This window comes from Aricia agestis, chromosome 16 (assembly GCF_905147365.1).
Source record: "Aricia agestis chromosome 16, ilAriAges1.1, whole genome shotgun sequence".
NCBI lineage: Eukaryota > Metazoa > Arthropoda > Insecta > Lepidoptera > Lycaenidae > Aricia > Aricia agestis.
Genome location: NC_056421.1, coordinates 8602360 through 8746538, shown reverse-complemented (window position 1 = coordinate 8746538; position 144179 = coordinate 8602360). Strand labels below are relative to the sequence as shown.

Here is a 144179-nt window from a genome sequence, read left to right as displayed (position 1 = left end):
ACTATATATGACTTTAATATGGCCTTTAGATATACAATCTGGCTCGAAGGACCAAACTTTTGTAGTTATTCATTTTTAGTTTTCTTTACTCTTGAAGTTTGAGTTTTTTTAAAACCGATTAAGTATTTCATAACATTCAAGTAAAGAATTTTCTTGAGATACCTAATTTATACCTTTTTAAAATTGTACCTACTGACAATTAACATGAAATGATTATACGGTAATCACTAATCAGCTATAGCTATTTCCAATAATGTTTCCAATTAGTAACATCCATAGATATACACCTTAGTATTCCCCAATTTGAAAGTAAACTAAATACACTATTTCTTCCCCAGGCTGGACGGCACCCGCGAGGACTTAGTGGACATGTTCATCGTCCACACCATCGAGGAGATCTCCGGCCTCATGGACGCCCACGCCCGCTTCAAGGCCACGCTGGGCGAGGCCGACAAGGAATACCAGGCCATAGTCAATCTCGTCCACCAAGTGGAGTCCATCGTCAAACAGCACCAGATCCCCGGAGGACTGGAGAACCCCTACACTACGCTCACTGCACACGTAATGTCCATATTATATTATTATGCGTATACGTGTGTTATGTAACTATGTTTATGTGACACTTGAACCATTTCTATGAAAACTGTAGTAACTACATAATTAAGTTATACGATATATTTTCTGCTCACCGATAACATAAGGAGGTCGCCCTCTGTACGCAGTCTTCTCTGCCCTTCGTGTAATAAAGAATAATTTGGAAGGCCTCCAAGTCATCGGGACAATTTGTCGTTTCGATCGATTGTCAAGAAAATCGTTCAATTGATCTTTTGAACGTAAAAGCGTTTGCGATATTGCTACACACGTACAATTTGTCGTTCGATTTTAACATCGAGGAGATAAATCGTTAATCGTAACAATTATCGAATTGTCCCGTGTATGGCCACCTTTTGAGTTGCGGTCCTAACGATGGGAATTGCAACTTTTGCGATCTTGATTATAATACGAACTGCTTATTTTGTTGTCATGCAAAAATATACAGAGTGAGCGTACTTTTCAAAGAATAAGTTTAATTTTTTTACAAATTTTATCTGTTCATGTGCTTTTGCCTAACCAATCAAACTCCAATCAAGAACGCTGTCGAATAGATAACTAGGCACTAATGATGATACATAATTCATAACCTAAGCTACGTTTCCTACAGGAGCTGAACCGCAAATGGGGCGACGTGCGCGCTCTCGTCCCGCAGCGCGACGGCACCCTGGCCGCGGAGCTCCGCAAACAACAGAACAACGAGTCCCTGCGCCGCCAGTTCGCCGAGAAGGCTAACGCTGTCGGGCCCTGGATCGAGCGCCAGATGGACGCCGTCACCGCTATTGGCATGGGCTTACAGGTAACAATCTCGTAAATGGGCAATGTGCATTGCTTTGGTCAATCGTCACCGCTATTGGAACGAGCTTACAAGTTACTGGCAAGACAGTTCTTGGGCAATGGATTGCCCATTGTCCAAGAACTACTTTGGTCAAGGTATCATGAAAGAAATTGACTCATAGACAGTTGACAGACCTGCGTAATTTGGTTTCGTTATGTCAAATCCAGCCGACCGATTTACGACTAATATTGAATTAACATAACTAGACCAAATGACGTAGGTCCTCCGTATGCCTATGAATTTCTTCGATGGTATTTGCCACAGATCAGCCTCATCGTCAGCCGCATCAAATAAATGAGGCTCCTAGGCTAAAAGGCAAACTTGCGTAGAAAGAATCTTACTTGGATTGGGGGTCCCATTTTTTTATACACGTCAACGGCCCGATACGCGGCTGGTAAATGATTCGATGATGAAATTAATATAAAATGTAGAGACTCATAATATCTTGACATGACGGCTTTATCGAAGGCCAAGTGGGCCACCACTGCAGGCCACACCATTGCGCGCCACGCCTGGAAATCCGCTATCATGCACCATTACCCCGTATACACAATAACGATAGCGTGGGCCATTGTGAAAGCACCTTTACACAAAACTGCCTTGTAACATCACTTGCCAAATGTTTTCACGACAGAGATAAAGATGGGCACGACAGAGATAAAAACTTTACTAATATGTCTTCAGGGCTCGCTGGAAGACCAGCTGCACCGACTCAAGGAATACGAGGCGGGCGTGTACGCGTACAAGCCGCACATCGAGGAGCTCGAGCGCATCCACCAGGCCGTGCAGGAGGGCATGATCTTCGAAAACAGGTGACACACTTTTTGAAATACAAGAAACTAAATACTCCCGATTTTTTTTCATTTATTTAAAACTTTTGCACGTTGTTGTACAAAGGCGGGCTTAATGCCTCATGGCATTTTCTTCCAGCCAAATCTTAGGGTGTTGCAGAGATAGTGAGGTAGATTTCTGAATATTTTAAGTCATATTTATAAAGTAATTTATAATTTCAAGGTATATTGTAAGTTATATCAATACAAAAAGCTTTATAAAAACTAGTAAGTATAACTTTTTCCGATGCTTTTGAAAACCCGCTTAGCTGGCAAGAACTTTTAATATAACGTACTACATTTAGTTATACATACATTTTAGTTTATAATTGATATAAATTAGTATAGCAAAGGGTAAATAGGTATGTAGACTATGTAATTATATCATGCAGAAGTAGTCAGATCCATGGTGGCTTGGTAAAGCTGGTTTCAACAGATACATATTTGTATCTGTTGAAACCAGACTTTTTACATAGACTTGAGTTTTGACGTTCTTATTTCAGATATTCCCAATACACAATGGAGACGCTGCGCGTGGGCTGGGAGCAACTGCTCACCTCTATCAACCGCACCATCAACGAGGTGGAGAACCAGATCCTGACGCGCGACTCCAAGGGCATCACGCACGAACAGCTCACCGAGTTCCGCTCCTCGTTCAACCACTTCGACAAAAACCGCACTGGTAAATACCCTTGTATGGCATCGAAGAAATTGATTTATATATGCAGATGACGGACCCACGTTATTTGGTCCGGTTATGTCAATTCAATGATGGGTTCTATGTAATACGATTAAATTATGTAAGTCCATAATCCTATTAATCAACTGCTATCCATAGAACCTTATATCACAGTGAGTCAGGCTGAGGAGCCGTAATCGTTTAGTTTAAGTTTTGGAATGGGACTTGTCCTGACCCCTAAAGAAAAGTTTCAAACGCAATGTTCGTTATTGTTTCCACAACAATAAATTCACAAAAGGATGAACTAAAATATCACGATAAATTCTCCACAGGCCGCTTAGCACCAGAAGAACTGAAGTCTTGTTTGGTATCATTGGGATACAGCATCGGCAAGGACAGACAAGGAGAGCTGGACTTCCAACGTATCTTAGCCGTTGTCGATCCTAACAACACTGGTAAGTCTTACTTAAGAATAGAAAAAAGTAGTCTGAAAAACAATTTATCAGAAACTCTTGAGCAATACTTGAAAGAAAGGCGAAAACGACCTAAGCATAATAAACACAAGAAACTAATTCTGCTTGAATATCTATGACTCCATTTAATAATATTATGTTCTTCCATGCTGAGAATTTGGAATTTATTGTTAACAGAACTTATGATTTATATTACAACTTTTAGGTTATGTATCCTTCGACGCATTCTTGGACTTTATGACGAGGGAGTCTACAGACACCGACACAGCGGAACAAGTCATCGACAGCTTTAGGATCTTAGCTGGAGACAAGGTAATAAGAACTTTTGTAAAACCCAGAATCAGTAAACCCTATGCCTGGTATTCCTAAATCTCTGCTGACTTATCTTAGATATCTCACCGATCCTCCACTAGATGGAACTCTCCCTACTGGAGGTTCAAATTCTTCGTCTAGAAATTTCTAAATAGATTCTTAATTATTTTGTATGAAGCCTTCATCTCAAGTGAATTTTTCATTAGTATGAAGTTCTATATATTACCCATCTGCAAGTGTTTTTTATTTAAAGACAGATAAAGACATAATAAATTTCAATCAGATCCAATGGAAGGCTAATGAGGGTATCTTTTCAGCCATACATAACCGCGGAGGAGCTGAGGCGCGAACTGCCCCCAGACCAGGCGGAGTACTGCGTGGCGCGCATGCCCCCCTACCGCGGACCCAACGCGCCACCACACGCGCTCGACTACATGGCATTCTCCACCGCGCTCTACGGCGAAACCGACCTCTAGGTGCCAATTGTATACACTATACAACTACTTTTTTTTAAGAGGCTATGCTGTCCCACTGCTGAGCAAAGGCCTCCCCCAAAGTCTTCCAATCCTCTCGAGCCAACGCAGCCGTAGGCCAACTTGGCTCATATTTGTCTAGGTCATCGCGCCATGTTTTTCGAGGCCGGTCACGGTAGCGTTGTCCATCATCTGGTACCCATTCTGTGGTGATCTTTACAACTAATAAATACAATTAATATTTTTTTGCCACAATGATGTTGATGTAAAGGCTAACTTAATAATAGTTCAAACTATTTGAGTGACCCGTAGGTAGCAAAGTTATCTATGGAGAGAAGTTTGGGTGCTAGCATACGCCCTTGGCCTACACGCTTACTGTAAGGCAAACTACCGTTACACATTTTTCATTAAGATAATTTTGTCTTAACATCAGTATAATTAGCCTTGCAGCTTAATGAATGCCAGACATTGCATCTATAAAACAGAGAGTTAATAAGACTTTTTACAGGCTCATGCTGTCCGACTAAGCAAAGCTCAAGGTCTTCTTGTTTTTTTTTAATGCCACAGAAAAACGTATTATTTTCTTATGTTATATTTAGGTCAATAAGTCGTCACATCAGAAGAAGATCCAGATGGATGGGACTCAGTACGCTCGGAAGACCAAATAAGCTTGTTGGACCAGAACAACTCAAAAACGGTGCCCTACAGCGGCATGGCGTCAAAATTACTTCCCTTATATTGACCGCTCAATCGCCCTAACGGCCAATATAAAGAGAAAAATTTTGTGAATTTTATCACACTTTTAAATAAAATGTGCAATGTTTAAACCAAAAAATTTCATCGTACCGTACAGTACTTATTCGAATATTTGGCTCAACTCAAAAATAATATATCTCTACATTATTTATACTTTAGATCTAGGTATTTTAATATTTTATATAAAATCGTCAAAGGGAGTCACAAAACGTTAATTTATAAGTTGAAATGGTGCTATGTTAGGCTCCGCTAATGTCACACACCAAAAGAGAAGACTCATTCATTGTGAGAATGTTTTTGTTATTTTTATTTTTAAGCAAATATTATTTATATTTCTTCGTTTTTAATACTGCCATTAGTAATTATACTTTGACGGTATGTTCACACTTAGTTGGCAAATTTTATCGTTGCGGGAGTATCAAGATCTTGTGTAAAATGTTGCCATACTACCTGCATCTATTTATTTATCATTCAAATGCCATTTTTATATGATATTCGTTTGTGGGAGTATTTGGTATGAGTACTCTAAATAAATGATCTGCCATATTTGTCTTTTATTAATGACTGTATTGTTAATCCGACAATTATATTAGGAGGAAGAAGTGGAAAGTAGGATAAGAATGAATTATGTGCCCAAAAAGTATACTAACTCGAATGTACAGCTAATTTAATAAAAGCTATAAAATAAAATAATGATCTTTTCTTCTTACAAGTCTTGTAAGTTGTGCCCTCAATCTGCTAAACCAGGGGTCACCAATTAGTTTCGCTCGGGGTCCATTTTAAGGAATGAAATTACCTTCGCGGTTTGCACATTTTATAAAGAATATTTTTTAAACAAAGATAATTACAGAAATTACAAAGGTATTTATTAACATAGCAATGAGAAAAGTGATAATTTTTGTTTTATTTTAATTGGTGCAATAAAACGAAGTTCATCTTCGAAAATATTTGGTTGGTGGTCCGCACACAATGGGTCAGCGGCCCGCCATTTGGTGACCCCTGTGCTAAACCATTATCAGTATTATCATAGTATTATATAAATCTCATTTGTTATTCTTGTTTGATGAGAAAATGACTATGTAATTATTATTGAAGCTGCAAAAGTCCTTGAACTGCAAACACTGTTATTTTTATAAATATCTAGCTATTTGACCGAGCTTTGCTCGGTATTCGATAAAACATGAATAAAATGACATTTTCTAAAAATGATTCCTAGCTAGATCAATTTATCGCCCCCGAAACCCCCTATATACTAAATTTCATGCAAATCGTTGGAGCTGATTCTGAGATTCCAATTATAAATATAATAGATATATACAAGAATTGCTTGTTTAAAGATATAAGATATCAACACAATATTCTATGATCTTCCGAATTAACATATTTTTAGTGCTTCAGTTTATTAACCCCTCCATTGTGGGTATTGCAGACACAATAGATTTCCAATTGTTATGCAGCAGCACTTGGGGATTGATGGATTAATTTAAATAATTCATAAAATATCATTTCAATATTTTATATACTGTTTGCAACCCCTTTTAGGGCGTTCGCTGCATTGAGCGTGTGCCTGGCCGGCTGCCCGGCGTGGCGCCTGTCCATACGGACTGACCCGCCTCAACGCAGCACTGCTCTATGGGATGACATGAAACAAGCACGCCTCGCGGATGGCCGCACCGGGTGCACGCTTAACACAGCGAACACCCTAAAAGGTGTTTGTAAACAGTATATAAAATATTGAAATGTTATTTTATGAATTATTTGCCCTTAGGGACATAATCTGTTGCCAGGAACTCCTGCTCTATACAGAGCTCAGAAGATAAACAAAGATTTTATTCAACAATAATAATATAATATTATGGGCCCTTTTTGAATAAAAATAGTATCTACAGTATCAACTGTATGTAACTGAAAGTAAGTGGCAAATCTATACTAGCACCTTGTTTTGCACAAACTTACATAATTCTAAATTCAAGCAAGCAACATATAAATAATATATAACAAGTAATTTCCAATGCATGGATTAAAAGTATGCAGTTTTATAGAATATTTTAATGTTTAATAAACTAAATGAAATGACTAATGATAAATATTTACAATATCAGTTGTAGCAATTATAATTACCTACTTTAACAATAAATATTGTTCATTTCTCAATATGATTTCAATTAATGGTGAGTTTTATGAATTTTTGGTTGTCAGTCCATTATTCTTTGCTCTCCTCCTTTTTTGCCTCTTCTGCTGTTAGAAGAGCACTTTTGATGCCAACCTTCTTTAGTTCCTCTACAAGCTCACCTGACTGATGCATTTGTAGCATAATATCACAACCACCAACAAACTCACCATTGATGAAAACTTGTGGTATTGTTGGCCAGTTTGAGTAATCTTTGATTCCTGAAATGTGACAAATATTGGTTTTACATTCTGGACGTATTAAACACTTGTTAATGTAAATTGTGTAATGCACTAAATCTCCGCCTTACCTTGCCTCAGGTTTTCATCGGCGAGTACATCATGACTGTCATAAGGTACTGCATGCATTCTCATGATTTGAACCACAGCATTGCTAAACCCGCACCGAGGTGCATCAGGAACTCCTTTCATAAATACTACAACTTTGTTATTTTTCACTATTTTGTCAATTTTTTCGTTAATCGTAGCATCGGCAATTAGCCGCAAAGTCGTCGTTCTGAATGTGTTATTAAATAAGGGTTGAAAACTTTTCCTTAAAATTGAATTCATTGTATTCGATATGTAACAAAATTAAGTTTTCAGGACAAATAATACTCTGATTTTAGCAAAATTCTACCTTGAAAATTTTATTTTCTCGCGTGAATTGTATTTCTTGTAAAGTCTTCTTCTTCTTCTTCTTTTAAAAATGGCCGCCTCGGTGAGTTGCCAATGTCAGAGTGGCTTAAAGGACTTTGCTCTTCGGAAAAGTCAAATTTCAATGTCAAAAATCAACAGCTGTCACGAGCATAGATAAAGTAATAATTAATAAAGTAAATAAAAGGGCCCATTCACTATCCTACATTGCTGTCCGCCGCGTCGGCTTAATGCAGGATAGTGAATGGTGTCCTGCGACGCCATTCACAATCCTACATAAGCTAGCGGACAGCACGGCGGACTGCAATGCAGGATAGTGAATGGACCACTTAAGGGGGCAAACGAGCAAACGGGTCTCCTGATTGAACGCAACTTCCGTCGCCCATGGACACTCACAGCATCATAAGAGCTGCAGGTGCGTTTCCGGCCTTTTAAGAGGGAATAGGCCATAGAGTAATAGGTGAGGGTAGGGAAAGGAACTGCAGAGGAGGGTAGGGAAGGGAAAAAAGGTAGGGGATTGTGCCTCCGGTAAAGTCACTCATTCGGCGAAACACAGCGCAAGCGCTGTTTCACGCCGGTTTTCTGTGAGCCCGTGGTATTTCTCCGGTCGAGCCGGCCCATTCATGCCAAAGCATGGCTCTCTCACGTCAATAAATTGTCCTCTTCTTCTTATATATTTTTTTTCTCAATGGCGCTCGGCTTTTTAATTATGGTCAGTGTCAAGTAAATAATGGCGGGAAAACAATATTCTTCTTATGTCTGGGCCGCACCTGCGCTTATCGTCACGAGTCACAACTCACGATGCTTCGTGCTTAAGCCGAACGACGATACCATTGGACCACGAGCTAATACAAAGCATTGGACGAGATCGTCCAATGCTTAACGCAGGTGCGTTACATATCGTCCAATGGTGTCGTGTCATAGCATGAAGCTTCGTAACGATAGACGCATGTGCGGCTGCACCATTATAATAATTTTCATTATCCTTTTACTTTATTGTCATGTTTAAAGTCTAGTCAAAATCTATATCATCTATATGAGTACAAGTCAAAGCAGTCAAATAGTCAAGTCGGTCAATTCAGTTATATATTAAGTGGTAGATGCTTATCTGAAACTTTCGACGGAGTTTTGGAGGGAACAAAAAAGCATTTTTCTGGAAGTTGCAGCATTTTCCTACACTTGGACACGATAATGGCCCGGCCCAGTAAACACAGTTATGCCCGGGCCGCACCTGCGCTTATCGTCACGAGTCACAACTCACAATGCTTCGTGCTAAAGCCTAACGACGATACCATTGCACATTGGACCACGAGCTAATACAAAGCATTATAAAACACATAATAATAATATACGCGATACGCGATATTGCAATAATTGCGCAATAAAGTTGCTCGTCTAGGGGCCAGCTTAAAACAAAAAGCTGAAAAAAAAACTAATGACAGCGTCTGACAGCGACAGTTACCGTCAACGACAACTTTTGTAAAAAAAAATCACAAAACCCGAAACTGTTTGTAATTCCATTATTTCTTTAATAGGTACATAAGTATAAAGTAACCTGAAATATAAGTGTTAAAATGGAAAATACGGAAGAAATATTTCATTTTCTCGAAGAATTTTCAAAACGTAAAACTAAAACTATACCTCAAGAACTGAACGACTACTTAGCGTACGTAGCGCGTACCGGTGATCCTGTGTACCAGTGGTCCCTAGTGAAATGTTTATTCAAAGAAAAACTGCTTAATGTTATAACAGACTTCTATGAAACAACACCTGGCATTGAAATTCCGCCGTATCCAAACGTCGATCCCTTCAATTACGACATTATGAAAAATAGTTTAATAGAGCGTCTCGATTCCTTTACCTCCGCACCGTTTACCGTTCAGCGTATTTGTGAACTATTAACTTATCCTAGGAAACAATATAATCGAATCGATAAGTTTATGCGTGCAGTAGAAAAAAATATTCTAGTTGTGAGCACAAGGGAGCCCGGACCACAGCGGCATATCGAAACTGAGAACGGGGAGTCCATAGAGCCAGCTGTCAACGGTTCAGATAATAATTCAGAGTACAATGTAGATGTTGAAATGGAGGATATGTCATGGAAAGAAAACAATGACACACAACACAACTCGGAACCGCAGCCCAGCTCCTCTGATGCTCATATTTCAGTTGATGACATAGAAACTCATGTACCTAAACAAGAAGCCCCCAATGACACACCAGAAAAAGCTGCAACACAATCAGAAAGTCAAACCACTATCGAATCAAACATGGAAATCACACCAAAAGAGAAGGAAAATACTGAGACATCAGAAACAATAACGGAGCCAACTACTGTACCTACTGATACAAAAACTGTTGAAGATACTCAACCAAGTACAGATCCGGATACAGATATGACAGTTGAAGAGTCTAAACCAGCACTTACGATTCCAGACATCAAAGTGGATGATGCAGAAATGACCGAACAGAGGCTTATTGAAGAAAACAAAGAAAACGAAAATGCTGAAGAGATTAAAAAGACTGACAATTTAGAAACAAATACCCAACCTATTTCTAGCGATGAAAGCAGTTCAGATTCAAATTTCAAAGAAGAAAATGAAGTAAAACATATTTCTGAAGTGTCTACGTCTAGTGAGGAGAGCTCCTCATCGAGTGACAATAATGAAAGCAGCAGTAACTCACCTAAAGCTGAAATAATTCCAAATGCAGAAGAAATAACTGAATGTGAAAAGAAAGAAGAACCACTGCCAGAGAATGAGAAGGAACCGATCAAAGAAGTTGAACCCGAAACTGTTCCAGCAAAAATAGAATCAGACAACTACTCAATTTCTGATGTCAATTCTGAATTAGCTCCAATTAAGAAGGATGAGCCTAAACAGAATGATTCATCTATGGAAAGTACTGTAGACGACAGTGATAAGAAGGAAGAAAAAGAAGATGCTGCTAAAAGTGAGGCAACAGAGGCATAAGAGTTAAGACCTTATGATAACACAATTGAGGGTATGCTACAGACAAGACTTCATTGCCATTTACCTTAAATAATAATTATTGTTATACAGCAATCTTCTTTTTCAAAGTTATGAGTAGTATGGAGATATGCTGTGAAACTGAAGAATTACAAAGCCAAACTGCCATTCCATCATAGCTGGGCACCGTTAATCAAATAGTTAACTTCGTTAATCTGTTAAAAAATATATTAGCTTCGTTAAATGTTAAAGTGTTACATTTCGGACGAATTCACGCAAGTTAATGTTAATCTTTAATCCGTTTATATGTGTAATATGGCCTTGTTGTAACTTATATCATTGCGTTAGTGTACTTACAAAACCTGTTGGTTTAAGGTTTTGGAAGTTAACAGGTTAGGGACAAAACAAAATACTTCTATCTCTTTTTTATCAACATGCAAATGATTTTTAATAATAATAAACAAATCACTCTCTCTATAAGCACCAATGCTGAGTAATGAAATGATAAAACGGAACTAATCTCTTCTCACTCGCATGCGCCTGAAAATGTATCTAGTATTGTTTCGCTGCTGCCGTTGTCATTTCATACTAACTGTCTGAACCTGTTTTCGCGCCGCGCCGCGGTACCGTGCGGTAAATAGTAGGCATTGGATTTACGATTAACGGACTTCTGCATATTAACGGAAGTTAACGAGTCCGTTAATATTTTTAAAAGTTAACTTAAAAGTTGATCCGTTAATTAAAATGTTAACTTCGTTAATTAATGATTAAGGCATTAACGAGTTAATGCCCAGCTATGCATTCCATTGTTAAAAGAAACAGAATGAGTTTTAATAATGCAACCTCAAAGTATCTGAAAGCCTCTGACATAAAATATTTCTTTTTGTAATTAGGATAGTTAAATATTTTGGTATTTTAATTTAAGAATATGGACAATTATCTAATTTGACTAAGTCTCAAGTCTCTAAAAACATATTAACAATTTATAATTACTTTATATATTCCGAAATTAAAGATATACACTGATTTTGTTACTTTTATTACAATAAGTACTTATTAACACTATTAATAACAAATAACCTGTAAAATACTTTGATCTCCAATAGTCAGGGAAAGGCATAAATAAACAAAAATAATTTTATGTGTTTATTTTAGTAAAATAAAATTATAATAAGTACAAAAATTATAACAAATCAACAAATGTATATATAATTGTATAACTTTTCTGCCAATCGCAACAAGTAAGTACTCTATATTACTGTACACCTATCTATTTACACTACATAAATATTACATTATTGCAAATTTAATTATTGTTCACATTGACTATAAAATATTATTACATATTTTTAAACCTTTGTGCAGGTACTGACTCCTCATCTTACCTCCAACTTAAGTTGACAAGTCAACAAAATAGCACTCTTATTTCTACAATCACAAAATACTATTTACAAATTATAATATCAATAATTTATCATAGACCTTTTTTGCCTAAAACTTTCAATTCGTTCCTGAGGATTTTGCCGGCTGCATTTCTGGGTATAATTTCTAGAAATACCACTCCACCCTCGAGACGTTTGTATTTGGTTAGTTTCTGAGCGACGACGTCGTATATTTGTCGTTCAGTCAACTTCTGGTTGGGTTTGAGCACCACGAAGGCCCTTGGAATTTCCCCGGCCAAGGGATCTGGTATGCCTACTACTGCTGCGTCCGCTACTTCTGGTAACTCCATGATAATACCCTCAATCTCTGTTGGCGACACCTGGAAACAAATCTTATGTAAGTTATTGACGTTTCATTATTTTTATGATTTTCTTTTGTAAAGGATATTTTTTTAAATATTTGTTACGAGAGATTTTTTAGTAGTACACCAAATTCACTCAAGGCGATTTATTTTCAATAGAGCATAGTTCTTGATCAATCTTTGATCCTAAAAACGTTTACGCCAATTAAAAAACGATAGGGATAACTTTTAAATCAATCTATAACAAGTATAAATATATAATATTATAGATTGATTATATAACAGTTCGTTTTTTTTATCGGCGTAAATATCTATATACTTAATAATCAATCTATACTAATATTATAAATGCGAAAGTGTTAGTCTGTCAATCTGTCTGTTACCTCTTCACGCCGAAACTGCTGAACCGATTTTGGTGCATAGAACTTTGAGTACAGGGAAAAGACATAGGATACTTTTATCCAGGAAAAATGTACGGTTCCCGCGCGATAAACGAATTATGGCGCAACGGTGTTGCAGGCGTCGTCTAGTCCACGAATAACGTTTACCCAGACTCAAGTGAGTTTCAAGCTACAATTAAAATGTTTTCTCCAACCGAACCTACAACTCGCCATTATAAAAGAAGTCCTAACTCGTCCATCACATTTTACAATCATTATTTATTTATCCGTCAACTATCGCATGGTTTTTATGGTTGTGGTATAAGCGTGGAGGCCGCAAAGGAAGATCTTCCGACCGAGCGAGGTGTTATGCTCGCTCAGGCCGGAGCCCACGTGATACATTTCAGCTGTCTTATATATTATACTGACGCGCTCAGAAAACTTCAATAGCGTGATGCAGGAATGTTAGGCAAATTGTGGGTACCGCCACATGGTAAAGCAGTTGGTATAGTGGCAAAGGTTAAAGGCAGTAAAGCCACAGCTATGTCTTACCTGGTTGCCCTTAACTTTGATGAGCTCCTTCGTCCTATCGACGACGTAGAAGTAATGATCTTCGTCGTAGTACGCAACGTCGCCAGTGTGCAGCCAGCCTTCACTATCGATTGTTTCCTTTGTGGCTTTCTCATTGTTCCAGTAGCCTTTCATCAACTGGAAAAAATAAGATTAGTCAGCAGCGTTCGAGAATGTTGAGGTATGAATAATGTGTTATTAGTGCTGGCTGTTTATAAAACTACAACACATTCTAATAATATTATAATTTGGTCTGCAGTTAATATTGCGAGTAGTATAGAAAGTATCCATATAAACCTCGACGTGAACACCGTATTTGGTGTATTTAGCGCTATGGGACCAGTGACCACATCTATTTTTACAATTCCTTTTTTTTTCTTTTTCCACTTTTCTCCGAGGCATAACTGTGGGCGGTACAGCATCAACTCGTCTAATCGAGATGTTGCCGCACAAACGCGCCAACATCTCGAAAAACATGGTGTACCACACGGTTACGTTTTAGGGCCACTTTTATTTATTATCTATATTGCCGTGTGATCTTCCCAACTCCAGTCTTTCCACGTCACATACCTGTGGGCCACGCAGCAGCAGTTCACCAGACTGGTGCGGTGGCAGCGCCTGGCCGGTGGACAGCGACATGATGCGGCCCTGCGTCGACATCACCAACTGACCAACTGACCCCACCTTGCTGTGGGGGTATATGAACGGTGTCATGAGAGTCACGGGAGAACTCTCTGTCATGCCGTAACCTGAAAAGCAAAAACATAAAATATTAGTTACTAGCGCAATGTTACATTTTGCAGGACGCATGCGTTTTTTGAACAGTAATAAATTTGCTGTGTAATCATCGCGTCGGTCGTTAGTGACGTATTGATGGGTCAATATACAATTTTCTACGTGCTCTATGACCGCACTTTATTTGTAAATACTATATACTATAATAAATATTTGTAATTCTCAATTTTGGAAGTTACAGCCATCATTCACATTCATAACGCTAAGTTAGGATTACGTTTTTTCCAAATCTCAAGACTTGGCATATTCTAGTGTGTTAGAAAGAACATAAATATTTTCAAAAAGAAAAGTGATAATCATAATGTAAATACTAGGAATAAGAACAAGTTAGCAATACCAATGTTCAGACTAGCCAAAGTAAGCAAATCCTTTAAAGGCCAATGCCTATACAATAAAATCCCAGAAAATGTTCAAAATCTACAAATTTAAAAAAGCAGTTAAAGAACGTTTGTGTGCTAAAGCGTATTATAAAGTCAATGATTTCATAGAGGACAGCACACCTTGGGAATAGGGTGGCTCCATGCAGGTTACTTTTCTTTTATTTTTGTTACATAGCTGTAAGCCACAACATTGTAATTTTCCATTTTTTTAGTAAAAGATGGCCCCGTGCGAGTTTCTTACGCCGGTTCTTCTCGGCGGGGTAGTTCCCGAAGCGGTAGTAGGCAACGTAGTTTCTTCGTTCGACTTTCAAAAAGTGTACCTATCATGATACCCATTTTGAATAAAAAGATATTTTATTTTATTTTATTCAAATTTTACGTTGACATACAAAAAGTTCTGATAGTAACATTCCCTTCATAAAACAAAGAAGGTTAAAAAATTACCTTGCAACAGCTGTATCTGGTTTTTCGTCTTCTCAACCTTCAATAGGAACCTCTCAAACATGGCGTCTGTGGTGGGCGCGCCTCCCACCATGATAGTTTCAACAGACTGTAGATGTTCCTTCTTCACCATCGGATGTGTTGCTAAGAAGGCCAGGAGTGATGGTACCACGAATAACGTACTCGGCTTGTATTCTACAAGGGCCTTTATGTATTCTTCTGGCGTGAACCTGTAAAGATTGATTTTTTATTAACGAACAGGAAAGATTTTTTTCAAACTCCCAAACCGGTTTCGGTGACGGTGGCCGGTTTCAACGAACACATTTTGATAATTATTAGGTAAATCCACAGACATAGATCTATGTCTGTGGCCTGTGAGTAAATCTAACTAATCACAAGAATAAGATTCTGATTGACAAAATGATAAGGGACTGCAGTCTGCAGGGACTACCTGGTATAATTTATAAACCTTATCTAAGCGTCAAACTACTAACTAGTAATACTGCTTAACTTTAATTATTTTTAATTAATACCTACTGTAACTATTGTTATTTGTAACAAAGATGTTTTTTCAGTTAAGATAATTAATAGGTAAACTCAGTTTTTTTTATTTTTTATTACAGTAGGTACTCCCATATTTCTTTGGATTAATAACGGCTGTAAATAACAATTGTTTCCTTAGTGATTAACATTGTAAAGTTTTTATTGCAACATTTTTCTCTTCGTTAGTTTATTCATTATATTTTATCAGACAATGTAGAAACTAAAAATATAACATGAAAAAAATCATGGAAAAAATTAGAAAAAAAAATACTTATTTATAAATACAAGATCTTTAAGTACATGAGTATTTTTCTTTACTAATAGAAAGTCATCAGCTGGAGATGACTTAAGGCCTGTTTCACCACTTTCTGATAAAGTGCCGAATAGGCTATTCACAACTTTTTTGACAGATTCTCCATACTTCATCTGTCAAGTTAAGTGGTGGATAGCCTTATCAAGAAGTGGTGAAACAGGCCCTTAATCTAGTAGATAATTAAAAACTTACTTTGGAATGGAAACGACATGGTAGCCCAGTATGAGGTTATAGTTGAGGATACCGTTGAACCCGTAGATGTGGAAAAACGGGGGAACTGTCAGTACCACATCGCCTTTGCCTGCAAAGGTGAAAAGCGTTAAGTTAGATGTCTCGTTTCTACTAATCTCTTATATGTATAATGTATATTGTATATATACTTGGTTAATTAAAAAAAAAAGCTAATGTGCCAGTTGGACTTGCGCACGAAGGTCGAGGGGTACCGTGCCGTTATAAAGCAAAAATAGTGTTTTTTGTATGGGAGCCCCCTGAATTATTTATTTTAAATAAATACTAAAGTATAAATAAAACTGAGTATTTTATGAACATTTCAAGTTGTTGTTTTGGTCTCCCATACTTACATCAAACGAACCCCTTAAATACCTATAAAATTTTATTTGTTGTTGTAGCGGCCACAGAAATACCATAATCTGTGAAAATAAATCTCTAGCTATTACGGTTCTTGAGATACTACCTGGAGAGTGGGGACAGACAGTCTGCGCCTTCCCCAATTTTTTTTCGGAGCGATCTTAAAATTGTGCGCCGGTTAAAACTTTAATTTTAATCACCTTTTTCTCCCTCATACTTCATAACCTTCGGCGCTTGCACCTGCTTGATATTGCAGACCAGGTTCTTGTGGGTCAGCATGACACCTTTGGGTAGACCCGTGGTTCCGCTGGAGTAGGGAATGATGGCGAGATCGTCGCCGCTCACTTTAGTCAGATCTGCCTTGTGATCCGCCAATAGAAGCGAACGTAGCCCGTATACACCTGGAAAAGTAATTTGTTAAGTATTTGACCTTACCTTGCATATAGCATAGTGGTAACCTAACCTATCCACATACTACCGTAAATGATTAGAAAAGCCAAAGTGTGTCAGTCTGTCTGTCTTTTACCTCTTCACGCCCAAACCGTTGAACCGAAATTTGCTGAAATTTGGTATGGTGATACTTTGAGTCCTGGGAAAGGACATAGGATACTTTTTGTCCCGAAAAAATATGCGGATGTGGGCGTCATGCAGTATTGAATAAGGACTCCGAACTAGCAAAATAGTCTTAGGAATAGCAGCTTATAATGCAAGAAGTCCGTCAAAAGCCACAGAATAGTTTTGATTGATGTATGTTGGCTTATTATTGCACTCTGAAATGCTAATTTAAGCTAACTCTTAGCTTAAATTAGCATTTCAGAGTAATTTCAGATAATCTGCTAAAATAAGTCTCGAAAGCGCATTAGAGATTAAAATTTGTGACATTTTCAAGTGATAGTCCTAAAGTAGCACGATATGAGACTTTAGCTCTATGTCAAGTAGGTACATACTTATGTACCTACTTGACATAGAGCTAAACAAGACTATATACATATTGAGGATATAAAACATTGCAAGCTGCAAGGCCATTTTAAAGACTTTAATCTTTAATTTTTGTACAGATGTGTTAGTCTTGGATAAGATTTTATTTATAAGTATAAATAAAATCTTATCCAAGACTAACTTTAAAATGGCCTTGCAGCTTGCAATGTTTTATATCCTCAATATGTATATAGTCTTGTTTCATCATAGCATCGGTATCAAAGAGCCAATGGTTAACTCAGCTTCGATTGCAGCAGTTGCATTGCATCCTGTCGCATGATACCAAATCACCATGCCGGTTGTAGGTACCTCTCTCTCTACCGTCCCATTATTCCCAAACTTATTGTAGTTTTTTTAAACAGGAAATAGGCCTACCACACATTCCCATCACTGCAACTACTGTGTAGCCTGGGGCCGTACCACGAAACGGTTTTGAGACTCAAACGAGTACGAGAATGTTGCGTCCTACTATAACAAACGTGAAATGACGTTGTTAGAGCAGGACGTGGCATTCTTCTTCTCGTCCGATTGTTTGAGTCTCAAGACCGTTTCGTGGTACGGGCCCAGGATCAACAGTGGTAACCAAACGAACCACGAAAACCCTTTAATATGATCTCAGGGATGCCCGAGGGACAAGCTAAATCTGTCTGTATGTAAAACTTATTTAAGCATGTTACCTTGTGTTTTATCATCCTCTCCTCCAATGAATATGGTGCCCTTGTAATCCTTCAACGACTTGGCAACCTCTTTTGCGACCGGCATGAACATTTCTATCGTCGCTATCAACTTCACACCGCAGTCTGTGAATTGTCTTCGGAGTTCGTCTGAAAAAAATTTAATACGCTTTAGAAGATTTAAATTTGTTCGGGGCAAAGAGTGAATCAAAATGAAAGACACTCCGTTTAGAGTTATTATGGTCGCCTTTATGTTGACGAATCAAAAATTATTAAAAAAAAACTAAGAAATACTAAAATTAGCTGATCGGACAATAGTTTCTATAACTTATTCGGTGGATGCTTGGACCTTTATAGCGAAATAATATAAAGACTATACTCGTTTTAAGCATAAAGTTGCAAAGTTTGTTGTTCGTCTACACATGGGCGCCAGCAGAAATAATTTCCAAGGGGTGCAGATTTTAGTTTTCTTTCTTTTCTTTTCGTTTTACTTTTTACGAACAACAGTGACTGTCTATTGACGTCAACAGAATACCTACATTTAGTGCCGAAACATTACTAACTATCCTTGTACGGCATGGTAATAGTAGGGTTACAAAATATGCTTTTTATTTCAATAATTCCTGTTGATCCCGAGATTGCAAGTGTACCCTCTGCCACCCCCCTGCCGGCGCCCATGCGTCTACAATATCTTATACAAGTCATAATTTACAATTAGGTACGTTATTTAGGTAATCACATAATTGCAAGGATAAACGCAATTAAGTATGTCGCAACAGCAGCAGCAATAACTCTCGATAATAACTAGCTTCCGATCCTCACAGGGAAGTTCATTCGTGTTTGTTTTTCCTATTTTCCGATTAGTACTATTTTACAGGTACGACTTTAGATTGGGGCTCCTTCCCCTTCTTTGCTCTTGTACCGCCACTTATTACAACTTACTGAACTAACCTATAACAGGTCACTAACCTATAACAGGTCACAGTGGCGGTTTAGTTCGAAATCCTTCAAAACAAACTTTTAATAAAAACTCCATACTAACTAATCGTTTTAACGAGAATGTCTGTATGTCCGTCCGTCTCTCTGTGATTACCTTATTGTCACGACTTACCCCTAAACCGATTTAGATGAAATTTATTATGGACCACACTCCACAGGAAAGAACATAGACATTAGACATAGGATAGTCTCTACCACTATAATACTTATATCAATGCTTCTAACAACAGATCTTACCAGCAGTATACAGCGGGTTCGCGAAGGTAACCACCAGGCCCGCCTTCAGCGCCCCATGGCAGACGACCACGAACTCCGGGATGTTGGGCAGGATGAGCCCCACCCTGTCCCCGGGGTCCAGCCCCACGTGGCCGATCAGTGCCTGGGCGCAGCGGTCTACCATCAGCATCATCATGCCGTACTCGTACGAGCGGCCGGAGGTGCCGCATGTCTGAAAAATTATAACCACACTTACATTTTATGCAGCGCTGGATTTATGTATAGGCAGTATAGGCCATGGCCTATGGGCGGCAGCGTCCTATGGCGTCCTAGGGGTGGAGAGTTTGTACTTAGAGGCGGAAAAATTAAATTGGCCTAGGTATACTCATATAAAATATAACCTGGCCCTGGTTTTAAGAGTGTGATGTGTATTGTGTCTCCTCTCCTTACTCCTTATAGATACATATTTGGGGATTTCAGTGTTGTCTTAAGAACTGAAAGCATATACTACTATGATGACGACGACCTCTTTGATGACGACCTCCAGAAACATAACATTACACACAATTTTCAGACAAGACAAAAAACTAAAAACCAACTGAACATATCAAGGGCAAATAATGTTTATGGAGAGAGAACAACCGAATATATAGTACCGCGCCTAATTAACACTCTGGACCCAATAATTGTAAGCAAAATCACAGAAATAAATATTAAATACAAGCTAAAAACATTATATTTAAACAAATTCCTAAATGAATAGGACTGACATCAAGATTTATTTTCTTGTTAATAAGTAAGTAATTGCAATTCTACCAATTTTTTGTTGAATATTTAAGTAAGTATAATTAATAAGTTTAGTATGTTGTTTTGTTAAGTTTGATAAAAAATATTAATTTCTTTAATGAGTATATAATAATTATTGTAATGACAATGTACTTAATTCTTATTATTATTGTAATACACTCCGGACAAACCTTCGTGGTTTATGGAGAGTTTTTCATAAATCATACAAACGTCTTGTATGATTTATGAAAATAAACGAATAAATAAAAAAATAAAAAATGCAAATTTAATTAATCATCATCATTATCACCACTATTCCACCATACATCCATGAGTAATCGAGTTAACTCCTCAAAATATTATAGTGATTTTGATTATATGAGAAGTATCCTAAGCATATGCTACCAAAAAGCAAGATTTTGCAATTAGATAATATACCATGGTTCCGAAGGTGCTAAGAGAACCTTTAACCGGATTCCTTATAAATACAAGTTAATTGCGGCTTTCGGAGTTGGTTTAAGAACTGAAAACATATGCTACTATGCAAGTTACATTCATCATCATCATCACTAACACCAGTCACCAGACCATGGATTATCTAATTATAACCCTATTATTGGTACTTTTAATCGTCTTTAAGATCGAAACCCGCATTTGTCGAAAGATTAAAAAAAATATAATGGTATTTCAATGTAAAGGATTCGACCTTGGTGTTTAGGTTACCAAGTTAGCAATTTGATCATGAGATCTTTGAGGTATGCTAATCTCCTTAAAATTTATATGGACGATTATACTTATGTTTGAGCATAATATTATATTATGTTGAGCTGATGAGTTTTCATTAGTGTAATGATAGAAAGATAGTCACTGAACAGAACTTTAGAGCCTTTAAAGACAGGCGTATGAACATTAATTTTATCATTGCTTGGTTAACGCCAAGCATATTATACAGTGGTATATGCTTGGCGTTGCTTAAGCAATGCTGAAGTGGTAGTGATCTCAGACAATGAGTTCTCACATCATGAAAGTGTATCCTGGATCCAAAGTCACTATGCATAACACATTAGTCTGTACAGGAAACCTTATAAATGACTAAAAAGAGTGAAATTATTATTTTTAACAAAAAATTTAAACCGCCTTCCAGGGTAAAAACAATAATTTATAATGAACAAAAAAGTATTAAATAATAATTTTTACCCTTTGAAGTGCCTTAGGCATAATTCTCCTAAACCTCAACTATTCTGTACACAATATCTTCATTATTTTGAAGTCGGTACCAGCTAATAATAGCTAGCTCGGAACCATGGTATATTATCTAAGCTCTCATTAATCATGATAAAATTTTATATAATTACGTGCATTCGCAAAAACAATACCAATCTAACGATCATTAGACTTTAATCGAGTGTGTCGTTTGTTGCTGTATAGTGTTTACTAATGCATCTTCTTCTTATGTTAAGCGTTGAGAAGAATTTCCTTTAAGATCCAGTAAAATCGCTGCGTTGAGCGAAAGCAGGCAAATACTTATTTTATTTTTTGTTTACAGACACATAATTATACATACATATACCTCCGAAGCACCCCAATTTACGCCTTTATTTACGCCGAAATTCAACTCAAATCTCACTAGCATTAAACCTACTTAACCAATTTCATGTTACTATTAAAAATCGCTATCTCGCGCTACGCACTTCACATCTTCTTTAGTGTGAACTAACCTTTATTTGCATTATCACCAAATCATTGTAACGATGACTAAAGTACATTGTAGGTATCCGTTCTGATAACAGCAGGATATACCTCGTATATCCTGCTGTTATCAGAACGTAAAGTGGATTTTATCGATATTAGACTCCTATCTCAATTTTATAGTATTTTAAGCACGGACCTAATACAAACATTTCAAGACATTCATTAATCAGAATGACCAAATTCCAAAGGGTAAATACCGATGGTCAATAAATGTCAAATGATTATGATTATTATGATAACGTTATCGAAAATCTTGTGATAGCAAACTACTACAAAGTACAAGTACATTTTGTAGGCGTTGGTTTTCATCTCTCGGTAGTTTGTAGAGCAGCTATACTCAACTTTTTTTTTCAAGTTTCAAGTTTAGGCTGTACAAATACTGTCTTGAAAATACTCTCTAGTAAACTCCAAAAAAAAACTCAGTGAAAATACTTTTTATTATCTCTGTCACTATTGCTCCTAGTTACCTTTCTTCTGCTTAATTTCATTGCGGGCCGTAAGACTCTCCTAGGGTAGGTAGGTATAATCTAACTTCTAAGGTCATATTATAGGGTTTTTGTGGTTGGTTATCAGTTATCACCGTTGATCATAGCGTGAGATGGCGTGATTGCAGGCGATGTAGTGGTGGGAAGGCCTCGACACAAATAGTCCAAATGTGGGCAAAACTTGTATCCTCCAGTGCCTCCAACATTGCGTAGTACGGGGAAAGGAACCGAACTCATTAACAAAACATCTAAACGAGTAATTAGTAATTATTATTATTAGATAATAATAATAATTACTAATTACTTCATCGATGTTTAGGGAATATTTGTTCTGTGGGAATATTCACACCTCTACATACACGAAGTTCATTACACTAAACCAGCCTTTCCCAAAGTGGGCGATAACGCCCCCTTGTGGGCGCTGATGGTCTAAAAGGTGTGAGACCCAGAAAAAAAATGAGGGCGTTATGTAGAGGCTTGGGGGTGATTTTTTTCATCCGGATGCATTTCAAATTGAAACAATGGCTAAAACATAATTTTTCTCAAAGTGGGCAGTAGACAAAATAAGTTTCGGAACCCCTGCACTAAACTATAATAATTATAGGTAATATAAACATAATATCTGTAGTTGCTTCTAAAGTGATGATACATTTTGGTTTTTTGCCGAGCATTCTTAAAGTTGTTTGCGGTGAATAACTTCATGTCATTGTAGAGTATTGTGGTAGAGTGGTACGCAATCCAATTAAATTCCTACTTTTCTACGTCATCTAATCGAACCTTATGCCTTTGAAGTGAACTTTGGACTCTGATTGCATTGTAGAGCCAGTAGAGAGCCAGTCACTAAGCTTAAAAATTCTGGGCCAACTAGTTAGAAGTTTTGTAATACACTCGTACGACTCAAAATGTCACATTCTACACGATAGAGCGTAGCTCACTAATATAAATGCGAAAGTGTGTCTGTCTGTCTGTTACTTATTCAGACCCAAACGGTCAACGGACCCGATTTTGCTGAAACATGGAGATACCGGGAAAGGACATAGGGTAAAATGTATGGTTCCCGCGCTAAACGAATTTTGGCGCGGAAATCCACATTTTCACACATCACAGAAATATTTGTGTATTTAGTACAGAAAAGATCGGTCGTTGTTACTATCTTGCTCAGATAGGTGATAAATTGATAATAGAAGGAAAAAAAACAGTTCCGCATAGTGTTCGTTTGTGGAAAATGTTAATTAAGAATCAGCACCAAATTTTTATTTTTTATTAGGCCCCTTTATTTCCGCCGCCCCATGTATGAAATCTGTAGGACCCCTATGGACGCTGCCGCCCCCCTAGGACATTGCCGCCCCTAGGTCGCGGCCTATTGGGCCTTTTTTTTAATCCGGGGCGGGTAAGATTAGGATGCGATATAATAGGGATTATTATATGCAACACAATAATTAAAGTCGAGGGTCAAAAGATTAACTGATATAATTATTACTTCCGTTTATCTGTTAATTAGTAAACAAATAAATAATTATAGATAAATATTGGAATAAACTAGATACCTACGTACCTTATGATTAGGTAAGTACTATAAAAACAATATTAATTAGGTGATAAACATTTTTCAACATTTGAGTATTATATAATATTATATTGAAGCTTTTAAATTTTAAACGTGGTAGAGCTATGGGCTCAGAGAAAACCGGGGTGAAATAACGTTTGTGATTTGTAGTGCCTAAGGATTAATCTAAAAAACATAATATGGACGGTTATTGCTATTTATAGTAATTTTGCCATCAAGCTACGCGATTTACTTTTTTCCTATACTTACTTAAAAATATTTACGAAAAAAATAACTGATACTATTTTCCTTAGTCTATGCCTTTAACCTTTATAACTTTAGCCTATGACTTCAATTTAGTATACGAGTTCTTGTTTTTTAATAAAAAATATCGATGGACCTTTGTACCTTGGAAATTAGAATATCTAATCTATTTTGTTTGTATTTTAAGTCTCCCTTATCTTTAACAAACAAGCAAATAAACACAAATAATCGGCCAAGTGCGAGTCGCACTCGCACACGGAGGGTTCAGTACCGTTATAGAGCAAAAATAGGCCAAAATTGTTTTTTTTAATGGCAGCCCCCTCATTTTTTATTTTATTTTAATATTATTATTAAAGTACACATACAATCAAGGATTTAATGATCAAGTGTTTACTTGTTATCATTATTGAAATCGAGCAAAAAAGGCCAAAAAAATCACATTTGTTGTATGAGAGCCTAAGGGGGGCGGGCTAAAAGGAGGGGAAGTAAGTTATCTTGTTGAAGATAACTTACTTTCCCTCCTTTTACTATGCCTTACTTGTTATTTATTTTTATTTTTTTGTTTTTAGTAAGTATTTGTTGTTATAGCGGCAACAGAAATACACAATCTGTGCAAAAGTCAGCTAGACTTCTGAAATTTTCACAGCTTATGTATATACAGCGGTTTTTGAGATACAGCCTGGAGTCAGACAGACGGACAGACAAACAACGAAGTCTTAGTAATAGGGTCCCGTTTTTACCCTTTGAGTACTGAACCCTGAAAATAAGACCGTATCCATGCTTCCATACCCGCTAACATTATATTATACTTAAATACCATAGACGAATTATACATTTACTCCATGTAAATACGAAGATATTGTGGTTGAACCGCTTGATCGATTACTTCTTTCGGAAAAACCTCTACTTTCAACTCTTTTAGTATGAATGATAATAATTGACATAGAATCTAGATTTTGGTATTATTCGGTATGATTTCTAGATTTGACCTAGTAGCTAATATTATAATACTTGCAGGCCGCAGCGCGTATAGTCTGCGCAAGCGCACAAGTAATTTTCGCCCAAGCACAGAATACATAATATTAGTACAGCCCAAGCTATAAGTTTTATCCAAATTACAAATAGTTAATGGTTATAGCTTGGGCGAAAATCTGTTTTGCGCTTGTCGTTTTGTCCTGGAAAATCGTTCACCTTTGCGCGCTTGCGCAGATTGTACGCAATTTTGTCGTATTATTGATAAATAATACCTATTTTCGAATATAAAATTACATAAAACTGTTTATAAACATTGCATTGTGGTACTTTTGAGAAAAAAATCGACATTCGTGCCAATTCCCACGTAGCCTTCACCTTCTTCTCTATTTATATCGGTATCAGAGTGCATCCGCGACTTTACATTGAACTTTGTACCATGCTCCCTAGTTCCCTATACTAGTCTACAGCCCATTCAGGTTACCTTTGAGTTTCTATTAGGGACCTTATGAAGTTCAAATTAAGGTCTACGCAGAGGTAATATAGTGCAGAACGCGATGATGATAATTGGTGAGCTATCGTTTCATGAATATGCATTTAACAGCCGTTTATTTTTACTATAAAGGAATATATAACTACCGCATCTAAATGAAATCAAGGATGGGACTCTACCAAAACTCTACATTAATTCTGGCTGTTTCTTTGGTTTCAGCATTTTTGTTAGTAAGTACTAAAAAAAATTAAACCCAAATGTCTGTACTCTGTTTAGGGCCACAAATCCTTGTTTGAGCTATGAGGATACAAAATAAACAAAGGAAAATATACCGGATATAAATTAAGGAAAATAGAAAAGGTACCTATGGAGCGACTGCACTAAACCAAGGTAAGGTATTTTTTTATTAAAATAAAATAGAAACTTACCACACATGGTGCATCTGGCCACATCTGGACATCTTGAAAAATGTGGTCATGTAAATTTTCCTGGCCAATAGTAATTTCACCCCAGGGGGAACTCAACACATTCGGTTCCAACACTGAAACTGGTTGAGTCGCGTAGCAGCGTCGAAAATGTTGGGATTTCGGAACTCTTTGGTTCGCACTTTTGCATTCATGTTTGAAATTATTGTTTAAAAAGTTACGCGCGAGGCTCCCGCGGAATATTTTCAAACTGGACATTTTGAAATTGGAACGTTTGGAGCGAGGCGTCTGCGCTGTGTTGCCGCCGCACGAGTTTGCGTCGAGTTTTGTTTTGGCGCGTACTCTACATTTCGTCAAAGGGCAGAGTCCAATTATTATAATCTACGCTTAATGCTTAGAAACTTCATAATATATTGTGGATTCAGTGAAATGTGATATGCAATGAACTATTTTGTCTAGTCTCGTAGACAAATAACTTAAGAATTGACAAAATTTCGAAATAGGGCCAGTTTTATTTGCAGGATTGTTTATATGTGATTACCGTGGCGAATATTCAAATTTATCTCTTTTGAATTAATTCAGTTTTCATTACCTACCTTCCAAAGTGACACATTTCACAGCTATATTGGTCACCTATTTTATTTGCGGTAGACCTACTTAGATTAAAATGGTTCTCGGTAATTCTGAAACATATTAAACACAATATAATAATATATCCGACACATTAAAAATACAGTTTCAATCCATACTAATACTAATATAATAAATGCGAAAATTTGTCTGTCTGTTACCTCTTCATACCCAAAAAGTGGAACCGAATTTTCACAATTTTGGTATGGACCTCGAGTCCCGGAAAAGGACATAGGCAACTTTTTATCCCGTAAAGCGCATCACAGACGGCGAAGATAATATAAAATATATATTATCTTAGAGCATATTTTAGAATATCGCTCACCATAGAAATCCTATGAACCATCACACACGACGAAGTTAATTTATATTTTATATTTCGTATCTTAAGATACCGAGCGATATGGAAATATATATTTCGCATCTTAAGATAACATATTAAGATACGAAATATATATTTCGTATCTTAATATGTTATCTTAAGATGCGAAATATATTCATCTTTATAAATACAGGGTGTTTTTGTGTCGGGCAGCGGGCTCATCGGTGATTGATGATAGGACGCACTAGTGGATGCAGTGTTGCCAGTGCTGTATGTTCGAAAGTTACATAATCTCATTCGAAAAGTAACATTTTGAGGGAAATAGGAACATTTCGGATAATCTATACTTAAATATAAAACTCAAAGGTGACTGACTGACTGATTGATAATATCTATCAACGCACAGCCCAAACCACTGAACGGATCGGGCTGAAATTTGGCATGCAGGTAGATGTTATGACGAAGGCATCCGCTAAGAAAGGATTTTGATAAATTCCAACCCTAAGGGGTTAAAATAGGGGATGAAAGTTTGTATATAATAATACTTCTTAACGCGAGGGACGCCGCGGGCAAAAGCTTGTTTTAAATAAAATTGAGTTATAATTTATGGCTAGCTTATAAAGCTCATGAATCGAAATGAATGTTTCTCTTGAATTTCTAAAATACTCCTGAAACTTCTTCGTTGACAGATCTTGATAAAGGTTAAATTCGCCGCAGGTTTTTCTCTTTTTTATGTGAAGCTCTATCCAAATGTTTCTCCTTTTGGAATGTACTACTGCAATCTGCATTTCACATTCTACAGTGTGTAACAAAAATAAGTGATAATACTTTAGGGTGTGTACGTGTTTCTTGTAGAGAGTTCACTGTGAAAGTAGCAGCTCTGAAAGATGAACATTTTTTTTCACTTTTGTATGGGCAAGGGCCCGAGCGTCACGAGTTTCCCCATACAAAAGTGAAAAAAAATTTTGGTCTTTCAGCGCTGCTACTTTCACAGTGAAATCTCTACAAGGAACACATACACACCCTAAAGTATTATCACTTATTTTTCTTACAACCTGTATATCAGAATCATCGTCTGAGGAGCTGTCTAACAAATCATGAAGTAAGGCAGTATCACTCATAGTCCATCACCCTGTATATAGAACTCTAACAAGGAATACGTGTGGCACCAACGCAGACTCGTAAGGAAATGAACAGATTTTTAATAATATCGTATCTTAGCCGTGTGTGATAGTTTAAGATACTATAATATTTTATATTTGGGCATCTTAAGATAAAATATTATAGTATGTTCACCGTCTGTGATGCGCTTAAAAGCACGGTTCCCGTGCGATCAAATGGGCATCATATTCTAGTAGAAAATAAAACTTGTGACAAACCCAAAGTCTTAACCATCAGACAAACCATCCAACTACCACAACTCTTGTCTTTTTTGAGTTGTCCATAATTTTAGGTTTGTCACTGAGTTTTATTAACTTTTAGATAAAATCCTCATTACCTCTCATAGAATTACAATTTACACAGTGATAATGAACGGGTAAATAAGTTTCTTTTTTGTGTATCTAACATCTAAACTTACCTATTACTTGTTAGATGAAATTGAACAAGTGGTTAACCCACTTATACGCATTCTGTAGACTGTAAAGATAGGGCTGCCATCCATCCGGATTTCCCCGGATTGGTCCTAGTTTGAAGGGCGTCCGGGGAGCGTCCGGTCAGGTTTTTGAAAAGTGTCTGGGTAAAATCCGGATACTTTTGTTGAGGGAAATTTAACTTTAGTCATGAAGCAATAACGGAAGATAAAAACTAGCTAAGCATACACTTTTCTTGCACGGATTTGAGTTAATCAGATTTTTCCAAATCTTGTTGAAAAAACAAAAATTGGTAAGACGTAGATAATCGTAAATTCTGTTTAAGAGGTGTCCGGGGAAATAACCATATTTCGGCCAAAAATCCGGGAATTTTGTCGTGCCTGACCGGCGACGGCAATTCAGGTGATGGCAATTTACAGCCCTATGTAAAGAAAAGAGATAACAGTTATACAAATAATACATTGAACAGTTGCTACAAAGATATGTAAAGTAAATAAACGTGTCTATCACCTCAATCAATTCTAAATCAATATCTAAATCTGTAATTCATAATATTATTATTGTGTGTAATAACTACCTACCTGTTTAATTGCCCGCACTATAAAATAATTTCTCAGTCTTATACTTACTAGTTACTACTCACTTCTTATATATTTTTATTCTTATACGTGGGAGAGCCATGCTTCGGCACGAATGGGCCGGCTCGACCGGAGAAATACCACGTTCTCACAGAAAACCGGCGTGAAACAGCGCTTGCGCTGTGTTTCGCCGAGTGAGTGAGTTCACCGGAGGCCCAATTCCCTTCCCTACCCTCCCCTATTCCCTTTCCTTCCCTACCCTCCCCTATTACCCTATTCCCTCTTAAAAGGCCGGCAACGCACTTGCAGCTCTTCTGATGCTGCGAGTGTCCATGGGCGACGGAAGTTGCTTTCCATCAGGTGACCCGTTTGCTGTTTGCCCCCTTATTTCATAAAAAAAAAACTTACAACTTAGCATGCTGCATGTGATTAGTCGACGTAATGTAGGTATATTGCCTGCTTTTTTCTGTTGTTTGTTATTTGTGCTTAATAAATAAAATTTTATCCCGTGCTAAGTTACTTTTTTGCTATAAGAGCAATCACTTAAGAACTTATTACATCAACAAACTCTTAAAAATGTAAGTAAATTCCTAATATACCTATCCGATAAACGTTTTGTTTACCTATTGTAATTGAATTATCAGTCAACCACCTATAAAATAGAAAACTATTTCAAAAGCAGTTTTCCTGATATGTATTTTAGATATCTTATATCTAATCTTGTAACTATAATCTAAATCACTAAATAAACTCGGTATGAAGTACCGAAATAAGTAAAAAGGAACATCTACATGATCATAATATATCATAGCATACTGGAGCCCCAATATCTAACATAACTAGCAGTTCATAATATTATGTAAGGATGCATTGAGCAGTTACAACTTACAAATGCACTGAGGTCATGAAAAAAGTTTAACCCATCAATCCCCAAGCGGCACCCGGCTGTCGCATAACAATTGAAAATCTAGTGTCTACGATTCCCACGATCGAGGTGGAGGTATTAAATTGGAATTAAGAAACTTGGTGTGATATGTGAACGGTCCCTTATCTATATTATGTTAACAACTGTTTTTTTATCTATATGATTATTAATTTAATTTGTGTCGGAATAGAGCCGTCTGGGAAAGGCATAATATAAACGACAGACTACAATCAGCCAGATAGAAGTTGTGTCTGTGTCACACACCTAACTGCGGTTAAAAATACCTCATCCTATCAGCGTTAAAAACAAAAACTGAAGACAGGAATAATTTGGGTTGAGTCCAGAACAGTTTGATCTATTATTATCAGTAACAGAATAAGAATGTTTTGCTCCGAGATTTACTGATGCAGGGTCTTCATAAATTGGCCAGAATGGTGAATCAGTTTTCTGTAGTTACGATAAAAAATCTCAGTCATCGAAATTCAATTTTTTACACTCCTTTGCATTCAGTCGTTTAATTTCGCGTCCTATGTCAAAATATAGGAATAACAGAAATAGCAACCACAGAATTGTATGCAGTTCTTTGATTGCTATTTTTCTGCTATGGGTATTTTCCGGCATATCAGACATAATAGATGAAAAAAATATTTATAAATAATTTTAATATTTTTATTACTAAGGCTAAGTATTAACTTATTTATACCAATACCAAACGTAAGGCAAGAATAAAACCTATTATCATTAAAAATGCATTAAAATTGTAATAAAAACATTTCATTAAAAATAACAACCATTTATTAAACCAATCATAAATAATCCATTACCCGTAGTTGTACAATTTAAACATGACACAATATACACTACATACAACCAAGTACTAACTATCTTATTTAGCTTTGCAGCTTCAATAATATAAAATATTTAAAATTATCACAACAATAATTAATTGTCTAATAACATAATGTAACATTGCTAATGCAATAAACAGTTTTATATTTAAAAAAAAAACAAATATGTCATTGTCAAAAATTGGCGCCTAAAATTCCTATTTTATTATATTATGGCGTGCGATTGCAAAACGGGTTTAATTTTATTGTTGCAGAAGCTTTATTCAACCTTATGAAAATAAGGTAATTACTTAAATAAAAAATATTCATATCACAACGTACGACCTTAATTTTTTCTCTTCATTCAGCAACTAATAAACCGTTTAATAACAACACCATAGGAAACAATGCAAACATTATGAGGGTACAAAGACCAGTTTCCAACGAGAGGTAATTAAAATGATTGGATATAAATCAAATGCATTCTGCGCATTTGTGTTGTTTGTATAGGAATAATAAATAAGTAATATTTTTTAACAATTTGCAATTTGTGAAATGTCATCAAAGTCAAGGCGTAGGCTCAATTTACACCGTCGCGGAATGGAACTGAATGGAAGCGTCAATTTCGCCTCATGCGAGGAAATTGGCACCGGAGAATTCTCGAGAATTCCGCGGAAGACGCGTGTTAAATTCTTTGGCTCGTATTAAATTTATGTGTTATTCTGTTGACATAAAGTTCATTGTGCTATGTACAGTTTCGTTGCAAAAAGTAGCATCCATTCCATTCCGCGCCGGTATAAATGAGGGACAAATGCACTATGTAGCCATAGGATCTATTGTGTCAATTGTCGTGTCAAACAGCTGTCTTTAAGTCACGAAATAGCTTACACATGTTACGATATGGGTGTCATATGTCTGTCTGACACGACATTTGACACGAAAGACCCTACCGTCCCTCTGATGACAAATGATATTCGAAAACCCTCATTCAGCCGTAGTTTCGTTATAATAAAACACTGTCTTCACCTTTTATTTGGTCTATGTTTTAAGCTGCTTGTACACCGAAGCCGCCAGGCACAAAAAGCATAATATCTACCCTCTCACACCTGACATGGTAAAGCATTATGTTCCATCTCACTCAATAGCTTTTCGCACTTTTTCGCTTCACGGCGTCAGTGAGTAAACAGCCTGAAACATTTGCAAAAGTAAAATAGCCATTGATATATATTTTTTTATAAATTATATCGATTAAATTATAATTTTTTATTAAACTATTCTAGCCTCTTCTTTATTTAGAAGTAGAACTACCTCGTTAATTATTGTAATTGACATTGCAACATATTTTGTTGATATATTTTCTTGTTGCATAATATATTGTATAAAATAGCTTGTGTAGGTAATCGTCAATTATTTTATATACAATATCCTTGTCATAATTTTCATTTTATTTACGTGATATATGGCGAACGCTTAAGGTATTTTTTTTTCTTTCTTTAATAGAAACGATCCCACTATAGGAAGGGGTTCCTTTCTTTATTGTTCATGCAGAATAATCCGTCAATTCTGGGAAAGTATGTTTAAAATAAATTGAGTTTTTAGTTCTATTAAATTTTTTTATTTTTTATTTAATTATTAATTTCCTCATTTTAGATCGTTTTATCGAAAATACATGGTTTTATCGAAAATAGTACGTAATATTTTCTTATACTTACCACTTTCTTCTTTTAATTACTTTATACTTTTAAAAACATTGGAATATCGAAAGATTCCAATTATTTACATTTTTACTAGCAATTTATTATCTTGTAACAATGGGGTTTTTTCTTTAAGCACCTTGCATGCTTTGGCGTATATATTTGCTAAAAATGATCTAAAGTAAAGGTACAAATTATTGTCACTTTGCATTAATAAAATAATAAGTGACGTTTCGCTACATAACATTATTATCAGATTCAAATGCAGCTAGGATTTAGACCTTTTGGAATTACGTTACGCAGCAGTGATTTCATTGGCCACTACCATTTTACGCGCCATTCCAACAACGTTGCTATTGGTTGTGTCCTCTCTCTTTATACCTCTCCAATCTCCATTCTAAAAGTTTATATCCAAACAGCTCTTGATATGCAAAATTATACCGAAATACAACAGTATTAACATAAAAATTGCTTGTTGTACCTTAGCTATATTCCCTCGTTTTCTTAGCAGCAGAGAATGTTTGGTGTGCTATAAGGTCCTTGAAATAGCCGTTAGGTTTCATCATCAGCTCCTTGTAAGTCCCCTGTTCTACTATCGCCCCGTCGTCTATGACTGCGACTTCGTCTGCCGACTGTATGGTGCTCAGTCGATGAGCTATAGTCAGTACGGTTCGGTCTTTGCTGATCTCCTTGAGGGCTTTGTCGACTAAGTACTCTGAATATGTGTCAAGCGCCGACGTAGCCTCATCTAGGATGAGAATTTTCGGATTCTGCGAAATAAAAAAAATATTATTAGTAGATTTTATTATTGCATAACCATATAAAAATTACGTCCATAAAACGTTATGACAATTCTACGTCCTGTAGAAAAAACAGCAATTATAGTTTGTGCGTTTTAAGATGATATGGGTGACAGTTCTCATATTCCTTGCTAGGGAACTTTTTTACAAGCTGTGAGTTTTGCGGTCCACACGGTGGTTTTTGCTCGATTTGGAGTAAAACTATCGAGTAAAAACCTATGTGATTGTGAGTACTTAGCATAAGAGTATTATCTAAGTACCTTCAGTATGGCCCGGGCGATGGCTACGCGCTGCTTCTGTCCGCCGCTGAGCTGCGAGCCGCCCGCGCCGACGCCGCGCCGCCACCCCCCGTCCGCTATTAGATCTTGAAGTTGGGCGGTCCGGGCTGCACACGACCAGAGACGCTCCTGGAGAAAAAAAAACTTTATATGGATACTAGCTGTCCCGGCAAATGTTGTTTTGCCATATAAAGTATTTCACCCATATTATTTTATTGAAGTGACTAAATAAGTATGGCACCATGACAACGTCCATCGCTATCCCGTCCCACAAACAATGGTCACCGGCAGTCTCGAGTTGTAATAATTTACTATTATTTATTCAACAAATGCACTTATCAATATAAAAAGTAGCCAGCCGATTCTCAGATCTACTGAATATGCATATAAAAATTGGCAAAAATCAGTAAAGAGAAGAAGGAGATTACAACTTAAATATTATTGCCTATTATATAGATGTTACGTGGGAGAGCCATGCTTCGGCACTAATGGGCCGGCTCGACCGGAGAAATACCACGTTCTCACAGAAAACCGGCGTGAAACAGCGCTAGCGCTGTGTTTCGCCGAGTGAGTGAGTTTACCGGAGGCCCAATCCCCTACCCTATTCCCTTCCCTACCCTCCCCTATTCCCTTCCCATCCCTACCCTCCCCTATTACCCTATTCGCTCTTAAAAGGCCGGCAACGCACCTGCAGCTCTTCTGATGCTGCGAGTGTCCATGGGCGACGGAAGTTGCTTTCCATCAGGTGACCCGTTTGCTCGTTTGCCCCCTTATTTCATAAAAAAAAACAATATTGATAAGATCCACTCACATTCTGAACATGACTCATAAAAATGTAGCTAAGCTAGCATTTGATGAAGATAATATACAACAATTAACAACATATCAATAATTATTGTATTGCATGCTAAGTACTCACATACGGTTTTGCTCGATCGAGCAATAACGTCGAGCAAAACCCGCGACTCGGGATTTCATCCACACATTCAGCATTGCTCGATAGTTTTATTCTAAATCGATATATTTAATTCCATTCTGAGCCGGCTCGATGCGAGCCTTCGAGCTGTGAGTTTTGCGGTCCACACAGTAATTATTACTCGATTTAGAGTAAAACTATCGAGCAAAACCGCATGTGAGTACTTAGCATTACAATATCCAATACTCATGCGTATATTTTGTGTAATTATTTTTTAATAATTTTATTAATACGTCTAACAGATATATTATATAGTCTGTCAAAAAAGTGAAGAAATTAAAAAGTGGCAACATCGTAGTGTCATCCCTTTCAAATCAATCTAAGAAAAAAGGGATGACACTACGATGTTGCCACTTTTTAATTTCTACAGTTTTTTGACAGACTATACGAGTAATAAAAACTATAATGTAATTTTATGCCTTTTGGGAGATGGTGTTTTAAAGATACCTTGTGGTAAATATGACCCTGAACTTAGCAGACAACAGACAAGAGAAAATTTCAGATAAGGATATGTAATTATGAGTTTTTTTTTTTTCGTATTCAACAAAATGGGAATTGTTTGTCACTGAATTGCCTACAGGTGATAATAAACAAAAATAATTTATCTCTTACATAATAAATCCATATATGAAATTTTATTTTGTCTGCTGTCTGCTAAGTTCAGGGTCATGTGGTAAATAATTTGTAAGTACCTAGGCGTGTTTTAATAAAAATAGTGACTCCACGCTTATGTTAAGTAATATTGCTGTCTTTGTAAGATACCTTTAAAAACAGGAAAAGGCAACGATAGCCACATGGATTAAATTAAGCGTGAAGTAAATACGTTTTGAAGTAGACTCTGACAGAAGAAAAAACTTACCAATTCCTCGTCCGACTGTTCGTCTGTAGCTCCATACAGAATATTATCTTTTATAGACCCAGAAAATAGCACTGGCTCCTGAAAAAAAAAGCAAGAAATAATTATAAAACTACAACTTACTAACTACTTACACATAGTTATCTCCGGGATCGTTATTACAACATCAACAGTCTTTAAAATACTTTACAGAATACTTTATATTTTGCATATTTTATTTTGTACGGTCGTGTTCAAATCGTGCTCAAATCCTATTCGCACATAGCCGATGTTTGACATTTACTAGATTCCTTACATTTTCTTTAAAATTTAAAAACAAAAATAAAAAAAATTGCCAAGTGCGAGTCGGACTCGCGCACGAAGGGTTCCGTACCGTTAAAGAGCTAAAGTAGGAACCCCCTTAATTATTTATTTTATTTTAATTGTATTATTAAATATTAAAGTACACATATAATTAAGGATTTTTTTTGTGAAAATTTCAAGTGTCTACATGATGCCATTATGGATTACGAGCCAAAAAGGCCAAAAAAATCATGTTTGTTGTATGGGAGCCCCCCTTAAATATTAACTTTATTTTGTTTTTAGTATTTGTTGTTATAGCGGCACCAGAAATACATAATCTGTGAAAATTTCAGAAGTCTATAGCGGTTCTTGAGAAACAGCCTGGAGACAGACAGACAGACGGACAAACAGACGGACAGACATCGAAGTCTCAGTAATAGGGTCCCATTTTTACCCTTTGGGTACGGAACCCTAAAAAACATCAAAGCATTTCCCGCTAGATCACATCAAGTGACGAGACAGCGGTAAAATCTTTTTGTTGTGATCACAACTTGAAAGCATGCTCAAAGTCGTGCGATCTTTGTATAAATCATTAGATAACCTTATGATAATCATTACTTAACGAATAACTTATAAATTAATTTGTATTACAAATTCTACATAATCTATATATATAAAACTCAAAGGTGACTGACTGACATGGTGATCTATCAACGCACAGCCCAAACAGATCGGGCTGAAATTTGGCATGCAGGTAGATGTTATGACGTAGGCATCCGCTAATAAAGTATTTTGATAAATTCCAATCCCAAGGGGTTCAAATAGGGGATGAAAGTTTGTATAGAATAATACTTCTTAACGCGAGCGAAGCCGCGGGCAAAAGCTCGTATTAAATACTTCTTTATAGAAAGGTCTTTTTTTTAGTTACAATTACATTATAGTCCTCGTATGTTATGACCTACATAACATACGAGGACTATAATGTACCTCTATGTATCTTTTACCTAAAAGAAAAGTAGATTAACAGACAAGACATAATAATATTATCATTGTATAAATGTATGTCTGCATATGGGGTGTACTTAGGGTGGGTAGCACCAGAGGTGTGGTTATAGTTACAGTTATGGTCAAAGTTAAAGTTATAGCTAAGGTTAACTTAACTTTAACCTTAACTTTGACCACAGAACTTGACAGATGTCGGTTGCTAAAATTAATGGGGTTGAGAGTATAAAAATGAATAATAATTATCCATACGTAAATTGACAGAAAAAATAATTTGTTATGGCCACACTATTACCCCTTATATCAAATTTTACTTTAACTTTAAGGGTGGGTTGCACCAACTTACTTTAATAACTGTAACTTTAACTATAACTTTAACTACAATGCAAAATGTCAAATCTTTGGTTAAAGTTAAAAATAGACGCCATCAAGACGCCATATTTAACCATAACCATAGAGCTCGACAAGGCTTTAAATGCACGTGGCGAAAAAAGGAACTAACGCGAACGCTGTCATCATACAAAAACGCCATTTTTGACAGTTCTTCTTTACCAGCAGCGCCCCCGCCCACGTTCTTATAAAGCCTTGTCGGACCAGCAGCGTCTTCTGTCAAATTCTGTGGTCAAAGTTAAATTAGCCTTAACTATAACCATAACTTTAACTTTAACCACGCCTCTGGTGCAATCCAACCTAACCGAGCGAAATTGCGCGGTTAAGGTTATTGTCAAATATGGCGTCCATTATTGACTTTAACCAGATTTGACAGTTCATTTGACATTTTTTTTTAGTTAAAGTAAGTTGGTGCAACCCACCCAATAAACATATTTTAAAGTCCAAAAGTTACTGTTTAATTAGTTATTAAGCCCAAAATGAAACATATGACTCCCAGGTCATAACGCTATTGTCTCAATTCAACGCGCCGAAAGAAGTTCTACTAATAATGACTATTTAGTATTCATGTTGGGCATTTAGGGCTACTCTAAACTACATACGAAAAGAAAAAGCAATAACATTTACCTGACTAACATATCCTATGTGACTCCTCAGCCATACGGGATCTAAACTCTTTATATCCATCCCATCCAACATGACCCTACCACTTGTAGGATCATACAGCCTCAGTAGTAACGCGGCAACCGTGCTTTTGCCACATCCTGACCTGCCTACTAGGGCTATTGATTTGCCAGGGGATAATCTAAGAGTCATCCCCTTGATTAGAGGTGCATCGGAGTAGGAAAATGTCACATTGTCGAGTATTAGTTCACCAGTCGGTCTCTCTTTCGGTCTTAGGCCACCTGAAATATAAAAAAATAATCTTGCTAAATAAGTTATAACGAAACATAACAATATGAATCGTTATGTGACTGCCTTACCCATACTAACACAAAGTTATCACGTCTACTGGTTTGTGCCATAGTAAAAGGAGGGAAAGTAAGTTATCTTCATACAAAGACGACGCGCGCGGTTTGTATGTGTGCGCCATAGTATTGTTACGGTACATGGTATACGGACACGTAGTGCCATCTAGCGACAAACCAGCGAAACTTACCGAGGGAACACAGGCAACCTAAATCCCCTACTCAATACTAGATGGAGTGAGATGCGCAAGAACATACTCGAACCTTCTAGAAAAGTCCAACATTTGTTTACGTGTTTACCGGTTTATTTTGTTTACGTGTTTAGTTGTTTATGTTTATTGTGGTACATGCTCGAGTCTCCTAGAAAGTTCCCATACTTGTTTACTTGTTTACGTGAATCGGGAACTTTCTGGAATTCGTCTCGCCATATAAAAAGCCGCAGGTAGACGGCCCGTCAGTTCAGTTCGGTTCGAGCGATCATCAAGGCGATTTCGGAGTGACAACAAGTGATCAATAGTGAGTGAACCAGTGAAACCTTCGACTTGACTACGACCTAGGACAGTGATAGTGCTTAGTGATTGGACCTAGTGATTAGTGTTTGGACTTAGTGCTAAGTGTTGTGACCTAGTGTGTGCTTGTGTGACCTAGACATAGTGAATAAAGTCTTCAAGAGAGTCACCAGGTCTTTCTCTCCGAATTCTTCGAACCCTAGCACGTAACAGTATTAATGCGAAGCCACGTACGGCACACAACAAAATCTCGGTTAGTTTTACTAGGCTGGTACCGCCGAGATCTTGTTGTGTGCCGTACGTGGCGACACATTGATACTATGGCACACACATACAAGCCGCGCGCGGTGCCTTTGTATGAAGATAACTTACTTCCCCTCCTTTTACTATATTTGTGCTTTAACATAAATAAATAAAAAATGTTTTATTTCTGAGTACCTTGGAATCAAATTTTTTCAGAATGTCTACCTGATGCCTACCACCGTAGTAATTTTTATTTATATGTAGATGTGTTATCATCAGTCAGTCAAGGTTTTTTATATGTAGATTGTAGATGTGTTATCATCAGTGATCAGTCAGTCAAGGTGTGACGACGCGAGCCCTCACGAAGCTCGGCTTTTAGCTAGTTATGGACTAGATGACGCCCGCAACTCCGCTGCACCAAAATTCGTCAATCGCGCGGGAACCGTACAATTTTCCAAGATAAAAGTATTCTATATCCTTTCTCGGGACTCAAAGTATCTCCATACCAAATTTCAGCAAAATCGGTTCAGCGGTTTAGGCGTGAAGAGGTAACAGACAGACACACTTTCGCATATTTTATAACATCAGTAAGTATGGATATGCTCAGCCGAGGGCACCGTCTTGCCCCTCTACTTGGTAGCTGGTGTAATCAAGCCCTTAGGTCTCATTGGCGGGGCGAGGAGTGTGCGGGGAACCCCGCGCGCAGGGATGGATGCTATTGGTGGATCGTGATCAGATGGTGACACGTAATAATTTTTTGCTTGTTTTTTTTTTGTTATTGAGCTAGTAAATAGTATGCCTGCTGTTTCGCAGCCATCTTGGGGTCAATTCAGACCGCAACGCGACGCGTAGATGCATTTCTAAATTTGTATTAAATTGACAGACTTGCATGACGTCTCACGCAATTGAAGTCTGTCAAATCCATACCAATTTAGAAATGCATCTTTGCGTCTCGTTGCGGTCTGAATTGAGCCTTAAAGTTTATACTAACCTGTCGATATCATCGGCTCTCTGTCTATAATCTGCCACAGTCTAGTCGCGGCGCCCATGCCCTTATTCAACTCGGTATAGAAACTGCTCAGGCCGCTTATACTGATGCCCACATATGCAGCATACAGGAGGAAAGATGTAAGGTTCCCCACAGTCAGCTGTTCTGCCGCTACCATACCACCTCCGTAGTATAACACTAGTATTATTATCGTGTTGCCCGATAGACCCGTCTGGAAATAAATGGATACACTTTAAGAGCCTGTCCAGTGTCCACACGGCGCTTTGCGTCAGCGCAAGCGTCGACGCAACGACGCAGCGATGCCATTTGACGCATAGCCAGCCACACGGGCGCTGCGTGATCGCAGCGTTATTACGAAGCAGTCTTATTACGTCAACACCCCCTCCCGCTTCGTCTCGGGGGCTGCTGTCCGTCATGTGTGCGTTGCGTGCTGCTGTCACGACGCAGCGCGCCGTGTGAACACCTTGGTTATTTGTATGTAAAACAACGCAACGGCAGGGCTGCGTCGAGGCAACGCTGACGCAACGTGTGGACTGTGGACAGGCTCTGCTGATCGCACGTTTGTCACCACCGTACACGAATAGTGCCGAGGAATGTGCAATGTTTAAAACATAATTTTCTACAACGAATTCTAAAATGCGGCGCGTTCGGCGCTTGTGTGCTAATGTGCGAATCTTTAGAATACAATTTCTTATTTATGATTTATATTAAGTACCTATCTTATTTTCGGTAGTGGGTTAAAAAATTATTTTAATGTATACATACAATCGCTTTACTGTACTAGGAGGCAAGTCTAAATGTAAATACGATCATGAGCAGATTGTAAAAATAATGTATGCTAAAAATTCCATTAGAAGATTAAATTGAGTCTTGAGGTATCAAAATGATCAAAGAATAATGCTTAGAAAGTATGAAAGCATGTCGTCTTAAAAAGGTCAGTTTCTAATAGAAGATACATTTATCTTAATCCTGTATACAGGATTTTGGATATACATTACAATGTATATCCAAAATTTTGAATAAAGGAAGACCATTTTAGACTTGCTCCTCCACTAACTCCAAAGTAAATATTTTTTATAAATAAAACAGCTTACCAATCCATAAAAACTGCCCACAGCCAACGATTCTTTGTACGCAAGTTGCAAAATATTTTCTATCTTTTGTGCGTAGGACTCGCATTCTTTGTTCTCCTTACTAAATGTCTTCACCGTTTTTATATTAGATATTTTTTCTTCAGCCAGCTGCAAAACTAGTGTCAATTATATTATGAGGCACTATGAAGATGGCATGTTATTATGATAGAATTTCTGAATTTCACAAATAAAAATTGAACCAAAAATTGAAGTTTTTGGTTCAATTTTTATTTGTGAAAAAAAAAGTAATAAAAATGATAAGGATGACAGTTTGATTCATTAATATCATGTAACAAACTTTGTCTGTATATGGACGAAAGAGAATGCATAATTTTTAATTAGAGAAGCGACATTGCTTGTTATATGAGATGCATTGTGGGAAGTGACTAACGTATTGTTTCTCAAATATTATGTGCGTTGCCAACTCCAAGGCTTCGTCTCGCAAAAACACCGCGTCAAGCGATTCAACGCAACAATATAGCATATCAGAAAAGCGCAATAGAGTGTGGCTACACGATCAGTTGGACGTCAGTTAAGTCTCTGGACCAAACTGATCGTGTAACCGGTTGATTGGCAGTTTGATATTTTTTTATTATGTACTTTTCAGCAATCAGCCTGGAGTCAGTCTCAGACTGATGGACTGAACTTGAACTTCAGTCCATCAGTACGCTGTCAAGTGTAACCACACTCATAAAGCAATTCAATATGGCTCTTAGTATTACCTCGCTAGTTTCAGCTAGGGAGTCCTGCAACTGTCGCGTTATACTCCGCACAAAACGTCCGTATATCACAGCCAACATTGACACCGGTGGTACCACACATAGACCGATAAGAGCTAACGATGGTGACATGTAAATCTGAAAACAGTATAGTTTTATTTATACTTCAAACAAGACACCATGTATAATTGTATATTCATAAGGGTAGTATTTAATCTAGTGACTGTAAATTACAGTTTGAAGTGTCAAAATTACTCAATTTGGGTTATAGAATTACTATTTGAGCGACTGACTGTGAGTGACGAGAAATTAATAAAACAGCAACTTACAAATTCTTTATTTGAGTTACTTAAAATTCAAAATGAGCAGCTCCATAATATTTGAGCGACCTAATATCTGTTTGAGTGTGAACATTACGTCCTGCATTTTTTTCAATATTTGGCAAATGTATTTTTTATACTGAGCGGCATTTTATCTTAAATGAAGTGTTTCGAATACAAAAACCACTTTGAAAAATACTTTAATGAGCAGAGTATAATGAGCTCACATTAAAACAAAAAAAATGAATATGAAATAACTACTTGATGAAACACTTTTAATCAGGGATCCCTAGAACATTTTTTTTTATTACTAGCTATCAAGCAAATTGTTTTGTGAGTAGCTTCATTTAGATAAGAGAGAGAGTAAACCCCGTTTATATATAAAAATCATTAATAAATTACACAAATTATAATCCTTAACAGAACGTCAAAGAAATGGTTAAAAATTTTAATGGCGACCTATACCAAAAAAAAAAAACTGGCTTCAACTATGAGTCCACGGAGCCCCGCTACGCGGGACTTCTGGGTGGTTGACAAAAATTACCACGATGGCTAAGGCGGGAGCTTCACTGCGCTACGCTCCCGGCCGCCTCACAGCCGTTCCCAATATTTGATCTATCTCTGGTTTTGCCCTACTAGAGATAGGAATAGCTCACATTAGACATTAAAGACATATATTTTATGTCAATTGTGAGCTATTCCTATCTCTAGTAGGGCAAAACCAGAGATAGATCAAATATTGGGAACGGCCGTTAGCCATCTAACCTAACCCAAAAAGTCGTATTGGTCCGCAGCCCAAATCACCTGACTGCAACGATTCGTCGCTCCGCCACCATTCGAATTCGCACGCATTTAACAATATATGTAGTTTTCATTAAAACACGTATCAACATATAAAATATAAAGCCTCAAATAGAATATCAGTAACCAATTATCATTAATAAAGCAGCTCACAAAAGTTTGCTCAAAGTGAACTTTTTAGTAGCTCGTAATAAATAAGCTCACTTAGAAAAATTTAGTCTATATTTAATATTGAAGTTGCCCGCAATGTATTTCAAGTCGCTCACTTAGTAATACAGTCACTCGGATAGAATTTTAATATCTGAAATAGATTAATCGCAATCCACTTTTTGTAAGCTCATTCTGGATTTTATTATAAATCAATATTAGTCATTAGTTTAGTTTATTTTTCGCTTAGTCAAATTAATGCCGCTCATGTTATTAAAACAGTATGTTCATCATCAGTCGCAAAGTAATTTTTTATTCGCTCATTTTATTATTTCCCTATTCATAATATATGTATAGAGAAACCATACAGTTTCTCTAGTTTTTATATGACTAACTAGAGTCGGTTATTTATAATATGTTTCTTTTATATAGAATAGTGATTGTAGAAGAGGTAGCTGCATCTTTGAATTGGCTATAAAATAGATAACACTTTTCAAATATTTTAAAATTCAAATGCCGTTTTACTGCAATTTAGAGAGATTCTCACAGAAAATCGGCGTGAAACAGCGCTTGCGCTGTGTTTCGCCGAGTGAGTGAGTTTACCGGAGGCCCAATCCCCCTACCCCATTCCCTTCCCTACCCTCCCCTATTCCCTTCCCTTCCCATACTTACCCTCCCCTATTACCCTGTTCTCTGTTAAAAGGCCGGCAACGCACTTGCAGCTCTTCTGTTGCTGCGAGTGTCCATGGGCGACGGAAGTTGCTTTCCATCAGGTGACCCGTTTGCTCGTTTGCCCCCTTATTTCATAAAAAAAAGATATATATTTAAAACATTTCTATCATAATATCATGTACACATGATAATTTGATTTGCAATGTAAATATATCATGACATTTGGCCTCCTAATCAATAAATACTAAACATTGTTGGCAGAAAACTTCACAGGATTGAAGCCGCATTATTATCTTTTGTTATCACTGCATTTTGTTATTGTATGGCATTGTGTGGAAATTTCAAAATTTGATATTAAAGCATACAAAATAGTACATTTATATTAAAATCACTTGAGACAATAATTAATCAATTCAAAAAAGCAATAGAATTTTAGAAATTTACTTGTATTTTAATAGTGTAGAACTGTAGATAATAAAAAAATATTTGTAAATACACAAACTACCATTACTTGTGTTTAGCTATTAATAATAAAGTTCATGTTTAATAAATTATGATAATTGCAAATTTTACATAGCCATTACTATTGACTTTCAAATAATTTATGTAAAATGAAAACGCTGTTAGTTTGTTGTTATAGACACTACTTAACAACTTCTATCTTTGACAACGATTTTTTAACAAATCTCTCAAATGTTAATACTAGATTAACTACTATAAACTAGTAGTGCCAGTAATATCCAGTATAGTATATTAACTTCATATTGATAATTGTTAATTGTACTTTAATAGAAAAATACATACCATCATGCCTGTCCCAGCACCAACCATAAATAATGATCTCAGTCCATCACTGACATTCTGACTCAAATTTCGTCCCACCAACTGTGAATCAGCAGAGAGCCTATTAACCAACTCTCCTGTAGATGTCCTACTGAACCAAGCTGGCTCCTGCCTCATGATCGCACCAAACACTTGTTTACGTAGCGCCTGTGTCATCCTTTGACCTAGAAATTAAACTGACATTTATTCATGATTTTAAAAGTTGTTTTTTGCTATTATAAACTTTCCTACTAAACTAATTGTAGAACTGAAACACTTGAATAAAAACATTAACCCATCGATCGAGGAATAACGAGACACAATAGCTTATCTATTGTTATCGCGGCCGGATGCAGCCGCTTAGGGCTTCATGAATTAAGTTGACAATGAAAAAAATTGTAAAAAAATAATTTAATAAGCAAATTTAAAAATATATATAAATTACCTGATATAGACATGAGGTAGACTCTGCCAAAGTTACAGACACCCCCAACCAGAAACACTCCGCATAGCATGAGGCAGAGAGAGTCGAGTTTCTCCCTTGCCGACACCAGATCTGTGGTCCCACTGTAAATGATGTCCAACACCATACCCAGGGAAAATGGGATGGCCATTGACACACTGGAGGATATAATCAGTAAACCTATAGCACCTGTAAAAAAATATGTTTAAAAAAATTGAAAAAACAATACTTATTCACTTTAGTTGTAAAATTAAATATTATTCTAATTTACAAAAAATGCAGGTTTATTATGAATGTTAATTTATGAACAATATATTGTGATTTTGTTTTTTTTCTAAGAATTTGTATTTTAATTAATAATAAGTAATATTATAACTAAGTATACTTACTCTTGTTTTTGTATTTTAAAATTAAAGGTTGTCTGGCAGAAACTGCTGGTAGCAGTAAGACCGCCTATTTGTACATATTTTTTCTTTATTGTGTTTTTTAAGTTTAAGTTTAGTTTTAAGTTGTACAAATAAAGTATTTTCTATTCTATTCTATTTTGTATGTTTAAAGTGAAATAATACTAACCAGTTAGGGTCCATTTTTCAGGCTCCGCTAGGGATAACAACCTTTTTAATTCAGAAGGCTTTAATTTTACATTAATTTTCTCTGAGGAGTCTATCGTTTTATTTTGATTTCTCTTATCAATGTGATCACTTTTTGTTTCAGTTTTATCAACATCTTGACTTGCGTAATATCGTATATTTATTAATTGTGTATCCTTTTTATGTAATAAAGTCCTATCGCAATAATTTCTTAGAGCTGAAATTTTGTGACTAGAGTATACTCGTAAACCACACTGATTACACAAACTGTTGTTACGTTTAGATAAAGAAAATATGACATTATTATTTCGAGAACATAATTTAATCCCGAAAGATTTAGTTATAAGTCGGTGCAACATTTTTAATTCATAAAAACTAAGAAAATAAAATAAAATTTTGCTTTACTTTTGTACTTGTCATTTTGGCAAGTGTCAATTTAAGAAATGTCAACCTGTGTCACCAGCAATGAATAAAAGGCCGTATACACGATATGTTCCAACTACCAACAGAGGTCACCTTGGTAGGGTTGGAACAAAAATCAACCGTGTAGACGTTTGTTTTTGGTTGACCAACCAAATAACCTTCAATAACCTTGGTAGTGAGCGCATCCCTCACGACCAATGTCAAATAGAGAACATTGAGTTGAAACGCAACCGTGTAGACGCTTGTTGGCGCTCAGTCGCACATTGATCGTCTTTAAATGCGTTGCATGTGGTGTGTAGCGCCAGTAGCCAAAAATCTTAACGTTGCTAATAAACGTTCTTCCATAGACACAGCTTTTCGCATCAACAGTGATTAATGAACCCTTGATTAGAAAACAAGACATAGGTCTTATTTTGTAATTAAGGGTCGCACCATTTCTAATAATTCGTTGAAAGAATTTTCGTCCATTCTAAAATAATTGAGAAAATCATCAGAGTCCAATATTTTTAAAATGATTAAGTGGGTCAACGTTTTTCTTTCTTTTAACCACCGTTTCATCTACAACCGTCTTTTTTACGTTCTTTTTCATCACATATAGCTATACAAGCCAGCGACAAACTTTTTTAAATTTCTTCACTTTTTTGACGGACTATAAATTAATTTAAAAAAAAGCAAATTGGTCGAAAAATTTGACCGATATATCGATATTTTTTTTTGCGATATCTCGAGACCGATATTGATATTTTTTCAAATATCGATGTATCGATATATCGATATTTTCTTTCAATTTCGACATCCCTATAATACGGCACTTTGACAGTTTATGTACCTCGGAGAACCGGAACATAAAATGGCGGACCGGCCCCAGTATTTTGATTTGGTAGAGACCATAAACTTATAATATACTGTCGTATAGACCACCTGACAACCCGAAAATGCGTGACCATTTTTGATCTGTCAATGTGTGCGTGTGCTAGTGATGTATATTTTACTATCGATAGTATAGTATTTTGCTATCGATAGTTTAGTCCGTTCGAGTTATTTAACCTGAGTTTCTATAAGAAATAAATAATATGCAACTTTGACAGATTTTGTATTTCAAATTAGGTATCATAAATTTTAATTGGCAAAAAAGGTGACGATTGAAAAGTAGATACACATTTTCGTTTGGAATGATTTTTCAATCGTCATTCGTCGGATATGTTATGACTTATGACATGAGGTTCTTATAGGGGTAAATAATATACACATAACACATTATAAAGTTACTTATTTATTACTCAGGTAAAATCTATCTGGTAAATCAGGCCTTACATTGCTGCATTGAAAGTAAACGTTGAAAGTAAACAACACACATAGTATATTATATTTTATTCTTAAATTAAATACATATCATAAAATATCATAATACTTTTGGGAGTGCCTCCGCTGCCGGCGCCGGCACCCAAAAATATCAGTAATGGGAACTATGGTAAGTATACTGCCGGCAGCCGAGATATAAAACAACGACTGCCGGCGCTGGCACTCAAAATGGGAGCCGGTGATAATGCATAAAGCGCTAGGTTCCAGTGCCGATACACAAATTTGAAAAAGAAATTATAATTATAATCTCAATTTATATATTCGACTTTTAAAGTTGAAGTTTTGGTACCTATTTGTTCGGCTGTGGATATTTTAGTGTTTTGTGATGCATTTTCTAGCTTAGCTTTACCTTAGCTGTCGTTTTTCAGCTACCAAAAAGTAAGATTTTGCACCACAGCTACAGTTATAAACTCCGTGGTATACTTCCGAAGGTCCGTACTGAACAGAACTTCAGATTTCTTATACATGTTAGAGAGTTTCAGCGTTGTTTAAAGAAGCAAAGATATTGTCTTTAAATGCTACTAGGGTTGTTGAGGAAGTGATTATGAGGAAGAGGAGGAGGAAGAGGAATTGTCACGCGCAAATTTTGAGGATGCGGATGAGGAAGAGGATATTTTATGAGGAAGAGGATGCGGATGAGGAAGCGGAAGAGGAAGCGGATGAGGAAGAGGAAGATAGAAAATTATAAATACTAGCGGACCCAACCCAAACTTTTGTCCTGTCTGTACTTTGTACATAACGTACTAGGTACATACATTACACAAAAAATAATTAAAAGGGCATTTTCCAGTGAACCAAACTATGAATCTAAATTCTAAACCATTCTCAAAACACACACAATAAAGAATCATCAAAATCAGTCTAGCAATAAGGGCCGCGCTACATCGGAATGACAGCGGCGAGGCGAGCCGAGGGTTGCAAAATTACGTAATTTTACCGAAAACGCTGGTAAAATACGCGTATTTTACGGTAATTTATATATATTACGGTAAAATTACCGGCTACGTATGTATGCCAAAAGTATAGCGGGGGGTGAGAAGAGCGTGTAGTTGCAAGTTGCAACTTGCAACATACTTACGTTCGGCGGGGCTAAAATTTGAAGAATCATGATATGAATCATAATATGATTCATTTTTCTAAAATCGCAAAATGCAACTCTGCTTGCAATTGTTTTGACTGACTGCACTATACGTGCATTTAGTAAATTATGCCACGAAATCAAGCAAAAGTGTGGGATTATTTCCAAGTGCTAAGTGAACATGACAAAAGGAAACATGTGATGTGTATATTTTGTAATACGGAGTACAAAAATGCTAATGCTACTCGGATGACAGAACATTTTGAGAAGTGTAAAAAGTGTCCTAATGATGTTAAATTATTATTTATTAGTTATTTTTGCATAATAGTCATACGTTCAATGCCTTGGTAGTTATCCAGTTCATGAGAAATGAATTTACAGAACATAAGATTATTAAGTCTTATGTTTTCACCAACTTCAGTAATATTTGTCTGGACATATACATTTTGACTATTTCTTTTTTAAAGAAGACTGCAATTATTACTAACTAAAAAGGTAAAATACGATTTAACTCTTGTTAAATTGAATTTTACCCAATTTTACCGTAATTTACGTAATTTATTTATATTTTACGTAAAATATGGTAAAAAACCGAATTTTACGAAAGTAATATTACCGCTTTACATCCCTCGGAGCGCTTTCAGTGTCATATATATATGACTAGCTGTTGCCCGCGACTTCATCCGCGTTAACATAGTATAATAACAAAGATAGTTTTCTCCTTTTTGTTTTTGAGGTTCCTTATACAAAGGGTAAAAACGGACCCTATTTAAGCAAACGTTAAACGCAAACGTCAATAAACTTTCATGTTTCTAACTCAAGAAATGACGGACTTTCATTGCAACTTTCCACCCCTATTTCACCCCCTTGGGGGTAGAATTTTCAAAAACGCTTAAACACGTATCCAATCATTTTTTATCAGTAACCCAAACATAAAATTTTATGTTTCTAACTCAAGAAATAACGGAGTTTCATTCAAACTTTCAACCCCAATTTCACCCCGTTGGGGGTAAAATTTCCAAAAACGCTTAAATACGTATCCATTCATTTTTAATCAGTAACCCAAAAATAAAGTTTCATGTTTCTAACTCAAGAAATGACGGACTTTCATTAAAACTTTCAACCCTTATTTCACCCCCTTCGGGGTAAAATTTTCAAAATTCCTTCCTTAGTGGGTGTCTACTTAATAAAACAACCCTACTCACCAAATTTCGTGGCTGTAACTTTTACAGTTTTTGCTCAGCGATGATGAATCAGTCAGTCAGTCAGTCAGGACATGTAATTTTATAAGTATAAGATTTTAAACTTTATCTTCATTATTGTAATACATAGTACCGCTTGAGAAGTCTACGGCCGCCCGTGGCCGCTGTACTATGTATTACAAAAATGAAGATAAAGTTTAAAATCTTATGACACTGAAAGTGCTCGCGTCGCCGCTGCCATTCTGGTGTGTCGCGGCCCTTAGGCTGTTTAGACACACGCGGCGGCGCCGCTGCAATACTCATCTTTGCCCTCAGGGAGAAACCACACGGGTGCGGTGCGGCACCGCTCCGGCGCCGCGCCGCCGCGCCAGAGCGTGATTGGATACGCGACGCGCATGCGCAGTGTAATTCCTCATAAATTCCTCTTAAATTTTGAGGAAGCGATAGCGGAAGAGGAATTTTTATTTTTATTTATGAGGAATGCGGTAACGGTTGAGGAACCCAAAATATTGCGGAACTTCCTCATTATGAGGAAGCGGAATAGGAATCCTCAGCAACCCTAAATGCTACTATGCAGATCACATTTATCAGCATCTTCATCATCACCACCATTAACCCATCCAAGATTCAAGCCCCATACGAGCACCGGTGATCGCGACAACAATAGAATACAATAGCATTTCCGAGAATCCCCGATCGAAGGATTCAAATAATTATGCATCCTTACAATTATTATGACCTTATTATTTGTACTTTTCATAGTCATTTAGCTCAAGTCTGATGTTTTTGATCATTATTCTGTTTGACAAGCGATGTTTGCCGAATAGGCGCCGGCAGCCTATTCGGCAAACTTTGGAGTTCGGAAAACGGCGCCGGCAGCGGAGGCACTCCCTAATACTTTTTATTATAATCATTTTAACCGACTTTAAGGACGTGGTTAGACGTTCGGCTGTGGATATAATATTTTTTATGTATGTTCAACGATTACTCCGCCGTGCCGTTTGTGAACCGATTTGAAGGTAATATTATACTTAAATGAACTAAAAAGTATTAAATAAATATTTCTGTTCTCAATCTTCATAATTTTGAAGTCGGTACCAGTCATATTAAGTATAATATAAGTTGCAGTTATACCTATTCTGTCAGAGAACTGTCTATTATATTATTGAAAGCTGCAGTATTAGCCCGGCCGCACATTGTCCGAATTCTGATCAGAAACAGTTGAATTTCGCCGGACCGCCACCCCGCACACTATCCGAAATATCCTTCCGGCGAGTTCGAGCTCACTGGGCTCCGTACAAAATGTAAGAAACAGCGCGGACGTTCAACTGTTTCGTATCAGAAATTTCGGACAATGTGCGGCCGGGCTTAGATTCAAGTGACTGATCTGTGAAACCTTGATTTTATACTAGGTATGTCAAAAGATAATTATTACTTAAAAATAATCGTTAAAATAAGATAATATGTCCTTTTTAAGGTGATAAATATAAAGGTAAATGATTTTTATTTTAGTTTTATGTTATTGTAAAATATCGATAAGCGTATCGATAAATTTGATTCAAGCACTAGCGTATATGTAAAAAAATTTAATGACAAATTTTTCTTCAAAATTGTGTAATATAAGAACAATAGTAACTTTAGTTACGCAAAATATGAAAGTAAAAGGGAGGATTCACAATATTTTATTTGAAATAGAGAGCTAAAGACAGAATAGAGCAAAAATAAACACATCGTAGCAATTAGGACATGAAGATTAATTACGTGTGAAATGTATATTTTTCGGGATTATTCCTATGATTTACACTGCAATCACTCACAGCACAAGTTATTATTGTTATATATAATAGTATTTGTTGAAAATAACATACGATTTAAATAATAAATTGCAAATACCGAAAGGGCATAAAAACGATTAACGACTTTTGACGACCTGTCAAATAAAAGTTGTTACAATTTTCATTAGACTGCCTCTCTCTTTTCATCTTGTTATAATTCCATAAAGGATTTTCTTCTCTCTCGCACTCTTTGTTGGTCCATGCATTATAAGTTTATGGTAGAGACCATTATGCCGCGTCCACTTATAAAAGTCAATGGTCACCAGTCACCACTCGAATGTCATTTTTACTTTTTTGTGGAATTTTGAAACAGGCTACAGCACATTATACAGTCCATCCAAACATAGACGCAAACTCGCATTGCAATTTGCAGCAGCTGCAAATTGCAATGCAGCTATCTATGATGGATATAAAATTATTTAATATATCTCAGCAGAGGGGCCATCATTCGCCTGGTGCATAAGGCTGCGTTTCCACTGAAGCGGAGCGGAGCTTAGCGGTGCCCGAATTGATCAATCGTGCTATTCCAGCGGAATGACAGCGAAGCGGAGCGAAGATTTCGAGCATGGTGATTGGTCAATTCGGCACCGCTAAGCTCCGCTCCGCTTCAGTGGAAACGCAGCCTTAGGCTGCGTCCCCATCAGACACGGCGCGGCGCCGGCACCGTGTTACGGCACGACGCCGCCACCGTGATACGGTACGGCGCCGCACCGTTTCACGGTGCCGCGTACGGTGCGTCCCTATTCAGTCGATATTTGCGCTCGAATGAGATTGTTTGTCCTGGAAGCCAATTCTCAGAACGTGAGAAAATCTCACCTTCGAAAAAAATTCCCAATTATGAGATTTTTACGAACGTAACACAGTTTGTGTATTCTCAAAACTTCACATTCGAGATATTCCGTGCAAAGATCGCTCGAGTCGAACGAGTAGGACCGGTTATTTCTACGATGGCGGAATTCGTACACCAATTTACACTCCTATTGGTGGATAGACGTTCGATTGGAAACCGGTTTCTGCACGATACAATTTGTTGCTGTGAGTTTGTGTATTCTCAGAACTTCACACTAGAAATGTTTCATGTAAAGATCGCTCGAGTCATACGAGTGCTAGGGACCGGTAGATGTCGGAATTCGTACACAAATTCGCCCTCTTATTGGTGGATATGTAGCAAAGAAGTACAAAATTTCGTACTTACTTGTGTTTCTTTTGCGATATTATAACTTACTAATTATAAGTTAATGTGTTTAAACTTTAAAAGAAACTATTTATAATTTCGTTAAATTAAAATATAGCTGAATTAGACTAAGTACATGTTTTTTATCAGAACTTTTGTTCTATTATATTGTATACTGTATACATCTATATATATAAAAATAGATTTCCAATTGTGTTAGTAACGCTAAAACTCAAAAACGGCTGAACGGATTGGGCTAATTTTAGTCTCAAAATATTCGTAGAAGTCCAGGGAAGGTTTGAAAGTGACACGTAGTTCACCGGGACAGCTACTTTTTGGATAATTACGTTTATCATAATATGTTGATGACAAGTAAGTACATCTTATCTTCTTATAGTATATAAAATTCTCGTGTCATAATGTTAGTTACCTTACTCCTCCGAAACGGTTTTACTGATTTTTACCAAAACCGCCAGCGGCCACGACCGGCCACGGGCGGCCGTAGACTTCACTATGTATTACAGTCATGAAGATAAAGCTTAAAATCATATGACACCGAAAGTGTTAGCTGTGGCCTCGCCGCGGCTGCCATTCCGGTTTGGCGCGCCGCGCCGCGCGGCCCTTGGAGGCCGAGCGGGTGCGCGCCATTCGTGTCCCAACAAGTCCCGACTCCCGACGGAACGACTCGGGCTGCGGCCAGCGGCAGGCTGCAGACAGTCTCGCGCCCGCTTCCGATTACGAAAGTTATTGTGATATTACTTATATTACTATAACCACAGAATAGATAATAGTACAAGTACTATAACGCTGTATTAGAATAATAAGTGTTGTTTTAGTAGTCTCTTTCAATACTTGTTATAATTATTGATAAGTGCATTAGTCAAATAAATAACAGTAAATTCGGCGACCAAATTATTGTTTGTGAATAAATAAGTATGGTAAAAGTAAATAAGTATGGCACCACGTGGTGCCAATCTTATTTAGTCACTTCAATAAAAATATAAGTAAGTAATTGTTCTTTACAAAATATTATACAGAATAAAAGAATAATTTAGTTTTTAATGCTTCAAGCGGTCAAGCCCCAAGCGGTCATCGGCGACCGCGATAACAATAGATAAGCTATAATTGTGCTACCAGTGGAGGGGCAACCCACACCGCCCACGCCTTGCGCCGCCTCTGTTAACTACAAATAATATACTCGTAGTAATAATAATATAATACTAAGTATATTGCAAAACAACCGCAAAACAATTTGCCAAGATAGCTAGTAATATTATAAAATCAATTATTTTGTAAGCTTTATTTACTAGAATACACTTAAATATCTTCGCACGTCGCAAAATTTGTCCAAGCGTTTTTTTAATCCCGAAACGGAACGCAAAATGTCTATGGCAGGAACACCTCGATAGGTCGATTGGTAATTTGTTCGATTGGTCCCCAGAATACGAGTTTTAAGGATCATTCGAACTTGCCAGTAGAAATGAATAGTTCAAGAAATAATTTTACGAGGATTTACTTATTAATTACAAATAATTATATTATATTATGCATTGAGATTTAAGATATTATAAGTACCACGTAATCATATGGCAAAATAACCGCAAAACAACTTGTCGGGATAGCTAGTGGTGTAATAAAATCAATTATTTCGTAAGCTATATTTACTAGAATACAATTAAATATCTTCGCACATTGCAAAATTTATCGTAGCGTTTTCTTTAATGCCTAAAGAACGCAAAATAATGTCAATGGCAGAAACTCCTCGATACTCTATTGGTCCCCAGAATACGAGTTTTACGTATCATTCGAACTTGCCAGTAGACATGAATAGTTCGTGAGATAATTTTACGAGGGAAAATGTTCACATCCTGAGAATTGCCTCCCAGACAAGCACTCTCGTTCGAGCGCAAATATCGACTGAATAGGGACGCACCGTACGCGGCACCGTGACACGGTGCGGCGCCGTACCGTATCACGGTGGCGGCGTCGTGCCGTAACACAGTGCCGGCGCCGCGCCGTGTCTGATGGGGACGCAGCCTTAGGGTAACCGGCAGTCGGCACTAATAGCACGGCAATCGGCAACATCGTAGTGAATTGCAGACTGCAATAAACTAGTTCAGTGAAAATGAAAAATATTATTGTTTTTTTATAAAGAGAAAATTCTAGTAGCCTCAATAACCTAAAAAAAAACTAGGAAACAAATGATACGAAGTTTTAAGTACTCAACTTTTTATTATTTCACAATATTGTGTATCATATTTTAAAACATACATAATTCTAAATGCTTAGATCCAATTTACTACAATAATAATAAAATGTACTAAACGCATTTTAACTGACTGGCGCTACGTCCCGCTTTGGGCGGGAGTCGGGACAGTCCCGCTTTCAGGCAGTCTGTCCCGCTGTCCCCCGCGAGGCCAAAATTGTCCCGCTTTTGCAAACAGATCAAATGACAATTTAAAAGTTTTTTTTATGTTTGAAATGGGAATCCGTAGATGTCCCGTTCTGACAAAAGTTATTCTAGGGTCCCGTTTTTGGGTACGGAACCCTAAAAATACATAAAAATATTGCGCTGTTTGCTATACGTTAGTGGTGTGCCAGTCAGTGAAAATGCGTATAATAACAATATAACTTATTCTAGTGGCACATTTAACACTCATTAGGATCATAAGGGTGTTAATATAAAATTATAAATAATTCGTACAATTTACTACTATATCATTTGTCTGAACCATCTAGGATAGCTTGAACAACAACCATCTACTTTAATTACTGATAGCAATCATTTTGCCTCCATTTAAATTTCTTTACGTATAAAATATCATAATCATTAACAAAAATAGTTGTATAAATAACACAATAGTATCCGTATTCTGATATTATACTTATGCCCTTACTAATAAAAAGATACAAACTGATACAGCCATTACCGGTTACAGCTAGTAGCAGCTGTACAATGTTTTCTCCTTGTCTGTCACGCTTCTTTTTTCACTTATAAGACAAAGACACAACATTGTGTCACTATAACATCTGTTTGCAAAGTGTGAATCGTTTTATTAGTAAGGAGGCCAGTGTAAAGCAATAATACTTAATTAATATAAAATGTCTTTAATAATTTTCAATTAAATATAACATCTCTATAATATATTCAATTAATAATATATATTTGTCGTCATGGTTACAAATAATATTATAAGGCCCACTTGCGCCAGTATGGTTAAGAGTCCGGGTGCCATCGAAATTCTCATACAAACGTAATAACCAAGATCATCTCCCATACGGGAATATTAACCATATTTGAGTTATCATTCAGCCTAAGGTAGTAATTACCTAGGTTCCTGTACAAAGATCCGCTGCAAAATATTTACATACTTACCAAAAAATATGAACGATTACAATTTTTTGTAATCAAATTCGGGCAATCTATACAACAAAAAAAGAATTTTGAAAATCTGACCACAAACAGCAAAGTAAACATTAACTCCTCCTTTTTTTTAAAGTCGGTTAAAAAAAGTATCTAAGATGTTGACCAGGGATGTAAGGTATCATCATGCCAAATTTCATTGAAATCAGTCCAGGGGATTCAGAGATTAGCCTGTACAAACAGACAAACAGACAGAGAAACAAAAATTTCAAAAACAGTTAAAATGTATTCTACTACTCTTCTAATATGCCCCAAACTCGTTTTTTCAAGTTTATTTTCAATTTACAAAAATTTTACCTCTACGATTTTATTATAAGTATAGATAGATAGATAGATAAGGGTGAAATACGGTTTCCTAGGCCAAGTTCTACTAGAAATATGCATTTGTTCAGTGAAATTGAATATAGGTCAAGTAGCCTATTGTTCATATTTTTGGTATGTAAATATTTTGCAGTGAATCTTTGCAGGAACTTTACAGGAACCTAGGGAATTACTATCTTAAGCTGAATAATAACTCAAATATGGTTAATATTCTCGTATGGAAAATGATCTTGGTATTTCGTTTGTATGAGAATTTCGATGGCACCCGGACTCTTAATAATAAATAATAGTGTTTGTTAAGACCTGATGCCTTTTCCTTCATACATGTAAAGGACGAAAGAGAAAGCACGATCTCAAACCAATACTGGCGCAAATGGGCCTATGGTATTTACGTTATATATACTCTACTGTGTATAATATACCTTGTAATACAATGTTTTAGATCGCCATAGACTGTATGTGTTGTCGAATTTTAATAAATAAACACCCTCCCCTGGATATGTGTGAGAACCAGCATAGACCTGAAAGTATAATTTTTTTAATATAAGTAATGTTATAATGAGCATATTTGTTTTAATAAAAAATCCAGTTTTTAAAGCAAAGTTTGCTTAAAAGATAGTTACAATCATAGTTAAGACATAAGTGAAAATGTAATCTTCTAATATATAAAATTCTCGTGTCACAATGTTAGGCCGCATACTGATCCGAAACGGCTTTACTGATTTTAACCAAATTTTATATGCTATATATAATAATTTTATATTCAGTGAGTCTGAGAATCGGCTTCTGGGTACTTTTTATATTGATAAGTGTATTTGTTGAATAAATAATAGTAAATTATTACAGCTCGAGACTGATGGCGACCATTGTTTGTGCGACGGGATAGCGATGGACGTTGCCATGCTCACATACTTACTTAGTCACTTCAATAAATAATTTGGGTGAAATACTTTATATGGCAAAGAAACGTTTGCCGGGACAGCTAGTTATAATACAAAAAAATGCGACTGCTATTTGATATACCCAGCATCACAGTTAACACTTACTAACAACATTTCTCAAGATATAAATGCATTAAGCTGTTCAGGCTGCAGGGCAAGCCAAACAAACTGTATGTATGTTCGTACAAAACAACTCTTTCAAAAACCAAAGAACATTTCTGTCACCACACAGATAATAAAAAACAAGTTTTTAATTCGGTCTTTGGACCATAATATAGAGTTAGTTATTCGTAACATTACTATTTAAGTAGTAATACAATATTTTATGATATTAAGGGACATTTCACCACTTTCTAATAAATAAATAAATAAATAAAGTGCCAAATAGGCTATTCACAACTCTTTTGACAGATTCTCCATACCTCATCTGTCAAGTAAAGTGGTGGATAGTCTATTCGGCACTTATCAGGAAGTGGTGAAACAGAGCCTAAGGGTCAAATACAATATCACATAATATTATAATGTATATTATTAAAGAGAGCTCTTTTTTACATGAAATTAGACACACAATTCGCAGAAGACAAACAAGTTAACATTATACCGTCATCTCTCTCTAGCACACTGTAAACAAGAGTGACAGAAGTATATTACCTCGGTGTGGCAGTCTCTCCTGTAGATATCTACGACCATGCTGACGGGAGGCCTGGAGGTGCTTGTGACTATTTCATCGCCGCCCATCTCGGGATCGGAATTTTTAGATATTGCTACCCCTGAAACAGTATGATATATTTCTAGGTATATTTTGCGATTTTTTTTTTGCGCCTGACAGCTGCTACAGACCACAATGTGTAACAAAACTAAGTGACAATACTTTAGGATATGTATGCATTCTTTATATAAAGTATACCGTAAAAGTAGCAGCGCTGAAATGGCAATTTTTTGTGATTTGAATGGGAAAGCGCCCCAACGTCAGCCCTGTCAAAGGTTTAAAAAAAGTAAAAAAATTCTTCAGCGCTGCTACTTTCACAGTTAACTCTATACAAGGGACACATACACACCCTAAAGTGTTATCACTTTGTTTTATTACACGTTGTGTACAATTATAATAGTTAGGCTCAAAGACACAGCTTCTTATAGGTATATTATTATGTTTCCTTCAGTCGCAAAAAAATATTGCTATCATGCTACTATTGTGTGTATGTGGACTTGTGGAGAAAAGATATCTATGGATGATATTAAGCCTGGATCATGGATGAACATTACCTTCATCATCATAAGTGCACTCTTCATCACAATCGTCATCATCACTGTCAGACACTTGAATTGTGACATCCGAGGTCGCTGATTTGGTCCACTCAAAGAATAGTCCAAAACCTAAAAAAATATTTTTTGTAAAACAGAGTTTCAAAAACGAAAAAAAAAATATCTCATGTAATTTATGAATGCCCCCATAAGACTATCCCCCAGGAATACTATTATATTGTATATAGAGAGATTGATTCATAGACAAACACGCGGACCAAATAATGTAGTTATTTGGTTGGTAACCCAACCAAATAACTACATTATTTGGTCCGCGTGTTAGGTTAGGCTAGAACGTCGGCCCGAACCTCAGTGAGGCTCAACACGGTTTCCGATCTTGCCGATCGACAATAGACGCGGTGGCCGGGTGAAGGCCATCACGTAGGAGGAAGTCGCCCGGGGCGGGGTGGTTCTAGCTGTGTCTCTAGACATTAGCAACGCATTCAACTCCCTACCCTGGGCAACCATCGAAGAGGCCCTGAAGTACCACCGCGTTCCGAGGTATACGCGGAAGCTCATCCGCAATTACTTATCGGAACGATCGGTGCTGTACCCCACGGAGGACGGCTGGGAGGAGTACGAGGTCGATTGCGGAGTTCCACAGGGTTCTGCACTCGGTCCGACCCTGTGGAACATAGGCTTTGACTACGTCCTGCGCTGTAGGATGCTTCCTGGAGCTGAGGAAATAGCCTACGCAGACGACACACTTGCCGTTTGTCGCGGCAAGACGATACGAGAGGCCAAGATTCTGGCGACGGCGACGGTCGCTCAGATTGTCCGGCGAATACAGTCGCTGGGCCTGACGGTGGCTCTCAACAAGTCGAAGCCTTGCTATTCCACGGGCCAAGGAAATCGCCTCCGCCGGGCCTAGCTGTAACAGTAAGTGGTATTAATATTGAGGTGAAGTCATCAATGACATATCTTGGCCTGGTCCTCGACGGCCGATGGACTTTTAAGGACCATTTCCGTCGCTTATCCGAGAGGGTCAGCGGCATCCCGGGCCCGGCGGAGGCGATTTCCCTGGCATCCTGCCCAACCTCGGAGGGCCGAGCTTAACGTGCCGACGACTATATATGGGAGTCATTCGCTCCATGATAATGTATGGGGCGCCGATATGAGCCGAAGATCTGTCGCCTTCAAATCGGCTTGTCCTCGGGAGATTACAAAGGACCATGGCGACGCGAGCAGTTCGTGGGTATCGCACCATCTCAAAAGATGCTGCGTGCCTGCTCGCCGGTAGTGTCCCATGGGACCTTGAAGCTAGAGCCCTCGCCGACGTACTTATATAAAAGAAATCGATCCTCAAACTGTCGAGTGAATCAGAAAAGGTCCTCCGCCTCTAGTGTCGACAATTTCGTCCTTCACAAGATCTTAGATTATTTTTAACATATTTTATTTGGAAAATCAGTACTTTTTTCGAAATTCTGCATCATCATCATAGTATATACAACCATGGGGGACCCAACCTTTGCTTATAAATTTTCACCCTATGGCGATTAAATTAATGTACCTACATCCAACATATCCCGCTAGAAGTTATTATATGTATCTTCACCAAAATCAAAATAGTCCATCGTAAAATCAATAAAATCAAAAATACCCTTTGTAACAAAAAAACGCACAATCGTACTATGACTGTCTACCTGCTCATGACCATTCTCGCCACAACATCTGTTTGCTAGGCCGCCATTTTGCAACTTAATCTTTTAAACAAGGGTGTGAGGGTGTTTAATTTGACAGCTATTTAAGCAACAGCTTAAGTAAATGATTAACTCTAAATAGCGTTTATGAATGCAATTTTTTTTAAATAATATTCAAAGTGTTGCTTAAAACTTAATTAACGTTTATGAATTAGGCAGCTTGTTTTTTGGCATTGTCAGAGACCAGACATGCATTGTTTATACTACTGGTATCTATTTGGCCGAGAACTGGGTTGTGACGGCTGAGTACTGGGGAAATGTGCCTTATTTTGAAAAATACTTTATTTTTAATACTTATTATGAAAAATAATCTTATATGTTAATTTCATAACAAAGTTTAATAAATGATTAAGTGAATGAGTACAAAAGGTTTTTGGTTACTATTTTAAACAATTTTCTATTCACATTTAAACTTGCGCTTTCCACTAAAAGGCTGACTACTGGTGCCCGTACCCACAGAAATCCAAAATTTCAAGTTACTCCTGTTTTATCGTGAGTAGCTTTGACGAGCCTTTTACAACAGGGGTACTGAACTTTGGTCACCTTTTTTGTGTTTGCACATGAACACGGAATCGCCTTAAGCTCGCTATAGAAATGACTATGATATAATATTATTACAATGGTTCATAGAATAAAAATATTATTATTCTGTGAAAGCTAAAATATGCATATTCATAATGATTGTTATAATAGTAGACACAAGCGGTCCCGACGGATTTTACTCCGACTTATTGAACCGACTTTATGAAATTAAAATTGTCAGTAGCGGTAAAGTTACATTATTTTTTAAATAATGTTATGCAACGATGGTTTCATTCTTATATTTTCTAATTTTTCACGTAATTTTAATAATTGTTTTATAACAATATGATTTTCGCTAAGTCATTTTCCAATCTGTGTTCTATCTGTGTTTGTGGCCATAATATGTATTTATATACCTAATCGTAATAAACATAATAATATGCTTGAAATTCCGGTGACTAGACTTACTAAAGTCAAAAATTAGTTTAAAGTTCAATGTAAGTATAAGCTTTTTATAATAAGATCCCAGAAAACGTTCAAAATATCTCAATTAATAAATTTAAAAAAGGTGTTAAAGAACGTTTATGTACCAAATAAAGTTATTGTTTTGATGAATGATAGTACACCGTGGGAATAAGTTCGCCCCCTGCAGAGTTGTTTCTGTATAATATTACGTATTGTGCACTTGTTGTATTAATATATATTAAGACTAAAATTAGCCCAATCCGTTCAGCCGTTTTTGAGTTTTAGCGTTACTAACACAATTGAAAATCCATTTATATATATATATATATATATATATATATATATATATATATATATATATATATATATATATATATATATATATATATATATATATATATATATATATATATATATATATATATATATAGATAATTTAGTCGTAATGACACTGTAATATTAAATTACTTGAATTTTGAGTTTAAGTTTGAATTTTTTTTATTAAGGCCGTATACAACGAGGATTAGTGAAATTTCATGTTTTTATTTTCACTAGAACTTTGACCAGAAGTAATTATAGGCATTTAAACATTTTTTGTAGCTTTGTTACGTTCCTTACCAAGGTTCCTGACAGCTTAGAATTTTGATTTAAATCCATTTACTACTAAAAAAAGAGTAATAAAGAATGATACTTTCAAAATTTTATTTCGACTAGAATTCAGCGAAAATAAATGCAGGAAAAAATATTTTTACACAAAAACTCATACTAGATGGCGCCGTGCGTCTCTTACATCGCGCTAATGCTTGCCCAACATCTTTCTATAAGAGGTGGTATCACCATACGTTTGAATTTCCATTATTTTCGATTGTTATATCTTTTTTACGTTAGGTATTTAATAAGTCAGTACTTTATATTATATACAGTGACGTAACCTTAAACCTATCAATGATAAATAGTTTATGGGTAAAGTTGTGTAATTGGGGTCTAAATAAGCTTTAAAATTTGGCATAAAATATAAAGTTTAATTTTAAAAAATGAAATATTATGTGCACACTGCACAGCTGTTTTGATTTAAGGGGTACCAGGGTTTTTTTATAAAAGCTTTTGACACCAATTTTGTTGACATCGCGCGCTATAAACTGAAGTCCACGCGGACGAAGTCGCGGGCAACAGCTAGTGAATATTATAATCTAATTAAAAACTTGTCAAGCGGGTCAAAAACGTTACCTTGCTGCAAGTAGAGTTTTAGTTTTTGAACTTTTGGAGGGTGTTATATAGATTCCAGGTGATGCTGCAGCGTCAGATACAAGTGCAATAAACCCAAACACAAAAAAATACTTGAACCCTTCTCATTGGGGACATAAAATAAGCTCCATATTTTCCAGCAGAGAGGGAGCTGACGATGATGAAATTATTGTAGCTAAGAACTTTTGAATCTACTTTACCGAATTTTTAATCGACTTCGGTATTAATACTTTGGGGTACGTATATTATATTATAATTTTCACTGTGAAAGTAGCAGTGCTAAAAGAGTTACTTTTGAGTTCCATGTTTCTATGGAAAATACGCCAATATGATAAATAATATAGTATTTCTTTATAACTATTTTATGGCATATTCATAATGTTGGCGTATTTTCCATGCACAAGTATATATTATTTATGCAATGAACTATACAGGGTGTAACAAAACTAAGTGATAATAATTTAGGGTGTGTACATGTTCCTTGTAGAGAGTTCACTGTGAAAGTAGCAGCGCTGAAAGATCAATTTTTTTTTTTACTTTTGTATGGGCGAGCGCCCCAGCGTCACGTGATTCTCCATACAAAAGTGAAAAAAATTGGTCTTTCAGCGCTGCTACTTTCACAGTGAACTCTCTACAAGGTATACATACACACCCTAAAGTATTATTACTTAGTTTTGTTACACTTTGTATAGGTATGGGTAATACTTTATTTTGTTATACATTGTATATGTATTATTTAGAGGAAATACATTTTTATGTTCATGAGTACTGAGTACAGAACAAACATATTTAAATACCTAATACATCATTTTATTATAATACAAAATTCATTAAAGATTTCGTTTATATCAAGTGGTGAACATGGCCTCTCTGCTAATCCTCACTCTGTATGTCGAGTTTACCACGTGATCACACTATTTCTGAAAATATTAAAATCGACGATGGCTTGCTATGTAAATATGTACCTTTCGAGCGACATCTATTGAGCTAGTTTGCCTCAAATTCTAAAACGTCAGTGGCCTTTAATCCCGCCTTAAACAATAATATTAAATACTTTCGTAAAGGTTGTCTTGCAGAAACTGCTGTCAGCTTTCAAAAGTAAGGGCGAAGCCAAACGAGCGTAATTTGTGAGTGAGTGTGAGTCGCAGAATTTCGGTTCGGCAGAATTCTGTTGCAATCAGTTTCATACAAAAGTCCTGTTTGATTCACACGAGCATAATTTTGTGAGTCATGATTTGTACGAAAAGATATTTAGGTACGCGGCAGAAATTCTGCGACTCACAACTCACAAATTACGCTCGTTTGGCTTCACCCTAAGACCGCCTTTTTGTACATAGTTTTCATAAATTGTGTTTTTAAGTTTAATTGTATAGTTTTAAGATACACAAAATAAATAAACAATTTTCTGTTCTTTTCTATTCTACTTCATATTATTTTATTTATACTCAGAAAAATAATTCGTAAGAAAAAAGGTTCGTGATACATGGTGGGGTCACGCTTCCTCTAGCTTGCTCTACCACGATACACGAGTTCATTTGAATTTGGAATTTTTTTTACAGTTACCTATGTCATACAAACGATGCGATAGATATCGCTACATCTGTAAAATTAGAATACAGTGGTAGACGAAAGGCCGATAATGGCTAGAGACAGGACTGAGCATTTGGACCATAGTCGTAAAGTGATTTGTACTCGCGTCCCAATTACGAAGGTCTGTCATCTGTCTATACTGTATATTATGAATCATTTTCTCTGAGTATATAATATTGTTTTTGTGTTTTCTAAGAGGGTTCACCAATACGCCCAATTAATACTAGGGCCCGATCTAAGAGAGGCGAGCTGGGTCTTTGGTCCCAGAGGCGGCAGTTAATTTGACTTATTCCTATCTTCCAAACTAGCCAACCACTTTTGAAAATTTTACCTTCCAACCTAATTCTGGTTGGATAGTGGAAATATGTACATAATTAATATTCCCTCCAATATCCTCTAACAAAACTAGCTCATGACTTGCATAATTTTCTGTATTTTAAGAGCGGCGAAAATGATCTTGGCTGCTAAAAACCTAGATAAGGCTCTGATTAACACTTATAATAATATAGCCTTTATTTCAGAATTGCCTCCTCTAGCCTCTTCCATTCTCGTCTGTCTCTGGCCACTCTACTTCAAGTTACTCCAGCAATTGGTTTAAAATCATCAGCCCACCTTTTTCTCTGTCTATCTTTACTCCTTTTCCATTAACACTTACCTATATCATAATTATCCGTAGCGAACTCCCAGCATATACACCTCGCGCTGCGGTGTGTGGGCACCCTGACCGTCACACACTGGCCCTGCCCCACCGTGAGTGTGCCGCCGCCGGCGCGCGCGCTGTCTTTGAACCTCGCTACCGCACCCGCCTCCCCGCGAGTCCACATCCGCGCCTCCTCTATCGCCGGTAATCCGTCTGAAAAAAATATACTTTTTAGGGTTCCGTACCCAAAGGGTAAAAACGGGACCCTATTGGCTATTACTGAGACTTCGATGTCTGTCCGTATGTCTGTCCGTATGTCTGGCCGTCTGTCTGTCCGTCTGTCTGTGCGTTTGTCTGTCCGTCTGTCTCCAGGCTGTAACTCAAGAACGGTAATAGCTAGAGAGTTGAAATTTTCACAGATTATGTATATCTGTTGCCGCTATAACAACAAATACTAAACATAAAATAAAATTAATATCTAAGGGGGGCTCCCATATAACAAACGTGATTTTTTTGGCCTTTTTTGCTCTATATCAATAATGGCAACAGGTAGGTACTTGAATTTTTCTCAAAGTCCTTAGTTTAGTGTATTTTATTATTTAATAATAATATTAAAATAAAATAAAAAATTAAGGGGGGCTCCCATACAAAAAACACAATTTTTGGCCTAATTTTGCTCTATAATGGTACAGAACACTTCGCGCGCGAGCCTGACTCGCACTTGGCCGATTTTTTTTATAATCTGTGAAACGTAAAAGGTTTGACAGACTTACTTTTTCACAACTCAAATACAATGCATTGTTTCGGTTCGCGGCGTTAATATGGTTATTGGTTAATTTGTTGAAAAACTATAAAAGCTTTCCCATTTAGTCTTACAAAATTTACTTTCACGCTAATAACTTACCATCTGATTCTTCTTCTTCTCTTGAATCTTCATAAACAGACTTTTCAAGTGTCTGCATTGATCTGAAAAAATATAACATAATATAAGTAAATTTATAAACAGTACTCATCTATTATAGACATTTATAATATTGTTGAATGACACTCTTTTACATGTGGCAATCTTTCCAAAGTGTACTTTATAGAAAAGACAAAAAAAAAAACTTGTGTAAAAAAAAACAAAATTATTGCAAACAACCGGATGCTTACTTTGTATCTGTAATCTCAACTTCACTGTCATTTAAGTTGTGGTCCTTCACTGTCTCTTTCTTTTCATTTTCTGTTTCATTATCAACATCATCTTTGATAATAAGGTTAGAATTGTCTAATCTCTGATCAACCGCTAGTTGCTGTATATACTGTTCGTAGTGTTGGTCTTGTAATTGTCTAATCAGGATGGCCTGCTGGTCGCAGTTGCCCGGAAACTGTTGCTGTGCGTAATGCAGGAACTGCTCGTAGGTTTGCTCATTAAGAGCATCTTTTATCCGCTGCCTGAAATATATTGGAATACCAGTTGAGTTAGGAGTACCTTAAAAATAAATCTAATAAACTATTATAAATGCGAAAGTTTGTCTATCTGTCTGTTACCTCTTCACACCCAAACCGCTCAACCAATTTGCTGAAATTTGGTATGGAGATACTTTGAGTCCTGGGAAAGAACTTTTTATTCCGGAAAATTGTATGGTTCCCGACTCCCGTGCGATAAACGAATTTTGGCGCAACTGAGTTGCGGGCGTCATCTAGTATAATATAATTATTCATCACTACATAGAATAAAGCAAAGTCCCAAAGTCTGTCCCTAACTCCTTTGCATGCTTAAATATTTAGAATTTAGCATCAGCATTGCACTTATGAAAAGTCGAGGTGGGTTGCTAGTTTAAAATAAGGACAAATTACAATTTATAATAACTTACACTTGCTGCTCATCTGTTAGTTTACTACTTTGCTGCTTTTGTTTTTCAAGCATTATTCTTTTCTCTAGTTCAATATTAGCCTTTTGTTCTTCCTCTTTTCTAGTTCTGAAAATATACATTTTTCAATATTAAATTACAATAAGTATTTTTTATTTACCTATTGGCGTATTTTCATTGGTCGTTAGGGCCCGGGTGCGGGAGATCATGCCACAACCAATAAAAATGCGCCATTAGTTGTCATAAGACTCCCCGTATGCTGTATACCGTACAAGTTAACGTCTAATGAAAATGCGCCCTATAGGTCTGCAGACATAGCATTTAGCATGAGTTTGAAATAACATGAAATAGAAATTAGATGAACAAAATAACATTATGCATATTTCAAGATAATATTTTTACATGTTGTATTAAATTTCAAACAACAACTTTATTGCTTTATGATGACAGCAACTGTACAAGGTTATATTGTTTGAAAAATACTTACTGTATAAGCTTTTTATTTTCTAAATCTTTTTGAATTGCCTCTAAATATGGCTTGAATAAGGGGCATAATCTGAAAAACAATGTTCAAAATATAACATGTTAATTTAAAAACAATGAAAGATGGTTATCTTCACAAAATATGTAAATAAACATTTAATTCTTCGAGTTTTAGATTTTTTAAAGACTACTTTCTTGTTTACCTGTCAAGGGTATGTACAAATCCTGCCATGGCTTGTACTTGCGATATTTGACCTAGAGCTTGCCAAGCCGCCCGTCTGTCTCTTCCTATTACATCCAAAACACCCAATGTTGGCACTGAAGTTGGGACAAAAGGCCCATGGGATGTTTGCTGGGTGTATGCTACTAACTTTAATCTATCTTCATAGCTTAGGTGCATTGCTTTTCCTTCTTTGTCTAAAATAAATTATTATTTAGAAAAATTTTATTTTAAAACTGTAGTATACTATCGACGATAAAAATAAGATAATTTACTGTATACCTACCTACTTAAATAAATCCATTGAATTTCCGAATTATTGGTTATGTGATCTACTTAATCTGGCTGGCTAAATGAAATTTTATATGGTCACTGGCATCTTCTTATTTAATTAATTATAAATATAATATCCAAAACTGTAAACTTACCTTTGTAAAACGATAATCCGTGTTTGTATACTTCTTTCAGAGGTAAACGCCATTTTCGTTCTTCGCTCTCGAGAATTCCTTGATCTGTTTCAAGAGGAACTTTGATAGGATCAACTTTTGTGTTCCCGTCGGTTTTGCTGGCCATAATTAATTGTTTAATTTTCAGAAAACGCATTCGCTCTAAAAATTACAATGAAAATCAATTGACGATTGACATTTCTTTGACAACTAATTTATGTTGACATATTTTTTCTTTTGTAAAAAATGTAAAAGCACGTCTAGTCACACTCACACAGTCACCAGTCACCACTCACGAGTCACGGGCCACGGCTGACGCGACGTCTGCAACTCTGCAGTCTGCACACTCTGCAGTCTTGTGCAGTCTGCACTCTGCACTTTTGTCTGCACTCTGCAATCTATCTAGCCGGCCAAGCCGCGGCAAAGACTTCTATTTAAACCGAAGTAAATAGAATTCTTTGGCTGCGGCCCCGGCGTGGCGGCGGCCGGCCCCGGGCCGGCCGTCTGCGGTCTGCGTCAATAAAAGGGCCCATTCACTATCCTGCATGGTAGTCCGCCGTGCAGGACTGTGAACTGGACGTAGCTCACACATTGTTCTCCATCTCTCTACATTCATACAGACTACAGAGTGCAGTCTTCTGTTGATTGCACGATAAAAATTGTGGTCAAAGAAAATTATAAATTATTTTATTGAAACCTGTCACGGCAAATTTGTAAGTTTATCCGTCTTTTCTAAAAGGACGTAGGACAATCATCTGTTGTTATACTTGTCATATGTCAGCTGTTTTCCTTTGTGTCAAGTTGCCAAAATAGAAGAAAAAAAAAAAATGTCAGCTGTCGGACGGTGGACCATGAATCATGATGATAAAGGTACTAGTAATCTGTGATCATGATCGATAAACGTCTACAGTGTTCCCAACTTAGGGGTTTTCCCCCCAGATTTAGGGGTTAAATAAGTGAGATGGGATTTTTTAGGGGTCTGAAATTTTTAGGGGTATTTTCAGGGATTTTTTTACTTTTTAATATTTTTAAATTGTTGATATTAATATTAATTATTTCTTGACCTAGCGACATCTAGCGACATCTATTACGTAATTTTATGACCACTCTGTGGTGAGTGGTGACTGGCGCCTGGCGGCAATACTGATGTCCGATTTACATTAAATCGTAATGATGTCACTTGTGCAGCATTTAATCCAACAAATAAAATGTTGAATTTATTCAATAATAAGATGTACGACTTCAAAACATCTGAATCTTCAGATGAAGATGAAATATTTAACATATTAAATCAATTATTATAATAAAAATATTTTAAAACATATTTCAGTATATTATTTCTAAACTATTATAAATTTATACAGTGTGTAACAAAAACTAGTGATAATACTTTCATTGTGAAAGTAGCAGCTCTGAAAGACGAACATTTTTTTTCACTTTTAATGGGCAAGGGCCCGAGCATCACGAGTTTCCCCATACAAAAGTGAAAAAAAATGTTGGTCTTTCAGCGCTGCTACTTTCACAGTGAACTCTCTACAATGAACATGTACACACCCTAAAGTATTATCACTTGTTTTTGTTACACCCTGTATATATATGCATATTTTGGGGGGAAAACAGAAAAATTAAGGCGATTTTAGGGGTTTTTGACACCAATTTAGGGATAAATATTTTTGAGATGTGGTAACACTGAAACGTCAATAAAACTTGCTATTGCACTTCAATAAGTACTTATTTTAATTTGTTTTGTTTAAATTATTTATTTATTACATAAAATATCATTCATTGTGAACTCAGTGTTGACCGTAAAATAGCTATTGCGTACATTAAACACATAATTGTATGATGAATAATTATTTTTTTAACAAAAGTGTTACATTGCAATACAACGTTCCCATTTCATTGTTTATAAAATACACGAATAAAAGACTGTAAATCGTACGAGGAGTACAAATTTGCCATGGAGGTTAATCCTTTGAATATATTTTTCGTGAAATCCGATAGTAAAGGAGACAGGTTGCTATTTAGATATCCATACGCAAGCGAAAACAAAGACGAGAGCACACAAAAAAAATGTGGACGTCATAATCCATATGCAGTTACTTCGACCGAGGACCTGCTGCAAAATTCACAGGCACAGACGTCCAACATATGCAAAGGTGAGCTAACCATACTACCACAGCTGTTACAAGCATACTATAATTATGTTGTTTGATAGTGTGGGCTAAGAACACTCTAACATCTATATTTAGTAAAGAAAACATTACTAAAAAGTTGCAAAGCACTCCAATAGAAAATATGTACATAAACATTTATGATTCTGCAGATGGTTCATTTTTATCAACCTTTAACACTACTCTTACACTGATTTGGCAATAAATGTTGCATATTCTATACAGGTCAACTGAGCGGGTTCACTGATGAAATGCTCTCAACATTATTTGCCGTGAAAGCTGAACTGTGCAATAGAAAATTTGAACTAAAAGTAAATGATGTAAGATTTGTGGGACACCCAACATTACTACCATACAGAACCAATAAGGATGACACTGCTGCTATGATTTTGATTAATATTGTGTTTGCACTGCAAGCTTCTGCTAGTCATTCTATTGGTAAGTAATTTATTTTAAAATTTAAATGCTAAGCAAAATATTAAGAAGAAAATATTTAATTGTGTTGTGTGCAAAGAGAAGTGTGAAATTTAGAACAGATAAAGTTGATGCATGGAAGAACTGGAGTAAACCAATATTATTTGAAAATTATTGAAGAAAGAATGAATTAGTAATAATAACATTACCAGACATTTAAGATTTTTTTTTATTTAAACTCCTTAAAACATTTTACATGTAGATAAATGAAATATATATCTCTTAAAAATAAAAAGTTTGAAATAATAGGAATATAACATTAATACTAATGTTTATTTTAAGCACGGTTTTTATAAGCCTGTTTATGTTAAAGTATATTCAATAATTACATATTCCTTTCAGTAAAATGCTATTATGATCTGAGTAAGAGGCTTGGCAAAGCACTAAGGCACGAAGAGAAGAGATGCTCATATTTGACTGAGGAAATGAAAATTATGGTATTTATATATGGCTTATAATAATAACTTTATAGTCTGGACAAGTAACATCTTATATATAAAAATGGATTTTCAAATGTGTTAGTTGCGCTAAAACTCGAAAACAGCTAAACGGATTGGGCTAATTTTAGAAAATATTCGTAGAAGTCCAGGGAAGGTTTTAAAGTGACACGAAGTTCACCGGGACAGCTAGTTTCATATAATATTGATATTTGATTTCTGTGGTTTTGTGGTTTGGTCTTTGGACTACATAGCTTACAACATTTGCTTCATTAACCCTTAACCACTGACGTACGTATGTGGTACGTCACCCACGCTGTTTTTTATTCAAAACTCAAAATTTTGCGGGAATTTCTGCGTCGTAAGCATCAACCCTTCACATACAGGATGTTATCATTACTTTGTGTACACACTGATTTATTGGTTTTATTTTAAATGTAATAATCGTATTAACAGAATATTAATACATCTATCATTTTAGGATATGGTTAACTGTTGTTAGGTACACAAGCAGTTATTATGCTAATAATTAATATAAACCAAAAAATAAGTTCCTATGTTTAGAAAATATTTTTTGTTAATTTTATATAAAATGTATATCCTACTTTGTAAGTCACTAAGGTTTTTGTTACATAAAAAAATATTTATAATAAATATAATTATTTTTTAAATATCTTTATGTCATTTGAAAGTATCCTAATAAGAAGGCTGTAATTGACACCTGAATTAAACTTTATCGACACATCAGGAGGCATTCAAAATGGCATATGTATCCCATACGTACATCAGTGGTAATGTAACTTAATTGCAAGTCAGTGGTTAAGGGTTAAAGTTATAGACAGTGGCGTAACTATAGGGTGGGAGGGCTGGCAAGATGCCATGGGCTCCCAATCCAAAAGGGCCCCGACTGTAGCCCCGGCCCAAGAGGCTGTGAGGTCAGAAATTTTTTATACATTGTTTTATTATTATCATGACGATTTTTACTGATAGGGCCCCATCCATTTGCCACGGGCCCCGGATGTTATAGTTACCACTGGTTATAGATGAGTAATTTTAATTGGGTAGTCCTTGTTTTTTTTTCTATTTAAAAAGTAAACTTTTTAGTGTTAAATGCTTTCATATAAACTTATAGAAGCTGTAAGTAAGGTGTTTCAATTAAAATTTTGTTACATAGATTATTTGTATTTTGTTTTGACAGTGGACTTTAGAGTCATTGTAATTTTTCTTAATATTTTGTTTATAGCTAGCAGCACACGATGAGGTGTCTTCTCTGGACAGTGAAGTGAACTCTGGTGATAACGACGACGACGAGGATTCCATCCGCAGTTCGGTCAGTTCTTCAATGTATACTGACAATGGAGCAAATAAACCCAAATCCGCCTTCCATTTGATATTACAGAGGAGTTCATTGGCCAGGTCCATGAAAGCTGTGTTTGAAGAACTGAGCAGTACTGGTAAGTTTAAAACAAAATCAGAAAACGAGCACAGCTATCTAATAATTAGGAGTTACAGATGTTTTTGTTTGTTTACAGAAACTCTATAAATTACATAAAATTCCTAAAAAGTGTCTGTGAAATAGGGACAGACATGAAGAATCTATAAGGGATCCATATTTTAATACCAAATCCAAAGACATAATCACATTAAGTTTGTAAAATAAAAAATAAGCATACAAGTAGCCAAAGTATTTTGTTTTCCGTTAGCATACTGAGTTCTGGCGTCGCGAATGACGAGAAAGCAGTAGAGGAAAAGCGACAACAAATTGTCATTGAATTAAAACGGAAAATTAATCAATTGATTTCTCGTGGTTTGGGCTAACACCACAACTGTATTATAATTGTTGAACTTTTTCAGGTATAGTACAAGTGCGCATTAACAAGTGGGTGCTTCTGTCGTTCTGTTTACCGCACAAAGCCCATCAGATACACAACAGAGGACTTATCATAGAGCCGGAGACCATAGATAAGTGTGTACAGAAACTCAGGCCGTATCATGGGATTTTGTTAATGGTATGTTACTTGCATGACATTGCTTCCGTTTTTTTTTTAATATTTTCATTTGTATGTTCTAAAGTTATTATTAAATAAAATGTACAGACATACAATATTTGACACACACGTATCAGCTTAATGGCTGCTAAGTGCTAGTGCAATATTGGTATGGTTTAGGTTCTGGAAGTTAACAGGTTAGGGACAAAACAAAATACTTTTATAATTATTGTATTCTACCTAACTAAATTACACTGCACTCTTCTTTGTCAACATGCAAATGATTTATAATAACAATAAATAAATCACTCTTCACTCTATAAGCACCGGCGCTGAGTAATGAAATGCTAAAACGAAACAAATCTCTTCTCACTCGCACGCGCCTGAAAATCTTTGAAAGTATCTAGTATTGTTTTTGTTTCACTCGCTGTTGCCATGCCGCGGCACCGCGCTGCCCGCCTGTCGTTTCATACTAACTGTCTGAACCTGTTTTCGCGCCGTGCCGCGGTGCCGTGCGGTAAATAGTAGGCATTGGATTAACGATTAACGGACTTCTGTATATTAACGGAAGTTAACGAGTCCGTTAATATTTTTAAAAGTAACTTAAAAGTTAATCCGTTATTCAAAATGTTAACTTCGTTAATTAACGATTAACGGATTAACGAGTTAATGCCCAGCTATGATATTATTGACCGTCTAGGGTTGATATTGAACATTAAACAGAATTGAAACGTGATATTGCACTATACAATTTATCGTCTAGGGGCCGGCTTAATAATGCAAGATATTGTATATTTCCAGGTAAACCCGAATGATCTACTGGCGTCTATACCTTTGGACAGTAACCCAGCCCTCTTACGTCTTATAAAATTATACAGTCCATTAAAAAGTCTACAGACGCTAGCTATTGAAGCCGACCTGTCTCTAAAACAGGTATGACTCATTTTGACGACCTCTGTGGCTCAGTTGGTGGGCTGTTGGCAGCTCAAGCCGGGGGTCGCGGGTTCGAATGCCGCCGACGGAACAAAAAGTTTTCAAAGTTCAATATATGTATAGTATAAAAGTATTAAATATATTTCCGTTGTCTGGTACACACACACAAGTCCTTCAGGTACCTAGCACGGGGCCAGACTGACGTGGTGTGAAGCGTCCATAGATAATATATTATTATATTATTATTATATACAAAAACAGTATATTTATTACTCTATGGCTATAGAAATAAACAAGAATACTTTTTTTAAAATTTACAATTTTTAAGGAGATTAATACAAAGCTTTAAAATGATAAAATTCCCATTTATAACCATACAAACTTCAATTTCAATTCAATGTTCAATTTCGTCAACAACTGTTAAAGTTAACGCTCGGATTAGTCTCATGTTTGCTCTTTCATTTTCATATTAATGAAAGAGACATGACATGACATGACATTTTAACAAGCAGTTAATACTAACAGACGTTGGTGAAATTGGGCCTAAAGATCTTACGTTATTCCTGTGACAAAAACTATATATTATATCCTTTTCTGGACTTTCCTTCACTGCAAGCTCAATAAGCACCTTAACAGAATAGGTGTCAGAAGCTTAACGACTTGCAGATTCTGCGAGGAGGAGGACGAGACACTTAAACACCTCTACTAGGTACTCTAATGCGAAGGAGTCACAACTCACAATAGATCCTCAAGGGTCGCAGTAACATCAGGGCTACTTGACCTGCCTTCAGCACTATAAAAAAATCCTTTATTTGAAATTGGTTAAGTAATTTACGCGTGTATAAGATACAGACAGACTTATCTACTGTTCAATTGTTTAAAAATAACGTAAGATCTTTAGATCGTTATCTTATTTTATTTTGGTAACAGCCATACACGAATATTTCAGGCGTACCAACTAACGGGTCATCTCGTGTACTGGGCGAAGGCGACAGTTATATACCCGCTGTGCGAGGGCAACGTGTACGTGGTGGCGCCGGGCGCCAACGTGCACACTCACTCGCCCCTAGTTGATGAGTTCGCTAAGGAGTTCCCTGGGGTTTGCTTGTTGCAGGTGATTTGAGATTAGATTAAGATACTAAGGACCTGTTTCATCACTTACTGATAAGTGTCAGATAGGCTATCCACAACTTATCTGACAGATACTCCATACTCCATACTCCATCTGTCAAAAGGTGTAGATAGCCTATCTGGCACTTATCATGAAGTGGTGAAAAACTAAAAAGGCCCTAAATATTGTAACTAAGACTACGTTTTTAACACTCTTTTTTTTGAGTTCAATTTTTACCTATCTCCAGCAATCTTATTAATTTTAAACTTTGCAAATGACAATGCAATAATTTGTTAAAATTGTTGAAACAAAATTGCCTGTTCTTAGTCTTTTTAAGTATTATCATTTTTATACTTTTTTTTTCTTGTTTCCTCCGTACATTAAACAGGCCAATTATCTGCCTTGTTTTTCTTATTACATTGTTCATTTGTTATAAAATCATTTTTATACTAAGAAATCAGCCGCAAGAGGTAAATGACCTGATTAGAGACGTTGATTTGTATCACAGATTTAACAATTTTCTATTTCTGTTTTCATAAAATTGTTTGCAGAAAGATACCGTAAATCTCAAAACTTCTTGTTTTGAGATTTACGGTCATGTTCGTCTTGCGAGTCAAATAGCAATTATAGTTTGTGCGTTTTATGATGATATGCGTGACACATTATAATTGACAATAGTAGGGAAGTTACCTAACAAAAATTAATCGTTAGTTTAAAAATATCGAATCACTTCGTAAAGGAATTGCAATCGAAATTATCGATTTCGTACTGACATTTCAGTGGTGCCGGTGATTTAAGATGGCCGCCCTTTTTTATCGATTTGATTTCGATTCAACAGAGTCAATCTCTATTGACATAAGTTCCGTTTCATGCTTAAGGGGGATATTAGATTATCATATATATTGGATCCGAGATCATTGAGTCAATGATATTGGATAATGTAATATAGACATATGATTCATTTCTTCCTTGATCATAGATTTTTGACATTTGCTGAGAGATTGGATCCAATAGAAATAGGTGTTGCCAGTTATTTAATATAAAAAAAAGTTTTTAATTTCTTGTTCGTTAATATGTTTCAAATAATGTAATGTAATTATTTTTCTAATTATATACTTGGATAATCTTGTTGAAATAACAAAAAACAAGCCATATTAAAAATGACGATGTCTTTTGACAAATCGAATTCTCTGAGATCTAGTAACCCTGACGTCAATACCTGTCAGCGTTAGCGCTCTCCATTGGCTATTGAAACCACATATGACGTAAAATAGGATTAATGAAATATGATAATGTAATATGCAGATATGATCAAATGATCATATATGTATATTGGATCCTATATATGATCATAGAAATGATCATATATAAATGATAAAGTAATACCCCCCTAAGACATTTTTCAAATGTTTTCGTAACAATAATTTTATACTCCTATTTCACAGTTAACATTTATAATTTTATATTAATAAGTTAACATTTAGCAACTTTTCATTTTTATTCATTTACAATTATAGGAAACATTTGTTTTTGTAGATGGAATATAATTTATTACATTTTGTTTTTTTTTTTTTGTTTTCTTGTAAAAAAACCCGTAGCAAGGAATATGAAAACTATCACCCATATCATCTTAAAACGCACAAACTATAGCAACAATTAGATAAGTCATATGTGGCATATCTCTATTTAACTATAGTTATATTTCTAACTATAGTTATATCTCTATTTAATTATAGTTGAACTAAAGTTTATCGATATCATGAACTTAATGACTTTATTTTCTGGATTATAATGTGCTTCGAAATGATCGACAAATAGAAATATTCAAGAAAATAAACGCACGCTACTTGTATAAAAATAAACACAAAATGGTCACGCGATGACGGGCTAAGATTACATATATATACTTACGAGGGCTGCTATTTATGTATCCGGAATTAAAAAAAGAAACAAACATATATCATTTAATATGGTTTTATTGCTTTTCAAAATATTCGCCGCGATGATCGACACACTTTTGCATACGCTGGAACCAATTTTCATAGCACTTTTTCCATTCTGATTGAGGTATCTCCAAAACGTGCATTTTGAACGCATCAACAGCCTCTTCGCGGCTCGAAAAACGTTGACCACGTAATTTGTTCTTCGCGTATGGAAATAAAAAGAAATTGTTAGGTGCCAAATCAGGGCTGTACGGCGGATGACCAGTCAATTCGATCTTTTGACCCTCCAAAAACTGAGTTGTTTCAGCTGAGGTGTGACAGCTAGCATTGTCGTGATGTAATATGATTCTGCGTTGTCGGTTGTCCTTTCTTATTTCTTCAAAGACTTCTGGTAAACAAATGGTCGTATACCATTCAGAATTAAACGTTTTACGATTCTCTAATGGCACTGTAGCCACATGTCCATTAATTCCAAAAAAACAGGCGACCATTTGCTTCAAAGTACTTTTTGCACGAGTAACTTTTGTTGGTTTCGGCTCATCTTGGAACACCCACACCGTTGACTGTTGTTTAGTTTCGGGGTCATATGCATAGATCCAAGATTCATCACCTGTGTAGATATTATAAACGGCTTTTGACGTACCACGGTTGTATTTTTTTATCATTTTTTTGCACCAATCGACACGAGCCCGTTTTTGATCGATTGTCAAGTTGTGCGGAATCCAACGCGAACATATTTTTTTTACAGCCAAATGTTCGTGTAATATCTTATGTATACTCGTCATACTTATGCCTAAGGACGCCTCTATCTCGCGATATGTAACATGACGATCACGCATTATTAGTTCCCGCACAGCATCTATATTTTGTGGGACAACAGCTGTTTTTGGGCGACCTTCTTTATTTTCATCCGTGAGCATAGACCGCCCACGATTAAACTCACTGTACCAGTGATAAACAGTGGTTTTTGATGGTGCTTCATCTCCAAAAGTTGCGGTGAGTTGAATAAAGCACTGTTGTTGATTTAGCCCACGCCGAAAATCGTAGTAAATCATTGCACGAAAATGTTCACGCGTTAAATCCATGGCAAATGAAGACACGCAATTTTCAAAATGACGCCACAATGGAAAAATAATTGACAGTCACATGAAACAAAATGTATTCTTCAACCAAAGAGTTCTATTTTCAAATGTTGTAATTACTTTTTAAATATTGTTCTTGTAAGTGGCCAGTTCCGGATACATAAATAGCAGCCCTCGTACTATAATACTTTATCTATGGGTCAGCAAAACGCGTACGTAACGCGAATCGCGATGTAGTAGGCGTTGAGTGCCATCTTTTAGCAGAAGATGAAACTAAAATTATTTAGCATTGTAATGTAAAAGTTAATTTTATATTATTATAAAAGTTAATTTTATATTATTACTTATTTTAAAGCACAGGGTGCTTACTGAAAATCAGCGTTGCGACTATGATCGCAACACATGCTGAGTAAGCACCAATTTGGTAGATACGGTTTTCAAATGTTTTATTTCTTCTTTTAATGTACAATTATTTTAACTTGCTAATTTCCTCCATTGTTTAGTATGAAAATATGTAAAGCTCATAGAACTGTGTCACTAAATTCCAGTCTTCTACTCAGCGGGATACTACCACTTACAATGAGAGTAAAGGAAGTAGCTGAAATATACAAAATAAAATACGGAATATCCACAGATTTATTCCCAGGGGACGAAGTAGAACAACTGACTCACTTTTTCGATCTTCCGCACCCAGCTGTAAGAGAAGAAATTAATTTTGGTTTAATAACAAACTCAGAGGACCTTGAAACTATACAAAATAACTGTCCTTGTGTGTACACAGACGGTAGTAAAATAGAGGGAAGAGTGGGAGCAGCCTCAAGGGTGTCGCCAGGGGGGGGGCAAGGAGGGGCAGCTGCCCCCCCCCTAGAGATTCTAAAAAAGTTGCCAAATATAATGCAAACAACGACCACTATAATATTAAAATCTGGTAATTAAAAAAAAATACGCTGTACGATGTACACTTATTCAAATTCAAACTCCTTTTTATTCCATTTTTCTAATAAATGTTATTATAACTTATTTACAAGTTTTTTATTGCATAGTCAAGAGCTCGTGCTCGTGTAGCTTTACCACGAAGCTAAAACAAAGCTTTACACATCTCTCTCTCTCGACTTTGTACTGTCACAGAATATATTATATGTATACAGGGTGTAACAAAAATAAGTGATAATACTTTAGGGTGTGTACGTGTTCCTTGTAGAGAGTTCACTGTGAAAGTAGCAGCGCTGAAAGACCAAAAAATTTTTTCACTTTTGTATGGAGAAACACGTGACGCTCGGCCCCTTGCCCATACAAAAGTGAAAAAAAAATTCGTCTTTCAGCGCTGCTACTTTCACAGTGAACTCTACAAGGAACACGTACACACCCTAAAGTATTATCACTTATTTTTGTTACACACTGTATAATACTAAGATACTGTTGTTATTATAATCGCTGTAGATCATGTAGATGTAAGGCTCGTAGTACAAGTGAAAAGCTTCATGTGCTGTCGACTGTACCTACAATTCATAACTACTTTTCTCATTTATAGAGAATGAGAAAAGTATGAATTGTAGTAGGTAAAGTCAACTTGCCCCCCCCCCCCCCTGCGCCATCGGCTGGCGACGCCCTTGAGCAGCCTTATCTTGGTGGGAAAGCGGTGAGGAGAAAGAAAGTCTGACGATAAAATTAAGCGACAAATGTTCTGTGTTCCAAGCGGAACTTTATGCTGTATGGAAGGCCCTGCAAGCTCTAAAAGAAAAGCCACAAGTGACTCATAATAAACATTCTATCAGACTCAAAATCTGCTCTCGAAGCCATCAGAGATCCAGAAAATTTGCATCCAGTAGCATTTAACGTAAGAAAAACCCTAAAAGACATACAAACACAAGGAAAAAATGCTGAATTTTAATGGATAAAGGCTCACATAGGACTCGAAGGCAATGAAAGAGCTGACTATCTTGCAAAATCCGCGACGAACAAAGAAACATTACGAGAATACTGCGCAATTCCTGTTAAATCGGCCAAATATTTAATCAGACAAAACACACTTAGAGTGGCAATTAGAATATACCCAAAGCTCGACTGGCGCCATTACAAAAATTTTCTTTCCTGATATACACGAGGCTTATAAAACCTTAAGAAATATAAAATTAGACAATACATTCAGCCAAATTATGACCGGACACGGAGACCTTGCCTACTACCTACATAGATTCAAAATCAGAAACAGTCCCAGCTGCAGATGTGATTCTGACGCAGAAGAAACCATCATGCATGTTTTGAATGAATGCCCGCTTTATGCCAAAGAAAGGCTGGACCTAGAGATACTGTGTGGACTGGCAGTAAAAGAAACAAATCTAAGACAGCTTATAAACTCAGGAAAAACGAGAAATGATTTCTTAAATTACGCTAGAAACATAATTAAAACTGTAAATAACTATAATAGGTGAATGGATGGTTGATTGGCAGGCATATTCAGTCAGTCCTTGTCTTAATAAAATATGTATAGTAATGTGTTACTTAGTAATTGTACAACTTGTATTATATGAAGTAATTACAGTAAAAGTAAAAGCAGCAATATTATAACTATGTAGAGTATGTCTTGCATTAATGCGTGCCTGGATGAGTGTATGAGTTCAAATATTGTTAACCGATTCATTGCGGCGCACCTTTTTGAAGACTTTCAGTCGTGACGACATACAATTTTCCCGTGACACGTGAGCCGTGTCATACGCCATGGAAGTAGATAACACGGCTACCGTGTCATCCGCCACATTCAAAAAGCTTTATGGTTTTTTTTGGTTTTTACGCTTGTATTAACTTGATTTATTTAGTTGAGCCGAAACCATTGTTGTTGACGGAAGGCTACATTGTTTTGAGTTGATTTCGAGTAGTTTTACTAAGTGTACACCTGAAAATGGCAGGTAAGCGATTTTTTTTAATCAGATGTTGCAAACCTTTTGTAAGTTTCAAAGTTAGAAAATTGAGTACCTAACTACCTATATTAAATAGATCTGGGTTTCCAAAGTAAAAAATACGTTCGTAGATAAATTTAAAGAAGTTCGTTGTTAAGTTTTTTTAACCGACTTCCAAAAAAGAGGAGGTGTGTTCAACGATTACTCCGCCGTTTGTGAACCGATTTTCAAAATTTTTCTTTTTGTTGTATAGGGTATTTGTTCCGATTGATCCGGTTCCGAGTTAGTACCATGTTCACAAAAGTGGTGATCTGATGATAGGAACCAAGAGGAATCCCCCCTGGATTCCTCTTGGTTCTTGAAAATCAAATGGGAACATATGTGTTTTGATCATATTATGCTACCAAAAAGTAAAATTTTGCACCATGGTATACCACGGTCCCGAAGGTGCTGAACAGAACTCCTGATTCCTTGTAGATACGTGTTTGGGAGTTTCGCTGTTGTTTAAAATACCAAAATCATAAGCTGCTATGCTGATTACATTAATCATCATCAACACTTACACCATGCATCATCAAATTATGACCCTGTTATTAGTACTTTTCATAGTCTTATAGATCGAGACTGATGTTTATGATCATTATTCTGTAGTTTGTCTAATGATTTTAATATTATTTTGTTATTTTAAAGCATAATACTATTATTCGAATTTGATGTTATGGCTACCAAGGTGTGTTGGTGACAATTATGTTAATAAAAAACGTCAAAACTGTGTAGAAAACCTTAAGAATAACTAAAAAGAGTAAAATTATTATTTTGAAACAAAAAAAATAAAACCGACTTCCGAGGTAAAAACAATAGTAATTTTCTAAACTGAACTAAAAAGTATTAAATAATAATTCTTATTCTGTACTCAGTATTTCTGTTCTCAATCTTCATAATTTTGAAGTCAGTACCAGTCCTATAAGTTGCAGCTACATTATTCTGTCATAGACCTGGCGATTAGGTTAGCTGGCGGCTAGTTAGCCGGCGGGCGTCCGAATTTTTGTGATCAGAAATTTCGGATAAAGTACGGTGGGCTAAAAAAGGAGACAGCGCCTACTTTTTTCAATTCACAGAATATTCAGAGAGGAAGCCTATAAGCTTGTTTTACGTAGAAAATTTAGACGGTTTTGTTCGGAGTAGAACCTTCTAAAGTGTAATTTGAGGGAGATACAATCGCTTTTTAAATGACACGGCTCACGTTAAAAACCCATAAGACGCGGCTGCCGTATAATTCGCAATGAATGTGCGCACCTTTTAAAAAAGGTTGACGGCCCCTACTTTTTTTCAAATCACAGAATATTCAGAGGCGAAGCCGAAGATGATTTTGTTCAGAGTAGAACCTTCTAAAGTGTAATTTGAGGGAGATGCAATCGTTTTTCAAATGACGTGGCTCCCGTGTCATACGCCACACGTTAAAAACGCGTTCATCCGCACTGAATCGGTTAAATTATAGTTGTTAGTTATTAGTTTCTATATTAGTTATAAGTAATAGTGTATTACCTAGTATTAGTTTATAATAATATAATTTAGGATAGTTTTTTAATAATTTAAATATTGTATTCATACAAATGTAGAGATGCAAAGTTGTTGCAATATAAAATAGCAACAGTTGTAAAGTTGTAAAAAAATGTACAATTATTTTTACCAAATAAAGTTCTTTCTTTCTAACTAAACATAGACGTGATAAATAATATTTTTTATTTAGATCTGCAATCGCCTTAATCATAATAATATGTTTTATTTTTGGTTTTAGATGCTGAGCGAGTTCTCACTGCCAGCTCCGCTGTGGTATGCTGCCCGCAGCTGGTGGGGCGCGCTGTCTCGTGGCGGAAGGTTAGCGCGTGCTGTCGCGTGGCTGCTGCGCCGCCGACTGCTGCTGCAGCTGCACACCTACGTGCAGTTCAACTCGCCGCACTGGGCCCGCCTCACCGGTAGGTGTTGAAATTGGGATTAGTAGATAGAACCCTACAAGTCTGTTGGGGTTTTAATCTTAGTCTATTAACACACTATGCTGAAAATACGCGGCCGAATTTCGGCATGATTTCGCCTACAATGCGCTACGCATACGCTATAACGCGAAGTAATTTCGGTAAACACGGGGCAGGGTCGTAATTTTGGAGCAGCTTTGAGAGTGCTTTCTACTATGTGATATAAACTATCGCAGTTATTTAGGCTACAAACGGACATACCCATAAACTTTCGAAGTCATAATATACATACATGTTAGTACTAACAATGCAACTATTTATTTATTGACACAAAATTCTTTTACTTTCAGATGGCAAAGAGTACATCTGTGAGAAGCATGATCCGTACTATCAGTCAAACAGTGTGTCATACTCGTCGTTAAACCAAGGGCAGCTGAACGTGCCAGAGCCAGTCGAGTCCAGGGATCTTTCAAATACATTCGTCGACTCGGACGATGAATATCCCACACAGAACAACCTCAACCAAACAGACTTCTCACACACTCAACCCATAATAATAGAGGCTGAGAACACGAAATACGAAAAATATGAGAACGACTCAGCGAATCATTCATTCGAAGACGGAGTAGACGAAGTGGACGGTCTAATTAAACCGACTATAAACGGCTGTGATAAAACTCAAAAGAAACTACAGGGTAATTCAGTTGACAGTGGCATATCTCACAATGGGAATGGCATAAACAGTATCGACAAACAGAATGGACATACGGAGAAAAGTAATGAAAATTTTGATAGAAAAAGTCTGCCAACTCGGTTATCAGATCTGTCTTTGAAAGATAACGATCAGTCTATGATGTTGAGGGATACAAGCAGCGATGAAGATAGGTTTGAAAGTGATACAGATGCCCCACCAATGTTTAAAACGAGCCACAGTTCGATTAACGGAATGGAGAAACGGAACGGCGTATCTTTGAATCTGAAGTTGCAGAGTGAAATGAGGTATGTTTTACTTAATTTATTTACTTAAATTGGTAGTAAGTAATAACTTACAACAATAGCCCGCAACATATTTATATGGTAAATATTCTCGTATGGGAAATGATCTTGGTATTACGTTTGTATGAGAATTTCGATGGCACCCGGACTCTTATGACTAAATAACTGAATATGAACACAAAAGGTGGCCTTTAATAATTTTTTTAGTACAAAAAAAATATTTTCAGTTTCCAATCCCCAACCGTATGGGCGGCTCCGATGGGTTGTGAAGGAGACGTGTGGCGGGGAGTGTGCGACGGGGAATCCCCGCTTGACACCTTCACGGCAGACGAGCGTGCCGCACTCGCCGCGCTGCCAGCCAGCGACCGAGCTGACGACCTGCTGCTGCTGGCCCAGCTGCATAAGAAAGGTAAGGGGAATCCCCGGTCACGTGACCATAATAAGTCTTATAGCTAGACGTCCGGCGGGGAATCCCTGCTCTGCTCGACCCTGTTGCTATTGACGATGATGCGCGCGGATCTGGTCCGCATGCGGGTGACGACATATTGTATGTAATTTTGTATTGCTCGTATAACAAGAAAAATATTTATGAAATTATAAGATGCGGGTAATTTGCACGAAGACCAGATTTGCGCGCGGGTGATAACACGCATGACAGGAAAAGGGCCTTTCCGCTGCGTGAATTTAGTAAGGAGATTTTGCGTAATTGTAAGGAGAGTAAAAATTACTGTGCAAGATTCTATGTTTGCGTATGTTTTATTATTTTGAATCAAATTATTTCTCTCCTTCTCGGTTTATAAGTTGTAAAGCTTCTTTTCTAAAGCTGTAATATTTTGTTGCAGGTTATTTTCGGGGCGAGCAGCATTTGGAGGAGATCATGTTTCTTGAGAACGTAACGAGGTCTCAACTCATGCAGTTGCTCGACAAATTCAAGGATATACTCATCACTTTCGAAACTGAAGATCCCGTGGTGGCTATGCTCTATCCATATCAATAGACGCGCATTGTTCGTTATCTTGTATATTCCTCGTCAAAAAATATTTATTAGAAAATTATTTAATTTCAAATACACGAATGAATACATTTGACTTAACATAATTTATTTTATTGTCCTATCTCCAGAGATATATAATATTAAAATCCTTAAGCTTGTCACACACAGAGCAGGTAATGTAAAGATGTATATTATAGCATGATACATCTCGATACATCTCAATACATCTTTCTATAGAAATCGTCAGGAGACCACACACAGCAGCTGTAATGTATATTTTTACATCTTCGTATCTTAAGATACCGAGCTATATGAAAATATACATTTATATTTTGATACATCTAAATACATCTCAATATATTTCTGTATATTACGATACATCTCTTCTCTTCATAGGGTGGTCAAAAATTTCTGTGATTATATTTTATGTGTATGATGACAGATACACACAGTGTTGCCACTTGCCACCTTAGCACAGCACTTCACAGCAGGTACTGCAGGCAGTCTGTTCCCCAGAGCCTATATTTTCAATCAAATATGTATCTTCAATCCACATCGTTCTGTTTTTGGCACAATATGTAACAATGCGCGCATCAAAATTACAATCCGAATCATCTTCTGATGAACTATCTAGTGAATATCTAGAGTCTGGCTAGCGAAAGATGAGACTGGAAAAAGGCGGCAAATTAAAAAAATCGACGTATAACAACCCTGTCTATAGAGAAGGCCGCGCATACATCGATATGCAGAGGGAGTCCCCCCAATACAGTGCTCGCACTGTCTGGGGTACGGACACGGGAAGCGATTCTGCGCCGATATTGCTGCGGAAGTGAGGTGCGGCCATTGCTCCGGAACACACCACAAATCTCAGTGTGAGGGCTTCGAGGGGGGTACCGAGCCATGCTGCATTAATTGCAAGAAAAATAATTTAAACGCAAACCATGGCGCGTTCAGCCGAGAGTGCCCGATAAGACGAAAATGGGAAGCCATAGCACGTGCGGCGGTATCGTATGATCCTGAAGACGATGCGTTCGTGGAACGTACATGGCTCTACGAACGCACACGTAACGATACTACGATGCCGTCGCAGTACAGCTGCTAACAAAAATGTAGAGCCCGATAAGCGCCCAAAATAAACACAAAAGTATTGTTAGTAGTAAATATGAATTTATGGCAGCAATAACCAAAATGTAGCAATGTAGTTAAAATAAGTAGGTAAATGTAAAAATGTAATTGGATAAGTAAATATGTATAATGTACGGTATAAAATATATATATAAAGATATGTAAGTATGTATTAAAAAAATACAAATAAGTAACTACTTTGCACTTATTTGATATAGCAAATATGGCAAATGTAAACAATGTATTGCAATAGAAAAGGTAGTATGAATGTAGTAAGTATATTATGTAGCATGTAAGTATAATATATAGTTTATAGTTAATATAGTATTGTCAAATGTATAGTATTGTCAAGTTAAGTATAAGTTATATCATTATTTATTATTATTGTTTGTTTAACTGCATTGTTAAATGTTAACAACTCTGGCTCATCTGATCGGTCACTCTTGGCTGAATGCAGGCAAAATCTGCTCTGAAAATTGTAATGGAATCTCTCTCTGAATAAATAGAAATAAATAACACTGTCACTAAAATCACTAAGAATGTAAAATAAAGTATAAAATAAAACAAGGTAAGTATATGTACTTATAAAATAATGTATAAGTAATCATAATTATTAGTTCAATATAATAATAAGCAATTAAATATTGTAAAGCAAATGTAAAAAAAAAAATAGTGAATACGATAATTGTAAAGTTGTAATAGAAATGGAAAACTATGTAAGTAAGTATATTGAAAGGAAAACAATTATTGTGATAGTAAAAAACCAGGTGTGAACAAAAAGTAAAAGAATAATGTCTTAAAAAACACAATTATATTATATAAATGTAAACAATTATGACATGTATAACTATTATAAAAACGCACATGTAATAAATAAACAATTGTAGAAATTGTCCCTTAGCATGTACCTAAGGGGGAACCAAAGAGAATGTCATATACTACGGGGGGAACAAGAGGTCCCAAGTGCGGGGCCATTTAAAAAAAAAAACCCTGTCTATAGCTGGAATTATAGTTTTGATCTACGAACTACGAATAATAGGGTTTCTTAGTTTTTATTATTCGTAGTTCGTAGATCAAAACTATAATTCCGGCTATAGACGGTTGTTAAAGGCCTCTTGGATATCGTTGCTAAGCAACGGCAACGCCGCGGGTCGGTCGGCGGAAACTCGTGACCGCTTTTCTCGTATGATTCTCATACAAGTCACTGCACTTTTTTGGTAATTGTTTATATTTTTAGCACAATAAAAAGTAATGAGCCAAATTACTATTAAGTTTGGATTTCGGAATATTTCCACAGACTTTTTTCCGCGGAAAATCTGTATCGAAAGCTATATTTACTTAATCATGAAATATTCTTTCAAATTCATTGGATATGATTTTTTACTGTTATGAGGTAATCCACACACACGATACTCTCGAACACTGGGTGCGGGGCTCATATAAATAAAACAGAGAAACTTCTCAGAATCACTGTGGGTTTATTGTGGATAAAACACACGAGCGCGCGAAAAACAATCTCGCCGTTTTGGGCGGCGGCGTCGGACCCCACAGATTACTAGTATATATTTGTAGATCGGACCCTCTGTCTCGAACATCGCGCGGGAACCTCTGGCGCGTCTGAGAGAGAGAGACAACACTACTCGCGGTAACGAGCGGGAGGGAGACCGCGGGTCACACGGTGTTGCAAGACCGACGGTCGGGTTACCATACTGTGTATTTATTTATTTGTAAGCACGTTTGTAAGATCATCTTATTAGTTACCTATTACTTATTAGTTATTATTAATAACAGGTTGTTTACCTAATTAAAAATTATAGGGCGCAAACTATTCCAAAGCAATCATGTTCATGAGGTCTTCGAAATCCATGATGATGGAGAACGAATCATCCGTTTAAAAGTAATACCACAGACGAGTAGGTAATCGACTGTACGACGTGAAAGTGGAGCTATGTATTGATTGGAAAATTAATTAATAGTTGAATAATGTAAACAAAATATATTTTCAGCAACTATTCAACCGTACATGCAAAATAAAAATGGAAAATGAAGATATTGTATTTCATTAACAAAGAAAATTTTATTATGTTTATTATACATAATTACTAGATGACGCCCGCAACTCCGTTGTGCCATATAACTATATTCGCGCGGGTTCGGGAACCGTACATTTTCCGGAGACAAAAAGTATCCTATGTCCAGTGGCGTATAACTATAAGGCTGGCAAAATGCCACGGGCCTCCGGCCCAAAAGGGCAATATTTTTTAAGTACATATTGTTTTATTATTAACGTGACGATTTTTGCTGATAGAGCCCCATCAATTTGCCACGGGCCCCGGATCTTATAGTTACGCCACTGCCTATGTCCTTATTCGGGACTCTTAAATCTAAATCTCGTATGAATATTTCTAAAACATCACGTGCAAGTTATTTTTAATATCATTGTTTCATTATGTATAATAATATATTGTAATTTAAAAAACGACATAATAAAAAATAACAAATAAAATTAGTGTGTAAAATATTTCAGAACAATACTTATTCCTTCAATATTCACTTTTGCATTTATACTATTATCATACTAATATACTAATTACTGATATTAGTAATTTACTAATAATATTTTAAGTACGAAAGTGTGTCTGTCTGTTACCTCTTAACGCCTAAACTGCTGAACAGAGTTTGCTGAAATTTGGCATGGATAACTCCATATATCCTTAAGCATGATTAATAATCGGCATGTTGATTTCGATATGTTTCCCAATTCCGTCAGAAATGAATAAAACGTTAATTCACGAATCCGATATTGGGAATTTTTGCACCCTACAACACAACAGTACCTCGTACCGCCCATATTTTCCTATTTCAGAGCACTTTTTAACGTTTTCAACGTGTTTTCATTAAAACTAGTAAACCGTATTTTACAGCTGATCGCACTCTGACACCCACGTGTTGCCTGAATCTGCCACTCGCCGCGCCACCAGAGATATCCAAGAGCCGCCTTTTTCCAGTCTCGTCTTTCGCTAGCCAGACTCCAATAGCAAGTAACTCGAAAGGCCATATTATTACAACATTAAAAATAAGAACAGCCTGTATAACACTTTAGCAGCTGAAATGTGCGTCAAGCGGGGCGTTTAGCATTGAAATGTAGGGAAAGATACATTACATTACCTGTTGTGTGTGTGATACATTAATATAATGTAAAGATATACATCCCGGGATGTAATGTACATTAATATAGGTACATTACCTGCTCTGTCTGTGACAGCCCTGTTAGACCTAGATACCAAATACCAATACATACCTTCTGAATACTATATAATTAATATACGCCAACGAAGGTGTCTTTATAATTTAAATTGCAATATTGTTTGCATTGAAAGCTAACCAAAGAGAATATAATCACTACGTTTTAGCTAACCAAAGAGAATATAATCACTATGAAGCTAACCAGAAACACAAAAATAAAAGTTTGCTTTTAGACTGTAGGCGAAGACAAATAAAATATAAGATTTAGGGATGATGACAAGGTCAAAGATTAGCGAATTTTATTAATAAAATAAAGAAACCACGGTAAAAAATAAGTACTTCCAAAATTTTAGTTCGATAGCATTTGTATTTTTTTTGTTATGCGCCTTCAAAGTTGGATAATCAAGTCGATTTTTTTTTCAATTAAATTTCTTAATATTTGTATACCATTCGATAACTTATGCAATTAAAAGCTACTTTTGTTAAGAAACCACTTTCATAAACGCAATATTTGATATACCTATCGGACAAAGTTTTCTCCCGATGCATACAAACTACGAAAGAGTGGCGTCAGTCTTTCGTAGCACTTTGTATGGAGCGTTTCGGGCAGGTATGTTTTATGAGATGTCATATCTTGGTGAATTTTTAAGCTATCAGAGTAATTCTTTCAGCGATGTTTCTATTTTTTAAGGGTTTTTCAATTACCAATAAGAAAAAAAAATTGTCATCATGCCTATTCTTAGAGATAGTTGAATCAGCAAATTGTCAAGCATAATATGAAACAATTAAGATCCTATCCTATCCTATTAGAAAATAAATAGGAGCGCCACATATGCCGCTGCGGCATACCGCATAGCTGATAGCACGAAGCTTCGGACGATAGACGCAGGTGCGGCCGAGCCGTTAGAAAAAAGGGATGACACTACGATGTTGCCACAGTTTAATTTTGTCACTTTTTTGACAGACTGACGTGTTTGCATTTAAAAAAACCACAATGACAGAATGTCTTTTCTTTCTTGTCAAATGTCAATGCAAAATTTACGCATCTGTCAAACACGCGAATAACGCGATTTGCGAAAGCTGAAAAATAAATTGGAGTTGTTTTTGTTTTCGTATCGCTTTGTCTAAATAGTTAACAAAAATATTTTCAGAATGAAAAATTTTCCAGTGTTCGTTTTCCCTGTGTCGCTAGAATTTTATCTAAACGCAAGACACACGTATAAACAATTGTTGACAGTTTATAATCCATACGAGTTCTCAGTTAATTTCAAAGGTAAAAAACATTCCAGGCATGTGGTATTTCTTGTCTGGGATCTGGCATAAATAATGTTCGTTGTTTCAGTACTATGCACGTCCCCAAACAAATTCACAGTTATTGATCCCGAAGGAGTGATAGCACCTCAAAGCTGCATAGACATAATTGTTCGATACACACAACCCTCTGCCTCACATTGCAATACAACAGACAAATTTAGAATTACTATGTACGACAGAAATACCCAGCAGGTAAGAATGCCCCCGAGTTTCTCTATAATTCTTAAAAAATTACACATACCATGTCAATTTCTAAAGACAGTAGTAATTTAAATAATATATCCATATGGATGGGCAATATTTACATATTGCCACAATTATTTAGATAAAATTTATATTATCTTTTGCCAGCTGTTGTTAGTTACAAAACTTTAAAAAGAACATGATAGCAGGTGGCCATGGTTTTTGTAATTTATTAAAATATGTACAATACCTGTGGCATAAAATGCAGTTTAAATTCAGAACAAGTATTTACAGGCACTGGGTAAAAGGGACATACCCACAAAGTTGATAGATGGGGAGCCCTCTAACACTAATCCTGAAAGTTTGGGAGACAACTTCCATCCCCTAGCATCAAGGTCCACCCCTCAGAAACAAACCGAGGAGCATCCGAAAGTCATTTGCAATCACCCATCTCATAGGTAAAGTATTTCATGTTGACTCCAAAATTTAATTGCAAACAACTGATAAAAACTGTAATCAAAATAATGTTTGAGATTAAGACAAAGTTGTATTGTAATATTATATTGAAACAACATGTTGAAATTTAAAATTGTTGTTTTAAACAAAGAAATTAACAATAATATGTTTCTTACAATTACGTAAAAAACTGTACTCTTGACCTGTGATAATAAATTCTTTCTAGAGATTTTACTGATAGGTAATTATGAATACTATTTATTTCAGGGATAACCCACCAGTAAATGTTGTAGCTGTGGCGGTGAGTATATGTTGTATAGCCGCTCTTCTATTACCCACACAACCCGAAGCGACAGTCAATTCTCAACTGCCAGAATGGTTGCATATCGGCTCTAATTTAAAATTAGTGTTTTCATTTGTACTCGGACTCGTAAGCATGTTAGTTCTAAGGCCATAGGTTATCCTGAATAAAGTCTAATTGCAGAGCATGTAGAAATTCATAATTGGCCTATAATTGCAGTGTCTTCGAAACATAGCTCTTTGGTCCTGTTGTGTACCTAATACCTATGTTCTTGGTAAGTGTATCTGCAATAAAAACTTAGATTACCATTGGTATGTTGGGTCAATTTATTGTTAAGATAGCAAATAGATATTTTAAACCTTTACCAAAAAAAACGATGTATTCAAATACTCTTCTCTAAACTTTCTTTTACCAGCAGAGTAAAATGTACATAAAAATAACCACCTTCTTGGTTGGAAGTTAGTTAAATATTTAGAGCAAATAATGTTGCATTTAAAATTAGTGTGACAGGCCTTTATTTGTGCTTCAATATAAATAAATATAATTCAAACTAGAATGTATTATCAATCTTTAAAATTATGTAAGTTATATTCCCTTAATTTTTAGGGTTCCATACCCAAAGGGTTAAAACGGGACCCTATTACATTGATGTATGTCTGTCTGTCTCCAGGCTGTAACTCAATAACCGCTATAGCTAGGCTGAAATTTTCACAGATTGTGTGTTTCTGTTGCCGCTATAACAACAAATACTAAAATAAAAATACATAAAGTGGGGCTCCCATACAACAAACATTATTTTTTTGGCCTTTTTTGCTAGTAATCAATAACGACAACAGCTAGGTACTTGAAATTCTTACAAAGGCCTTAGTTATATGTATACTTTAATAATTAATTATAATATTTAAATAAAATAAAAATTAAGGGGGGCTCCCATACAAAAACACAATTTTTGGCCTATTTTTTCTATATTTGGACAATTATTTAACCAAATTTTCATATCATAACTTTAGGCCCTAAAGTTTAGGGCATGATTGATGATATTAACTTATTATAATTAATATTTATTAATTTATAATCAGATTTTTTCTTTCAAAGTAGGTAAGTACAAAATATAATATTATAAATACTTATAAATTTCTGTAAATAAATATTAAATGTGTTATATGTGGTATGTCGTACGTAATTTAAACGAAAAATAAATTGATAATTATAAAATTAGCAGCTATCTAAGTAGCCATGATTTAATTAAATCGGAAAGCAAACACATCCATGACTTTATGAATATATTTTAAAAGAAATGTCCATTGTCCAATGTTTATTGCCAAAATAAAGTAATTTAATATGTATGTAATGTATGATATTATTTTAAAACTTAGTGTGATATTTTTACATCATTATTATTGTATAAGATTTTATTGCAGGTCACACACAACTTTAAGGTCGCTCATGTAAATCCCACTAAAATCATAAAACAGTAGACGCATGCTTACTACAAATAACGTAAACTGTACAGTAGCTCCGCATGCACATAGAACACCAAAAAGATACCATAAAATCGAACACTGCGCATTTCCCTTTCATTTTTGGCGAGCTATTTTAAAGTTGTGCGTGACCTACACATAATCATAGACATAATATTATTATTATATGAATTTATCAATGACATGTGACCAGGCAGGGATTACTTACTTAAAAATAAAAAAATAAATTTACAATTTAAATGGATTTTGAAAGACTAGTTTAATAAGTATAAGTTTTTAAAGATAAAAATTATCTGATTCCTGTGTTTGGAAAACCCTTGTTTTAATTTTAGTCTTAACTTTCATTATGAATAAACCTCATTATTATAGTCATTGGAGTGGGGACCATCATGTATTATTAAAAATAAATTTGATGCCGTAAACTATTTGTTACTTATTTAATTTCAATACAAATTATAGATTACCTTACAATTAAATTTTTGTCGCTAGATGGTATTGTTGCTATAAATGCGAAAGTGTGTCGGTCTGTCTGGGTACACACACAGTCTTGGTGTCCCGGGAAAGGATAGTTTTTATTCTAAAAAAATAAACGGTTTACGAATCCCGCGCGATAAACGAATTTTAACGCAAGAGAGTTGCGGACGTCATCTAGTATAATAATATAATATTATTATTAGAGATGTGCCGACTAGTCGGTAAGTCGACTGTCCGGCCACTTTTGTAGTCGGCGACTAGTTGGCGAATAGTCGGCAAAAAGCGCCGACTATCGGACTTATTACTTTAATTTTTGCTATAATTATTGAAATTACATTATAAAAACATTGATTAAGTATTTAAATAATGTGTTCATATCACACTTCATAAGTCAAAGTACAAAGTTCAAAATTTTTATTTGCAACCAAGTACTTAAATAAATCAACATACATTGACGAAATATACAACTTATGCCTTGTTCGGGCGTTTGCAAAACAATAATTAAATTACTAGTCTTAAGTACTTACAGAAGTGTTTCTGAAATTAAATTAAATTAACAAATTAGGTACCTATGTATTATTAGATCAAGATTGAGACAAGAATTAAGTAAGTAAATAGAACAAAAATTGTATCATAAAAAAAAAAGTAACGTATGCGAAGTGAACAATAAACATAACACGATTCGAAACCTTTGCAGGTGGCATATTGTGTGACTTACCCGCGAATCAGCAGTAAAAAAGTGTTACAGAAAATTCCGAAACCATGATCGGCTTGGCCGACTGACTAGTCGGCCGCTTAGTCGGCTTCTTTGCAGCCGACTAATCGGCTAGTCGGCCAAAGTCATGATCTTCACGTCATCTCTAATTATTATGCTTATAGTTTATACTCGCGTTCACATTGCACTTATCGAATTCCTACATTTTGCCTTCAGCAGGTTAAGAACGGCTTAGATTTGTAATATTCATTAAAATTTATAGTTATTCAGGCTGGTATAAATAGTCAGTACTCAAGATGCGCCTCGGTCTCAAGACACGGTTCAGGTTCTGTGATTGATTGGCTGTCAAAATTTGGACCTGCATCTTAAGTTCTGACTATTTATACCGGCCTTAATGCCATTGAATAAAACCACTCTTGTTTTAAATTACGATTTTAATATTAACAAAACAATTATTATGCTTGGACTGATATTAAAAATAAATAAAACTTTAGGGATTGCTATTAAACAAATTTGAAATTTAATACTTATTAATGTCTAAAATGCTTTCTAATGTTCTTCTAATTAATAATTATTACATACATGGGCGTACCCAGGATTTCAGGTAAGGGGGGGCAGCATACCTGTTTCGAGAAGATGGTCGGTCTGGTAGGTATATTGAAACAAAAAATCATGAAAATTGACTTTTATTAATCTCACTGAAAAGATATTTTGGTAGGTAGGTAACATAATACGTAATACGGTTGATAGGTAACGTAATGCGCGATAAAAAAAATGTAATTTATTTCCACTTGTCAGGAATTGACATTTATTTTAATTTCTTGGGCAGTTGCCCCTACCTGGGTACGCCCATGATTACATACCTAAGATATGTTATTTTCTACATCTAAAGATATTACGATGGATTCCTTTATCACAGACTACTTCACTAAACTACTTTACTTAGGCCGGTATAAATAGTCAGTACTCAAGATGCATCTCGGTCTCAAGACGCGGTTCGGATGATTGGTCCAAATTTTGACAGCCAACCAATCACAGAGCCTGAACCGTGTCTTGAGACCAAGATGCATCTTGGGTACTGACTATTTATACCGGCCTTAAATTACTTAGTTAAAAAATACATTAATTTAATATGCTCATTGCTCTTAAAACTTACATTTTTTTCTGTCTCTACTCTAAATATAATATATGTCTCTACTCTAAATATAATCTATAATAGTATGTAATAGTATGTTGAAGTCTTTAGGAAGTGAAATCTTCATTTCTTTCTTAATTAGCAGGCTATTATATCATTTTGCTTTGTTTGTGCTTAAAAATACTAGTTACTTGATTCTAGAGGTAATTCATTATTAGTAATAATGAATTACCTCTAGAAAAATTACATATTTTTCTAGAGGTAATTCATTTTATTACAGAACTACGACAAAAAATCAAATACGAATACTGAAAATAATAACACAACACATAATGGCAACAACAAAATACAAAAATACATAACTGACTATTTTAAACCACAACATCCATTTCGTATCAAAACACAAACAAATTAAAATTTTACATCAAAACATTGCTAGCTTCCATACAAAAAGATGTCAACTAGAAATTGCGCTAGCAGAACTAAAATCATACAATAAGGAACCAGATATCATATGCCTAACCGAAACCTTTGTCGAAAAAGGGTCGGAACAAAATATAGCTCTAAACAACTATAATCTAGCATCATTTTACAGTAGGTCTAAGAAACAAAAACGAGGTGGAGTATGCATTCTTATAAAAAATAATACCTATTCCTATAATAATATTGACTATTGTTCCTCAATCGATAATAATTTTGAATGCTGTGGCATAGAAATTGGTGATATAAATATGGTTATTATTTGCTTATATAGAACACCAATTTCTGCAGTTAGTATATTTATCGAAAAGCTAGACTCACTTTTGTATAATATAACTAAAAATTCAAAGAAAAATATTAATATAGTCATTGCAGGAGACTTTAATATTAACTTACTTAAAATAAACAGTGACTCAAATGCATTGCGTGATATCTCAAGTAACTATAATTTAACAATCCATTTTAATAAACCAACTAGACAATCCACATGCATAGATAATATTTTAAGTAACTTAACACAAGTCTATAGCGAACTACTTCACATGTGTCTCTCGGATCATAACACAGCGCAATTTATTTCAGCAACAATAGAAACATCTAATAACCTCACCCTACATAAATATTACTATGTCTACAAGAGAGAGTATAAAAAAGACAACATAAAAAAATTCAAAAACTATTTGTCAAACATTTGCTTTGATACATATTTAGACAACTCAAAACCTTTTAACGAAGCATTTAATAATTTTTATGACTTATTCACTATGCTATATAAACTTTGCTTTCCTATAATCCGCCTTAAGGTTACAAATAAACATAAATTACCTCACTGGATAACTAAGGGCTTAAGAGTTAGTTGTAAAACAAAACGAAAATTACAATATAATTATTATAGAAAAAAAGATATTTCCACGAAAAATAAATACAAGCAATATAGTAAATTACTGAGGAAGTGCTTTAGACTTGCAGAAATAAATTCACATAGTAAATATGTCGCAAATGCAAAAAATAAATGTAAAGCGTCATGGGATATTGTTAAACAATGCTCAAGCAAAGTTAACAACAATAAATTTATTACAGACATTAAAATTAATAATAAAAAACTTACCACACCCACACATATAGCAAACGCATTTAATGAATATTTTATAAAAACTACAAACATAAATATAGCTTCAAATTCTAATTTTACAAGCAATATTCATGACAATCCTATGAGCATCTTTTTAAAACCTTGCACCTGTGACGAAACAATAAACATTATTAATTCCTTAAAAAATACGAATACAGTTGGTTATGATGAAATTTCCACAAAGGTAATCAAAGAATGTAAATATATAGTTGCCCCCATCTTAACTGAACTGATAAACAAGTCTTTCGTAGAAGGTTGTTTTCCAGACAAGTTAAAAGTTTCAATAATAAAACCAATATTCAAAAAAGGTGACAGAAAGCAATTAAGTAATTATAGGCCAATTGCGCTAGTTCCAATTCTATCAAAAATATTTGAAAAAGCAATGCATAAAAGACTAACTTCATTCATAAATAAATTTAATATCTTGAAACATGAACAATTTGGCTTTCAAAAGAACAAATCAACTCAACAAGCATGTTTCAACGTTACTAACCAAATTGTAAACTGCATTGATGAAAAGAACCACTGCATAACTGTTTTCATTGACATGACTAAAGCTTTTGATTTTGTTTCACATAAATTACTACTGAAGAAATTAAGCAAAATGGGAATAAGGGGACCAGCTTTAAATTGGATTAAGGCCTTCCTTGAAAATAGAACGCAATACACAATAATAGAAAACATTAACGGAGATAATGAATTAGTCAATACTGAATCTGCAGTCTTACTTAATGAATATGGAGTTCCACAAGGCTCTGTACTAGGTCCTCAGCTATTCTTGTTTTACATAAATGACATTCCCATTGAAATTAATAATCCAATAATCATGAATAATTATAAATTTACATTATTTGCTGATGACATATCTATAATATTTACATATAATAAATCGGACGTGAATAAAATCGAAAATGACATAAACTTGACACTTAGATATTTAATTGAATGGCTGACATGTAATAACCTTAAAATTAATGTTAATAAAACTAGGTATATACAATTTAGAACTTATAACAAAAAACCCGTTGACTTAAAATTAACACACAATAATGAAAAAATAGAGGAAGTTGAGGAAAACTTGTTTTTAGGCGTACAAATTGACAAACACTGTAATTGGCATGCACACATAGATAAAGTTTGTTCAAAACTGAACAAATTTGTTTTTGTCTTGCGCAGGTTAGCATGGACAGTTAGTATCCAAACCTCAATTACAGCCTATCACGGCTACGTGTCCTCAGTCCTGCGATATGGTCTAGTTGTCTGGGGAAACTCAACGCATATAGACAAAGCATTCATTGTGCAAAAGAAATGTATTCGTGCTATAGCTAAGATTCCACCGTATGAGTCATGTAAGCCTTTCTTTAAAAAATTCAACATATTGACTCTACCTAGCATGTACATTTTAGAAATATTTAAATTCGTTACACACAATAAGGACATTTTTACACAATTGATTGACACAAACCCAACTAAATATTTTAGAAATTCAAATAGATTAATTATAAATAAAAAACCAAAAACAACTCTTTTTCTAAATAATGCATATACAATGTGTGTAAAGATTTATAACAAAATACCAGATCACATAAAACACTTGTCTAAAAAACAGTCTATTAGAGAACTAAAAAGAATGCTAATAAATGAATCTTATTATGATGTAAAGGAATTCTTAAACAGTTGACATTAACTTATTTTATTTTATGACAATAGTTTTTAAATTAATTGACATTTTTACTTTATTTAATTTCTTGACATAAATATATAGATTTCTCATTACTCTCATGACATGTTTAATTATTACTAAGTATGTAAAAATTGATTTGAATAGGTATTGTTAGCGTAAAATATATTTTGTATGATTATAATTACTTATATTATAACTTTATGATAATATGTTTAATTATTACTATTATTAATGATGATTGATAACTTATGTATAAAATTGATTTGAATATTTTTAGTGTAAAACATATTTTTGTACATGATTTTAATTTAAATATATATTTGCATGCTATTTTATACATAGCTAAAAGTGTTAGATCTTAAGAAAATAATCATTACCACCTACTGTATTCACCACTTTTATAGCAAATAAACGAATTGAATTGAATTGAATTGAAAAAACATCTCAATTATCACATAGTTACGGTAATAAATTAACTATGTGATAATTGAGATGTTCACATGACTAGACAAACTTTAAAATAATAAATGCCAACATTCGAAATACAACATAATACTGAAAAAATAACATTGAAATATACAATACCTTTGTGCTAAGTTCTAGCTTACTAAAACAATAACTATTAATCTATTCATGATTAAAACAGCCTTTAATATAGTCTACAAATCGACCATAATATGAGTAAACAATGGATGCAGGACGGTAGCAACTTCGGTATACTTTAATGTGTTGAGTCCATCGTTTAGCATCAATTCCTTTGAAAATGTCCTCTCAGTTCTTTTTTGTCTGTAACTGAAAATAATAAATTATAATATTATATCGAACACCAGAAATAATGAGATACTACAAGTACTCAAATATAAAAATGATACATTACCTTCTTTCTTTTGGTGTATAAATTCTATGGTAAAGACTAGTCTTAGGCTCAAACCTACATATTTTTATATTATGATATTCTAGTCTAGAAAATAGGTCCTCCTTAACATAAAAATTATTGCTCATGCCATTAACAGTCTTATATTGTTTTGATAGTATTGATATAGCACCGTCAAACTGATTCAAATAGGGCAAGACGAACCTGAAAAAATTTAAGTTGCATAACAAAATAGTAGAAACTTACTAGCTATGATTACAGATGGTTGTAGTCTTTATTTTTATTATTATATATTTTACAATCATTACAATCTAAGCTATCTAAAGGCTTTTTTCAATGCTAATATTATAATATACAAAGGAAACAGCCATCTCTTTTATAATGAGTACTAAAATGATAGCCTACTTCAGTGTTCAGATGATCTGCTGACATGACATCAAATGTTCAATATGATGATGATAGTCTAATGAATGGTGATGAGCGCTGGTATAGTAAAGCGAGGCACCTATATTTATCAATGCTACTCGACATATGCCTAGGAAGTTTTGTGCAAGCATATAGATTGGAAGGCTTCAGCGGCACTAGGTCCATCTCATGCAACACGAGACAAGGGTATCCATCCCGCATAGCGGCCACAGCACCAATATTCATCAGTTTAGCTTTATTGTATGGCTTCGTGTCGACTTGTTCCACCACATAAATTTTATAATGTATTTGTTGTTTGCGTAGGAACATGTGCATGTACACAAGGAAGCCTCGTAATTGTTCCGCTTTGTCCCTGTATAAAAATAAGAAATTTATTTTCCTTAAATTACTTTTTGATTACCATGTATGGAAAGTTGTGTGTACCTGTACGGGACAATAATAGCTGTACTGTACTTGGGTTTACAGTCCATTGGAGCATGCTCCCCACCTTCTCTAATTCCATGACCATCGATTAAATCCCCGTCAATAATACTGATAGGCAGAGTAGTATCGTCTCGCACGATATCGTAATAATCACAGTCCACCAACGCTGTGCTCGTAAAATTGTTACCAATGTCTTCATATAGATTCTTTAATATTTTCTCTAATTTTATAAACTCGTATGTTCTACGTGCATTTTTGTTGGGGTGCAGTAATATAATCAATATTATGACTACGAGACCACTGTATAAAAATCTCTTTTTATAACCATAACGCATGTCCAATGGAAACTTATTATTGGCTACAATAAAATGACATTTTATAAAAACAACTAATCGTGGTTTAATGTTATATGTGTGTTAATTAATTATGAATTTAATTTAATTAAAATAATAAAATTTTTTAGAAGTTCCTCTTCAATACAATTAACAATATTATGACTTTGACAAATACCAATTGACAAATGACACATTCGACAGCTGACATGAAGATTTTTTTAATATTTGCGACCATTTGTGTAAAACATTTTACCCGGTGACTACGAAAAAAGAAAAGACTCCTTGCAGACTGCAGTGAGCAGTCTTGCAGAAAATGTTAGTTCAAATGAGGGTATTTGTAAAAACACGTAAAATCAAGAAAAACTATTTTGCGCATTGAGTCACAATATTTTTAGCATTTTCATGACAATATAACGATTAATGTGCTATTATTTTAATCTGGTTTCTTCATAAAATGAAGGAATTAAAAGAAAACGAAACAGGCAGTCAACCAGATGAGTTCAGTGTTGAAGTCGTACGTAAATGCGTCAGTAATTTTAACATTGACAATTCATGGGATCAAAATATCTGTACACTAGATTCCAAAAATGCTGAAATTAATAAAACCCCACCATATGAAGCAATGATAATCGATGAAAGCGTAACGGAGAACAGCAACAGAAGAGAAGTTTCGGTACAGACCGAACCTAATGAAAATAATAAGGATAGCATAGACGATGTGTTTTACTCGTTAAACGCTGAAAACCAACTAGATGGTTGCTTAAATGACAATTCTGAACATTCGTTAGGTGGAAAACGCATACGACGTGATTCATACGAAGACAGAAGCCAAATCAGACCATGCAAGAAGGGAAAATGTACTTCGAGTGTGAATGACATATCAATAGTGATATCTAGGGCATCTTCAGAATCAGAAACATCTTTCAAATCTATCAAAAGCAATTACTCGTACAAAGTGAGGAAGAAACGACGAAAGTCTGATTCTAATCTTTTCAGAGACGTCCTTCAAAGGTCAAAGAAAACTCCGAACTTAACCAAAAACGGTAATGAATATACTCCTGGCCCTGGTAAGTTTATGACTCAAGTTTTGTCCTGTAATCATTTTTATAATGCTGACCACTGAATACTGACTGTAGCCATGCAGTCCCTCTCTTAAGTGTGTACGTAACACCATTAATCATTATAATTATGCTTAAAAGTTATGAGTTATAACTTATTACTCAAATCTACCATTACAACTTTTATGCATTTCCGGATACGTATTTGAGTTTGGGGTATTAGCGCCCCTTACCTAAGTAGGTTTTACGATGTTTCTACATTAGTTACCTAGGGGCGCTGCAAAAAAAAATATTTATTTTCTCCAAAACCAAAATCACGATTCCGACTTTGATGCGATCTTAGTAATCGGTTCGAGTTTTATTGATGAAATTAAAACTCTTTTTAATTAAATGTTCTATGTAACGAATTATATTATAGTGAAACGTAAAAAGCTTTTTTTATTATAATAACAGTAAGTAGGGTAGGTACTAATAACTTGATCAGCTTTCACAGAGTTGCATAAGTCTTTTTTTGTTTGTTTTTATTGGCTAGCACCACAATAAGCTGTTATTATTTTTTAGATTCCTTTTCTCTGCTCTGGTCATGCATAATAATACTTCTCTACAATAAAAACCTGAAATGATAATTACTGTTATTTCATATCATATAAAAATACTTATATCGACCAAATCCTTTTTTTTTTTAATGGAATATTTTTTTTAATGCAAACGAGCAAACGGGTCACCTGATGGAAAGCAACTTCCGTCGCCCATGGACACTCGCAGCATCAGAAGAGCTGCAGGTGCGTTGCCGGCCTTTTAAGAGGGAATAGGGTAATAGGGGAGGGTAGGGATGGGAAGGGAATAGGGGAGGGTAGGGAAGGGAATAGGGTAGGGGATTGGGCCTCCGGTAAACTCACTCACTCGGCGAAACACAGCGTAAGCGCTGTTTCACGCCGGTTTTCTGTGAGAACGTGGTATTTCTCCGATCGAGCCGGCCCATTCGTGCCGAAGCATGGCTCTCCCACGTATAAAAGTTTTTACAAAAACTTTTATACGTTAAATTGTTTTTGAAAAAAAATCTAGTAAGTACCTATCGCATATTTTTTTCAATAACAATTTCTTTGTTTTAATTACATCTTCAAGAAGGCTTCGTAACGAGATTTGCCGCGACGAGATTATACCATTGATTAACTACATGTATTCTTAAAATCGTTTAGTGAGACACCACCACCAAAATTCAAATTAACTATAACCACAATGCAATTCGTTATAGCCAATAGGTTATATATGTAATAGGTACATTTTCGTACCGAATTGTGTTTAGTCATAACCCATAGTATGAGTATTGAGTAGGTATACGTATTAGGTACCTACGTATACAACCTGTATTAACGATAGGCTGCTGGAGATCCTCAAACTTGTATGAGACGATATTGTATGACGTCATAATAATAATGTTACGGTACACGGTATACGGACATGTAGTGCCATCTAGCGTCAAACCAGCGAAACTTATCGAGGGAACACCGACAACATAAATCCCCTACTCAATACTAGATGGCATGAGGTGCGCAAGTACATACTCGAACTCTAGAAAAGTCCAACATTTTTACGTGTTTACCGCTTTATTTTTGTTTACGTATTTAGTTGTTTATGTTTATTGTGGTACATGCTCGAGCCTCCTAGAAAGTCCCACTTGTTTACGTGAATCGGGAACATGCTGGAATTCGTCTCGCCATATAAAAAGCCGCAGGTAGATGGCCCGGCAATTCAGTTCGTTTCGAGCGATCATCAAGGCGATTTCGGAGTGACAACAAGTGATCAATAGTGAGTGAACCAGTGAAACCTTCGACTTGGCTACGACCTAGGACATTGATAGTGCTTAGTGATTGGACCTAGTGATAAGTGTTTGGACTTAGTGCTAAGTGTTGTGACCTAGTGTGTGCTTGTGTGACCTAGACTTAGTGAATAAAGTCTTCAAGAGAGTCAGCAGGTCTTTCTCTCCAAATCCTCGAACCCTAGCACGTAAGAATAATTTAAAATATTCAAGAATGGTCGGCATCGTACAATCTATTCGTCTGGCGGCATTTACTGATCTTTTGTTGCTTGTCGATACATACTTACTATGTATCTAGTGTTGAAAATTATACGCTAATTGGCAAATTATGGAATTGATAAGTGAAGTTGTGTCTGTAGTTGCAGGCACTCCTAGGACGAGTCGACGAAGCAATCGGACGAAAGTTGGGCGACTAATGGAAATTTGTACATGGATTGGAAAGAAGGTAAACAAAACCCAAATCTAGCTTAACATGCTAAGCGTGAACTTCGGAAATCTTGCTCAAAATAACACTCGTTGTGATCCTTTCTGCTCTCTTTTGTTTCGCCTTTTCTACTTCCTTTTACCAATAAGCATACGGATCGCCTTATAATAAATTATTATTATTAGATACAAGTACGATTTCATAAAATCCCTAAATACAATCCTTTAGTGATGAACTCATTAATCATTATAGTCTGTTGTTGTTGCTTTTACAGGGGTATCAATCCCTTACTGGTTTGTACAGCGATATTCTGCAAGATCCAATAAATCACTATGAAGCAGAAGAAAACCTTAAGAAAAAAGAAGAAAATACTAAAAACGAATTAGAGGAAGTCAAAACAGAAATGAAAAAGTTTTTCGAAGAAGTAAACCTGAAGCATTCGCATTTGGCGAACGAAAATGAATATTTACAAAAAGAAATAAAAAGGATGGCATCAAAAATAGAAGAACTGGAAATCAAAATAAGGTATCAGAGTCAAGTAACTCTTTTTTTTAATGAAATAAGGGGGCAAACGAGCAAACGGGTCACCTGATGGAAAGCAACTTCCGTCGCCCATGGACACTCGCAGCATCAGAAAAGCTGCAGGTGCGTTGCCGGCCTTTTAAGAGGGAATAGGGTAATAGAGGAGGGTAGGGATGGGAAGGGAAGGGAATAAGGGAGGGTAGGGATGGGATTAGGGTAGGGGATTGGGCCTCCGGTAAACTCACTCACTCGGCGAAACACAGCGCAAGCGCTGTTTCACGCCGGTTTTCTGTGAGAACGTGGTATTTCTCCGGTCGAGCCGGCCCATTCGTGCCGATGCATAGCTCTCCCACGTAACTTTAGCAAGGGCTTATATCAAGTTGGTCGTGATAGGACTTTACATCAAAGAAGTGTAATGTGAAATGTGTATAATGTATACTTACTTTCTATATATTATTAGATTTCATAATATCATGTGCCAGTCGCATGGGCGGACCGAGGGAGGGGGCAGGGGGGGGGGTTGGATCATGTTGACGTCCCTACTAATAAAATTAGTCCTGCCTAAGGGGGCTATTACATTATCCTTTATATATGATCATTTCTATGATCATATATAGGATCCAATATATATGATCATTTGATCATATCTGCATATTACATTATCATATTTCATTGATCCAATTTTACGTCATATGTGGTTTCAATAGCCAATGGAGAGCGCTAACGCTGACAGGTATTGACGTCAGGGTTACTAGATCTCAGAGAATTCGATTTGTCAAAAGACATCGTCATTTTTAATATGGCTTGTTTTTTGTTATTTCAGCAAGATTATCCAAGTATATAATTAGAAAAATAAATACATTACATTATTTGAAACATATTAACGAACAAGCAATTTAAAACTCTTTTTTATATTAAATAACTGGCAACACCTATTTCTATGACCGTATTGGATCCAATCTCTCAGAAAATATCAAAAATCTATGATCAAGGAAGAAATTAATCATATGTATATATTACATTATCCAATATCATTGACTCAATGATCTCGGATCCAATATATATGCTAATCTAATATCCCCCTTAGGGGGATACTATTGTATACTTGGATAATCTTGCTGAAATAACAAAAAACAAGCCATATTTAAAATGACGATCTCTTTTGACAAATCGAATTCTCTGAGATCTAGTAACCCTGACGTCAATACCTGTCAGCGTTAGCGCTCTCCATTGGTTATTGAAACCACATATGACGTAAAATAGGATCAATGAAATATGATAATGTAATACGAAGATATGATCAAATGATCATATATATTGGATCCTATATATGATCATAGAAATGATCCAATATAAATGATAATGTAATACCCCCCTAACGGGCCTGGTTTCTGACTGAAACCGGCCACGACACTGAAACTGGAGTGGGAGTTATTATTATAGATCTCATCTTTTTCCGAAGATGATGATTTATGATCATTTTATGAAGATACTCCTAAATAGCCGAGCAGTGATCTTGACTTAGAGCGTACGGTCTCACCTTAGTCTCTTCATACAGAGACTAAGGAAGATTGCAAATTAAAAAAAAACAGGTACAAATCTCGCTCCAATTCTTCTCCTAACCATTTTTTTCCAGCCAGCAACAGACTCAGCCCAAGCCTCAGTGCGCCCCGCCTCCACCACCGCCCCCGCCTCCGCCCCCACCACCCCCGCCGCAGCCCGCGAAGCTGACGCGCGCACACACGCTGCCCCGTAGCAGCTCAAGTCAGCAACGCGCTAGTGCCCGACTGACCATCACGCCTGAGGATATCGCCAACGTCAAATTGAGGAAGACAAAGGTAAGACAAAAGTACCTACCTTATAGAGGTAGGTGTGAGAGTTGCACTTAAATAGAGTTATACAATTAGTTATTTTGCCAACCTAGACACAGACAATAAATACCAAATAAGCAAATTAAAAAAAAATATATGGATGCCGTACATTTCTTAGTAGATGCTCGATAGGTTAGGACTATAGGTTAGAAGTCCTAACCTAACTTACAACTTATTAGCACATAGCTGTAAACTTTAGTGCCGGGCGAATATTTGACATTTTTGAACATTTTTTTTTAGGATAATCCTGTTCGACCGAAACCGACGCAGAAGGAGAAACAACCCTTCATCTCGCAGCATTTACTAGAAGCGACGAGGGCCAAATTAGGCCGGAACAGACCTGTCGCTGCGTCCACGCCGAAGCAGCAACTGTCGGAATTAGAGAAGTTTGTGCTGTTTTATTAATAAGCCAAAAGCAAATATGCATGGAGGTCGTATAAAAGCACGGACATTTATTTTTCCATATTATAAATAAATAAATTATTATTATAACTGCAGCCTAGCCGTCGCCACCGTTCAACGGCTTTTTTACCGTTTCAAGGGCAAACGACAGCAGCTTTTATCGTCAGTGGTAGGCGAATGCAGCTAGTAAGTAGGCAATAATGCGTCGACAACGACCGCTGCTGACCTTTGACAAGTTTACCGATGATTACAGGAACAGGTGGCTATAGTGCTGACTGCTGATGCAACTGCAGTCGTACAACAAGCAACTGTTGACTGTTCCAAAGTGTTGTTGCCTTGAATAGCTATCTAGCTAATAGCTATCCACAGCACTTCTAAAAAACTTGAGAAGATTCAGGGGACACCCGGATGGAACGAAGTTGCTTTCTAGAGAGATAGAGAGAGATAGACAGCCAGAGAAACACGCGCACGCAGCACGGCTTACTATTGTAGCAAAAGTCTCGTTACAACTTTTGGTCTTAATTTTTTCCATCTAGCCCCCTTTTGCAAAGCGCAGGAACTTCGTTCCAATATAAAACAAACTATAATAATCTTTATACTCCTCAGGTGCCTCCTGCAAGAGACGTCAGTGACGACGCTATACCGGCGCCGCGTGACGCGCGGTACCTGTCGCAGCGCGGACGAACTGCGAGCGCGACCGTACCCTGCTGCTAGGTCGTGTCGCTCGCCGTGCTCACCCAAATCGCCGCGATCTAACTCCATGTCTCGAGTACCCAGCTCCCCACTCAAATTCCCTTTAGTGCTACCTCCGTAACACAGTCCGATAGAAGTTAATAGTCGTTTTCGTTTGGTTTTTACTGCGCATATATAGCGTATTGCACATGTGCAATGGTAAAAATTAGTGTCAGTGCCATGTGTTATAATCTGACAGTAACTGAGAATACGGCTACTATTTCTCGAAGGTTTTTACGAGAACTATCCATATGTGGTTGAAATAAAGGTCCTACAAGTGAAATAACTGAACGCAGTGCAGTTGTTTTTATGACATGGCCAAAAACAGAAAAGTTGCTGGCGGCTGTATAGAATCCGGCCCTGTATAGTCCGGCAAGAAAGTGAAGAAATTAAAAAGTAGCAACATAATAGTGTCATCCCTTTCAAATCAATCTAAGAACAAAGGGATGACACTATAATATAATAATAATAATAATCATCATTTTTATTCAGGCAATAAACCCATATAACAATAATTATTTATGTATATAAATAAAATTAAGTTAAAATTAAATTAAATTTTACATAAAAGTATACATTGCAAATAAAATAATAAATATAAGCAATAGGTAAAAATAAAATAAAATGTTACAAAAATGCGTTTATCATTTCTGGTTTCTGTCGCGATGCACCGATAGCCAGTAGGCTGGAAACGATTTCTCCAGACACCTGGCACACACACCGAGAATTTCATTCTTAGAAGAACGCACGCGGGCCCAGAATTCCGAAACTCGTGCTCTAATAACGGCGAAGTAATCGGGAACTCTGGCGTCGGCAAACATGCTCGAAGCGCTGCAATATTTTGGCAGTCTCTTATGAATGCGGTACCTATGCGTTATTATACTGCACCCTGATGCTGCTCCTTACAGTTTTAGAGCAGTTGACCCAAAGCTGACATGTATAAAAGCATTGACAATATGCCCTAAATAGTGTCACCCTTGCCTTGCTTCAATGCTGCACCGAGCAAAACGGTGCAGCATTGAAGCAAGCATGTTACACCGAACGGCCATTGCCCGTCTCTCACGAACAATGTCTTCATTGTCAGACAGATTCTCGGTCTATGATGTTGCCACTTTTTAATTTCTTTACTTTCTTGTCGGACTATACAAATTCAAACACAATGCAAAATTTTGCAATCTGTAGTTTGTATACTAATGAAATGATTATTGACATAGTGATTTAGATAAAATGTTTTTAGATATAATTGTATTTAGATAAAATGTTTTTTCATATTTTGACTGCTCGTTGCTCACGTATTTTATATATTTTTGAATAGAGTATTTAGCTAGAATTTTTATACCTTGTAACCTGTACTTTATAATAATTGTGATAATTTTTATTCATTAAAATACTTTCCTGTTGTTAATATTGAATCTGTTTTTTATTTTTATGGTACGGTATATATTTATATATTTTATACTTACTAAGAGTTACTAAGGTAAATAACTAGTGAATGGATAGTACCAGTCATAGTTTTGGATCCGACCGTAAAATCCTGCAGGAATCGTTTTTTTTGATCAAATATATTTTAAAATAATCTTTAGAACGTATAGAATGAATTAAAGTTGGGTTGCCTTGTCAAAAGTAGCCGTAAGTACCTCTAATTAAGTTGTATGTTCATGAGATAAATGCATTTATATTGCATTTGCATGTATATTTTTTTCAGTTTTATGAACTTTACAATCTAAAACATCAACATTGTGATAACCAAGGAGATACAATATTTGGGATGAAATTGGGCAAATAATGAATTTCGTTTCCTCTTGTTTCTCTTTTCCTCTTCTGATAAAATACAGCTAATTACAACAATATCCTCGTCACTATTCTCCATAATGAAAATGCACGTTCACAGAGTATGACGGACTAAAAATAACTAAATTGCCGATGCTGAACGCGAACGCAGTGGACGCACCCCATCGGCATTTCGTCAATGCCGACCTACGCTCCGTACGCTCCGATTCCGATCCAGTGGACGCGCAGCTTTATATGAACGTGGCGAGAAAAGGAACTAAACGATTATATTATACAAACACGTCATATTTGACATGTGTTTGACAGTTCTTCTTTACCAGCAGCCATCAGCAGCGCTCCCGTCAATTTCACCCACGTTCATTTAAAGCCTTCTTGAGCTGTACAGAACTTCAAGGAAGTTAAAAATAAAAATAATAGTGTCAAGTATTCTCACATAGTTGGTTTTTTTGCTGGGAATGTGAACGAGTGATGTTGTGTTTTTGTATTATTTTCCTAGAATTATTGTGTTATCAGGGTTTTGTTTGTGTAATATTGGTAGGATATATTATCCATATTTAGATATTCCTTAACGTGCACAAGACTTGTGCACGTTAAGGAATATCTAAATCACTTCACTCAATCAATTCGGTGTAAGAGAATCACTTTCCTACACTTACTGTAGGAAAGTGATGCAATATCCAGAAACGTGTTATTTTGTGTTCCCTCCAAAACTCTATCGAAAGTTTCAGTAAAGCGTCTACCACTTTACTGAATCGACTGACTTGACTTCTTGACTGTATTGACTTTATACTTAGACATTGACTAGACTTTAGACCTGACAACTGACAATATAGAAAAACCATAGACTTAATATATACTGTCGTATAGACCACCTGACAACCCGAAAATGCGTGACCATTTTCGATCTGTCAATGTGTGCGTGTGCTAGTGATGTATATTTTACTATCGATAGTATAGTATTTTGCTATCGATAGTATAGTCCGTTCGAGTTATTTTACCTGAGTTTCTATAAGAAATAAATAATATGCAACTTTGACAGATTTGTATTTCAAATTAGGTATCATAAATTTTAATTGGCAAAAAAAGGTGACGATTGAAAAGTAGATACACATTTTCTTTTGGAATGATTTTTCAATTGTCGGATATGTTATGACATGAGGTTCTTATAGGGGTAAATAATATACACATAACACATTATAAAGTTACTTATTTATTACTCAGATAAAATCTATCTGGTAAATCAGCCCTTACATTGAAAGTAAACGTTGAAAGTAAACAACACACATAGTATATTATATTTTATTCTTAAATTAAATACTTATCATAAAATATCATATTATTTTTTATTACAATTATTTTTAACCGACTTCCAAACAGGAAGAGTCTAGACGTTCGACTGTGGATATATTTTTTATGTATGTTCAACGATTACTCCGCGGTTTATGAACCGATTTTCAATTTTTTTCTTTTGTTGTACATTGTATTGTTCCGAGTAGGTATCATGTTCACAAAAGTGGTGGTCTGGTGATGGAAACCATGATAAATCGAGGTGACTCCTTGATATTCAAATGGGAACATATGGTCCCAGAAAACGTTCAAAATCTTTCGATTAATAAATTTAAAAAAGTAGTCAAAGAACGTTTTGTGCCAAAGCCAAAATTATTTCATAAACGATGGCACATCTTGGGAGTAGAATGCTGAATGACTACTTGCAAGGCTACTTCTACATGACTTACAATTATTATGTATCTATCTATGTTTACATAGTATAATTTTTAGTTACAGCATTGTAAATTTTATTAAATTGTATATTGTAAAAAGTAGGTTGTATATTATATGGTAAAAAGTGGGCCCCGTGCGAGTTTCTTACGCCGGTTCTTCTCGTCGGCTTAGTTCGTGAACCGGTGGTAGGCACCATGTATTCTGAAAATATATTTTATTTTAGATTTGTTCAGAAATAAAGCAATTTTGATTTTGATTTTTTAAAACACCAACTGTAAGTATAGAAAACCTTAAGGACAGCTAAAAAGAGTAAAATTATTATTTTTAAACAAAAAATTTAACCGACTTCCAAGGTAATGACAATTGTAATATTATACTTAAATGAACTAAAAAGTATTATGTAAATAATTCTTATTCTGTACTCAGTATTAATTCTGTTCTCAATCTTCATTATTTTGCAATCGGTACCAGCTAACCTAATCGCCAGTTCTCTGACAGAATAGGTAGGTATAACTGTAACCTATATACTTAGGACTGGTACCGACTTCAAAATACTTTTTAGTTCATTTAAGTATAATCTTAAATAAACTAAAAAGCAATAATTGCTTATAATTGCTTATTTTTAATAATTGCTTCAGTAACAAGTGCAACAGTATGTCAAACTTACTGGTACAAATAAAGTTGGGATAGCTCCTTTAACCAAAATAGTATTTATTCTACTTTTTCTTTAAAATTTTTCAATGAAATGTTTGCTACATATTGTTGAATTTTTCTTGGGATTCCAACCAACACGCCCAATTAATTTCAGCCATTTTCCTCTTATTAGAGGATCTTGAGGGAATCTGTAAAACAAATGATTATGTTATATAAATATAAAGATTCCTCTAGTTTTAGAGTCACTCTATATTATAGTAGTTATATTATATTAGCTATATTATACTATACTATATTATATTAGTTAAAATAAGATAATAATATGTCCTTTTTAGTCCGGCCGCACATTATCCGAATTTCTGATCACAAATATTCAGACGCCCCGCCCCGCTCATACAAATTCTTTTGGTATGACATTGGGTCTACAACAAAATGTATGAACAGAGTGCGTTCCGCCGGGCGTCCGAAATTTTCTGATTAGAAATTTCGGATAATGTGCGGCCGGGCTTAAGGTGATAAATATAAAGGTAAATGATTTTTATTTTAGTTTTACGTTATTGTAAAATATCGATAAGCATATCGATAAATTTGATTCAAGCACTAGCGTATATGTAAAAAATTTTGATGAAAAATTTTTCTTCAAAATTTGTGTAATATAAGAACAATAGTACCTTTAGTTACGCAAAATATGAAAGTAAAAGGGAGGATTCACAATATTTTATTGGAAATAGAGAACTAAAGACAGAATATAGCAAACATAAATAACCTCCTCCTTTTTGGAAGTCGGTTAAAAATAAACACATCGTAGCATACTGCATAGGACATGAAGATTAATTACCTGTGAAATGTATATTTTTCAGGATTATTCTTATGATTTACACTGCAAACACTTACAGCACAAGTCACTACTTTTAAATATTATATTTATATTTAAAAATTATATTTATATTAAAAAATATATATTAATATTATATTTATATTAAAAAATAATATTTATTAAAAATAACAAACAAATTGAACAATATATTGGAAATACCGAAAGGGCATAAAAACGACTGACGACTTTTGACGACCTGTCAAATAAAAGTGGTTACAATTTTCATTAAACTGCCTCTCTCTTTTCATCTTGTTATAATTCCATAAAGGATTTTCTTCTCTCTCGCACTCTTTGTTGGTCTTTAGCATTATAGGTTTATGAGAAAAACGATGCTGAAAATTGTATTATAGAATATTGTTTTCCCGCCATAATATTATACTCGACACTGGCCATGGTTAAATAGCCGAAGTGCCATAATTAGAAAAAAAAATCACATAGTTAAATGTCAGAGTCAACTGTCGAGTTTTTGGGAGTACCTATGTGAAAGAGTGATGGTGGAGTGATGTTGTGTTTTTATATTATTTTCCTTAAATTGTGTTATCTGGGTTTTTAATGTGTAATATTGGTAGGATATTAACCATTAAATATTCGTTATCGTGCACAAGTGTGGGAGAGTGATGTAGTAACCAGAAACGTGCTCTTTTGTGTTCCCTCCAAAACTCCATCAAAAGTTTCAGTTAAGCGTCCTACCACTTTACTGAATCGACCGACTTGACTTCTTGACTGTATTGACTTTATACTTTGACTTTGACTAGACTTTGGACCTGACTGACCTGACGATAATATAATATATAAATATATAAAAAATTGTAATAAAGAATATTGTTTTCCCGCCATAGTATTATACTCGACACTGGCCATGGTTATAGCCGAAGTGCCATTAAATGAAAAAAAAAAAAAGAGTCAACTGTCAAAGTCAAATGACAAAACATGAAAACCTTTCAAATTTCAAGGCAAAAATCGTGATAAAACTTTATTTACAATTTATAAATTTATCTAAAAAGCACGAGAAACTCTCTTTAGGTCATGAAAGATTTAACGATAATTACTGTAAATACTAATATTTACTGTAAATACTAAAATTATTGTAAGAATACAAACATGGACTTCAGCTCATTGAATCCCTACACTTCGAATGCCCTTAACTTTGCAGCTAGAAACAACGACGCTAAAGACGTGGAGAGATTGCTTAAGAAAATAAATCCAAACTGTATAGACAACAGAGGCTGGACCTGTCTGCACGAAGCGGCTGCGAACGACAGCTACGAGAGTCTGTTACTTATCCTCAAACACAGAGGTACCAGGCCCTTAGCGGAGACTCATGAAGGTCACACCGCTCTATATCTCGCCTGTAGATACAAAAGCTCCTTAAAAATAATTGAAGCTCTCCTAGAGAGTGAATCTGATATAGCCAACTATGGCAGTACTGAAGGGCTCACTCCCTTGCACATGGTGAGTTCACAAGGAAGACTGGACGTTATGCAGATGTTAATAGACTATGGAGCCATGGTGAATGTCCAAGACTTCGATGGAGACACTCCTCTGCATGACACAGTAGCCAATTCACAACATGAAGCTGTTAACTTATTATTGCATGCTGGTGCAGATCCAGAAATAAAAAATGAAAAAGGATACACTCCATTGCACCTAGCCTGCTACAATGGTTGTTTACAGACCATACATAACTTATTTCCTTATGTAGATAATGTAAATCAAGTAGCCAGTAATGGAGAAAGTCCACTAACGTTAGCAATACAAGGATGTAACTATGATATTGTGAAATATTTATTGGACAATGGTGCAGATCCACATGTGAAGAATATTCACAATGAAACTCCACTAAAGGTGGCTTTAAATGTGTCACATAGCGAAATATTCAAATTAATATTAACCATAACAGATATTAACAAGATTGAACCGAACATTGTTCTCTATGCTTGTAAGCCTCACTACTTTAAGTTTGAGATATTAGAGAGCCTACTAATGCACAACTTAGGGCCAGAATTCTTTGATTTCTATGAACAGTTTCATGTCACATTGGAAAAGATAGGCGAATACAGGCCTACATATCTTACAAATGCACCATTAAACTCCTTACTAAATATTGGTGAATACATATTTAACCAATCTCCGGATAAATTTATAGAATTCTTTTATTTGTTTTTAATGAGGGGACTGAGTGTTAATGCCATAAATGATTGTGAATGTCCTCCGATTGTTTACATTCACTACTGTATGCATAGCAAATTATTTGAACAGGTAAGCATTATATTTGATATATCCAGAGCATAATTTAGCTTTGTGTGACAAGACAAAAGAGTTATCATGCTCTGAACCTTAGTCCCTTCCCTTGCCCCACCCTAATATCACAAACTTCATAATTAGCTATTTATATCCAATCTTGCAACTCTATACTCAAAACTGTCTTATTCCATTATGAGATTTGATATTTCAGGTATTCTCTTTACTCATAGAAAATGGCTGCAATGTTGACTATTCTAGTGCAACAGAGAAACATAATAGAGAAGGGTATATGCCAGATGCATTCTTAGCGTCGCTTACATCAGATCCGACTACGGCACCACTCATGATGCCTTATAGCCTTTATTGTGATCCGGAATACTTTCTAAAATTTGCCTGCCAATATGGTGTTTTAGTTAGGATACCAGATAATGTAAGTTACATTGGAGTTTATTTATATATTTATTTTACTACATAGAAGTGAGAAGGGCTTGAATTTTAAAAGGCTTAACAATACTCTATAGTGTCAAGGCGGCCAACCTGAAGTGGGAGTGTGCGGGTCACATTAGCCGCATGCATCTCAACCGTTGGGCAAGGGTCTCAACAGAGCCGGCACCCGAAGATAGACACCGCCATCAAGGCCGGCCTAGAAAAAGGTGGTATGACGAGCTGGAGGCATACCAGCCAGGCTGGCTATTGGTGGCGCAAGAGCGAGAACAGTGGAAGATCCTGGGGAGGCCTTTGCCCAGCAGTGGGACACTATAGGCTAATAAAAAAAAAAAAACTCTGTTCATGTGCTTATTAGTGTCACATATTTCTGTTTAGCACTAAGCACAGTAAATATTATTTTTTCCTTTTGGATCTGTGTTTGCCTGTCCAGTAAACTAAAATAAAATGTTTCAGGCCCAAGAACAAATTGTGTCCATGATAGGTGTAAGTCCAGAAGATGTAAAAGCAGATACGCTTTGCAACATAGTTCTGCCATTACAACATTTGTGCAGACAGAAAATTAGATCCATCATAAGAAGCACAACTAAAGATTGGTCTACTCAATCATTTTTCAGTTCTCTCAATCAACTTAATATACCACAAATTTTAAAAGATTATATTAGATATGCAAATGAATTGTGATATTAAAACTAGAAACTAGTCAATCAAACTAGACTTATATTTATTATTCTTGGAATACAAGTGATATTCAGCAGCTTTATGCCCTTAGCACAAATTAATATGTAATGATTGTTGTTATGTTAATAAGTCACATATAATGTTAGTAAGTACATAATATTTGAAGCTTGCTAAGGATCATGAAGACATTTTGTCAGTGAAGATAATAATTGAAACACAAGATTGAAATATATGTATTTGTTTTTAATATAATATTTTTTTGTAAATACTTCCACTTAAACATAATGTAACAAAAATATAAACAATTTAAATGATATTATTTTAGGTTCACTAATTTTAGCGGTTTGGTCTTGGCTTGTTTTATTTCATTTGAAGTTAGCACCATTTGCCATAAAGTCTTCAATTTCGGCCACACTAAAAACAATAAAAGAATATTAATTGTAATGATACAATTTAATCCAAACATAGGATATTTTAAAATTTCTATTTGTAGGAAAGACATGGTAGTTCATACAATATATACCCCCCACACCGGTTTCGGTGACGGTGGCCGATTTCATTGAAACCAGGCCAGGTACGCAAGAGTAATTTTATAGTGCCCAAGTGTATGCGCAGTACACAGGAGCACTCTCTATTCCTTTACTCTCATAACCCAGGACGGAAGACCGACACGACTGGCGAGAGATCAGGCGCAGGACCGACTTTTTACATGCCCATCTGACACATGGATCATCTTACTTGTCAGACAACAGGTGATCAGCCTGCATTGTCCTAAGTCCTAACCAAATCGAACCCACTAGTTCATACAATGCTATGTAGTGCTATGTACGTGGGTCACACTGAAAGTGTTTAGAACTAGCCAGTTAAAAACATTACTAATGAAAACTTTTTTTAAATTACAATTTTAGAACTCTTTGGTAACATAATCTGGTATCTTACATTTATTTGTCGTTTGTTTTGGTGAATTGGCTGCAAATCTAAAACTCTTGTTACACGTGAAAATGAACTTAACGCGAGAAAATTTTCAGTTAATGATTTTTTATGACTTTCGTTGTGGGCTTACTCAATAACAAAGCTTTGATAGGCTGCTATTACCATTTCATAATGAAGCCCCATCTCGTGTCACTATTTACAATTGGTTTAACGAGTTTAAACGTGGACGTAGCAATCTCACTGATGATCCGCGTGAGGGACGTCCTTTAACAGCGACTACTGAAGTTGACATTAGTGTTGTGCGACGCATGATAGAGGGAGATAAAAGGGTGACCTACCAGCAGATACGGGCAAGCCTAGGCATTGCTATGAGTCAAGTTCAACAAATATTACATGAACATTTAGGCGTCAGGAAGCTTTGTACCAAATGCATTCCCCATACTTCAATCGACGACCAGAAACGCCTTCGCATGGACTGGTGTCGCCAAATGTTAGATAAGTTCAACGACGGTGACTCAAATGCTGTATTTGACAACCTCACAGGTGATGAAAGCTGGATATATTGCTACGAACCCGAAACCAAAAGACAATCAGCTCAAGGGGTGTTTCCTTTCGAGGTTTGGCCAACTAAGGTAAAGAAAGGAAGAAGTCAAGGCAAAAAGATGATTGCCTCATTCTTTGGTCGGAAATGTAATTTTGCGACAGTTGGGCTAGAAGATGAAAGGACAGTTACTGGAGAATGGTATGTCAATCGCTGTATGCCTGTCGTCTTGGAAAAATTTCGACAGCAGCGCCCTCGAAGCAGGACACTCCTTCACCACAATACTTCAGCGCAATCCGCGAGACCGACTGTTGAATATTTGACTATGGCACGTGTTGAGATATTGAGTCATACGCCATATAGTCCTGGCCTGGCGCCCTGTGGCTTTAATTTACTCTCAAGAAATAAAGATAAAATTCGAAGTACTCGCTTTACGAGCCCTGAAGATGCGATGAAAGCGTACGAAAATGCCACAGAAGAGACCCCTAAGGAAGACTGGGCCCACTGCTTTTTTCGGTGGTTCCATCGAATGCGACGATGTGTAGAGAGGAACGGAGATTACTTCTAAAAACAATTAAAGTATTGTCAACTTTCTACATTAAGCCGTTTTTCATTTTCTAAACATTTTCAGTGTTACCTAGGTATTCTATGTGTATTTAAATAATAAATTACATTGGCACAGTTATTTTATAATATTTGGCAGTTCTGTCATTTTCAGTACTAAGGTCATACTTTCCAGGCAAGCTGGGAGATTTCGCAAAAATATTTTAGGGGTAATCCACACTTTATCTTATATCTTTAAACGAGCAATTCTTATATATATATATATATATATATATATATATATATATATATATATATATATATATATATATATATATATATATATATATATATATATATATATATATATATATATATATATATATATATATATATATATATATATTAATATAATATAATTGGAATCTCTGAATCGGCTCCAACGATTTTCATGAAATTTAGTATATAGGTTTCGGTGGCGATAAATCGATCTAGCTAGCAATAATTTTCAGAAAATGACATTTTATTCGTGTTTTATCGATAATCGATAAACTGAAAAATATGACTCTTCCTGACATCTATTGGCGAATAATAATACTATTGTGTGAGCAACTAATTGCTTTAACGGTCATCCAGGTACTTATAATTTATGCGAAAGTGTGTATCTCTGTCTGTCTTCACGCCCCGCCCAAGCCACTGAACCGATTTTGCTGAAATTTTGCATGGAGATACTTTGAGTACTGTACCGGGAAAGGACATATGATACTTTTTATCCCGGACAAATGGTTCCCGCGCGATAAACGAATTTTGGCAACAGAGTTGCGGGCGCCATCTAGTTGGAAATATTGGCATTATCAGGGCGAGCGAAACGAGCCATAGTATATCCCACAGGCCACAACCTGTACATTTTGTGGTACACTTTACGGAAAAACTATCACGCCTATTGGTTTGTGCTTTAACATAGTTATTTTTATTTATATGTAGATGTGTTATCATCAGTCAGTCAAGGTGCGACGACGCGAGCCCTCACAAAGCTCGGCTTTTAGCTAGTTATACTTACGTCCTAGGTACGAAGGTCAGGTTTTCTACGCCATCGTCAGTGATGAGAACATCGTCTTCGATACGCACTCCGCCAAACCCTCTGAACCGATCTACCACGTCCCAGTTGAAGAAATCCCTTTGCTTCGGATTGTTCTTCGCGTTATCGACGAGCTACAGACAAAAATAAATTATGAACATATTTTTAAAAAATTGATTCAAGACATATCGAATAGTCCTAATAAGTTCGTGACGCGTCGCTTGTTTTAAAACAGTGTAACGAGTTAAGATGAAAATTTTTTTACCTTAAAAATACAAATTTAAATGTTAAAACACCAAAATTTTGTTGATCGTGAATGTTAGGGTCAATTTATACTAGCGCAGAGTCAAAGCGCGTCGAAGCGAATTACCAAAAACTGCACATAAAAAATTCGACCTTAGCAATAGGGCGTAACGCACACATTTCTTCAGAGATTTTATTAAAAAGACGCGCGCATTCTAGCGAATAGCGAAAACTAACGCTGATTGGTCTCGCACAAGTAATGTGTGCGTTACGCTGTGGTGTTAAGGTTGAATTTGTTATTGTATTTTTTGGTAATAATTCGCTTCGATGCGCTTCGACTCTGCGCTAGTATAAATTGACCCTTAGTGTCTATACACACTAGGCCGAAGTTACGCGGCGTAAATTCAGCATGATTACGCCCGCAATGTATTTTAAATTAACGATGACACACTATTCCATCGCGTTCCGTCCGTATTTTGTATGCGTTTGCGTTCGCGGACGTAATCATGCGGAATTTACGCCGCGTAACTTCGGCCTAGTTTGGCCTTAGTAGACACTTCGACCTAGTGTGTTTAGGCGCTTAGGTTATCTGGGTGTAGGGTTGCCATCACCCAAATTCCCTTTGCCGGTCAGGCACGACAAAATTCCCCCGGACATTTGGCCGAAATGTGGTTATTTCCCCGGACACCTCTTAAACAGTATTTACGATAACGTCTTGCCAATTTTAGCTTTTCCAACAAGAATTTGCAAAAATCTGACTAGCTCAAGTTCGTGCAAGAAGTCTCCTATTGTCTCACCCGGGGTATGAAGTAGCAGCCCGGCTCGACAGTGAGCAGCATGTGCGGAGCGAGCGCGCGCGCCGTGCGCAGGCGCGACAGGGAGGCGGGGCGCGGCGGGCAGTGCGCCAGGTACCCGCCCACGTCGTGAACGTCTAGGCCGAGCAAGTGGCCGAGACCGTGCGGCTGCAGGATATGGTTGACGCCGTTCTGAAATTATTAGTTATATTACAGCATCATTACAGATGAGACTTTCCAAATTTTCTAATTTTTCTTATATCCGGCAATGTAAATAGTTTTTATGGAAAACTTTTTTACTTTGAAAGAAAATTAAGCTTCAAACCATGTTATCGAGTAAAAATATTCTTTTTTTTATTTATCAAAACAAAACTTGTTATTGGCATATCATTGATTGTTTAAACTGACTTGAAAAATAAGGGGCAACACCCCTTGTTTTTTGAGAGAAAGGTGGCAAACCCCAATTATTTTACTTTTTTAGCAGTACTTAAAATATTTTAAAGACAGTAATGCCAATAATAAGTTTTGTTTTGATAAATAAAGAAAAAGAATATTTTTACTCGATAACATAAACCATGTTATCAAGTAAAAATATTCTTTTTTGAAGCTTAATTTTCTTTCAAAGTAGAAAAGTTTTCCATAAAACTATTTACATTGCCGGATATAAGAAAAATTAGAAAATTTGGAAAGTCTCATCTACTGGGCACTAGATGGCGCTTAACCCGATTAAGTTACATACTCTACATTTTTCTGATATTAGATGTGTTCTCACCTCAATCATACTTTCCACGTCGCCTTTCAGCAGCCCACCCTTCTTGAGATGTTCCAACATAGCGCGGTTCGCCGTCAAGTGCATGTCCGGCCACAGGACTCCCGGCTTCGCCTCTCTGAAACATTTAATCATGTCAAAGAGGGTGTTTGATATTCTATTTGCCACCGGTGCCGCTATGTAGCCTTAAGCTGGGAACAAATTATCTGACGCGTCCGTAAGTTGCAGCTGACGGATGCGGCTTGTTTCTATCTGATTAATACAAAATACACTAAACATGTGCACATTGTTTGACGACTGACATAAGTCGCGGACGCGATCTTGAGTGTACGGACGTCCGAACAGAATCTGGCTGGCTGGATGTTTTTGTATCCGCGGACTTCCGCGGATGTACCGTGCACATTAAGACGCATCCGTAAGCCGCAACTATACGATTTATTGTTTCCACCTTTAGCCGTAAGCCGCGGCTATACGATCTATTGTTTCCACCTTTAGGGCGTTCGCTGCGTTGAGCGTGTACCCGGCGCGGGCGCCCGCACCGTACGCGCCCGCCTGACCGTCGCGGGCGGACGCGACGGTCACCTGTCTCTCGCAGCGGCCAGTACAATTTCGATCGCGCCGATACCTATGGATTTTTTATTGATATAATATTACCTAGCCAACTGACGACGATGCCGACGTGTACAAAAGGCGTTAGCCAATCAGACCAATTTTTACGTCTAGATTGTTGACCCGTCGCCCGCGGGGCGGGCACCACTGCACGCGCCGCGTGCGACGCCTGAACCGCCTCAACAGCGCTGCTCTATGGGATGACATGACATTAGCACGCCTCGCGGGTGGCCGCGCCGGGAGTAAGTTTAACGCAGCGAACGCCCTTAGGGTCTGTCGTGTCAAACATTGAGGTACTATAAACTGGAGAGAGCCTTATATCGGTGTATAAGCCAGGGCTTCAAATACCGGTATTTTTTCAAAACGTTACTGCTTCAAGGGCATAGATAACGGTATGAAAATTTACCCGATACTAGAAATAACGGTAAAAATTGGACTTAATACCGGTAAATGGGATTTATAACGGTAAATATATGTTCTTTGATAACGTTACCTTTTGTAAAATAAGTACCTACTTAATTTAATCAGTCAGTTCAGTATGCAGTATGCACAAAATTAATCTAGACGTGTCTGGTGACCAATAGGTATAAATTATAGGAAAAATGACGTCTAATGAGAATGACATGGTCAGTACTCAGTAGTTCAGTGATCAGTATCTTTTTTTTTTTTAATGAAAGAAAACGATATTGACGACTTCTGTGGCTCAGTGGTGAGCGCGTTGGTAGCTCAAGCCGGGGGTCGCGGGTTCGAATCCCGCCGACGGAACAAAAAGTTTTCAATATTCCCGGGTCTGGAAGTGTATTAAATATGTGTATGATATAATAAAAATCTTAAATATATGTATAGTATAAAAGTATTAAATATATTTCCATTGTCTGGTACCTGTAACACAAGTCCTTTAGGTACTTAGCACGGGGCCAGACTGACGTGGTGTGAAGCGTCCATAGATAATATTATTATTATTAAACGAGCAAACGGGTCACCTGATGGAAAGCAACTTCCGTCGCCCATGGACACTCGCAGCATCAGAAGAGCTGCAGGTGCGTTGCCGGCCTTTTAAGAGGGAATAGGGTAATAGGGGAGGGTAGGGATGGGAAGGAAAGGGAATAGGGGAGGATAGGGATGGGAATTGGGCCTCCGGTAAAATCACTCACTCGGCGAAACACAGCACAAGCGCTGTTTCACGCCGGTTTTCTGCGAGAACGTGGTATTTCTCCGGTCGAGCCGGCCCATTCGTTCCGAAGCATGGCTCTTCCACGTATAAAATCTTTGTTCAAATATTACAAATTTATGGTTTGTATAGTATATTATTGTATTGCCAGAACGTGCGTCGTGCGCTGGCTGCCGGGCGGACTGTCGTTTTGCAGAAGACGGGGCGGGGCGGGCTTTTTGTCCACGAAGGAATAAAGACCGCGTCTGCCCGTCGATGTCTGCAGCTGCCCTCGCCGCGTGGGTACACAACGCATACGACGAGTGGAGATAGAGAGAATAGAGCTAGCTGCCGCCTCGCGCCGCCGCGCCGTCTGCGTTACTGCATGTAAACTGGTTTGTGTGATCCACGGCGGGCAGCCGCGCACATGTCGCGCTGCCAGAGCCCGCCGGGGACCTGCGGCGCGGTCTTTTTGCCCTTGGTGTGCGTTGGTAATACATATTGTAGGATTACCTTTTAGTCTAAGCAATAAGTTGAGAATGGCGAAATATAGAGATAAGGGTCATAAAAATACGTGCAATAGCTCATTAGATTCGGGAAGATGTCTAGAAAAATGTATCGGAAGCGTGTATTAGCACACAAAAAATTGCAAAAGTTATAAGCAAGGTTATAAGTTAGGTTGCCAAAAAAAAGGTATTACGTTATTGTTACAAACTCCGAAACTATTAACATTTAAGAAGTTTAAAAAAAAGATTCTTAAAGAGGAGGAAATTTCCATTAGAAAACTCCCAACTCCCGGAATTCTATCTCTATTATTTATAATTCTAATTTAACGCTGAAAGTAAGCCTCCGCGCGGCATTTTTAGGTAGCGCGCGCGGCTTTAAAACCGAGCACGTCACACTGATTATTTTTTTAAAGGTATTAAATATTAATTTAAAATTTCAAAAACTCATGGTGTATTCCGAACACTTCAAAGAATTTGCTCCCGTTGGAAATTTAAACGAAGAAATTTAAAAATGTGGAAAAATCTATACTAATATTATAAAGCGGAAGAGTTTGTTTATTTGAACGCGCTAATCTCAGTAACTACTGGTCCGATTTGAAAAAAAATTCAGTGTTAGATAGCCCATTTGTTGAGAAAGGTTATAGGCTATATTTTATCATGCTAAGACTAATAGAAACGAAGAAATAGAGGAAAATGTGGAAAAAACGGGGGGAAATTATTTGAATGGGCTTATTTGAACGCGCTAATCTTAAGAACTACTGGTCCGATTTGAAAAATTTTTTCAGTGTTAGATAGCCCATTGATCGAGGAAGGCTATAGGCTATATTTTATTACGCTAAGACTAATAGGAGCGAAGAAATAGTGGAAAATGTGGAAAAAACGCAGGGAATTATATAAAAGGGCTTATTTGAACGCGCTAATCTCAGGAACTACTGGTCCGATTTAAAAAAAAATTCAGTGTTAGATAGCCTATTTGTTGAGAAAGGTTATAGGCTATATTTTATCATGCTAAGACTAATAAGAGCGAAGAAATAGAGGAAAGAGTGGAAAAAACCCGTTTTTCCACTCTTTCCTCTATTTCTTCGCTCTATAATTTTCAAATAAGCCCTTTCAAATGAAATTATTTGAAAGGGCTTATTTGAACGCGCTAATCTCAGGAACTACTGGTCTGATTTGAAAAATTCTTTCAGTGTTAGATAGCCTATTTATTGAGGAAGGCCATAAGCTATATTTTATTATTCTACGACTAATAGGAGCGAAGAAATAGAGGAAAGTGTGGAAAAAACGGGGGAAATTATATGAAATTGCTTATTATCTTAAGATTCTTAAGAACTACTGGAGCAATTTTTATGTTATTTGGCAAACATGAAGAATAGACCACGTTAAGGGACATAGGCTATTTTTTTTGCGGAAAAATGTACGGTCGCGAGAAATTCCTAAATTACGCAAGCGAAGCCGCGCGGAACATCTATATATAATAAAATCGTAGGAAAGTCAATGCTGTACATTGAATATTTTTGTACAATAAATAATACTTGGGACGTGATCTACTATACTAACGCGGACGAAGTCGCGGGCAACAACTAGTATACAATATAGCGGCCGGTGTCGCGAATAAATGTAATAAGAGCAGTTTATATTGTAGACCAGTATATGATAAAAAAAATTGTATAAAATCCTTAGGCAAGTTGGTTCTAAACCTGGATAATTTTTATACCTTTTTGAGATCTACTTTGACCCTAAAGTGTTAAGGCGTTTTTCGACGACTACAATTCGTACATAACACATGCAGATTTCTCGGCCCGGCACCGGGTGGGAAGCTTGCTATCCCGGCGCCGGCAGGACCCATCCCCGGGCCGCTGCCGGGCCGGTGCCGGCGCCGGTAAGTGAAAAAGCGAGCCATACATTTTCATACATTTTTGCCTCCCCGGCACCGGGCCGGCTAGTAACGCCCTTATTATTTTGTTACGCTCTGTATACACTTCTCCACTTTTTTCAGAATTTGAATTATTTAGAACAAATATACGACCAGTTTCGAGTAAATTATATATTTATTAATCAGGCTTACCTTATCACCGCGTCCCTCGCAGCAAGCACGGCTTCGTAGATGAGTTTCTGGTCTTCAGTGAACTTGCCGTTGGCGGGAAATGAGCAGGTGATGTCCGCAGCATAACCCGCGTAGTTACCGCCCATATCAAACAAGCTGTATGAAAAGATCAGATTCAGAGAAAGTTTGTTATCATAATTTTCTTCTTTTTTATTTTTTCATTGGATTGAAAAAAATGTCTGTAAACATTTTCTAACACTATAACATTAATTAAGAAGTTCTTTAAATATTCGCATACGAAACGGCCTTTATGCACACCTGTATTTACGCCTGGAGGTACACCTGTATATACACCTGGATGTACACATGGATTCACGCCTAGATGTACACTAGGACGTACACCTGGATGTACACCTGGATATACACTCACCACATCTCCCCGTCCCTCAGCTGCTTGCTATTCGGTGCAGCGGCGTGGCCGTAGTGCAGCGTGGCGGCGTTGTGTCCGGAGCCGCAGATGCACGTGTAGGACACGTGGCGACACCCGCCGACGCGGTAGCAGTGCTCCAGGAACACCGCCTCGCACTGGTACTCCATGATACCAGGACGGGTGTACAGCATCACCTGGAAGCGTGATTTTTTTTGTGACGTTACGGACAGGGGTATGCAACATTTTTCAGGAAGTCTACTGAATTCTTACTTCTATACTATGCTCAAACAATATTGCTTAGTTGCTTGTTTTATCTAGTCATATGTCAGGGTACATGACTAAACATTATTAAGCATTTACTGCATTAATAATAATAATAGGAAGAGGATGTTACCTGTTTGTGTGCATCGGAAGACACTTTGCACACATATCGCATCACCTCTATCTCTTCAGGGGTTTTGAATACGCGCCTGAAAATGTTAACGACAGCAGCTTAAGATGAATTACTTAATCTTTGCGTATTTTTTTTATAACAAGCCGTTGGGTGTAAAAATTGTAAGAGTGAAAAAATTATGTTTGTGTTGTAAAACTAGTCTTACTATAATTTAATAATACTTACAGCTCCGCAATAATAGGAAATAGAATTTCATTGTCTACATTGAACCTGAAATGAACACATTATATTATAGTCAAAATTTTAAGTAGGTACTTTATAGCGAAATCTGCAACAAATGTTTAAAAATAACTTACTCATTAATTCCTTCAAAAACTGCCTCTTTTGCCGTTAAACCACTGTCCGTGTTGGGCCCACACTGAAATGTATAATTACTATTATTACCAATTAGTTACTAAATCTAGCCAAATTGTACAGATAAATCTATCTATATAAATAAAATTGAATCCAAATATCCCTTGGTCACGACATCACGCGTAAACGGCTGGACCGATTTTGCTGAAATTTGGTATCGAGATACTTTGAGTCCCGGAGCAGGACATGGGATACATTTTATCCCGAAAAATGAACGGTTTCTGCACAATAAACTTTTATGATTTTCGCCTAAAATATTCAATCTATTTTGATGAAATTTGGTATGGAGATACTTTGAGTCTCGGGAAAGGACAAGGGATACTCTTTGTCCCGGAAAATATACAGTTCCCGCACAATAAACTTTTATGATTTTCGCCTAAACTATTCAATCTATTTTGATGAAATTTGGTATGGAGATACTTTGAGTCCCGGAGAAGGACTATAGGATACATTTTATCCCGAAAAATGAACGGTTTCTGCACAATAAACTTTTATGATTTTCGCCTAAACTATTCAATCTATTTTGATGAAAATTGGTATGAAGATACTTTGAGTCTCGGGAAAGGACAAGGGATACTTTTTGTCCCGGAAAATTTACGTTTCCCACACAATAAACTTTATGATTTTCGCCTATTCGATTTGAATAGTTTATAATTAAAGACCCCACGCGACCAACCGAGGGTTAATTAAGGTATAACTAGTTAAAATAGTCTTACTGTCACCACTTTGTTACTTATTTGTTAATAAGTCTTATCTTACACCTATTCTTCCAAAGTAAGTAAGTAATTGTTATCTGTGGAGGCTTGTAATTGGCTTTTCTTTTCTATCTCCAATCATATTATAATATTGTTAGATGTAAGCCATCCAAAGAAAATAAAATAAAATAAAAAATAAAATAAGTTTTACAATGCTTTGTCGATGTTTGTTACGTTGGAATTATAATTTTTTTTTTACAAAAAATTAAAACCGACTTCCAAGGTAAAAACAATAATAACATCCTTATAATATGAACTAAAAAGTATTAAATATTTTTTCCTATCTAATAGTGCCTTTTTCCGAATTCGGCTAAACCTTCAACTATTTGTGTACTCAATCTTCATCATTTTGAAGTCGGTACCAGATAGCTGAATCTTTAGTTCTCTGACAGAATATTTGAAACTTTTGGAACTGGCACCGACTTCAAAATTATGAAGATTGAGTACAGAAATAGTGGATGATAACGGAAGTCGGTTTTAATTTTTTGTTAAAAATAATAATTTCACTCTTTTTAGTTACCTACTAACCATCGCGTAAGAAAATACTTCAACCCCTTAATATTATCTTAATCTTGGTAAATGTTTACAAACCTACCCCAATTTATTTGACAAACTACTACAAAAGAAAGTCGACGGAGCCCCGCTACCGGGGCTCGTATATCTGGGTGTTGTGGTCTAAGTTCCAACCTAACCTAACCTACTTTTGGACTTTCTAGATTGTGTTTGTTTTTGTTTTGGCGGGGGGCTGCGCCCCCCCCCCCCCCTTCGGTATCCGTGGCTGAGTAGTTAAGTAAGACCCACTCATCACAGCCTTGAGATGCCTTAAAAATACTTCGTAAACATCAGAAAACAGATGATCTTATCTGAAGATTACCAAAATCTCAAATGCGAATTTCTTCTAAATGGAGAGTTTACTGGCGGTGGAAACGGTAAGTAGGAGATTTTCTCACCCAAAACAATCCTCCTTAACCCATGTCACCAACATTTAATTGAAGTAGGTTCCTAAACCTTAGCCAAATGTAAGTATTTTCGCCATACTAACAAGGGTCACTTTTTGAGAAAAGTTTATCTGAGCTTTTTTGCTTCCCTTGGCGCCCCCTATCGATTGGTATAATAAAAAGGGGTGGTCATAGGGGGTTGTATTTTTGTCGTCAATTTTTTTTTTGTAGTTTCGCCACACTAACGAGGTTCGTATACAATCGATTATCAGCCTGTATCTGGCCGGGGGTTAATTTTTGAGAAAAGTTTATTTTAGCTTTCTTACTCTCCTTGGCGCCCCCTATCGATTGGTGTTTTCAAAAGGTGTGGTTATAAAAGGTTGAATTTTTTCGTCCAAATTTTTTAAAGTATTTTCTCCGTGCTAACGAGGGTCACATTTCGGCCTGTCTTTCGACAGGGGTTGATTTTTGAGAAAAGTTTATCTTAGCTTTTTTGCTCCCCTTGGCGCCCCCTATCGATTGGTATATTAAAAAAGGGTGGTTATAAGAGATTAAATTTTGACGAAAAAAATTTCTAAGTATTTTTTCCATAGTGCCCCGTTTCCTTCAGTCCAACCCAAATGTGTGTCTTACGCTCTGTAGTAAAGGTAGAATTTGTTACTTATGTTCAATTTTGTGGTACTTGAAAAATTATGTATTTTGAAACAACATTAAGTATATTTTTTTGTATTAAAATCGCTTTGAAATATACCAAATAAATAAGGACATAACGTGATGACTGATGATATTTTATGGTGTTGTGTGTATATTGTATCCATATACAACCATGTGAGTTGTGATATTGGTGACCCTGACATGGTAGTGATGATGATGAATGTAATTTGCATAGTAGCATATGCTTTCAGTTCTTAAAACAACGCCTAAACCCCCAAACTTGTATCTATAAGGAATCCGGAGTTCTCTTAGTATCTTCGGAACCTTGGTGCAAAATCTTGCGTTTTGGTAGCATATGCTTAGGATGCTTCTCATAAAACCAAAATCACCATATGTTTCCATATAAATTTTGAGGAGTTCCCTCGATTACTCATGGATCCCATCATCAGATCACCACTTTTGTGAAAATGGGACCAAATTTTAGTGAAACCTAATATAACAAAACAAAAATTTTGAAAATCGGTTCACAAACGGCGGAGTAGTGGTCGAACATACAAAAAAAAAACCACAGCCGAATATATAACCTCCTCGTTTTTTGGAAGTCGGTTCAAAAATACTAGTAGACAAGAACTAAGCATTGAATAGTATAAGGGGGTTACTATTTCAGCGTTTTTTAGGGTTCCGTACCCAAAGGGTAAAACGGGACCGTATTACTAAGACTTCGATGTCTGTCCGTATGTCTGTGTGTCTCCAGGCTGTAACTAAGGAACCGCTATAGCTAGACTTCTGAAATTTTCACAGATTGTGTATATATGTTACCGCTATAACAACAAATACTAAAAACAAAATAAATTAAATATTTAAGGGGGGCTCCTATACAACAAACGCGATTTTTTTGCTATTCGTTGCTCGTAATCATTAATGGTAACAGCTAAGCACTTGAAGTTTTCAAAAAATCCTTAATTATATTTGTACTTTAATAATTAAAATAAAAAATAATATTTAAGGTATAATATTCCCATACATAAACACAATTTTTTGTCTACTTTAAGCGAAAGTAGACAAAATCTACTTTCGCTTTATATTGGTATGGAACCATTCGTGCGCGAATCCGACTCGCACTTGGCCGATTTTTTAAAGTACTCATATACTTACAAGTGTTAACAGAGTGTCCGGCTTTAAGGCAGTGAGAACCTCTTGCAGCTGAAAGAAAACAAACAGGTTACTAAATTTTGTGTATATTCAAGGTTTATTTTTAAATTGCAAAGGCACACAAGTTCAAGTTTTCTAATAATAAAATCTATAATCCAACTATGTATATAACTTTACGAGCTTTTGCCCGCGGCTTCGCTCGCGTTAAGAAGTATATACAAACTTTCATCCCCTATTTGAACCCCTTGGGGTTGAGTTTTATCAAAGTCCTTTCTTAGCGGATGCCTACGTCATAACATAAACCTGCATGCCAAATTTCAGCCCGATCCGTCCAGTGGTTTGGGCTGTGCGTTGATAGATCACTATGTCAATCAGTCAGTCACCTTTGAGTTTTATATATATAGAAGACTAGCTGTTGCCCGCGACTTCGTCCGCGTGGACTTCAGTTTATAGCGCGTGATGTCAATAAAATTGGTGTCAAAAGCTTTTATAAAAAAAAACCCTGGTACCCCTTAAATCAATACAGCTGTGCAGTGTGCACACAATAAGTACTTAATTTTTTATATTAAACTTTATATTTTATGCCAAATTTTAAACCTTATTTAGCCCCCCAATTACACAACTTTACCCATAAACTATTTATCATTGATAGGGTTAGCCCCAATTTCACCAATGTCTGTTAGTGTTAACAGCTTGTTAAAATGTCCTGTCTTCTCTTTCATTCATATGAAAAACGAAACAGCTAACGTGATACTAATTCGAGCATTAACTTTAACAGTCGTTGGTGAAATTTGGTCTTAAGGTTACGTCACTGCCTGCACAGATAAAGTACTGAGTTATATAATACCGTAGAATAGATATGACAATCGAAAAAAATCGAGACTTAAATGTAAGATGATACCACCTCTTATAGAAAGACTTTTGAGCAAGCGTCAGCGCGATGTAGAAGACGCACGGCGCCATCTATTATGAATTTTTTGAACAAATTTACGATCCTAACAACCCCTCTTTCCAGTAAAAAAGTAGCCTATGTCCTTTCTCAGGCTTTAGACTATCTGTATACAAAATTTCATTACAATCGGTTCGGTAGTTTTGGCGTTTGGCGTGAAAGCGAGACTGACAGACAGACAGAGATACTTTTTTTTTTTTATGAAATAAGGGGGCAAGCGAGCAAACGGGTCACCTGATGGAAAGCAACTTCCGTCGCCCATGGACACTCGCAGCATCAGAAGAGCTGCAGGTGCGTTGCCGGCCTTTTAAGAGGGAATAGGGTAATAGGGGAGGGTAGAGATGGGAAGGGAAGGGAAGGGAATAGGGGAGGGTAGGGAAGGGAATAGGGTAGGGCATTGGGCCTCCGGTAAACTCACTCACTCGGCGAAACACAGCGTAAGCGCTGTTTCACGCCGGTTTTCTGTGAGAACGTGGTATTTCTCCGGTCGAGCCGGCCCATTCGTGCCGAAGCATGGCTCTCCCACGTATGAAATACGTGATACTTTCGCATTTATAATATTAGTATAGATTATGTGCACACTGCACAGCTGTTTTTGGGTATTTTGATTAATTAAGCACTTTCAGCGCTGCCATTCCAGTGTAGCGCGGCCCTAAGAGGGGTACCACTTACCAGGGTTTTAAAAAGTTTTTAAATTTGACACAAATTTTGTTGACACCGCGCGCTATAAACTAAAGTCCACGCGGACGAAGTCGCGGGCAACAGCTAGTTATGAATAAAAACAATATTATATAGTAAAGTAGGTATGATTAGTTCTGTTACAATAATAAAGTAAAAAATAAAACGCCATCTGTTTTCATATATTAGAATTAAAATATTGATTGCATTGATATATTTTCTGGATGGAATATAGGCCAACACGGTACACTCGAACTCCTTTATTTTAGAGCGCCTTCTGTTGTCAACTTGTCACATATATTAGAAATGCAGTAGGAGTTCTATAAGATAAGATAGATTGATTATTATTATTATACCAAGTGATTATATTATTAAACATAATATTCTAACGTATTAAAAACTATAAACAAAAACATACTAACTAATAAGTATGATTAGTTCTATGTTACAATAAAGTAAAAAATAAAACGCCATCTGTTGAATCGTATTAGAACTAAAATGTTCATTGCATCGACATATTTCTGGATTTTTTATAATATTATACATAAATTAATACATTTAAGATTTTTGAAATATTATTTTAATACACATCCAAGACCCAGGAACATTGAAAACTTTTTGTTCCGCCTGCGGGACTCGAACCCAGGACCCCCGGGATGAGCGCTGCCCACGCGCAATGCGAATTAATTTTCATCGATATTTTCATGGAAATAAGATATTTTCCCACATCAAAATGTAGCCTATGTCCTTTCTCAGACTCTAGAATAACTGTGTACAAAATTTCATTGCAATCGGTTCAGTAGTTTTGGCGTGAAAGCGAGACAGACAGACAGACAGACAGACAGAGATACTTTCGCATTTATAATATTAGTATGGATAATTTATAATATATAATAAAGTAGGTATGATTAGTTCTGTTACAATAATGAAGTAAAAAATAAAACGCCATCTGTTTTCATATATTAGAATTAAAATGTTGATTGCATTGGTATATTTTCTGGATGGAATATAGGCCAACACGGTACACTCGAACTCCTTAGAAATGCAGTAGGAGTTCTATAAGATAAGATAGATTGATTATTATTATACCAAGTGATAATATTATTAAACATAATATTCTAACGTATTAAAAACTATAAACAAAAACATAATAACTAATAAGTATGATTAGTTCTATGTTACATTGAAGTAAATAATAAAACGCCATCTGTTGAATCGTATTAGAACTAAAATGTTCAGTGCATCGATATATTTCTGGATTTTTTATAATATTATACATAAAATATATTTAAGATTTTTGAAATATTATTTTAATACACATCCAAGACCCAGGAACATTGAAAACTTTTTGTTCCGCCTGCGGGACTCGAACCCAGGACCCCCGGGATGAGCGCTGGCCACGCGCAATGCGAGTTAATTTTCATCGATATTTTCATGGAAATAAGATATTTTCCCACATCAAAATGTAGCCTATGTCCTTTCTCAGACTCTAGAATAACTGTGTACAAAATTTCATTGCAATCGGTTCAGTAGTTTTGGCGTGAAAGCGAGACAGACAGACAGACAGACAGACAGACAGACAGAGATACTTTCGCATTTATAATATTAGTATAGATTAGATTACTAGATGTTTCGCGCGGCTTCTATTTCTTCGCTCCTATTAGTATTAGCGTGATAATATATAGCATATAGCCTTCCTCGATAAATGCGCTCTCTAACACTGAAAGATTTTTTCAAATCGGACCAGTAGTTCCTGAGATTAGTGCGTTCAAACAAACAAACAAACTAACAAATTCTTCCGCTTTACAATATTAGTATAGAATATAGATGTAACCCCAATATTCATTACCAATCTATTGACATTACATTAATTTAAGACTGATCAATAGCTTTGAAGCTAAAGTGGAAATAAAATACAAAAACTATCCTTCTTCTAATATTATTATTTATAAATAAGACTTGACATATAAGGCCAAACAAATGTTATGTTATAATCAGTTATCACAGTGCAAGTGACAACAAGATAATTTCAAGGTTCAATATCTAATGATAATACTTGTAAGGGATTTGGATGTGTCATGTGTGAGACAAAGTATGAGTGTTTTATTATTACCTCATTGCATTGTTATTGATATTTTAATTATTTCAAATTTAGTGGCTAAGGTAAAGTAGAATTACTGACTTTAAGTTTAAATAATTCCTAAGTGTAAAGTGATATTTTAGTTTAGTCCATAATTGTTGTCACGGTGTCGGGGGACCGCCAACAATGTCTTTTGCATTTTGTATCGCCATGTCACTGATTGTCTCGATTCGGTTCTCTGTTATTTGACCCTTAAACTATAATGTTATGTGAAATCAAACATCTACATTAGCGGTTCCCCAACACACAACAATAATTATAGACTAAAATATCACTTTACACTTAATAATTATTTAAACTTAAAGTCAGTAAAATATATTATTTTATAACTTTTTAAAGCCACCAAACGACTGCAAGTTGCTAATCGGCCCTTCTTGAACCAGATGAGCCGCGATTTTCCAGCACTCTCGATTAAGTCAGTTTAAAAAAAAAAACTAGATCAAAATCGGCTCACCCATTTGGATGCTACGATGCCACAGATAGACAGACAGACCGACAGACAGACACGTCAAACTTATAACTCCCCTCTTTTTTATTGGGGGTTAAAAAGAAAGAAGGATTTTTGTGGTAAGAACTAACAAACTAATATTTAAAGAGTTATAGCATAATATGGAAAGAAACCAATCATAAATGGTTTTGATGGTGTCAAAGTCTTAAATTGGCAATCACAGCTGCTTTTTATTATAACAAAAATAAAAATCTCCATTTTTACCTGATCAACATAATGTACTTCATCCAGTCCATAGATATTTTTAAATTCCAAGCAACTAAGCAACTTGCCCATCCACACTTCATACTCCTCGGGTAGACGGGGTACGAACAGATAAGACTTCTTTGTTTTCACGTCTAGTGCAAAATAACAGCCCGGCTCTCTCACTCCACACACCCAGGTGAAGTAGGCTTCCTGAAATTAAAAATTATGGCAATTATTTAAAAATAACACTGAGTAATAATTTACATTTCTATCTTAACATGGCTGTGAGGTTGAGTGCTTGGGATGGATTGCTTGAAAAATGTATGTCTATACACATTACAGTGCTCTCAAAGTGATAATCTGTATCTAAGACATTTTCGTAATTTTTAGCAACTGTCGTATTTCCGGAGTGTCGGAAGACGTTGCTGCAAGCGCTGTTTAAAACTTAACTTTAAGAAAAACAGCGCTTTGCAGCGACGTAGAGGCGTCTGACGCTGCTTGGATGTTACCATGGTAATGCAGCAATGACTTCCCAGTGAAATATAGCACTTATTGACGGACCGGCTGCAACAGACAGCCACAACAAACAATTTACTAGCAAACACGCTAATAATTACCTGTCTAAAAACATAATTAACGTCCGTATCATAGTGACTGATCTCATCTCCACCTTGCAGGACAACAATATGGCCAGGTTTAAGTTGTTCTGCTAGTCTTTGTCTGTTCTTGGCAAACAGAGAAAGTGGCACTTCCAATGTGCCAGGACCCATAGACCATGCTGTGGCCATTTTGTTACAACAACTGTGCGTTTTATCTATTGATAACAATTAAATATAATGTTATCAGGTGTAGATTACAAAATTCACATGCAAGATAATCACTATCACAAATATTTTTGATTAGAAAGTGAAATACATAAGTTTAAATCTAGTACCTACAAGTATTGTTGATACAATAATTTGTTGGAGTAAAATCTGTAAGTACTTAAACTGTTTGTAATAATATGAATAAGTTATTGCAGAGTCACTTTTAATTGTTCTTTGTCAATAACTAGTATGACACTGTGCAATATTATGTATCTATTTACCTACTATGCATCATATACAGGCTACATTTTTGATTTTATAGACGTCTAAGTAGAAGTAAACATTGCGATAATATTATGCATACCTACTTACCAATGTCCTATTTATTTTTGTTTCAAAATATTTTACTATTAATAACTGCAGGAGTAAAAAAAATATCTCAATTTACACACTTTTCGACGTACCTACAAACCACAAAAATCTATTGAATTATTTGAAATATTTGAATTTTGAAACCAAAACAATATTTATTGACACTCGGCTGTCACTGTCGACACTAGACATTTTCAGCAATGAATACCCCTTTTGTAGATATTTTGTGTAACTTTATTAACGATAATAACATTAGATTGTAGAATTGTGTGTTTAAATACTAACAAACTAACTTTTTATATGTTTCAGATTAATATTATGGAGATTAATTAGTTTACTTACGAGTTTACTTTTAAACTTATACCGCTCGACTCCAGCCTGCCTAGCATACGCCAACGAGATATCTCACTCTACATGTTTTCTTGATGTTTGATGGTTTGTCTCTTCATCTCTGTTGACCCTAGCATGACAAACATTTTTTTCGCGTAGATCTATAATCGAAATAACACATTTTTATAGAGTTTTGTGGAGATAATGTCGAGATTTTGACATTATCAGACGAGTAGTTTTTAATTATCTCCAGAGTGAGATATCTCGTTGGCGTATGCTAGGCAGGCAGGGGGGTGACAGCTTTAGTTCTCCCTAAATAGTAGGGTTGTTGAGGAAGTGATTATGAGGAAGAGGAGGAGGAAGAGGAATTGTCACGCGCAAATTTAGAGGATGCGGATGAGGAAGAGGATATTTTTTGAGGAAGAGGATGCGGATGAGGAAGCTGATGAGAAATGGGACGATAGGAAATTATAAGTCCATGGAGGTCGAAGACGTCGTGAACTACATCAGTAAGAAGACATCCCTCCACTTGAGGGTCGAGCGTCTGCAGTCTCGCCACAAGGTCAACTTCAGTTCCTTTGTGGTGAGAGTACCGACGCATCTTCTCCCGACCTTTGAAGCGGAGGAATTCTGGCCGACTGATGTGGCTTACCGAAGGTTCCGGGGGAGACTCCGGAATGAAACGTCGCCGTTAATTCGTGATAATGTGTAGTTGTTAAGTTTATATAATTTTTATGTAGGTATGTTAGTCATTAAGGTATAATTATATTGTATGGGCCTACGTAGCCTGATTTAAATAAATAAATAAAAAATACTAACGGACCCAAACCTAAAGCCTTTGTCCAGTCTGTACAATGTACGTAATTAGGTACATTGCACAAAAAAATAATTAAAAGAGCATTATTCAGTGGGTCAAACTATGAATCTAAACCATTCTCAAAACACACACAATAAAGAATCATCAAAATCGGTCCAGCAGTTAAGGAGGAGCTCAGTAACATACACAACACACGCACACAAAAATAATCGGCCAAGTGCGAGTCGGACTCGCGCACGAAGGGTTCCGTACCGTTATAGAGAAAATAGGCCAAAGATTGTGTTTTTTGTATGGGAACCCCCCTCAATTTTTTATTTTATTTTAATATTATTATTAGTCATTAAAGTACATATACAATTAAGGACTTTGTGAAAATTTCAAGTGCGTAGGTACCTGTTGCCATTATTGATTACGAGCAAAAAAGGCCAAAAAATCAAGTTTGTTGTATGGGAGCCCCCCTTAAATATTAATTTCATCTTGTTTTTAGTTTATTTTTTTGTTATAGCGGCAACAAAAATACACAATCTGTGAAAATTTCAAATTTCTATAGCCGTTCTTGAGATACAGTCTGGAGACAGACAGAAAGACGGACAGACATCGAAGTCTCAGTAATAGGGTCCCGTTTTTACCCTTTGGATACGAAACCCTAAAAAGATGAGTGAATGATACAATTCTTGCGCCCTGGCGTGTGCGTTGCCTGATTGGATACGCGACGCGCATGCGCAGTGAAATCTATACTTAACAAATTCTTCCGCTTTATATAGATATAAAGCGGAAGAATTTGTTTGTTTGTTTGAAGGCGCTAATCTCAGGAACTAAAATTAAAATATCAATAAAAATGCAATGAGGTAATAATAAAACACTCATACTTTGTCTCACACATGACACATCCAAATCCCTTACAAGTATTATAATTAGATATTGAACCTTGAAATTATCTTGTCACTTGCACTGTGATAACTGATTATAACATAACATTTGTTTGGCCTTATATTGTGCTTATATGTCAAGTTTTATTTATAAATAATAATATTATAAGAAGGATAGTTTTTGTATTTTATTTCCACTTTAGCTTCAAAGCTATTGATCAGTCTTAAATTAACATTAAATTAATGTGATGTCAATAGATTGGTAATGAATATTGGGGTTACATCTATATTCTATACTAATATTGTAAAGCGGAAGAATTTGTTAGTTAGTTTGTTTGTTTGTTTGTTTGAACGCGCTAATCACAGGAACTACTGGTCCGATTTCAAAAATTCCTTCAGTGTTAGATAGCCCATTTATTGAGGAAGGATATAGGCAATATTTTATCACGCTAAGACTAATAGGAGAATGTGGAAAAACGGGGGAAATTATTTGAAAGGGCTTATCTCACGAACTACTGGAGAGTTTTTTCTGTTCTTTGGTACAGATAAGAAGTAGACCACGTTAAGGATTATAGGCTATATTTTTTGAGGACTAATTTGTCTGTGAAATATCTATTTTACGCGGGCGAAGCCGCGCGGAACGTCTAGTTCCTCATAAATTCCTCTTAAATTTTGGGGAAGCGATAGCGGAAGAGGATTTTATTATTTTTATTTATGAGGATGCGGTAACGGATGAGGAACCCAAAATATTGCGGAACTTCCTCATTATGAGGAAGCGGAAGAGGAATCCTCAGCAACCCTAGTGCAAAATTATAAATAATATATTAAGAGGGTAAAATTCTAATGATGAAAAATATGTAGTAGGTACAATGCAATTTAAAAAAGCCCTACAAAAATATAAAAAATGAGGATAAGAAACTCAAAATTAAATAAATGATTTATTAATAATGTGTTGTTTTATTAATTTTTGTAACTTGACTTGAAAATTGAAATATCAAAATCTATCGGTTCTGAATATATCCCTAAATATCGATTTCATGGCCCCTTGCACTACTTGTTTTTTATCTGTGCTTCTCATTTAGACATAACCGGCGATCGCAGCGCCAAAACTACTTTGACGGAATTCTACGCAAACAAGCTGTCCTATCTGTAGCTTGCTACCATAGACATAATATTTATGCTTGCTACCATAAACTTATAATGCTATGATAAGTCTATGCTTGCTACATAATATAATAATCTGTGCTCGTCTCCTTATTTGGATTTGGTTTTTTTTTTCTCTTCTTGCACTTATACTTTTACAAAGGCCATCTCTAGAGCAAAGTTATTACTACTGGCAACAAAGTCTTTTTTTACCTCATCAAAGTTACTGACACTGGCTATTCCTTATGGGAGGCCATTTTTAAAAGAAGAAGAAGAAGAACTAGAGGCTGTGTTTCATTAATCTACCAGTATACCAGCCAGCAGGATTATGTGATATCATTGGCTACCGAGGGAAGTCTGATCTTAGTGGGCAGGTTACCTACTGAGACCAGTAAAGGAACGTCTTCTTCTTCTTCTGTCGAAATTTTTGTTGACAACGTTGACAGTTGACACTTGTCGCATCTGTGTTAGGTTATGTTAGGGTAATCAAAGTATGTCAGATTTTTTTATATTAATAACATTATAAACTTCCATAAATAGAATTAAAATATAAGTGCTTGATAGTAGGTGAAGTCTGCAGATTATTTTTATTAAATTTATTGGTAATTTGTCTTGATTTACTGCTATTCACCACTAGATGTCACTAGTAGTACGATTTTTTCCCGGAGGAGATAATTTTGTCTTTTCTCCTGATGTTTCCATTTATTTTTGGAATAGATAAAATGAGAAATACTGTACAAAATAAAGTTTATATTGGTTATTTGATCAGGTTAAGGTTTTCCAATATAACTTGATTTAGTTAAAAAATGTCGCCTTCATGCTACTTCATGTGGAATTTATCTGGCCATAACAAAGTGAAACCGATACAACCGACATTTTTATTTTAATAAAATAGAAATTATTTATATTTTAAAACTAAAGGATAGACAAAACATGCCAAGCTAAGAGTGACAAGACCATTGTAATAATAATATTATTATGATAGACAAATGGTACCCCTGCTATAGGGATTCTCAAACTTTTGGGGTAAGTACCTAATCTTGATAAAAAATGTAAACAAAGTTTTATTTATTTAATTCATTTATTAGATCGTTATTACTTTTATCTAAATCACAAGATTGACAATAAATTAAACTATCTAAAATCACAAAATGCACTAAAACATGCACACATGTAATAATTACATCAATTTTTATACCTGATTTGGTACAATTGTACAATATTATTGATTTGCTAATGAGGAAAATAATAACATAGATAATTACTTACAATTGTAATGACATATTTTATTAACATTATATTGCCTACAAATTGCATGGTCATGAGCAGATACAAACTCCCAGGCTAAAGATATAACCTGAGATAACAATGTTTATCTGTTTCGCAATTAGCGATTTCGTAGTTTGGACTACCTAACCTAAATTATATTTAATGCGAGGAAATAATTGTGTGATATTTTCATTAACTCATTATCTAAAAATGTCTTCTCAATATACAAAATCTATATAAATATCATGTAGATACCATATATTTTGAAAAATTGTGTTTAACACTTTAATAATAATAATTAACCTATTTTTAAATCGATGACTACTGAGCAGCTAAATAACCTAGAAGTTTACATTCAGAATCAATAATCGTGTTTTTTGCATTACAAAAGGGTTTTAAATGTTTGCAATCATGTTGTAAGATGTTGAAGGTAATTATTGAAGCTCTCGAACACTTTATTGAAATAAAATTTACATAACTGTAATTACCAGTTGGAAATGTTTTGGTACGTCGCGTTGTTTTGCTATGATTAAGATTAATTATAAAGAAATAGGAATATTGGAAGTCATAACAATACTATACGTTGGTTACGTCATTCAGTACTTTGATCAGTTAAGGTCACTATAAACGAAGAATAAATATTATGATTGTAAAGTATCGGCGGCCATTTTGGTTGGTTCTCGTGATTTGTGTCATGCGTGACACGTCATAGTTCGCCGTCTCACTCTTGCGTACTTTCCGCATATAGCACCATTGTAACCCGACACGTTTTCTTACACACAAACGATTTCACAACACAGTCCACACTTTCACAACTAAAATGTCTGATATAACGCAGATCTAAATGCAAAATAATTTATGTGTCTACTGATATCTCAGGACAGGATTGATTTTTCTCCTTTAATCTTCGGACAGCCTCCGCTACAAGGGCACGTTGTTCCAATAATTTTTCTACGAGATCAACTGGTTCTTGCTTTCTAATGTAGTACGGCGCTGCTCTCGCTCGAGCTTGAAGGTGAAGCTTCTGCTTCAGGCCAATAGTAATTTCTTCAATGGCTGGTAATCGACTCGAAGCTAGTGGCCTACCTTCTTGTTGATTTGAATTTCGGCTGTCATATCTGGAGGTTTCTTTCAACATAGCTTTGATTGCTACTGTTTAGTCACCCAGAAATAACTTCTCACTGGCGGCGTCCGACTACGTTTGCTTATGCGGAATGAATAAGCGAGAGCGAGTGAGCTGAGTCAAGGCGCGGTAGTGGAATTGCTGGCCTGAGCGGGTGGAGAGGGGGGTGTATGACGTACACAGATGCGCAGTCGTGCCGGGCTGTATACAAACAATACGATGGACGTAAATAAACACAAGAGCGACCCGCCATGTCTGTGATGTGAACGGTATTATTATCTTTGTGTGTGTATCAACTTGTCGGTTAATCTACTAGGAATGTCGTGTAATTATAGAATTTAGACCAAGAAATTTGGTTCAGAAAATTGCAAGACATTTCGTAAAATGCAATCAATGTTGATCCTGGACAATCTTAAAACAGTCTGTAATATTTATGAAAACTTTTGAATGAAGCTCAGCGAGACGTATGAGTATGACCTACATACATACTTAATATTAATAATATTAAGTATGTAGGATACAAGTCAGGTTCAATAATGACTACAGCCGTTGATACGTACCAACGTATCAACAGTAGTCAATATTAATAATTAAAATATTATAATAAGCACCTAAGTACCTATTATAATATTTTGATTTACTGTAAACACATTTTTATTACTTACCTCAGGGTTAATAGTAAAAAATGATAAGTACTTTACTATGTTACACAGGATTTTTTATTGAATTTATACACATATTTTTTTACATTTTTGGAATTTTTCCATGATCTGTTGTATTAAACATAATAATATATTGAGTGTATTCTATACTATTATAATGATTAAGATTAAACATAGCTTTAATAATTTGACAACCTCGAAATTCAATTCAAGACATTATTGCTTCATAAAGTAACACTAATTAAATACACGGAAATAAATTAATCAGGGCGAGCGAAGCGAGCCCTAGTATGATATCCCACAATCTTTACATTTTGTGGTACACTTTACGGAAAAACTATCACGCCTATGGATTTGTGCTTTAACATATTCAGTAAAGTCAAGGTTTTTTTAGGTTGGGAAAAGAGTCTTTTTGCTTTATAGTATGTATGAACTTGTCATAAAATCTCTTGGGCTATACCAATTGTGTCTGGCTGATTTTGGTATCATTAACAGAAGACTATGAGATTTTCATTTGTTTTTCTTATTATTAAAATGAGTGGGTCTAATCAAGAAATTCGATACATATTAAAATTTTATTACAAAAAAAGTGAAAATGCAACACAAGCCACGCAAAAATTTTTTTTTGATGTTTATGGACTTAATGCAGTATCTGTGAGTTTTTTTTATATATTTATTCTTGTCATAAAATCTCTTGGGCTATACCAATTGTGTCTGGCTGATTTTGGTATCATTAACAGAAGACTATGAGATTTTCATTTGTTTTTCTTATTATTAAAATGAGTGGGTCTAATCAAGAAATTCGATACATATTAAAATTTTATTACAAAAAAAGTAAAAATGCAACACAAGCCGCGCAAAAAATTTTTTTTGATGTTTATGGACTTAATGCAGTATCTGTGAGTTTTTTTTATATATTTTTTTTATATTTATTTATTTTGATAAGAAAGTATCTGTGAGAGTAGTGCAAATTTAGTTTAAGCGTTTTCAATCCGGAAACTTTGATATCAAAGATTCACGTCGCCCATCCGGACTAAACTGATGCCATTTTTTGAAAAAGTGGAGCAAGATCGGTTATTAGTAGTAGAGGCAAGGCATATTAGTAGTTACGATATAGCTGAAGCACTGGGGCTTAAATCTTGACCACAAAATGGTTTTGCCCATTTGAAAAAAGCTGGGTACACAAAAAAGCTCGATATTTGGGTGCCTCAAGTCAAGAGCTCACTGAAAAGAACCTATTGAACTGTGTAATCATTTGTGATTCTTTATTACGTCGTAATGAAACCGAACTATTTTTGAAGAAGCTGATAACTGGTAATGAAAAGTGTATCACGATTCACACACGACAAGATCGTGGCCAAAGGCCGGTCAGACTTCACAGACTGTGGCGAAATCCGGGTTACCTCGTAATAAGGTGATGCTGTGTGTGTGGTGGGATTGAAAGGGCATTATTCATTATGAGCTGTTACCGCCAGGCAGGACCATCGATTCTGAACAGTACTGCAAACAACTGATGAGAGTAAAGCAAGAAGTTGAGATAAAGCGTCCGGAATTAATCAACAGAAGGGGTGTGGTTTTTCACCATGATAACGCTAGACCTCACACATCTTTAGCGACTTGCACCTTCAGATTTTCATCTTTTTTGCACTTCACACATTTCACAATTCCTTAGGCAGTGTCAGGTTGACATCATAAGAGGACTGCCAAAACCACTTGTCGCAGTTTTTTCATCAGAAGCCCCAACATTTTTATAGCAATCATGGGATCATGTCCCTACCAACAAGATGGCAAAAAGTTATCGAACATAATGGCACCTATATACGTTAGTCAATTGTGAATAAACTTTATAAAAAACCTTTTGAATTTTTATATAAAATGTGAAGAAACTTTTCCCCAACCTAATATTATGTAGATGTGTTTTCATCAGTCAGCCAAGGTGTGACGACGCCAGCCCTCACAAAGCTCGGCTTTTAGCTAGTTTAGACAGTTTAGAGCAGGTAGAAGTTCTTTCTGGTAAGTAACGACCGGTAATACTACCACGTACTTTTTAAATGACAGGCAAATAGAGAACATCATAAGTAAATTTTTGGCAAGCCACTTTTAACTCTATTGTTATGTTGTTAGGATACATTTTCCATTAATCTTGTTCATAAATGACTAATGCTTTAAAAACACACTTGCTTGTGTTGGTGTGTGCTGTTTCGGTGAACCAAGACTAAAAACGGACAATGCCCCTCACTTTTTCAACGATTTTGAGTTCACTGTCTCGCTGTGAAATAATAGACTGATTTTGTCTTAGCGGTATAATTAATTTATGTATATACTTAACTTCTTTTCAAATTTTACAAAATGTACGTAATAATAATAATCAGAAAGTAAAAAAAAAAAAAACGCAAAACGAAACTAGGTACTGGATCACAAATTATTACTGGATTGCAAGACATGGGTCATAACTCATAATCATAAGTCCTTCGAAGAAATTCTAATA

General features: G+C 36.0%; 12 protein-coding genes, 1 long non-coding RNA gene and 1 pseudogene across 19 annotated transcripts in view; 6 read left to right on the top strand and 8 right to left on the bottom strand.

The window, feature by feature from the left end:
* The window catches only part of LOC121734927 (alpha-actinin, sarcomeric), a 47673-nt gene extending 42032 nt beyond the window's left edge, over positions 1–5641 (top strand). For both annotated transcript variants that reach the window (XM_042125573.1, XM_042125572.1), the window contains exons 12-19: positions 339–561; positions 1202–1390; positions 2114–2241; positions 2763–2941; positions 3271–3393; positions 3617–3723; positions 4041–4199; positions 4796–5641. In XM_042125573.1, the coding sequence (XP_041981507.1) occupies positions 339–561; positions 1202–1390; positions 2114–2241; positions 2763–2941; positions 3271–3393; positions 3617–3723; positions 4041–4199 (1108 nt within the window). In that variant the 3' untranslated portion in view covers positions 4796–5641. The remainder of the gene's footprint in view (positions 1–338; positions 562–1201; positions 1391–2113; positions 2242–2762; positions 2942–3270; positions 3394–3616; positions 3724–4040; positions 4200–4795) is intronic.
* A 1348-nt stretch (positions 5642–6989) lies between these two features.
* On the bottom strand, positions 6990–7773 carry LOC121735089 (uncharacterized monothiol glutaredoxin ycf64-like). Its single transcript, XM_042125774.1, has 2 exons — positions 7433–7773; positions 6990–7343 (listed from the first exon to the last, which is right to left on the bottom strand). Exons 1-2 carry the CDS (start codon positions 7689–7691, stop codon positions 7156–7158), a joined length of 447 nt encoding a protein of 148 aa, XP_041981708.1. The 5' UTR covers positions 7692–7773; the 3' UTR covers positions 6990–7155.
* A 1531-nt stretch (positions 7774–9304) lies between these two features.
* Positions 9305–10946, top strand: LOC121735088 (serine/threonine-protein phosphatase 4 regulatory subunit 2). The gene has a single exon (XM_042125773.1). It carries the CDS (start codon positions 9350–9352, stop codon positions 10745–10747), a length of 1398 nt encoding a protein of 465 aa, XP_041981707.1. The 5' UTR covers positions 9305–9349; the 3' UTR covers positions 10748–10946.
* A 998-nt stretch (positions 10947–11944) lies between these two features.
* Positions 11945–28327, bottom strand: LOC121735087 (probable 4-coumarate--CoA ligase 1). The gene is made up of 11 exons (XM_042125772.1): positions 28096–28327; positions 26685–26771; positions 26092–26431; positions 19387–19597; positions 18154–18300; positions 16699–16899; positions 16103–16211; positions 15058–15284; positions 14009–14187; positions 13421–13576; positions 11945–12506 (listed from the first exon to the last, which is right to left on the bottom strand). The coding sequence occupies exons 1-11, from the start codon at positions 28110–28112 to the stop codon at positions 12219–12221; spliced, it is 1962 nt and encodes a 653-aa protein (XP_041981706.1). The 5' UTR covers positions 28113–28327; the 3' UTR covers positions 11945–12218.
* Positions 28328–30912: 2585 nt separating this feature from the next.
* On the bottom strand, positions 30913–46294 carry LOC121735086 (ATP-binding cassette sub-family B member 10, mitochondrial). Of its 2 annotated transcripts, none has more exons than XM_042125769.1 (11): positions 45620–46294; positions 45029–45235; positions 44566–44768; positions 41825–41959; positions 41064–41210; positions 39952–40180; positions 37868–38145; positions 35570–35647; positions 33717–33863; positions 33138–33426; positions 30913–32150 (listed from the first exon to the last, which is right to left on the bottom strand). In XM_042125769.1, the coding sequence occupies exons 1-10, from the start codon at positions 45993–45995 to the stop codon at positions 33139–33141; spliced, it is 2088 nt and encodes a 695-aa protein (XP_041981703.1). In that variant the 5' UTR covers positions 45996–46294; the 3' UTR covers positions 30913–32150; position 33138. The 2 variants fall into 2 exon arrangements, with proteins under 2 accessions (XP_041981703.1, XP_041981704.1); XM_042125770.1 differs by lacking the exon at positions 30913–32150 and adding an exon at positions 32578–33053.
* An 8982-nt stretch (positions 46295–55276) lies between these two features.
* Positions 55277–79882, bottom strand: LOC121734639. The gene is made up of 3 exons (XR_006036772.1): positions 79871–79882; positions 71129–71136; positions 55277–55659 (listed from the first exon to the last, which is right to left on the bottom strand). It is a non-coding gene; the product is annotated as an uncharacterized LOC121734639 (long non-coding RNA).
* LOC121734638 (Golgi resident protein GCP60) lies at positions 56704–68047 on the bottom strand. The gene is made up of 10 exons (XM_042125228.1): positions 67845–68047; positions 67400–67613; positions 67201–67269; positions 66717–66821; positions 66013–66294; positions 65765–65826; positions 64876–65073; positions 58660–58770; positions 58048–58166; positions 56704–56976 (listed from the first exon to the last, which is right to left on the bottom strand). The coding sequence occupies exons 1-10, from the start codon at positions 68017–68019 to the stop codon at positions 56860–56862; spliced, it is 1452 nt and encodes a 483-aa protein (XP_041981162.1). The 5' UTR covers positions 68020–68047; the 3' UTR covers positions 56704–56859.
* LOC121734637 (GATOR complex protein NPRL3) lies at positions 69606–84963 on the top strand. The gene is made up of 11 exons (XM_042125227.1): positions 69606–70021; positions 70262–70474; positions 70853–70947; positions 72191–72401; positions 72802–72956; positions 73737–73868; positions 74818–74982; positions 82700–82877; positions 83225–83873; positions 84098–84279; positions 84713–84963. Exons 1-11 carry the CDS (start codon positions 69823–69825, stop codon positions 84865–84867), a joined length of 2334 nt encoding a protein of 777 aa, XP_041981161.1. The 5' UTR covers positions 69606–69822; the 3' UTR covers positions 84868–84963.
* A 5319-nt stretch (positions 84964–90282) lies between these two features.
* On the top strand, positions 90283–92098 carry LOC121734686 (motile sperm domain-containing protein 1-like). Its single transcript, XM_042125285.1, has 4 exons — positions 90283–90508; positions 90578–90741; positions 91027–91190; positions 91456–92098. Exons 1-4 carry the CDS (start codon positions 90388–90390, stop codon positions 91643–91645), a joined length of 639 nt encoding a protein of 212 aa, XP_041981219.1. The 5' UTR covers positions 90283–90387; the 3' UTR covers positions 91646–92098.
* Positions 92099–99064: 6966 nt separating this feature from the next.
* On the bottom strand, positions 99065–100692 carry LOC121734758 (beta-1,4-galactosyltransferase 1-like). 2 transcript variants are annotated; one of them, XM_042125369.1, is made up of 4 exons: positions 100314–100692; positions 99970–100242; positions 99468–99668; positions 99065–99376 (listed from the first exon to the last, which is right to left on the bottom strand). In XM_042125369.1, the coding sequence occupies exons 1-4, from the start codon at positions 100646–100648 to the stop codon at positions 99250–99252; spliced, it is 936 nt and encodes a 311-aa protein (XP_041981303.1). In that variant the 5' UTR covers positions 100649–100692; the 3' UTR covers positions 99065–99249. The 2 variants fall into 2 exon arrangements, with proteins under 2 accessions (XP_041981303.1, XP_041981302.1); XM_042125368.1 differs by having other exon boundaries at positions 99068–99382.
* Positions 100693–101000: 308 nt separating this feature from the next.
* Positions 101001–107771, top strand: LOC121734757. Its single transcript, XM_042125367.1, has 6 exons — positions 101001–101715; positions 103885–103970; positions 104224–104474; positions 106108–106309; positions 106583–106728; positions 107351–107771. Exons 1-6 carry the CDS (start codon positions 101103–101105, stop codon positions 107556–107558), a joined length of 1506 nt encoding a protein of 501 aa, XP_041981301.1. The 5' UTR covers positions 101001–101102; the 3' UTR covers positions 107559–107771.
* A 5695-nt stretch (positions 107772–113466) lies between these two features.
* Positions 113467–116136, top strand: LOC121734741 (ankyrin-1-like). The gene is made up of 3 exons (XM_042125345.1): positions 113467–114779; positions 114976–115194; positions 115665–116136. The coding sequence occupies exons 1-3, from the start codon at positions 113622–113624 to the stop codon at positions 115890–115892; spliced, it is 1605 nt and encodes a 534-aa protein (XP_041981279.1). The 5' UTR covers positions 113467–113621; the 3' UTR covers positions 115893–116136.
* Positions 116137–116148: 12 nt separating this feature from the next.
* LOC121734742 (xaa-Pro dipeptidase) lies at positions 116149–135513 on the bottom strand. Of its 4 annotated transcripts, none has more exons than XM_042125347.1 (13): positions 135479–135513; positions 134918–135114; positions 134319–134510; positions 129843–129890; positions 126283–126344; positions 126152–126196; positions 125927–126002; positions 125533–125726; positions 125124–125258; positions 120794–120908; positions 120025–120213; positions 118967–119118; positions 116149–116303 (listed from the first exon to the last, which is right to left on the bottom strand). In XM_042125347.1, the coding sequence occupies exons 2-13, from the start codon at positions 135086–135088 to the stop codon at positions 116255–116257; spliced, it is 1428 nt and encodes a 475-aa protein (XP_041981281.1). In that variant the 5' UTR covers positions 135089–135114; positions 135479–135513; the 3' UTR covers positions 116149–116254. The 4 variants fall into 4 exon arrangements, with proteins under 4 accessions (XP_041981281.1, XP_041981283.1, XP_041981280.1 ...); XM_042125349.1 differs by having other exon boundaries at positions 135471–135498; XM_042125346.1 differs by lacking the exon at positions 135479–135513 and adding an exon at positions 135235–135323.
* Positions 135514–139699: 4186 nt separating this feature from the next.
* On the bottom strand, positions 139700–141305 carry LOC121734884 (annotated as a pseudogene).
* Between the last annotated feature and the right edge of the window lie 2874 nt (positions 141306–144179).

Excerpts from the sequence above, each read along its gene's own strand:
- LOC121735089 (XM_042125774.1), bottom strand. The coding sequence starts at position 7,691 with ATGAATTCAATTTTAAGGAAAAGTTTTCAACCCTTATTTAATAACACA. Across the intron at positions 7,344-7,432 it reads CGATGAAAACCTGAGGCAAG|GAATCAAAGATTACTCAAAC; the intron begins GTAAGGCGGAGA and ends GTCACATTTCAG.
- LOC121735088 (XM_042125773.1), top strand. The coding sequence starts at position 9,350 with ATGGAAAATACGGAAGAAATATTTCATTTTCTCGAAGAATTTTCAAAA.
- LOC121735087 (XM_042125772.1), bottom strand. Across the intron at positions 16,900-18,153 it reads AGAGGATGATAAAACACAAG|GTGTATACGGGCTACGTTCG; the intron begins GTAACATGCTTA and ends TTACTTTTCCAG. Across the intron at positions 14,188-15,057 it reads CCAGATACAGCTGTTGCAAG|GTTACGGCATGACAGAGAGT; the intron begins GTAATTTTTTAA and ends TTTGCTTTTCAG.
- LOC121735086 (XM_042125769.1), bottom strand. The coding sequence starts at position 45,995 with ATGTTGCACCGACTTATAACTAAATCTTTCGGGATTAAATTATGTTCT. Across the intron at positions 41,211-41,824 it reads CCCTAGCTGAAACTAGCGAG|CTGGCTGAAGAAAAAATATC; the intron begins GTAATACTAAGA and ends CTAGTTTTGCAG. Across the intron at positions 33,427-33,716 it reads TCGCCCGGGCCATACTGAAG|AATCCGAAAATTCTCATCCT; the intron begins GTACTTAGATAA and ends TTTATTTCGCAG.
- LOC121734638 (XM_042125228.1), bottom strand. The coding sequence starts at position 68,019 with ATGCGTTTTCTGAAAATTAAACAATTAATTATGGCCAGCAAAACCGAC. Across the intron at positions 67,270-67,399 it reads TTTGTACATACCCTTGACAG|ATTATGCCCCTTATTCAAGC; the intron begins GTAAACAAGAAA and ends ATTGTTTTTCAG. Across the intron at positions 66,822-67,200 it reads GAAAATAAAAAGCTTATACA|AACTAGAAAAGAGGAAGAAC; the intron begins GTAAGTATTTTT and ends GTATATTTTCAG.
- LOC121734637 (XM_042125227.1), top strand. The coding sequence starts at position 69,823 with ATGGAGGTTAATCCTTTGAATATATTTTTCGTGAAATCCGATAGTAAA. Across the intron at positions 70,948-72,190 it reads CTGAGGAAATGAAAATTATG|CTAGCAGCACACGATGAGGT; the intron begins GTATTTATATAT and ends TTTTGTTTATAG. Across the intron at positions 73,869-74,817 it reads CCGACCTGTCTCTAAAACAG|GCGTACCAACTAACGGGTCA; the intron begins GTATGACTCATT and ends CGAATATTTCAG.
- LOC121734686 (XM_042125285.1), top strand. The coding sequence starts at position 90,388 with ATGAAAAATTTTCCAGTGTTCGTTTTCCCTGTGTCGCTAGAATTTTAT. Across the intron at positions 90,509-90,577 it reads GTTCTCAGTTAATTTCAAAG|TACTATGCACGTCCCCAAAC; the intron begins GTAAAAAACATT and ends TCGTTGTTTCAG. Across the intron at positions 90,742-91,026 it reads ACGACAGAAATACCCAGCAG|GCACTGGGTAAAAGGGACAT; the intron begins GTAAGAATGCCC and ends AAGTATTTACAG.
- LOC121734758 (XM_042125368.1), bottom strand. The coding sequence starts at position 100,648 with ATGCGTTATGGTTATAAAAAGAGATTTTTATACAGTGGTCTCGTAGTC. Across the intron at positions 100,243-100,313 it reads GCTATTATTGTCCCGTACAG|GGACAAAGCGGAACAATTAC; the intron begins GTACACACAACT and ends ATTTTTATACAG. Across the intron at positions 99,669-99,969 it reads AGTAGCATTGATAAATATAG|GTTCGTCTTGCCCTATTTGA; the intron begins GTGCCTCGCTTT and ends AAATTTTTTCAG.
- LOC121734757 (XM_042125367.1), top strand. The coding sequence starts at position 101,103 with ATGAAGGAATTAAAAGAAAACGAAACAGGCAGTCAACCAGATGAGTTC. Across the intron at positions 104,475-106,107 it reads GAACTGGAAATCAAAATAAG|CCAGCAACAGACTCAGCCCA; the intron begins GTATCAGAGTCA and ends ATTTTTTTCCAG. Across the intron at positions 106,729-107,350 it reads CAACTGTCGGAATTAGAGAA|GTGCCTCCTGCAAGAGACGT; the intron begins GTTTGTGCTGTT and ends TATACTCCTCAG.
- LOC121734741 (XM_042125345.1), top strand. The coding sequence starts at position 113,622 with ATGGACTTCAGCTCATTGAATCCCTACACTTCGAATGCCCTTAACTTT. Across the intron at positions 114,780-114,975 it reads ATAGCAAATTATTTGAACAG|GTATTCTCTTTACTCATAGA; the intron begins GTAAGCATTATA and ends TTGATATTTCAG. Across the intron at positions 115,195-115,664 it reads TAGTTAGGATACCAGATAAT|GCCCAAGAACAAATTGTGTC; the intron begins GTAAGTTACATT and ends AAAATGTTTCAG.
- LOC121734742 (XM_042125347.1), bottom strand. The coding sequence starts at position 135,088 with ATGGCCACAGCATGGTCTATGGGTCCTGGCACATTGGAAGTGCCACTT. Across the intron at positions 125,727-125,926 it reads CTTCCGATGCACACAAACAG|GTGATGCTGTACACCCGTCC; the intron begins GTAACATCCTCT and ends TCACGCTTCCAG. Across the intron at positions 120,909-125,123 it reads GCGAGGGACGCGGTGATAAG|AGAGGCGAAGCCGGGAGTCC; the intron begins GTAAGCCTGATT and ends TAAATGTTTCAG.